Raw genomic sequence first — 143,858 nt, 5'->3', positions numbered from 1 at the left:
GGAGGCCAGAAGAGGGTATCAGACCCTTGGAACTGAAATTGCAGAAAGTTGTGAATTGCTATGTGAGTGCTGGGAACCCAACCCAGGTCCTCTGTGACAGCATCAAGTGCTCTTAACCACAGAGCCATCTCTCCACTGACCGCTCTTGTTAGAGCAGACCCTCCACGTTGTCTCAGGGGTACCGGCACAGCACCAGCAGATCTCACACACACGCTCTTTACATTGCTCTGGCTTCTGGGTCTTGCCACTTGCATCTCATACAAGAAACCTGGCGGTTGAGAGAAGACAAGCACGAAAGAGAAGTTTGGAAGAGAAAGACCTTCCTTAGTTTCAAGTCAGTGTTTCCTCGTGTGCATAATGAGCGTATAAATACTGACGTGGCAGAGTTAAATGGATTAGATATAAAATATTTGATGCGCCTAGTTCATAAAGTTGCTAAAAATGATGTGCATTATTATATGTAGATGTTATTATCTTAACTGCCCACTACAGACATCAGCTCCTAAAATCATATCAAATAGCCTCTCTGAACACAGGGCAAGCTATTGCCTGTAAGATTTACCTACACACCAGACCCATTTTTGTATGGAGACAGGTAGAGTGTCTTCCCAAGACCACTCTCTCCACTCAGTGTAGCATGGTTTCTTCCCTCACAATACGTAGCAGACATTAACTCTGAAAGCATTCACCCTTGTTCTTCTCTAGGGAAAACAAATACAGTGATTTCCCTGGCTACTTTTCTTACCCTCAGAGTGAATTCTCTAATTCAGCCATAGGCCCTGCGATAGAAAGGTATGAGCTTCCTTTTGGGTCTTTTTGTCTCTGCCCATCAGTTATCAAAGCCGGCCTGCCTGCTGGTGCCTCTCTTCCCGACTCTTTCTGCTGAAGCTGTTGTATCTTGTGATTGGCTATAGTCAGAGTGTTCCTACCTTAGAACACAATTGCTTGCTCTTTGGTTTTGTCTTTCCGGAGGCCTTGCTGGTGAGCGGTTAGCAGCTCCTGTCTCCAACACTGACCTGAGAAAGCACCTGGGGAACTGGGTCATGTCCTATTTCCACTCCATCCCTAGATCTAGCATAGATGCCTGGTGAACGACTGAGTGCTTCTGGCTTCTCTGCCGCAGCAGCCAGCCTCCCATGCCTCTTCCTATTGCGGGGTGTGGAGGGTGGTACTTTAGCTATGAACAGAGGATTACTTCCTGCAGACTAGGGTTAATATTCACATCTCTCCCTGTCCTGGGCATTGAGTCCACTTCACTTAGCCATCACTGTGTTCATCCAAAGAGGTTGGGCAGATCCATCTGGGAAGATTTTGTCAGTGGTCTTCATGGAACAGCTTGTTTTCCATTTTAGGAAAACAAGGATTTCTCCACAAGTTCTCTGCTTTCGATTCACAGGTAGCTATGTTGAACACCCGATATGGGTTAGATAGGCCTGGGTCTGTGGAGGACACAGAGCCGTGTGGAACACTGTCCTTACCTTCTGCTGAGCTTTGCGTCTCTTGGGGAAATCAAAGCAATAGAATGCAGAGAACTGCTCACCTGCTAGACACTTGGAAGAGCTGTGAGGAGCCACTGCATCTCAGGCAGGCTGGGATGTATCAGACGTACATGGAGCAGTCAACAGACCCCTACTCTTTGGCCGCCCAGAACAATGTAGTCTCTATAACAGGCAGTTACCGGGACCCAGCTAACTATCAACCTCAGCTATTATCTTCTCGCCAAACCAAAGAGGGCAGACCAGTTAGGGGCCGGTCTTCCCCAGAACCTGATGTGCCCTCTAGGCTGCCAAGCCAAATCAGCAAGGACCCCCTCCCCTCCTGCCCACTGCTGGCCGTCTTCTCTGGGGCTCTACAAGACCTTGGGACTACACAGGGAGATTTACGCTGGTTGGTATCCTGTTCCCTCAAAAGAGAGGCAAAGTAGGGGAGGGTTGCCCAGGCTTATGTCAGTTCCCCACCCCCTGCCCTTCAGGCTTGGTCTGAAGCGGTGAAGCCCAGCTGTCAGAACCCAGTTAAAGGTCAGGATGTGGTCCACCTCGACCTCAGCCCTCTTCTTCTACACTGCACTTGAAAGACCTTTCCTATAGATACAGCCCAGTATTTCTCCCTCAGCAGGAGCTCCTCCCTGGATTTTGTCACTGGGAAAAGGCTCAGTATCATCCTCAGACCCTGCCTCCAAAAAGGAAAAAGTACCGGAAATTTATAGATAACCACCCCACCCCCCAAAAAAAAACAAACATGAGACCTCTCAACTAAAAGCAGTAACACCTTCAGACAAACTGGTAATTAGAAAAAAGGGGACTGTTGAGAAAGTTAAGGAATTATGATTGCCATTGAAGAGTGTTGATGGCGGAAGTAATTTTAAAGATACATAGTATTTACGGACGGAAAGAGAAAATCCGGGTCTGCTGTAGAACAAACCATTCGGCATGCATGCCAGATATAACCTCTGTGCTGGGTGGTTCTCTCTCTCTCTCTCTCTCTCTCTCTCTCTCTCTCTCTCTCTCTCTCTCTCTCTCTCTCTCTGCTGGGTGGTTCTCTCTCTCTCTCTCTGCTGGGTGGTTCTCTCTCTCTCTCTCTGCTGGGTGGTTCTCTCTCTCTCTCTCTCTCTCTCTCTCTCTCTCTCTCTCTCTCTCTCTCTCTCTCTCTCTCTCTTCCTGCACCTTTAGAAATACCCATAATAAAAAGATTAAAACAAAGCGAAAGAGGGGGGCATAACAGAATAATGCAGCGGCAGAGTGCCCTGGAAACCCGGGGAGCCGGAAGATGAGAGCGGAGAGGAGCCCCCGGAGCCCTTCAGGGCTGAGCCCCACCTCCTAACTCCCCAAGCCGACCCAGCCCAGTGGTGGGTGGAGCTTCGCTACAAAAACAGTCTGCTACCAAACCAGAGAAAAACCTGCCTGCGGGTGGTGTGGAGAATCCAGGTTAGGGATAACGAGCAGCCTAAAAACTGAAAGAGGTCGTCAAATAAATAGAATCTCTGTCCCCGGAGACCTGCAGAAAAGGGTTGACAGGGCTGGAAGGCAGGAGGCCCCCCTCTACCTTTTCGGGTTACGGGGGGGGGGGGGGGCTACTGCAGGGTGCATGATGCTCTGCCTCCCTTCCCTCTGATGCTGTCGACCCCCTCAGCGAAGACGAGAGCTGGGGGAGTCTAGGCTCAGCCCAGAATTGCAGAGGCCCAAAGCCGGGGGGGGGGGGGCGGGGGGAACACCACTAATCCTGAGCTCTTTAGTAATTTGCTCATCAAGGCCTGTGGTCTCCTAACCTAGTCCTTCTGTCCAGAACCGTCCCGCTCTGAAGAAGTCAGAACTGTGGGTGCTGGGGCCTCGATTCGCCCCAAGGGCAGGAGCTGAGCAGGCGCCGACCCTGAGGAGCATGACTAGCTGTAAATGCTGGGGGCCGGTGCAGCCCCAACCAGGGCTCAGGAGCCGAGCCTGAGAACCCCAGCCTAGCTCAGGGTATCAGGAGAGGGCCTCTAGGCTCTCCCTGGAGCCACCCGGGAGGGGGTCGGGGGAGGGGGATGACGTCATGGAACACGGAAGATTTAGCTGGGGAACAGGCCATGTCCTGTGTTCCAGTTAGGGCCACAGTGCTCCACTCCAGGCTACACTTTCTCAGACTCAGTACAGCAAGCCTTGCACTTCACGGAGTTCCGAAGGAAATAGATGGATACAGGGGCTAGGAGGCAGGTGTGCAGAGGAGCAGCAGCATTAAACTGCTCCAGCCAACCCCACGGAGCAGGGGGAGGTCAAATCATGCAGGAGTTAGGGATTGCCTCTGCTCCCACTAAAACTCCGTCGTCCCCCCCCACTTCATTTTCTAATTGACTGCTTAAAGCTCAGAGAGATTTAGAACCAAGCCAGAATCACACCGCAGTCTTACAAGAGAGCCAGGATTTAAATCCCTCTGCCTCAGAGCCCAAGGGTGGGCAGAGACTTCAGTGTGAAGCACCTCAGAAACCTCCCGCGTCTCCTGGTTGCCCCACTTTACACCGGATAGAGAATGGAAGAGGACAGTCTACCAAGAGCAGACAGAGGACTGCTCTTCTAGGGAGGCAGAAAGGGTGAACACTCCTGGCAGGTTATGGCTGCAGACAGACAGACAGACAGACGAGGACACTTAAGGCTGCTGGCAAGGAAGAAAGGTGCCTATTTGTCAAGGAGAGTGCTGGTGGTCTAGTTCTTTGGTTTTGTGGGTTGTTGTTTTTTAAACAAATCTGGCCTAGAGACGGGATTTCATAACACTAATGTCTAAGCCCTTATAAGATAGAACGGCAGTGGGAGATCCAATTATTCAAACAACAGCTGCAAGCTGAATTTTGCTGTAAATCAGCATCAGCTTCACCACCTCATCTCTAGGGTGGAACCTGGCATCCAGTGCCGGCATTGGCAGCCTCCGGCTACATCTGTGCAATGACCTTGAGCCAGCGCCTCCACCACCCGCTGGGGCAGCAGTGGTATCTCCCTAGGATCCTAAGAGACGATGTAGGTGAAGGCCAGCCGGGTGCCCGAGGAAGTCTGGCCAAGGGTAGCTGTGGCTATTACTACTTCTCAGAAGGGAAGAGGTGTTTCCATCCACAACGAATAAATGGAAGTGCTGTGGAAGTTACTCCAACCAGGAAGGGAAGTAGCCGTCGGATCTAGGAAGGAACGCAGGAAAGGGGACAGTTCCAGGCACAGAGTTGAGGAAAGCCGGTTCTGAAGTGCAGACAAGTTTTGGCACAGTGAGCCAGAGCCTAAATTCCTAATTAGCAATAGCCTAGGAAGGGTGGACCAATAAGAACACTTTCCAAGATAAACTCGCAACAGATCATTAAACACATTGAGAAGGGAAAGGGGCTCTTGTTGTTTCCAAGTCACCGTGACAGCAGCCGAGAGGCCAGGATGCGCATACGCGAAGGGGGGGGGTTGTACACTGAGACAAAGGCACCAATGTAGCCACGCCCAGGAGGAACTGTGCAAAGAACACCTCCGACCTACAAGCCTGGCTCCTCCGGGAAGCTGCAGCTGAGAACATGATGTGATGTGAAAAGCAAAACAACAAACAGGAACAGAATGAAATGTGGGCAGTATAGTTCAGTAGGGCTCTGCCATTCTGGACATTTTCTTCTTTTCCGTATTGCTAGTGGCTCTCTGCTGGTTAGTGTTTATAAACTTGACTTAGACTCGAGGTACCTGGGTAGGAGAACCCACAATAGAGAAATTGCTTCCATCAGATTGGCCTGTGGGCTGGTCTGTGGGGTATTGTCTAGACTGATGGTTAATATAGGAGGACCTAGCACTTTGTGGGTGGCACCACTCATAAGCAGATGGTCTGAATTATATAAGAAGGCAGGCTGAGCAAGCCCCGGGCGAGCAAGCCAGTAAGCAGCACCCCTCCCTGGCCTCTGATTCAGTTCCTACTTCCAGGTTCCTAACTTGAGTTCCTGCTCTGAATTCTCACAGTGATGGACTGTGATCTGGGATATGTAAGCCAAGTAAACTCTTGACTCCTGGGCTTAGTTTTGGTCAGCGTTTATCACAGCAACAGAGTATCGAACTCGATCAGGTCCTAAATTAAATATGGGGAAACATGCTAACGCCCCACCATGTCTAAGGTACGGCAATGGAGAACTTAATGGCCTTCGAAAATTCACACACATTTGAGTCCAAGTTGTTGGAAAGTCTCTAGATACCATTCAGAAGTCACTCTGATCCATGTAGAAAACAGGAGATTCTGTCCCATGAAAGGCAAAAACAAATGCCACACCACTTTCCCAAAGACAGCAGGGTACACAGTGAAAACTACATATTGAGGCTCTTCTCTCTAGTCCCTGGAAACTAGAGTCAGTGATTGACAACCAGGCACACATAATAGAGCTGACTAAAGATAGATTCCTTTATTACTTTTCTGATAGAGGTTGTCAGGAAATCATTTAGAAAATTCAATGTGAACTTAGCGTAGTGTCTTCTCTTTTGACACAAACAAACAACCCCCCGCCCCCAAAAAAACCCTCAAAATCCACAGAATTAAGGTCTGCAGACCTGGATTTCCATCCTTCTCCAAGGTGAGGGCATGTTCTCTTAGGTCCATCTTATCTAAAGCTCTGTGATGCTACCTTAAACTGCAAGTGGGCCGGTAAGAGCAGGGTCCTGAAGATCCTGCATCAGTACAGCACCTCCATGCTAAGGTGGAGACTATACCATGTCTGACCGAGGGGAGACTTGATCCCTGGGTTTGCCGTTATATAACTTAACCCCCAAATGATGGGAGAGCTGTAACGAAGGTCACGGAGTGATGGTCTGGTTAGACTGGAGGTTGGACCGAGAACCAGATGAAGTAACTGAACATAAACACAAAGTCCTGTGTCTGCGCTGTAGTTTTCAATCCTGCCTAAGTTCGAGAGAGAGAAACACATAGTCAGATGAGAACAGGGGTGACTGAGATCCCACGCCAGTGGAAGTGGTAGTGTCGTCATTTAGCTTCCAACAAAGGAGCTGATGAGGCTCTGACCGCGTTAAGGAGGAGAACAGTGGTAGGTAACATGTTACACCCTTCCGGGTGCTTTGTTCACGTCTTGTTTTATGGGCATGATAATGTGATAGAATTCCAGCCCCAAGAAATAGTGGTGTGATTGCCACCTGTCCACGGAATCCTGAGAGTGCTATTGTTTTTGATGCCAGGGATAGTACCAATTAGCCAGGTAATAAACTGTGGTGTGTGCAGAACAGAACAGTCAAAATAAGAAAAGTCTGGAAAGGAGGTTCTAAGTACTGGCCATACTCAGCCCAGAGGTTGCACAGCTAGATGAATGGGGGTGGGGGGGAAATAGTTGAGTATTCCCTTGAAGTCTGAACATTGTGTGATGCCCTCAGCGTACTCGGCTTCCTCTGTCTCTCCGTGCTCCCAGATCCACAAGGAAGGCAGCCATCATAGCTGAGGGGAAGGTGTGGCAATAGTCAGTGAGTTTCTTGGGATTTGGGGGTTTTTAGTTTTTGTTTGAATGGGTTTTCTGTTGTTGTTGGTGGTGGTTTTCTTGTTGTTGTTATTGTTGTTTGTTTGTTTGTTTGTTTGTTTTGAGACAGGGTCTAGTACATCCCACACTAGCCTTGAACTCACTATGTCACGGAGGATGTCCTTGAACTTCTGATCCCCCTGCCTCTGCCTCCTGAATACCACGCCTCCTGTGCCATGTGCCCAGCATATGCACTGGTAGGGATGGTTCTGTGCACACTAGGTTGGCATCCTGCTCCCCAGCCCCAGCCCCAGCCCCCACATACACCACGATAATGACGATCGTCTCCCTGTGACGTGCTTAGTGGACTGGCTGAACGCAAGAAGGAGGAAGGCCATGCCACTTAGCTCCAAGAGGGAGGAGAGGACCAGTGGAGGGAGCCATAAGAAAGAATCCATGCCCACTTAAGAGAACGTTGAGAGGATCCAAACTCCCCCGTGGAGAAGTGTGTCCCCAGTTACCAGGAAAGCTCACTGTATTCTTGTTCTATGGTTGGGACAAGTCAGAAGGTGACAGCATTGATGAGGAACTTCAAAGAACTGGGGCAGTGGGTGAGTCACCGTGAAGGTAACGAGCGCCAACACTCTTCCTCCTCTGGCGAAGACGCTGAACGTCATTAGATTTCTGGGTATCTTAGGTCAGTTTCTGTTGTTCCTGAACACCGAAAACTGGGCGAATAGTAAGTAACGAAAGTTTAGTTCTTACCATTCAGATTCAGGTGCTGCTTGTGGCAGGGCCCTTGGCTCCCAGGGACTCTGCGGTCTGGACGCAGCACGAGCACACACTGTGGTTTCCTTCCCCTTCCGACAAGGCTAATAAGATCACAGGGCTCCATTCTCATCTAATCCTAATTAGGCCCCACCTCGGAATACCGTGACAATGGAATTAACCCACCATGAATTTGATGGAGGCGGCCAGAGCATAGGAGCAGACACCCCAGGTGGGAGGAGATGCTACTGTATGTGTGCTTTCAGCTGTCTGCCCTTCTTCAAAGAAGCAAGCTAAAAAAGAAACAGAAACAAAACCAAAACATGAAGTTTATAGTTTGTCAAATTCCACAAATGGGGCGCTTACCTGTGCATTCTTGGGTATAGGACAACTCTTTGGGTCCTGTTCATTCTTCTGTAAATGAAATAAATCACCAGTAATCCCAAGGAACAAGAATCAAAGCTAGGACTTTTTTTTTTTTTTTTTTTTTTTTTTTGCTGCGTGAGTAAGCATCATGCCAAAATCGGATTTACAGCTAGGTGAAGCACAGACTCAAGCCCTCCAACCTTGCAAACCCCATGGGGGATGGGGGTGGTAGAAACTAGATAAAGAAACCCAGCTACGTCAGCAAGCAGCGCATGTGCCAGAGCAACACTTTACACAGCTCTGAGAGACAGGCAAATTGGAAGTTCTCCCAAGCCTGAAAGTCTCGCACTTCTCAGCAGGCAGAGGCAGAGGATAAAATCAAGGGATAAAATGAAAATAGTCATTTGTTGAGAATCTCCCTAATATTGGTTTCTGGACCCAGTGACACAGCAGATCTTCACTGTGATTAGGAGTCATCCAAACTGAGGATATGAGTTTGGCCGCTGCCTTGGTCTAAATTGCATCCATAAATGTTACTGGTCCTTTGGAAGTTTTGTGCTGTCTTTCCTAGAGCCAACCAGGACTAGCCTGCTCCATCTCATGACAGTGTCAAAGCCTTAAGTGCCAGATATCTAACTGACAGTGGTGGGGTGGCTGAGGACCCGCCACACCCTTAAGAAGCCCCACCATACACAGCTCCACCATGATCTGCTTTCTCTCTGCTTCGCAGTGTGACGGAGTTGAGGTGGACCTGAGCAATATCTTCCTGGAAGGCATTGCCATTCTTAACATTCCCAGCATGTACGGAGGCACCAATCTCTGGGGAGAAACCAAGAAGAACAGGGCTGTGATCCGGGAAAGCAGGAAGAGCGTCACAGACCCAAAAGAGCTGAAATGCTGTGTCCAAGGTAAGCAAGCATGGGGAGAATTGCTCTAGCCATTGCTCCAGTGTGTTGGCAAGCCACACAGAACCTACAGCAGGCTTGATGAGCCCTCCCCCCACCCCCCAGCTGCCAAGGACCTGGTGCTCTGGGAACAGGCTGACTCATCATCCCTGGGGTTGGAAAGTTTACAATCTAATTGAGAAGGCAAGATTCACAATAAAGGAACCCGAAGTGATAGTCAGTAGGCAAACCAGGGCTCCATGAGGTTAGGAGTCAAGTTCTGCTCCTGCCATGGGTACCAGTGTCTTCCATGTCTACATCCAACAGTTCTCAACCTGCTCTCAACTCCCAGAGCAACATCAGACCCCATCCGTCACTCCTTCCCCCTGGAAACCCTTTGTCCTTATGGCTTCTAGAACTCTACTTCCTTCCAGTTTTCTTGGTCACCCCCCTGCTCACTACTCAGTCTCTTTTCTCTCTGGCCAGTTAACTATTATTTTTTAAAAAACCATCCACAATCCAAGCACTTCTTATCACCTGCTTTCCGATCACCTGGATCTAAGCCACTATATTCTTTCTTTGGAATTACTAAAAATCCTTCTCCCTGGATTCCTTCTTCTGCCCGTGCTATATATAATGTGTGCTCACCAAGTGCGGTGGTGTGTGCCTGTAACGCCAGCGCTGGAGAGGCAGAAACACGCATGTGAGGCCAGCCTAGGCTATTTACCTAGAACAACCTTCCCAAACAGTCTATTCTCACCATCATGTAAAGACAGACCCCTGAGGAAATATCCAATCATGACACGGGCCAAATCCTATACCAACCCCAAGTAAAATGCCAACGGTCTTAGTGTGATCTGTAGCCTCAAGGGGTCTAGCCTTCAGCTAGCTCCCAGACCTCCTCTTCTGCATGGAGTCTTCCCTGTCACTCACACTGCTTCTGCCACTTGTACAGGCGGTTTGCATGAACCAACTCGTCCTTTCCAGAAGAGCCGGAGAGTAGGTCAAAGAGGCCCTCGGCTTGTATGCTTTCTGAGATGTCCTTAAATGACCTTCATCCCAACCCTTGTCAGTCAAAGTCAAAGCACCTGGCTCCTGATTCCCCTAAGGATTTTTTGGCTTTCATGGTATCTTAGTTGCCTGGAGAGTGGAGGGTGAGAAACTGGGGTGGGGACATTGTATGGGTACTAAGAGAGGATTGGTTTCTAGTCCAGGTATTGCTACCAACCCATTTTTAGGTGTGCGTGTGTCGGTGGGGGGGGCGGGGACACCTCAGTTTTCTTTGCTGTAAAACCAGCTTTTCAGGTAAAAATCTCCTTAGCTGGGTAGATGGGGCTGAATAAGAAGCTTGACTCCTAAACCAGACTTGCTTTGTGAAAAGGATTCCTGGACTCTGAACTACCTACCATTGAAGGGAGGGGGCTACCTACCACTGAATGGAGAAGGGTACCTACAAGTGAGAGGGGGGCTACCTATCATTGTAGGGAGGAGGCTACCTACCATTGATGAGAGTGGGCTACCTACCGTTGAAGGAAGGGGATTCCTACCATTGAAGTAAAGGGACTTCCTACCATTGAAGGGAGAGGGGATACCTATCATTGAAGGGAAGGGGCTACCTACCATTGAAGGGAGGGGATTCCTACCATTGAAGAGAGGGTGCTACCTACCATTGAAGGGAGGAGCTACTTGCTTATTTCACATGGATCATCTGTATTCTCAAGCAAGTTAATCAAGAAACATCCTCTTCATACCTCTGTCCTCTCAAAGAGGACTCAGGAATATTTCTCTCTTGCCCTCTCATGCCCCCTTTATTTCACACAGTAAACTTTTCAATTTGTATGAATTATTAAACTGAGTAATTCATTCCTCTTTCCTCCCTTAGCAGGGGAAGTTGTGGGTGCTAGCAGAGTAAGGGAAATACTGGAGGTTGCATAAAGTTCCTGGCTCCCCCCCCCCCCCCCCCCCCCCCCCGTGCTCCCACTTCAACCCCACTCTCACCTCCCTAACATCCAGCTCTACCAGCACAGAGAAGGAACTGGCAAAGAATTAACCCTCTCCCATATCCACCCTGGGGCTTGAGGAAGCTCTTCCTGAGATCACATTCTGCCTTAGGGCTCAATGTCAGCTTGCATTTTCTCCTTAAGCATCTGATCTTACATCTTTCTGTTCTTTACGAAAGAGTAAACTGTTGGTCGCTCCTAGTCCCAACTCCCCTTTCCCATCCCCAAAATGTGCTTTCAGAGCTGAGAGATGAAGCACTTCCTGTTCTTCAACGGGAGTGTGAGTGGATCAAAGGAGAGGCGCTGGCCTCTGGACTTCGCATAGGCTCAACTCTGAGCCTTCCTCCAGAAAGAGCCATCATCCAGTAAAGTTGAGATCCCAGTGGGGAAAGCTAGAGATTTCCCTTCGCCCCTGGGCTCCCCCACACTCTGCCTCTCACTAGTCCGTGCTCTTGTGGGTGTCTTTGCACCTTCTTGGCTCTCCATTTTTCTTACCTGTAAAACAAGCAATCTGGAAATCCTATTTTGAGACTTCCCACGTCTCCAAAAACTGACAATCAAGCTTTGGTCTATGTGGCCTCCTTGAGCAGAATTGTATGTGTATTTTTTCTTCTGTGTGTTTGTCCCAGGACTTCTAAGGGGGCAGGGAGCTCTCTGCAGGCTCTTCATCCATCGAGATCCTTGACTCCTTGGCCTCTCTTTGGGACTAGAAGAGAGGGAGAAGTCAGGGCAGAGTGTAGAGAGAAAGGTCTCATCATTGGAAGTACAAGAGGAAAGGGTAACAGAATGCTTATGCCAAATTTCATAACCTCTCTCGTGGGAAAAGACCCAAGTAAGAAGGTCGCTCGGGATCAACACGGAGTGAGTTCTATGAGGACGCAGTCTGCTGAGAAGGTAACAAGCGTGCAGGGAACCTGCAGGTGGATAACCTGGGTTTAAATTTTGGCTTTATATTTTAAAATTTGAAATTTATCCCACCTCCTCAGCTTCCTCATCCATAAATTGGGCATAATAATACCTAGTTCCCTAGCTTGTTAAGAAGATGGTGGGCATTGAAGTACCTGGATGCAATATGAGCTCAAACTTAGAGATAACCATCCTCCATCTTCTTCTGAGCATGCAAGTCAGGATCTGGTTTTGACGTGTCTGTCTTCAGCATGCGCCACCAATGGGAAAGGGCAAAGGTCCTGCAGAGTTCCACTAAGCCTTGTCTCAGCACAGAAAACCCACATAAGCGATTGCACCCACTGCCCCCGCACCCCCCCCCAGACTTCTTAGATCACAAGGACAGAGGCTAGGGATTATGAATCTCTGAACCCCTACTAACTGTCCCCAAGTATCAAAAACTAAAAAACAAGGGGCTGGACACATGGCTCAGCGAGTATGAGTGCATAATGATGCTCTTTCAAAGGACCCAAGTTCAATTCCCAGCACCCATATCAGGTGGCTTATCACCGCCTGTACCTCCAGTTCCAGGGGACCTGACACCTCTGACCTCTACAGGCTCTAGCACTCAGCCACACACAGATACACAGACACACACTTTAAAATAATAAGAAAATAGAAGTTTAAAAAACAAAAAGCATTAGATAAATGAGAAACTCGTGGCATCAGTAATCATTAATATTTGTAACAAGAATGGTCAGAAATAATCTTTAATTTTTATGTTCCATTGTAGCCTGCAAGTAATTTTATGTAAATGAATATAATCCTAACCAAAAACCCATGGGAAAGGTTATGTACCTAGCCAAATATCCCTACTTTACAGTTGGGGAAAAAAAAAAAAAACTAGTCAGTTTATATCCAGAAGTATCATTGGAACCAAGACTTGTGTCCATGATTCCAAACCAGCACTTAGAGGGTGTGTCCATCTAGAAAATGTACTGAAGAGACTTCTGTGTGTTTTGTACAAGCCAGGTTTTCACAGCATGGGTGACAGATAGATGCAGTCCAATGAGAGGATTCAATCTACTTGGTGACACTCTGATCCTCTCCCTTAATGACTCACCCCTCCAGAACTCCCAACAGAGAAACCAGCTCTGAATTTCCTGGACACTGAGATTTGCCTCAGCCTCCCTAGAAAACTGGTTGTAGATTGCCCTGAATTATAGGCTGCATGTCCTCATCATCTCTTTCCCCTGTCTGTCTTGGAAAACAAGGGGCATATGTTCCACAGTCACCTGGGATAGTGGGCCCTTAAAAGGAGGCAGACTAAAGTCACATTAGATAGCCAGCTTTATTCAGAGCATCAGACAATTTATACCCTGAGGGTTACAAAAGGTCACCTGAGTAAAGTTCTTCTGGGCTCAAGCTGTATACGATCACAAAGACAAGCGGCGCATGGCAAAAGCGTGTTTTTCCATAGAGGCACATGAATAGCAACAGCTGAAGTCAACTCACTCCTGTCTGCTGCACCTGGGGGGAGCACGAAAACACATTCCAAGAACGGTTCTGTGTTTTGAAGAAACTGAGGTCGCAAGGCTCTTGTCTTGTTTTCTTGGTGCTTTCTCACAAGCACTCAGAATTCTCACATGATTCCATTCTTGGACTGTGTTTCAACAACCTTTGTGTCCTTTTCACAGCCTGCTACCCCAAAGGGTGTAGAGCGTTCTACAGAAGCTGTTGCTGCAAGAAGAGAGAGGAAGGCATCTTGCCTTCAGTCAGCACAACGGGCAATAGACCCTGCAGGAAGACAGGATCAGGCAGGAAGCGGAAATGATGGAGAAAGTCTTAGGAAGCATTGTATGTGAATATGGGGACCATTAATCGTTCACTTGACAAGTGAGATGTGCTAGCCATCTTTAAATAACGAACTCAAATGCAGCTTAAAGGACTTGCAACTGAGAATCTGTGTGGAGTGGAGGGATGCACCCCCGATGAATTACAAAAAACAAAACCCAAAAACTCAGGCCTCCTCACCTCCCCCCATGTGACCTTACAATCTCTCCAGGCCTCCATTACAGCGCTTGACCGAACAGAACAGTGATGGGCTCCTCTGGATCGTTGCGAGGGTTGAACTGGATCATCCTTGTAGGGCACATAACAGCACCTAGAACTCAATGAGGCCTTGACCAACAGTCATCGCTGTCACCGCTTGGTGTTAAGTGACATGAAGGGGACAATTTAGAAGGTCTCTCTTGACTTCTTCAGAAATTTGACCTAGATTTCCTTAAACCACCTGTGGCTCTAGCAATCGGTACCTCTGGGGTTATTATTGGGACAATGCTTAAGTGCATTTGGCTGTTGCTGGAGGACTTAGGAAGACACCTGAGCAGACTGCTGTCCAGACAAGCAGCGAGAAGGACAGGGGTCAGGTAGCCAAGTGAAGCACAAATCTGGGTAAGTGAGTGAAACTGGAAAGCAGAGTCCTTGGAGCTCTGCCATTCCCTCTGGCACCAGCCCAAGATACAATGAGAGACTTCCTACACACTTTCTCATTACCCTCAATCCAGTCTTCAGGCTGGAGCCAATGGTGGACTGGCGATAAGTCACCCCCGCTGCACCCCCTGCCTATCTCACATGTGGTTTCTCTATCAGTCCCACTTGAACCACAAATAGAGTGTTCTAGACAAAGTTCTAAGCCAAAATCTCTCTAGTCTATCAGCAGGTAATAATTTCTGCCAGTAAACAAAGCAAGGGTCAGACACTTGTGGTAGAGAGTTTACTCTGAGTAGTTCTTACAGTACTACAGACAGGCTTTCTGTCAGCTCATTCAACATCCATGCAAACGCACCTACCAAGCATCAGGTACTAGAGCATGATGGGGAATAATGACTTCCCAGCCCCTAGGGGACTAGCACGGCATGGCCTCCATAACATCACCCTGCAACGAGACACAAAGAACTGTGATAAGAGCTAAGAGCTGCATGGCTCCCACGTCTGAATGAGTCCAACCAGCCAATGTAACATTCACAGGCACACCCGTGGTCTCCCTAACCTGGTACTCGAGCCTGCTGATCTAAGCAGTCTCCCAGCCCATTGCGGATCACCCCTGCTCTCCCAGATTCAGAGGCTCTCTCTAGGAAAGAGAAGCAAACTCCCAGGCATGCAAGATCACAGGGTTCTTCTGCTCATTTGACCCTGCTACTTTGCAAGCATGGATGGCTTGCTCATGTGTGCATGGTGCCTTGTGGGTTTTCACCAACCATATGACGAGTGCCCTGAGTTCCAAAGCCAGGGCACAGATACCGGCCAGCCATCTCAAACGTTGATACTCCCAAGCGGGAAACCACAGCTCAGTTGAGACTCAGAAATAACGGCAAGCCTACGTTCATGACTTCTTGTGGCTTTCTTCCCACTTGTATATAATAAAGTCATAACAGAGGAGGGCCCAATAGGTTCAGAGATGGCCAAGGCTTTCCCTAACTAGCCTAAAAATGGTACATTTCACGGGGGTATACTGCTTACTTTTTGTTTCTGTGATAAAAACACTGACCAGACACCAACTTAGGGGAAGGAAAGGGCTTATCTGGCTTACAGGTTATTGCTCCTCATCAAGGGAAGCCCAGGCAGGAACCTAGAGGCAGAACCGAAACAGAACCATGGAGGAAAGCTGCTTGCTGGCTTGTTCCTCGTGTCTTATCCAGGACCACCTGCCCAGGGATGACACCATCCACAGTGGGCTGGGCCCTTCCATATCCATCATTAATCAAGAAAATGCCCAGACAACATGCCAATGGGCCAGTCTGATGGGGGCAGTTCCTCAGTTGAGGTCCCCTCTTCCCAGGGGACTCTAGTTTGTGTCCAGTTGACAATAACTAGCTGGCTTAGATGATCTCTCCTGTGGGTTGGCAGAGAAGGAGGCATGTGAACTCCAAAGGGCCTCGGGAGTACTAGGTGTGTGCACTGGGACTCTTCTCGGTGCTGGAAAATTACCATGGCAACATGTGTCATCTTGTTAAATGTTTGCAGGCCTACAGAAAGATTTGACTCCGCTCTGCACAGGAAATCACAGCTCTGCCATTCAGTCTTAGCAGCCCACGCTGGCATCAACAAACCCCAAACTAGTCATTATCTTCCCCTTCTACCCATGCTTTTTCTCCCCTCCTCAAGCCCACTGCCTCCCCACAACCACATGGCCCCTGCCTGGCTAGTATCTCACCTGGTGCCCAAGCCAGATACCCAAGATTCCCCCTCAAAGCTACCTGGTCCAACTCTCCTATGATTCCTCCTTTATAGGCCATCTCCCTCACTAGACTGGGAGCTCCCGAGGGAGCTCCAGATGTCATGGTCCCTGTGCTTGGCAGGGTCTCTGAGGCCTCAGATGGGTTTCTGAGGACTAGCTGGCCAAATGCACCCAGAGCCAGGACACGATGGAGTGATAAGCTATGGGGCTGTGGTTTTTAAGTTGATCTATCAGCAAAATGGAATCTCTGTGAATGATGCTGGCACGCACGAGGTCCCAGGACTTCTCTGCCAGCGACAGCTTGTGTTACAGCTTGGGAAGCCTGCCTCTGACCTTACCCCTAAGACCCTGTCTATTTCCAGCTGACTCTGTCAGGTAGAAACCATGGTCAGTGGGAACTCACAGGGACCACCAGGGGTTGCCCCTCTGGATTCTGCAGGTAAGGCCTGGTGCCTTGTTTGTTGTTTGTTTTAGGCCACACAACATGGTTCAGTAGAAACTGACTTTTCTATGTAGTATTGAAACTCTACAATCACAGATCTCTTTAAATTTTAGTGATCATCTTGTTCTCTAGATAAGGAGAAAGAAATAGCAAGGGGAAGTAGTTTGCCCTCGGTCAAACCTGGATTGAAATATAGGTCTTTTAGCCCACAGAGAACCTCAGTCTCCTAGGGGCAGCAAAAAGTTTTCTATAATAAGACATGTAACTAGGCTTTGTGTGCCGGAGTCTCCAATGTAACTTCCCAATTCAGTTCACTTAGCATAAAAGCAGCCCTGGAGAGTAATTAAATAAGTGTGTGGGTCTGTGTTCCAATAAAACTTTATCAACAAAAACAAATAGACTGTATTTGGCCCTCGTACCATGATTAGCTAGTCTGTGCTTTAGAACCCCAAATGGTCCATGAACCAAGAGGATAGGCATCACTTGAATGCAATGCAGACACTCAAGGCCCATACAGATATGCTGGAACAGAATCTGCGTGCCCACAGCCTCTCCAGTGATGTATGAGAAAGACTCTGTTGCTTGGCCTGGCTGATCCCCACCCCCACCCCCACCCCGGCGAAGAATGTCATAATGAAGTTTTGTATACTAGAAAAATGAGGTGTGAGGAGGTTAACCAACCTGTCCCAGGTCAATTGGTGGGTCTATAACTAGAGTCTGAGTTCTAGCATCCCAAACATGGGATGCTACACACCAAATAACCCACCCTAGCTAGCTCCAGCCTCATCACTTTGGGCTGGCCCTGCTGGAAATCCAAAGGGAGGCAATTGGTCTTTGGCTGACTTTGGAGCAGAGAGCACCAGCTGGGGCTCCTCCCACCCACCCCTATCTCCTGAGAGCTGGGAGGGGCTGGTGAGGTGGAAATGTTCCAGGGAGGCTGCTCACCATCTGCAGAGGGAAACCTGCTCTCACTGGGTTCAAGCTGGAGCTGAACTCTAGCTTGATTCCTGCCTCCAGCCATCTGCCTGTCACAATAAAAGAGGGACTGGGGAAACTTCACCCTTGACGAGCAGGTGGAGCAGCTAGTCCAGGTTCTTTGACAGGACTAAACACCTTGTTCTTTCGTTTTAATCATTGCTGTTCCATTGCTTGCACCATTTTGGTTTCCAAACCTGTCCCTGTTCTTTGCAGTAGCTCTTAAGCCACTCAATACTGGGCACTTCCTGAGATCCACCCCCACAGCAAAGCACCATGCTGGCCGCATGCCCAGATGCTGTTGTTCAGATTTCTTGGCTAGTTTCTATTTTGTGCGGGGACTGTGTATGTCTTAGTCAGTTGGGGCTGCTGTAATAGAATACCACAGGCTGAGTGGATTAAACAGCAGAAATTTCTTTCTCGTACTTATGGAGGCTGAGATGTCCAACATCAAGATGCCAGGCAATTTGGTTCCTGGTGGGGGCCCACATCCCGGCTTGCAGATGAACACTTCTTGCCCTATCATCAGTCACATGGAAAGCTCCTCTCTATATACCTCTTTTTCTAAGAATTTACCCTCAGGATGTCCCCAAAGCGTGCTCTGAAATTGAGAGCTGGTGCTTTAACATATGAATTGGAGGGAGAGGGGTGGGGCAGACACAAACATTTAATCCATAGTAGTATTTGATCTCAATTTTTTTTGGACAGTCTCACCGTGTAGCCCAGGCTGGTAAAGGACTCTTTAAATGCTAGGATTACTGTTGTGAGCTCTTATCCCTCAGTGTTATGGCTTAGTCAACTAACAAATAACATGTTGGTCTGCCGTTTAGTGAATACCTGCTTTGGAAACAAAAGACTTGTATATTTATTTCACTATTTGATTTTATGTCTGAGGAAGCTGAAACCCCTTGGGATTAAAAGACTAGGGTGAAATCACATTGACAATGTATAATCAAGCTGGACTCACACCTGGCCTCAGGTACTTAAGCTGATCCAGGTACTGCAGCTGCAATCGAAAGACAGTGTGGTCCAGTCCTCAATCCACAACGCCACCAGCATGGTGTTTTGCTATAGGATGGATCAAGAGGTGCCTAGCAACCGTGTCAATACTAGCATAACAGGCAAGTGCCATGGAATAGCAGAGCCAGTGGGTACCACAAAAGTGCGAGACACAAGAAAGAGGAGGAGGAGGTCTCTCCTTCAGAACCTGATTCTCAGCTACTCAGCGCTATGCCATTCACAAAGCAGGTGATCAATAAATATTCAATGGCCAAATGAATGAATGAACGAACAAGATAGAACAGGTATGTGCTAGTCCTAAATGCTGGCAAGGATTTGAAGAGACAGAGAATGAAAGAAAGGAGACGTGAGCTAATGCAGAATACGCAGAATATGGGTTTGCAACTGTAAAGCCTTCATTTGGGAGACAAATGGCTGAAGAGGAATAATGGGCAGAACCAAGGGTAGTGGTGGGTAGACACAGGCTGCTACGACCATCCTTTGATTATAGGTGAGTCCCCCGTCCCCGTCCCTGCACCACCAACTACACCCCTCCCCCCCACCCCACCCCCCCACCCCCCACCCCCGCGCCATAAACCACACCATTCCCTGCCTCTTCTATGCACAAGCTCGGCCTTGCCAGCCTACCTCTTCCTGAGCGGAGGCTTCTGTTGGCAGAGTGGACACTGTAAGCAGAGACCCGTGTCTCTCCCAGCACACTGCCAACTCATATTTCTTCCCATGTTCAGGTCAGCTCACCCAACATTTGTTATGCATCTAGTTATATTTAGCACCATATGCTAAAAATATTTTCCATTCGTCATCTCATTTTAACTCCCTATACGTTCCCTGCCTTGGTCCATTTTCTTCAGCTGTGACCCAGACCACAGCTCAGGGAGCTGGGATATCCAAGATGGAAGGATCATTCTTATACAGTCTCACCTCAGCAGCCTGGTGATGTCAGACCTCTTCATTTTTTTTTTTCTAGGACCTCCTTTCTTCCTGAGAAATCCCCCCTCCCCTGTTCTCCCCACCACTGCAGGTACATGGTTCCTCCCTTTCTAAAGCACCCACCCCTCTTCACAGAGGTTTAGAAGGCCTCCTTCCCCCATGCGGCACCTTCGCCAAAGCTCTGGCGAAGCCCAGAAGATACAGCCCCAGAATGAAGGGAGCCATTTTCTCACCCTATTGCTCACACAGGCAGGCCTACAGAACCCAGAAGCAGCCATATGCATTCCTATTTCTGTGCTCTCTCTCGCCTCACCAAGACTCGCACTGGACAGTCTATGCTCTGCATGGTGCTGACAGGCGAAGGCCTATCTACTGTTGACCAGTCAGGAAACTGGTCTTCATATTGGCAGGGGAGCTCAAACACGCCTAAGGATTGGTGCATCACCCTAATGAGGGAGACGGAGGCCCTGGGAGGGGACACGATTTCCCTAAGGCCGTGCTACTAGACAGAGCCCAATCAAAGCAGCATTCTACCTCCCACCTGTCAGACCAGCACCTCCCCCCCAACCTTGCTCTTTCTTTCTTCTCAGAACCTGGTCTCTCCGACCTACCCCTTTCCTGCCTCAGTGCGGGACAAAACTGACTTATGCCCTCTGGCTACCTTTGTGCCTTGATGAGGCTTGAGGTGTGTGAGAAGCCTAAGGACCAATGTGACAAGCTCATGGCACAAAAGAAGAGGTGCCCTTCAGGGAGGAAGGTCAAGTCCATGCCTTTATGCTCCTAGAGCACCAGGAACAAGAGAAGGCAAAGTAGATCCCACACCCCACACCTCCGCTCTGTCTCTCTCTCTCTCTCTGTCTCTCTCTGCCTCTCTCTCTCTCCTCTCCTCTCTCCCCTCACTCTTTCTCCTCTCTCTCTCTCTCTCTCATGCATGCACAAGAAAGTGGGGGGCGTGGCATCGCAGTTATGATTAGGATACCCAAGGGCCCATTTTAGGCCCTTTTTAGCATAAAGAAAACAGACATGGGAATGCATCTCCTGTCAAGATCTGAACACATCCTCTCTAAGGAAACACAAAATCGAAGTGACAGTGACTACTTCCTGGGGCTTCCTTCTGCTGCTCGGATGAGATGGGATTTGTCCAGAGCACTCACTGCCCTGCCAGGAGGATGTTGTGCCTACCTTCCAGAGGGTGCACACCAAGTCCCCAAGGAGAAGTGAGTGACAGAGTCACAGGGTTCAGACCCAAGTCTGTGGAGCTTGTGTTCTGCGTCATCCCCTAAGGCTGAGAACAAGAGAGAAGGGCTGTGAGGACTTTCTGTACACAGCAGTGTCCCTTGGAGAAGACCAGGACAGGTCTCTGGGCCTTTCTCCAGGCGGAGCCCTACCTTTCAGGCTGTAGTGCTCGTACACATGCTTTGAAATGCCTTGGTCAGGACCTATGCTGCATCTGTACTGACTCCAGCTGGGGTTCAGGTGAGCCGACCAGTGCCCGGCTTTGTTGGGCATTAGCGTTGAGCTACCAAGGACGCACAGACCACCTCCCTGGAAACACAGAGGCAAGAGAGGAGCTCCAGGCAACACCTGTCTCAGCCTTGGTGGTTGAGTGTGTAGGAAGGCCTGCCAGTTTCCACTCACCTGTCTAGACAGTGGGACTGCCCTTGTCCCTCTGCCAGGCAGAGGCCATGTCTAGGCCATGTCTTTCCTTTTGCAGAGGGAAGGAGGGCCTGTGTACCTACAGCACACATTGGCTTCTTTGGAGCACAGTGACGGGGGGAATTGCTGTTTACAGAATGCCTTCACATTCTCCAACACATCAAGGCAGGTTCTATTATGACCCCTCTTTCAGGCCGAATTGATCACCTCCTAAGTTCCTAAGTTGAAAGCCCTAAACTGTGGTACCTAAGAATGTATTACATTGGATACAGGCTCTTTTTGGTAATGTTAGTATATAAATTAATAGATTTTATTTTCTTCCTCCTCTATCACCTTGCCCCGCCCTCCCATCACCTTCCCCCCCCCCCACTTGCTGGTCCCTAAATGGACCCCTTTCTGCATCCATGTCATATATAATCATTACTGCCTTCTCCTCCCCTCTTCTCGTCCTTAAGATCTCTCCCTCCCTTTCTCCTTTCATGACCAGTGTGTGATATATGCAAAAATTTAAATCTGGAGTCCGTGTGTACAAGAAGCACGTGCTATTTGTCTCCCTAAATCTGGCCTATTTGCCTAAACAAAATGATCTCCAGTTTCATCCATTTTCCTGCAAATGGCGTAATTTGAGCCACTAAGACCATGGGTGTGCCTGTATCCCTATGGCATGCTGGCTTAGCATCCTTTAGGTGTAGCTACCTACAAGTACTATAGTTGGGTCATGTGGTAGTTCTAGTTTCTGTTTTTTGAGGAACCTCAATAATGCACAGGTTTGCATTCTAGAAATGGAGCCTTTAAGGATGTGATTAAGTAAATACAAAGCTGCTAAGATGAGACATGATCTAATCTTATTTCTGTCCTCATACAATATAAATTTTGGAATCACAGTGGCAATAGGGATGTGTGTGCACAGAAAGGTGTCTGTGTGGTCAAGGCAGCAGTGGTCTGTAAGCCAAAGAAAGGCTTCAGGGGAAGCTATCTGTCTTCGTTTGGGTTCTTATTGCTGTGAAGAGACACCATGACCATGGCAACTTGTATAAAGAACTCATTTAATTGAGGTGGCTCACTTACAGTCTCAGAGTTTCAGTCCATTATCATCATGACAGGGAGCATGGTGGTGTGCAGGCAGATGTGGTGCTGGAGCTGAGAGTCCTACATCTTGCAGGCAACAGGAAGTTAACTGACTGTCACACTAAGGAAAGCTTGAGCAAGAGATCTCAAAGCCCACCCCCACAGGGACACACTTCCTCCAACAAGGCCACGCCTCCTAATAGTGCCACCCCCTTGGGGGACATTTTCTTTCAAACCACCACACCAACCTTTCTGGCACTTTGATTTTAGACTTGGGCATGATTCCTCTGGCTTCCAGAGCTACGGGGGGGGGGGGGGGGGGGGGGGCGGCGAGGTCCTGAAGTCATGTCCCCTTGGATACCAGGGCTCTGCTAGCTTTTACCTGCCATTGTTGAGCTCTGGCCCCTCCTTCTGACAGTTGTTAGGACTAAATAAATAAAAGCAAAATGGGGTTGAGATAAGAAGTCGGAAGGAAAATAGTTGGGTCGAGCGTAAAGACAGGGTGGGATGCCCTTTATCCAAAGCACACCTTGGTTTCTGGCCTCTGCGTGGAGGTAAGGGACGGTAGGGACCACAATTTGATGTTATTCTGAGGTCTAATGTGGTTTGAGGACAGCTCTAAGAAGCCGTGCAGGTGAGTGCTTAGGAGTGGTAGGCAGAAAGAAGAAAGAGAAACAGTCTATTTTAAGCACCCCCTCTCAGCCAGGTGCTTTTACACACTTCTGGGTGAGCATTCTCCTCCCTAATTTTCACCTGAGAAAGTTCTAGATCAAAGCAGTCAGGAAGTAACTTGCTTCTATTCTTCACCTGAACTCCTGTGGGCACTTTTATTACCTCAGGCTCAACTTCTCAAACTTGGCTGTGTCTTGGAATCTTCCAGAGGGCTTGTTAGAACACAGTCTGCTAGACACTACCTCCAGAATATCTGATTCCACAGAGCTGAGGTGGGGCCCAAGGATGTGCATTTCTAACAAGTTCCCAAGTAATGAGAACACTGGTGGTTTAAGACCATGCTCAGGGAACCACTGGCCAGTGGCGACAGGAACTGAGCACACCGGATACACACAGTGATGTACTTCGGAATCACTGAGGACTGTTTCAGAATAAATGTGATGCCTGCATGCCCATGCATTTTAATTTAACTGATAGAGGGTACAGGCTGGGCAGCACTGCTTTTAAAAGCTCCTCAGGTAAGGCTAACATACAGCCAAGTCTGGGAACCACTGACATAGCCACATTCCCCTTTAATTTGCATCATCATTATCCGCTCCTGCTGCCCATGACTGAGGCCACAGGTAATCTGCCACTGACCAGTACCATTCATTCACAGCACCTCGGCCACATTTCACCCCCTTGTCTCAGAATACCTTTGCTAGAACTTTCCAGGTCTCTTATTTTTCTGCTGTTCCTTCATCTCTTTCCCCATTCAACCCAGACTTCATGGTACAGTAACTGAAGTTGTAGTCTGCCAACTGTGGACACGACCCCACCCCTCCTCTTGATGACTGTGTCTGTATGGAAGACCTTGAGGACTGTCTAAGCCAAACTAAAGGAAGAGCAGCCCAGAGAACGTTCTGGAAATAATGCTTGGTCTTTGTTACCATGAATAGAAGCTAACTTTTTTTTTAAAGATTACTTGTTGGTTATAATACAAATATCTATTTTAAGAAACACCTAGAAAAGCATAAAGAAGAAATAGAAATTAGCATTAATTTAATTATCCAGGTATTACCATTGTTAAGATTTTGCTGAGATTTGTCCTTTTTTTATGTGTATCTTCTTACCTAGTTGAGTATATGCTACATAAGTAAGCTTATATCTTGACATTATAATTAAACATCATATAAATACATATGCAGTTATTAAATATGTGTGTTGCGATTTTAAAACAAGGTCTCACATAGTAGACCAAGCTGGTCGGAGACTCACTTTATAGTCCAGGCTGTCCTTGAACTTACCACAGACTTCCTCCCCCATGCTCCTGGGTGCTGAGCTTAAGAACATGAGCTCCCACCCCTGGCTTGTAAATATTTTAATGGCAGCAAAACTTTCCATCATGTGGATACCATATTGTTTGTTTAACTGTTCCCATGTAGGAAGAAATATGGCAGTGGGGTTACTTTTATAAATGATGCTACAATGCATGTGCTTTCGTGAACTTGGGTTCTGTCCATAATTTCTCACACAGTCCCAAGAAAGTAACAGAAGAAGCAACGTAAAACCCTCAGACTTATTACAAGTGGCAAATTATTTTCAAAACTTTTTCTTTTTGTAACATCTTGGGTGTGTTATCTGTGTCTTCTTTTGCCAAGCCCTTGGTGTTTTGCTTGGTGTCACTAAGGATCGTGGGTCTGGGGGTGGCATGGTCAGATGTGCGTTTATAAAGCCGAATGCTGGCGGTTGAACAGGTTGGAACTGAGGTTGTTGTCCATGCTGTCCTACCCCTGCTTCCACATCCTCCCCTCTCCATTTTCCCACACCACGTCTTCCTTCTGTCCTAGAATGAAAATGTCAGGTGTGAATTCAGTATGCACACCTGCATGCCCAAAGCCTTGGCACCAAGGAACAGTAAGAGCAGGGCTGGAAGGCCTGGCCCACAGGCTACACAAACTTGTGCCCGGCCCCAATATCAACTCCTCTGGTTTTGGGCAGCTTTCTGAATAATAAAAATAAACAATAAATAATAATAAACATAGGGAAAAATACTACATACTTTAGTTCCATGACATTTCCAAGTGGGTTTATTGCTGAATTAACTTTCCCCTCTGTCCTGTGCCTGTCAACCCCCTATAGTATATGCCCATCTCTGTCCCTGGAATGTTCTCCTTTGTTCCTCCCTCCCAACCCAAAACCACCGCTTGATATTCAGCAATCCTTGCATGTTCTACACACCCACCTTCTGCACCTTCCCACTCAGCACCAGCTACTTAGACATCCCTGGCCTCACAGTTCAATTTGAGCATCTTCTTCACCGAATTCTGTTTCACCTTCTTAGACAAGACTCCTTCAGCAACAGAGTGCTTTATATTGCCATTTCCGAACACAGTGCCTAGGACGTTGTTGCTAACTCCGTAGCAATTCTGTGACTGAGTGAGTGAGTTCTGCTTAACTAAGGTGCATAGACATTCTACCTTAAACATTAATGAGTGGACGAGTATAAAAGCAATACGATCATGACACGATTGCCAAACTCACTCTGAGTCATTGGTACCCAAGGTAGAACAGACACCTGGTGTACCAGATGTCCCAATCCTGAATTCTGTGTTCTGAACACAGAATCTAAACATTCACTGTTGTTTGTTCCTAGACATTGATTTGCACTCTGCTCTCCTTCACTTGAGTACCAAACTTACTGTATACATAAGTCTCTCTGTGGTAGAGGAAGGAGAGAGGGGTGAGGTGACGACAGGACTCTTTTTAAGTAAGACACAAAGAAAACTGAAACCATGGGCTATTTATAGCTATCACACAAAAGAAGGGTCTTGATGCTTAGTTACTTTAGGAAGGAATGTAAAATAGATTTCTTTAAGACTTCCTCAGCAGGCATTCTAGAAAGTTGAAAGATAATTAGGCATTAGTAGAGAGGGCAAAGAGCCGCTAAGTCTTGCCCTCAGGGTCAGGGTTAGAGTTAGGGCTAGGGTGACAGACAGGAGTCACCTTTGTTATGCCTGAGAAGAGAGTACATAGTCAAAAGTGACATGAAAAAGGGATGCTAAGCCCCTGGTCCCTTCCCCTGCATCTGTGCCAGCCCCTCCCCCACCTGCCCACTCCTGCTGATGAGATCAGCCTTCATTATAGCTCTTCTGGAGCCAGGAAGCAAGGTAATGTGTGGGAAGTGATAGCTGCAAGGTAATGTGTGGGAAGTGATAACAACTTTAGAGCCATTCAACGGGAAAATTTGTTAAAAGACGGAGACATTGTAAAGCTGAAACACTTGAGTCTATTAAGTCCCCTGCTTCTTAGAACATTTTGTTACCAGGGCATGTTTCAAGGAGGGAAAACACTGAACCATTGAGCTCTGTCAGATATCAAAGCCTGGTACAAGAGCAGCGTTTTCTAAGGTGTCCGCCGTTTCTGCCGCTCTGCAGAGGAACTTCTAAAAACTTACGCCTTCGTGTTCTTCTCTTCTCTCCTGTCACAACACAGCTCCCCTGCCCTCCTCACCCCTAGAAGTAGTCTATTACATTTCTCTCTCCTCCCTCCTCATCTCCTGCATCCTCTTCTCTTGCTTCCTCGCTCCCTGCCTCCCCTACCTCCAGAGCCGATGCTGTTTGCATGGGCTCTATTAAGCCAGCACAATAAGCTAAGACTCTGCAATGATTATTCAACCCTCCATGGTAAGGGAGCTAATTAAGTGACTGGAGATTTAGACATTCATTGTTGATTAGCTCTAAACTCCTTCAGAGAGCCTGGAGTGTTCTCCTAAATAAGCCTTACCCTTTTATGGCTTCTTGTCCCAAGTCCAAATGAGATGGAGAGCTTAAGGAGACAGTATCTTTTCAGGGATGTTAAGAAAGGGGAACTTGCCGGGTGGTGGTGGGGCACGCCTTTAATCCCAGCACTCAGGAGGCAGAGCCAGGCGGATCTCTGTGAGTTCGAGGCCAGCCTGGTCTACAAAGCGAGTTCCAGGAAAGGCGCAAAGCTACCCAGAGAAACCCTGTCTCGACAAAACCAAAAAAAAAAAAAAAAGAAAGAAAAAGAAAAAGAAAGAAAGAAAGAAAGAAAGAAAGAAAGAAAGAAAGAAAGAAAGAAAGAAAGAAAGAAAGAAAGAAAGAAAGAAAGAAAGAGGAACTTATGGAGAGTGGAGTGTGAATGGGTGCAGAAGGGGAGCTCTGTACTTCTCACAGGTGGATTAGGCTCATGTATCTCTTGGTAGCTAACGTCTCTGGAGGATCATCCATTCGGACTTCAGTGTTGACATGTTACAATCAGTCCAGTGCTTTGGTTAACTGCCTCCATTAGATACATATCCACCAATGGAGTGTTTTTAAAACAACCATCTTCTAAACAAAAGAATAACTATTTCTTCGCTAATCTTAAACAGCATGTCTTTAGAGGACAGAAGCCATGTTGATGAACAAACAAAAAGCCTTGACACAGTTTTCTCACTTGTGGCTGTTAATAGACTAGTAGTAACTTGCCTCAGTCTTTGAAAACAGACTCTTGTGCTGCTAGCAAAGGAATAGACTGTTCTTTAAACTCTGCGTCTTAATTTCTGCTTCGGCTCTAACTGCACAGACAGTTGCATTTTAGAGTGAGTATGGGACCCAGCACCCAACATTACCCCTGCTATCCCTCACAGTAGAAAATGGAGGCAAATACCCAAGCAAAATGGATCACTCCTCCCAGGCTGGAATCAGAAGCCATCACCACCATTGTGGGCCATTGGTGCTGTGATATGGAGCCTGGGATTCATGTTTGTCTACCTCCTTTTCCACTGTGAGCCACAATGGTCTGACGTGGGTGAAATATTCTTCTCCTTTGCTTGACTTAGGCATGGGGTGTGTTGAAAAAGGCCCTTGATCTTCCAGAGGATGTCCACGGAGGATGGTTCAGCAGCAGCTAAGCACAGGCCAAATTTGAGTCTAATTAACCATCAGTCATGATTAGCAGAGCCAACATGTTGCTCTGACATTGAGAATAGATTGTAGACTCTTTAACATTTCTTCTCATCCTAGTCCCAATCCTTTATGTCTCTAGCAGCTAGGTTGGTGAATTTCAGAAACAGCTGGTTTGTCATTTTTGTTTTTCTGTATTTGAAGAGGTTTCTTCATGTCAGCCCGTTCGCTGGATACATACTAATCTTCTAAATCAAAACTTAAAAAAAAAAAAACCTGTAACTTGACTTCTGCGCACAAAAAGGTACATCTATTTCTTTTTTTGAGAAAGATGACTGACTCAGTATATGAAAACACACTTGAGTGGGAGGTAACAGACCTGGGTTGACCATCAAGGGACCAGACACTTCTGGACAGACTATCCTGAGTGAGAGAGAAGAATGTACATGGTCTTTGCTGTTCCCTCCACAGACCTCAGCGACCAGCTCCTTGAAGTGGTGGGTCTTGAGGGAGCCATGGAAATGGGACAGATCTACACTGGCCTGAAGAGTGCAGGGAGGAGGCTAGCTCAATGCTCCTCTGTCACTATTAGGTAAGTTCCCTTGTTACGCAGCATCTCCTGGGTCCCCCTACCCCCTTGAACATTCAAGCAGATAATAAAATAACTAGGGGGCTGCCTTCGGACTTCAGGCTACAGCAAATTGGCGAAAGAAGCTTGGCAGTATTGATAAAGAACACTTTGACTATATTCTTTAACTGTTACATATGTATTTTTCCCAAATATCTGCTCAGGCCATGTGGTCATTTGTACGTCTAGGATTTCAGGGATGACCATTTGGTATTGGATAGCCAATCGGTGTGCCCTTCCCTAGGGGAAGCTATTTCTCCTGCTCTCAGCATTCCTTGGCTGCCTGTAGTTCTTGGTGCAGGGTTGATGCCCCATGACTTTCCCCTACCTCTCCCCACCCCCATCCACGATAGCAGGGCTATTGGCGTCATCCTTGTTCTGGTCTTCTTTAGGCAGCCATGTTGGTGAGGTTTCACAGGTCATTGTCATTTCCAGCTTCTCTGTCATTTCCAAGAGACACAATCTCCACAGCAAATTCCCTGTCCCTCACTCTGGCTCTTACAATCATTCTGCTCCCTCTCCTGCTATGACTCCTGAACCTCAGGTGGAAAAATTGTACCGGGCCAGGAATAATGCTGTCATCAACTAGAGAGTCCATTATAACCTACCCTCTTAAAATTACCTGGTGACGTAAACAGTACATGTATAAAGTTCAGGGACCAGAGGTGCAATTCTTTGTCTTTTTCTTTTTATAAAAGTAAAACATTAGAATAATGCCAGGGGTCACAGCTGCTCTTCTGTGTGTGGACAGGATGCCTTCATATGCTAAACCATTAACATTAACAAACTTCTTGTGCTCACCAAGAGAGTAGTAGTTTTTTGGGGACATGGATGACACAGCCAGTCACTGCAAGTCTGGATGCTGTGGGGTCCGATAGGAGTTTCTCCAGTTTCAGCTCCCTCTGGGTACATTTTTCCCCTCAGCTTCTTACCCGCCCTGCCTGTTTGAGTTGCCTTCATTCCTTACCTCTTTCTCTCTCGTTTCAGATCCTATCTCTTGGTTTGCCTTGGGGCTCTCTTAGAAGGGCTAGGGGTAAAGGGTTTCCCAGAGGCGGTTAACTAAAGAACGCTTTCTCCCAGAAACCCTTGGGCAAATGTCAGAGAGAGCACAGTTGAGGAGTCTGTTCTTGGCCCTCCCACCACCCCTCAGTCAGAGCCCGTCTGTGGTTCCCCCAGGGTCTGCTCCACTATCCCCTTGTCAGTGCCTGTCTCTGTATCATCTGGATCTCCATTCCCCACACCTTACCCCCTCTCTTTTGGAACCATCGCTGCGACAGGACGGAGCCTTGTTTCCAGACCCACCTCTGCAGCCCTTGTCCAGAGCTCTCACGCTTGTGGGGCCAGTTTGCCCTTAGAATATTGCAGCCATCGCTTTTGTAGATTACAAAGAACACAGTGTCCTGACTGCCAAGGAATCGAAGAAGTTAAGTATGAGGGGGACTTTTTCCAGAAGTCAACAGATCTATTTCCAGATGGAAACACAGAGCTGAGCTAAAAGCTCCATCCCGCTAGGCACTCCTCAGATACTTCTCTATCCCTGAGTATGCAAAGGCCTCCTTTCTGCTGATAGGTTGTTTTTAGTATTAGATTTATCACTTTTATTGCGAAACATAATGAGTCCACCAGAGAGTTATTGCATCAAAATATAGTGCTTTCCCCTCGCATTTTGTAATGTCAAAAATAGGGACGCTACCAAGCTCAGGTAAGGAGTTCCTGTCCAGTGGGTGGTGACTGTTCACATGCCCCTGGCCAGAGGACTACCCTCCTCCCAAGGCATTGGAGGACAAGTAGAGTCTACGGAGCCCATATGCAAAATAATAATAATAATAATAATAATAATAATAATAATAATAAGTCTTTCCCAAGCAAGAGGGCAACACTTTCTCTTCACTTGTCCTCCTACATTTGGGGTCCCTATTCCTAGATGTCCCCCTTTCCCAGCACAGCCATGGTGCATTTGAAACCAGGGTATTCTGCCTCTTGGAGCTGAGTGCACATGGTAACCTCTGTAGCTCAGAGACATGACCTCCTGGATATGTTGCAACCACTCATCAGCCAGGAGCGCAGGCCTCTTCCTATTCCAGAGCAGAGCTGGGCAGGAACCACTTTCCCCTCTGGCTGCTCGCTGGACCGAGGTGGCGCTGCTCAGCAGTGGGGCTGTCATGTTTGCTGGCCAGGTGTCCGGGTGGCTGTGGCTTTCGGTGTGCCCATGACAGTTTCTCACAGTGGGGTCTGAAGACGGAACCCGGAGAAACTCCTATAGAAACTATTAAAGCACAGATCTGTAGGCCTGCCTCCAGACCTGCCACGTCCAGTCCCTGAGATGGGCTGAAGATTATGTTTTCAGAACGTTCCCCTGGTCTCAATGAGCTTCTCCTAAATGAGCAAGTGAGGTCTTCACTTGTCTCTCTTCGGTGGGAGTGGTGATGATTCTCCGACTCTGAGGGCCTCACTGTTGCTTCTTTGGTTTGGGGGTTCCAGGACTAACAAGCTTCTGCCGATGCAAGTAGATGGAGAGCCCTGGATGCAGCCATGTTGCACGGTAAGTTTGCTGGTCCTGGAGGTGAGCATAAGAAGCATGGTTTTGTTTTGTTTTGAAGACACTGACTTGATATAAAATCGGTGCATCTCAACCTGACAGGGACCCTGGAAGATTGTCTAGAATAGCCCCTTTTCTACTTTGTTCTGAGACTTCATCCATGGTACTTGACCGCCTCAGCTTGAACCTACCCACATGGCAGGGTCAAAAGAAAGACTGTTCCGCTGAGGAGCAAGTCCAGATGTTAGAGAATGCTTCCTTATCTGGAGCCAAGCCTACACACACCAAATCCTACCCGGTACCCAGACACACTTCCCTTAGTGCACCCACGGCCTTGAGGACCTCCCTGGAAACTCCACAGGAAGGACAGGTTGGTTATCTGCCTTGGTATGGTACCAGAACACGGAACATGGTGCCAGACTTGTAACGACAACCCTAGAATGCCATCAGCAAATGAATAAGGGGCATGGAACAGGAAAGCTATAGTTTCACAGGTTGAGGCAGGAGGATTATGAGTTCAAGACTAACCTGAGCTACAGAGTAAGTTCAAGATGGACCAGGGTTACAGAGCGAGACCCTGCCTCAAACAGACTGGGACTAGAGAGACAGCTCAGCAGTTAAGAGCTGTTCTTACACACAACCCGGTTTCCATTCTCCTACCCACATCAGGCAGCTCTCAACTGCCTCTAACTCCAGGTCCAGGGGCATCTGACCCCCTTCGGCCTCCACAGGTGCCTGCAGGTACGTGGTGCACGCAAGCTCATGCGGACACACACATACACATGAACAGAAATAGAAAACAAATAGACCTCCCCTGCTGTCTAGCTAGACTTACGTTAGTTCCAGTCAGCGCTGCTATGAGAGTTAGGCCCCCTCATTTCGGGGCCGTTCCCCCTTAAGGACCCAGCTCCTGGTTTCAGGGCATCCACTGGGGAACTTCATGAGTAATGCCCTCAATCTGACAGCAAATATGCAATCTCAGAAGAGACAGAAGCTGTCTTCCTGAGCATCTCCACTCTTCCATGATAATAGTCTCTTTGGAGCCCTTCAAGTATCAAGCTCTCTTTTGTGTTTTGTTTCTAATGCCTTGAGTGGCATCTTCTATAAAGGTCAAAGGTAGAGATTTCTTTGCAAATTCTTACCATAACCGTATGAAGGGGTTAAAAAAAATAAAATAAAATAAACCACACTGTAATAAGAACTAGTAATGGTTGCTGGTGAGATGGCTAAGTAGGTAAAGGCACTTCCTGCCAGCCAATCCTCATCACACACAAAGCGCTCTCTCTCTCTCTCTCTCTCTCTCTCTCTCTCTCTCTCTCTCTCTCTCAGAAAGCAACATACCATGGGCACCCACATACAAAACTCTGTCTCTGTCTCTCTGTTGTAGGCAGATTTTCTGTCCCGCCAGCCATCTCCCAAATAACCATATAGAAACTTATTATTAATTATGAAAGCTTGGCTGATATAAAAGCTTGTTCCTAACTAGCTCTTTCCATTTAAACTAACCCATTTCTACTCATTTATGTGCTGTTGCATGGCTTATGGTTTGTTACCTCTCCTCCTTCATGTCCTGCTTCCTCTGTATCTCATGGCATCTCCTCGTGACTCCACCTTTCTGCTACTTCCCAGCATCCTCTTTGCCCCAGAAATCCTGCCTAGCTATTGGACGTTCAGCTTTTTATTAAACCAATCCGAATGACAAATCTTCACAGTGTACAAAAAGATTATTCCGAAAAATAATGCTTTTTTGACATTGTTTCTAGAATTTTAAAGTGTAAAATGATGATACAACCCAAAATTCTCTTATTTCAGAACATGACGACAAATAGATTGCTTTAACATAGACTCAAGATCAAAATATCTTACCTTCTAAGTTTAGATTGACTGTTGACTCCAGGGGTTCTGATCAATACCAGCAAACCCTTTTCCACCTGACATGTTCAGAAGTTTGGTGTGTGCATTTGTGCATGAGCACATGTGTTCCCGCGAGGCTATGTGCATGCAGGTATCCATCGGTCTCAATGCCTGTCTGAGATAGAGTTACATTCCTGGTTCTTTGTGAGGAGAAGGGTGGATAAAGCAACCTAAAACAGCCCTCATATTGTTTTAAATAAGACTAATGTTAACTGTTCTCAGAACTGGACTTTGTTTTTTTCTCCTCAAAATTAAAACTTTTTTTTCTTTTGGATTTAATGAAGTATTGCTAGTGGAAGTCAGTTTGGCAAGGTGAGAGATGTCAAACTTTTGAAAGGTGTGCAGCCTGATTTAAAACCAAATCCTGAACCCTTTTAAAGAACAATAAAACATATTTTACATGCTAAAAAAAAAAAGATTATTCCACAACAACGTGTGTGTTATATATAATATTGTATACAGAAGCTGAATACTGTTCTTGCATGAGAAATCAAATGAAAAATAATAATATTAAAAGACAAAGTAAATAACTTTAAACACAGTAAAATCTAGGATCGGTTTTTTTCGACAAGGCAAGTGTTTAAAATCTCACTTTAAAAGAGAAAAGCTGATATCAGGACTATTAAAATGTAAAAAATATCTAGCGAATGTAATATAAAGTCTTAATGTATATGGCAACGGCATTATTTAATTATAAAACAATATGTAATTTTGATTCTAATCAAGTTGTACCAAAAAAAAAAATTGAAGGAAATCCAACCATTAATGAAATAGAAAATGCTTTCAAAGACTCATCTACAAAGTGACCTCAAAACCCATGAACTGAGCAGGGAGGGGCTCATGAGGCCCTGAGGATCTAGATACAGTCAATGGCTTCCAGTGTGAGGCAGGACATTTTCTTCCGTGGTATAATCAATGGTAAGCTGTCTGTGCTCCTGTACCTCCTCACTTACGCTCCGGTAAAGAGGCCTAGTGAGACCTGATGCCCAATAAAACAAAAGGCACAAAAGTAGATAGGAAACTAGTTAAACGAACACCAGTGGACTGGGAGCAGGCGGGAGGGGGTTGTGGGTGAATGTAACCGAAGTACATTACACACATATATGGAAATGTCATGATGAGGGTCTGGGGGCAGAAGTCGGTCAGGAAAGTGCCTGCTACATGGCATCAGGACCTGAGTTTGGACCCCTGATGCCTGTATGAGAGCCTGGCATTGGCACGAATGTCTGTAGCTCTGATGCTGGAACGTCAGAGAAAAGGGGATCCCTGGAACTCTCTGCCCACCCCAGGTAGCCGACCCGTAAGCTGTGGACTCAGTGACAGACTCTCTCTCAATAAGATAAGACAGAGAGTGATACAAAATACGAAACCGTCAACCTTGGGACTCCACAGGCATGAGTACATACATGCATGCACACTACAAACATATGTGTACTATACCTCACGCACACGCATATATCCCACGTACACAAAAAACTGAACTGAAAAAAAATTATACCTAAAAATAGAAAACTGTAGAACAATGTGACTCAAATTTGAATATGATATAAATATTCAAGCCAACATATAGGAAGGTCAGTAAAATATGCCGACAGGATCATTCAACCCTTAGGACATATCATAGGAATGAGAACAGAAACCTGCTGTCATTGGTTTAGAGAAAAGTGACATGATAATATAAATAGATGACCAAAGTACTCAATTACATTCAACATTTTTTAAAGATTAATTTTAATTGTACATATATATACAGGTGCCCATACAGGCCAGAAGAGGGCATTGGATCCCCTAGGGCTGGAGTTCCCGTGATTGTGGGCTTCCCGATGTGGGTGATGGGAACTGAACTGAGGTCCTTTGCAAGAACAACAAGCCTTCTCTTCAACCCAGCATTTCTTTTGTTTGTTCATTTATTTTGTCTTGTCTTATTTTGAGACAAAGTCTTCCTGTGTAACCATGGCTGACCCAGAACTTCTCCATAGACCAGGCTGTCCTCAAACTCAGAGAGATGAGCCTGCCTCAACCTCCTAAGTGCTGGGATTAAAGGTGTGAGTCACCATGCCTAGCAATATTTCTTATTTTTAGAGAGATTCAGAGAATACTATGACTTCTGGGCAGTGGTTGCAAACCTTTAATCCCAGAACTCAGGAGGCAGAGTCAGGAGGATCTCTGAATTTGAAGACAGCCTGGTCTGTAGCTAGAGTTTTCCTGCCTTGCCCACAGTCAGGACAAATCTTTGTCACCCGCCAGTCCCACAGCCACTCAGACCCAACCAAGTAAACACAGAGACTTATATTGCTTACAAACTGTATGGCCATGGCAGGCTTCTTGCTAACTTTTCTTATAGCTTAAATTAATCCATTTCTATAAATCTATACCTTGCCACGCAGCTCGTGGCTTACCGGCATCTTTTCATGCTGCTTGTCAGGGTGGCAGCTGGCAGTGACTCCTTCTGCCTTCCTGTTCTTTCTTTTCTCCTCTCTGTTAGTCCTGCCTGTACTTCCTGCCTAGCCACTGGTCAATCAGTGTTTTGTTTATTGACCAATCAGAGTAATTTGACATACAGACCATCCCACAGCACTGGTCTATAGAACAAAATCCAGGACAGCTAAAGATATATAGAGAAGCTTTGTCTCAAACAAACAAACAAACAATACTAGAACCAGAAAGAAATTCATTCAAAATAATGAAAATTTTGTTAAATCCTAAATAATAACAAATATTTTACTTAATACTAAAATTTTAGTAAAAATTCCTATTAAAACCACAAACAAGAAAGAAATGTTAACACTGCTTAACAATGCAATATATACAAAAGAGAAAATAAACATAAATATTTGGGAAATAATCAACTGTCACTATTGTAAGGGATGGTGGCCATAGAAAACTCAAGCACTCAGTGGAAAACCTCACAGCATAAATTGTTTCAGGAAAGTCCTATAGAAAAGTAGACAAAAATAACAGCATTCCTATATACCAGCAGTTACCAACCCAAAAAGTCTACTAGCAAAATAAACAATTATTGTAACAGTAGCCACAAGATATAAAATATACAGCTGAATTGTGGGACATGAATGAGCCTTCCCACAAGGTGTAAAGTTTTAAAAGGTGAATATGGAAGCCATCTTGGTTTTTTTTCCCTTTGCTATGATAAAATACCCCAACAAAAGCAACTTAGGGAAGCAAAGGTTTGTTTTGCTCACAGTTCCAGGGTACAGTCCATCCTCGTGGGGAAGTCACTGAGGCAGGAGCTTGAATGAACTGGTCACATTGCATCTGCAGTCAAGAGCAGAGGGTATGCTCTGCATACCAGGATCCCTTGGCCTGGGGACTGGTGTCATCCATAATGGACGGGGCTTCCCATCTCTTTTTATATAAACAAGACACTCCTCCACATGCTGACCTGACCTAGACAAGCCCTCAGTGAAACCTCATCCCAGACAATGATTCTGGACTATATCAAATCAATAAAATGTAGCCATCACAGAGATATCCCACGTCTTAAATAGAGATCCCCAAATCCCCATTCAAACTTTTTAACCTGACAAAACAATGCAGTTCCCAGAGGAATAAAAAAGGAACTTTAAGAGAAGAGTTTTCAACCTTGACGTTATTGCAGGGGGAGGGCAGAAATTGTTGAGATATTTATAATCCTAAAGGCAAGGTGCTTGTAACAGCAATACAAAAGAACAGGCTAGTTCCTATACTGTAAAAAGAAACTAATACTTGGAATCCAGTAGGGAAAAAGTTCTACCAATGTAAGAATGTGCAGATAATTTGCAGGTAAGATGACTCAGGCTACTAACCTATGGAGTAATACATGATAACACAATTTTTGAAAGGGGGAAAGATTTTTCAAATTAAGACAGTGAGAACACCATGTAACTCTACACATGCCAAATAAGTGTAAGAAAATATTTCCTTCTGCCAAGGATATGGGAAGGCCTTACACTCGGTAAGACAGGAGAATGAACCGGTCCAGCTTTTCTGGAATGCATCTTGAACCATGTATCAGGAGGAAACGTGTGGCTCGGCAGTTAAGAGCGTTTGCTGTTCTTGCAGAGGACCCAGGTTTGGTTCCCATCACCCACCTGGTGGCTCCCAGCTGTCTATAACTCCAGTTTCTGGGGATCCAGTGCCCTCTACTTTCCTTTGTGGGTGCTGCATGCACATGGGTCACAGACATGCAGGCAAAACACTCATAGACATAAAATAAAAATAAATAACAAAAAAATGGAATTTTCACAAAAGTCCAACATTCATGAGGAGGTAGGTTTTTAAAAACTTTTGTAAAATTTATTTTATGCGTATGAATATGTGTGTATGTATGTGCACTGTGCATGCCTGATACCCTTGGGGGTAGAAGAGGGTACCAGATCCCCTCTTCTAGATAGAGAGTTGTGAGCCACCATGTGGGTGGGGGAAACTGAACCTGGGTCCTCTACAAGAGCAGCCAGTGTTCATAACCCCTGAGCCATCTCACCAGCCCTACATGATATTCATCAAATGGAATCATTTTTTAAACATCGAAAGTACAATTTAATAAAATGTTAAGGGCTAGAAGTATAGTGCAGTGGGCAAAGCCTTTCCTAACATACACAAAGTCCACGATTCACTCTCCAGAACTGAGTAAGAGAAACTAATTAAGTAAAGGTAAACTTACATTTTAAAATGAAATTTTGAGGATATTAAAGCACTGTCAAAATAATATCAAATAAAACAGCAGATTTAGACATTGGTTTGATTTTGGTCAAGACATGCAAGCATAAAAATAATTTAAATAGTATACCAAGAAAACAGTTGTTATCTGGAGGATTTTCAAACTTTAAAATTGTTTTATAAAGCCGGGTGGTGGTGGCGCACACCTTTATCACAGCACTCGGGAGGCAGAGGCAAGTGGATCTCTGTGAGTTCCAGGAAAGGCGCCAAAGCTACACAGAGAAACCCTGTCTCAAAAAACAAAACAAAAGTTGTTTTATAAATTCTTAAAAATGACCAGATATCTGTTTATGTATAGAAACACATAGATATATGTAAAATCTATATTTATTAGGAACGTTTGCTTACTCAGTGCTGTAAAATAGTATCTCATGCATCACACTATAATCCCAGCACCGGGGAGGTGGAGACAGAAGGATCATAAGTTTGAGATAATAGTCAGCTACATGATGAGGTGGAGGTCAGCCTGGGATACACGAGACTTTCTCAAAAAGTGAAATTTAAAAAGAATCTCCTTCTAAAGCTGAATAATAGTTAAATCATTACATTGAAAATGACCACAGTTATTCAAGCTGGCGGCTTCCAAACTTGAGTAAATGTGAGGCTGGGGTGAGGGTTAAAATTTATGTGATTGGAACACTTCTCAGAGTTCTAACCTGGTTGGTCTTGACGTCCAAGAACTGGACTTTCTGACAAATCCAGGGAGATGTTGATGTGTAGTTTCAGGGACCCACGTTTGTGAACCTCTGCTGTAGTTAAACCTCCCACGGGTCGGTCAGTCAGTCTCCCTCTTGCATAGCTGTCCCACTACATGTGAAGCCTGTCTTGGTTTGTTTTTCTGTTGCTATGAACTATTTTAACAAAATCAACTTAACGAGATCTTAACAGAATCAACTTCTGGTCCACAGTTCAAGGGTACAGTCAAGGCAACAGGAACAGGAAACAACTGGTCACATGGCCTCCACAGTGAGGAAAAAGGAACAGATGAATGCACCCTTGTCCTCCTCTCCGGTTCTCCATTTACACAGTCCAGGACCCCAGCCAGGCTGTGGTGCCCAGGACGTGAAGGTCTTACCTCCTTAATGAACATCATCAGGCTAGGGTGATTCTAAATTCTGCCAAGTTGGTCTGTCTGCGACTGTCACTGTTACGAAGGCCTTTTGTGCTAGGAAACGCTCCTGAAAGAGGATTCCAAGACCATGGAGAACCCAGAAATATCTAAGATTGTTTGTTTGTTTTTTGAGACAATGTTTCTCTGTGTAACAGCCCTGGCTGTCCTGGAACTTGCTTTGCAGACCAGGCTGGCCTTAGAGATCACAGAGATCTGCCTGCCTCTGCCTCCCACTAGGATTAAAGGTGTCTGTCACCACTTCCGGCAGAAATATCTAAGATTTAAAAGATGATAATATCTCTTTCATTAGAAGGCCCCCCTCTTCTATGATAACTTTAAGAAAGAAAATTTCCTTAACTTCTCAAATGTCACAGAGAGCATTACAGATCTTTCGGGCCTGTGCCCTGCCACACTCCAGTGACCAGGGAAGGCCTGGGGCACTTCCCACGTGATTTAGGAAGGCTTCGCACTCACAGCTTGGGTCGTGTTTACTAGTTGCAAGCCATTTGCTCTCAGGTGGCAACATTCAAGAGCTCCCTCCCTTTTAGTGCTTCTTTTAAATGATAAAACGCATTGGTTTTCGGAAACTGGTACTGCAAAGGCAATCTCTAACAGGAGTGAAATTTAGCATTTTACTCTGTTTAAAGGAGACATCAGTCAGGTGGTGGTGCACACCGTTAGTCCCAGCACAGGGGAGGCAGAGGCAGGTGGCTCTCTGTGAGTTCAAGGCCAGCCTGGTCTACAGAGTGAGTTCCAGGACAGCCAGACAGCCAGGGCTACACACACACACACACACACACACACACACACAAATACAAACATGTCTAGGAAAAAAAAGAACTCACAAGCTATGGTGGTCTCATGAAGTTTGAACTGTGACAGGGAGTACTGGATCAGTTCATTCTGTTCATCAGAACACTAACAATAGCCCCCCCCCCCATCATTAATTTCCAGCTCAGTAAGCAAGCAAGTTTGAGCTTTGACTAAGACACATAGGATGCTCTTTCAGTAAGGGTTGACAAAGTGGTTTTATCTCCTCACTGGACTTGACTGCTTTATCCACATGCCCTTCTAACTTGGGGATAAAGGCCTGATATCCTTTCCACTCAAGACGAGGCTATGTTTTTATACATCTCTCAGTTAGCTGCAGCAATCAAATCCTCAAACATGAGTAAATTATCGTGTTAAAGAGGCATTCCAAACGCCCACCCTACGGGCCTGGATGTGGCAGAGCCCGCTTAGAATCCCAGCTCTCAGGCTGGAGATAAAGGAGGATCACCATGAATTGGAGGCCAACCTGGGCTACATAAGGAATTCTAGGCCAGCCAGGGCTATACAGTGAGCCCATCTTTAAAAAAAAAAAAAATGCAAAACAGATTTGAGTTTCGCTTCCTCTGTTAGCCTTGGAGGTGCTAACAGGCAAGTCTTAGTTCAGTCAGAGGCAGAGAAAGAAGCAAGGACCTTCTCTCGTAATGAAACCATGTACAGCTGCCACCAGTGTCCCCAAACTTAGCCATCTCAAATGCCAGGAAAATGCCCTTTTCTCTGGCCTGGTTCCTCCTACCCAGCACATTTTCCCAGCAAGCATCCAGTTGGTTCAGGGATATCTAAGTGAGGAGGCAGAAGTCTTTCTCAAATGAGTGGCTGAGCTCAGCAGTGAGAGAAGGCTTATCCCAAAGCCGGTGTCACGGATCTCTACCGTCTGAGCGTGCTAGGGTGCAGGCCATGGAGAGGTGCTGCCAGAGTCCCCCTGTGCCTCACCTCTATCAGAGCTGGAGCAAATGTAACAGCTACAGTATGGCGCACACTACAAAATGGTGTGTGGTGGATTCTTGATCCGATCCTCTGGTGGAGAATCTTACTCTGCGGGGAAAAGCCAACAGGACTGTCATTTCAGTTCTATCACCAGGCTTTGCTGGTTGTCCAGCGTCTTTCGCTTCCATGCTTTTCTTTCTAGTTCCTGGAGGCCTGTGAATGTGAGCCTGACTTACAGTGGTGCCTTCACAGCCTGACGTTCCCACTCGAGCTCACTCTGATGGCTGCTGTTGAGTGATGGCCCATAGTCTTTTTCAGTTGTGTTTTGTGGTTTCTGATTACCTCACAGGAACCCAGGCTTGCCATTCCCTTTTAAAGTCCTGTATCAACCAACTGCCCAGCCTCCCATGTTCCTCATCCTTTGCCCTCATCCCAGCCTGTTCGTACGTCATCCCTGTTGCTAGAGTTTTCCGGCCTTGCCCACAGTCAGGACAAATCTCTGTCACCCGCCAGTCCCACAGCCGCTCAGACCCAACCAAGTAAACACAGAGACTTATTTTGCTTACAAACTGCATGGCCGTGGCAGGCTTCCTGCTAACTGTCCTTATCTTGCTAACTGTGCTTTTATCTTAAATTGATCCATTTCCATACATCTATACTTTGCCACGTGGCTGGTGGCTTACTGGTGTCTTCACATGCTGCTGGTCATGGCGGCGGCTGCAGTGTCTCTGGTCATGGCGGCGGCTGCAGCGTCTCCTTCTGCCTTTCTGTCCTTTTATTTCTCCTCTCTGTTAGTCCCACCTATCTTTCCTGCCTAGCCACGGCCGATCAGGTTTTATTTATTAACCAATCAGAGCAACTTGACATACAGACCATCCCCCAGCACAGCCAAGTGCAGACCATCTCAAACACCTGCACTCAGGCCCATGGTCCTAATCATCCTCTATACGGACCTGCTGGGTAACGCCACAAAGAACCCAAGAAGGGCTCCCACAGGACATACAGAACATCCCACAGCACGTCCCCCTACCCCGTACCCTCTTTTTCTCCTTTTCCTTGCCTTCAAACTGCAACCCCCCACCCCGCCCCCGTTCTCATCATTCTTGTTTTTTACATAACTTCTTTTTTAGACCCCCTGGCTAATCGTACATTAATTTAAAATTGATGATGGGTGTCTCTTCAATAATTCTATTTTTTTTTCTCTATGGTCACACTGTCACTTTCAATGGTATGGTAAAAACCCAAGAGTAGGTTCACAGGGTTATAAGGCTCTGTTTCCTTTGGCATCCATCCCCTCCCTCTCCACTGTAACACCCAGCCATTCACTTCCGTTTTATAGTTCACAATGGGCTTTCATTGATAGTCTGTCATATGATCTTTGTGTAAAGAAACAGTATCAATGTTATCCTCGCTTTGAAGTTTGGCAAGCACTGTTCTCCGAATGATAAATTATTTGTCCAAAGTTCTGCACCAAAGAAATAGACGTACCCGGCCCCACACCCAAGTCTTTGAATCCTAAGTACCTCCTGTTCCCGTATGAGCCACCCACTCCGAACATCTATCATGCCTGATAAATGTCGATGGAGTGATAATGCAGATTATTAGTGTGGGAGTGTCACCAGGCCACATTCAAATAGGAATTAAGCATTTTGAAGCCATGTCTATAATTAATGGAATGCTTATAGAATAAAATCATAAACCTTAAAATTAAAAAAAATAACAATAATAAGCTTATCTAAGAAAGTAGGGTTGTCTTTGAGTCTAAGATAAGGGGATATTCCTAAGGGACTCATCTGGGAACTGTCCATATGAGGTTGCTTGGCCAGAGGCTACACTGAAGCCTTCAGGTTATCTGGTTGACATATGTCTGCTGCCTGGGCTGAATTGGGACTGGGAACATGAAGAACCGTGCTGTAGCTCTCCTGCCTCTTAGATACTACCCCATCATGTGACCTTAGGCTAAGCTAAGTCCCTGACAGAGCTCCGGGCTCCTCTTCCTTATGCATCCTACAGAGGGGTGAATGGGAAGGTTCCAAAGGTCTCCTCTGGCTGTGACATTCTGACAATCTATGAATAGCAAGGACACAAGACAGGTGCGAGCTGATCGCCACGTGGGAAGCTCACACCTGTCTCTCCCCAGTGTTTCCGCCCCTCGCCTCCAGCAGTGCCAAACTCCAGGCCCAGTCAGGGTCAAGTTGCCAATTTTGAAACTGTTCAAGGACAGTTGTCCTTCTGCATGGGGCTCCTTTGAGCCCAAAGCTGGCCGGCTTTCTTTTCCACAACTCACTCTCCCCTAAATTAATGGATTTTGCATTACCACTAATTTATCTCTGTTTCTTTATTTCAGATTAAAATCACTCACAAAAACCAGGCACCTATGATGATGGGGCCTCCCCAAAAGAGCAGTTTCTTTTCACTGAGGAGGAAAAGCCGTTCAAAAGACTAAACAGTGTGCCAAACAAACACCAGCTCCCCCAAGAAAAGAAAGAAGAATCTACACACACACACACACACACACACACACACACACACACACACACACACACACACCCCTGTAACCAGATGAAGCAAAGCCACCCTTCCAGAGGAAAATGTCATCCTGCCGTACAGTCTACCTATTTTGAAAACGGATCCACTCTTCACAGAGCCAATACCCATGAAATATTCTGAACGGACTCAGGGCCCACCAGGATGGGTTGGCTCATACAGCAACTTCCACATTCCCACAGGCCTTGGGTAGACTTTGAGCCTGAAGGAGAAATCCCCTTTTCTTCACCGCTCCTGTAAGGTTCCAGGCTGTAGGTTTCCTGCCTACAGTGAGATCGGATGTGGCCAGGGGAAAGAGCTCCAACCCAGAAATTCTGCACAAAAGTCCTTCTGTATGGAAACAAAACAGCCTCTAGCTCTCCAAGCAAAACCCTTGGCAGGGCTCAGCAAGCACACGATGGTTTCTTCCTCGTCCTCACAGCAACAGCTCCTCCCCTCACTTGCTGAGGAAAGCCAAGAAGCTGCGGAAAGCTGTTTCCATTCTTGGTTCTCTCTGCTGTCCATGGGCACTTGTTCGCTGCCTGAAGCATCTCTTGGTGGCTCTTTGCTCAGAGAACAAACAAGACTGCCTGGGCAGTCTACTTTAGATGTGGTATTTATTTTTCATAGTTCTTATGAACCCCTGGGCGGGAAAACTGAGAAAAGTGGACTTTATTTTTCAAATTGATGTCATAATATTGTGTAAAAAGGAAAGGGAAAAAAAAAAACAACACTCCTAGTCCTTCCCACCCCTCACTACCACACAGGCCAAAGTGTGTCTCTTGTTTGAATCCCAAGCCCTGGTGGCAGAGATGATGAGAGGGAGAGGCTTTGCTGGGAAAGCTAGGAGACAGCCCGTCAGGAGATCGCCTGTTTCTTGGCACTTCCCGCTCTCACAGTGTGACAGACGACCGTCTGAGGGTCTTATATATGTACATATGTAGCATATATGTTTATATATATTATATAAATATTTATTTACCGCTGGATTTTTCCTCCTTAGAAATAAACATAGATAGTGTGGGAACAGAAAAATGGGGAAGAAAAAAGAAGTGCCCTACTTTCCGAACATCGTTTGATTGTAGAGACACATTTCCTGGCTGGTTACAAGGTTTACGTGGATGATCTAGATCCTGGGAACAACCATGAAACACGCTGTTCAGGGCTGGTTCTCCCATTGGTTGATAAGGAAACTGAGTTGTGGAAAACTTAAAAGGTTTCTCCATGGTATCCTGGCTAATGAAGTTTGGCTGTAAATGTTACTAAGAAGATCATGAATAGACAAAAGAACCCTCATCTGGGAACAGGGTCATTTCTAGTCACCAAGAAGTGGCTGTACTTGGATCCAGGTTGCCAGGGAGGAATCATCATCCCTATAGCCTATGCATGGATGGAACAAGCCCACGTAAGGAAATTAAGAAAATGGGACGTGGGGACTTGGGCCACTTCCCAAGTTCTCTATGGCTTGTCCTGCCTGGAGAGAAGTTGGCCTGAAGTTGAAGGCCCCACACAGGTCATCTGATTGAATTCCCATGTCACTCATCACGGTCACCAGATCTTCTTGCCTTGGAAACATTCCTGGCTACAGATGTGACTTCAGTAAAGAGTTACCTTCTGTAGGATGTTGACAACCAGGACAGAACAGTCTTAGTCATGCTCAGGGGGCTTCATTTAGCTGGTACCAGCATCCCCCTCCTCTATGGAGGGTGACTCTACACATCATTGGTGGAAAGTCAACTTTGCCTCAGCCCCCTGGCTCACCCGGCCTTCATCTCTGTCTCGGATTTCTCAAGAGAAAACTTGGGCCCAATGACATCAACCCACTGAGCTGCCTCAAATTTTGCAATGGACAAGGAAGGGAATATGAAGAATGTGTACAAATTGAGCCCACCTCTGAAGGAAGCCATCATCTAGAATCGAGGACTGAGACCTGGGACCACCCGACTCAACCTAACATGCTTCTGCTGAGCAAGGGGAGATCCAGGTCACCTAAAGAACATACCGATGGGATGCTTGGCGATGTGGCCAACAAGCTCCCAAACGGCAGCAGGCACTGTTTCGGAAGACACAGGTTCAGCTTGAGGGTCTGTGACTCTAAGACATTTACAGAAGTGTTTATATGTGTTTCAGCTCTGATCCCCCAAGACTGCAGGTTGAGACAGCACCATCAAGAAGTGAAATGGATTCCCAGGGACTCCCAAGTCTCGTGAAGGGGCCCTGCAGAGATTGAATGTGACCTGAGTGGCACAGCCCAGTCCTTCCAGAGGCACAGAGGACAAAACGTCATGGCATTGCTCTTCTGATTTGCTAGTCTTAGTAAGTCTTGTGTTGCTGTTTAACCTTACCTTACAAGTCATCTTTTGAACACCCTGACTGGGGTTTCTCATTGTGTAGTGCATCATCTTAGTGGCCCTCACTCCAAGCTCTAAGGTTAGCCAACTAAGTATTATCATCTCCACCCTTCCGAGAATGGGGCTTTCTGGTGTTGGGTGGCTTCCTAACGCTGCACAGTCAGAGGAGAGCCTGGCCCCTAATGTGCGAGACCGCTCGGATTTCTTTCCATGCTGCAGACATGTTCTCACCTGCCTTCATGCTTCCACCCCACCAGCAATAAAAACAATGAAACCAGAAACCTTCAGTGCACCTTGTCGTCACTGGGCTGAAGGGCAGGAATCGTGGCTCAGTGTGGCGTGCTTTTCACGGGGTTTCCCCAGCGAGTTGGGAGTGGAGACAGACTTTGTAGGACGATTATATTCAGGTCACAGACCAACTCCTCTCAAGAGAGTTCATTCTACAGATGGGAAAAAAAATACATTAAAATTGCCAAATAAATTAGGAAATACTTGGCAGAACCTGTAAGAGCCTCCAGACTGGCATTATATAACATGCATATATATATTATACATATGCACATTATATAAGGTGACATAGTACTTAATGTGCTGTATATATTATGTAAATTACGTATTTGTGAGTAATCACGATAAATATAGAGACCTACTAATCACTTTTTTACACATACTCAGTGACAGATTAGGAAGTTTCTTTGCCAGAGAGTCTTAAAACTTACTCTCTCCTGCTGCTTTGGTTCCAACTCCTGCCAAAAATAATTGCATCAACTTTTCCCATCTCTAGCCCCCTCTTCTCTTAGCCCAAACTCTCAAGTTACCTTCTGTCCAAGCTAGGCTGAACCTTCCATTCAATACTACCACAATCAGGATCTACAAAAATATGGAGTCCTGGGGATAAGCAGGGTTTAGACTCCCAGATTCCCTACGTCCGAGGCCTACACCTCAACTTTCTCAAGCAGGTGGGTGGGTGTCTGATGTCAACATGAAAGGAAGGGAGAGGGGATAGGGAGGGAGGGAAGAAAGGGTCTACCAGCTCTCAGGATAATGCTCAGTTACCAGCTCTAGGGTCCAATAGGAATCAGTGAGAACATAACTTCAAATGTTTAGTTAAAATTAAAATCATCTCACATGTCTAGTCTAAGACTTGACACCCTTTCTGAAACCATAACTTTCTAGAATATGACTCACAAAACACTAGTATTCCTAAAATGTTGCATGAAAGGGCTGAGGAGATTGCTCATGGGGAAAAAAAACAACCACCTTGCTGTGCAAGCTTGTTACCTGAGTTCAATCCCTGGAACCCACACAAAGGTAAAGGAAGAAAACTGACTCCACGGAGTTGTCCCCTGACCCCAGCATGAACATTATGGTATGCATGCATGTGTGCGTGCATACGTGTATGTGTACACACACACACACACACACACACACACACACACCATATCACATCACATAAATACACACAGTAATAATTATTATTTTAATATCCCATGGGGGGAATAGAGTTTTCTGTTCAAGTACTAGATGCCCTCTAAGAAATACATAAAGAGGCTTGGAGAAAAACATGGAGGAGGCGGAGAGAACATAGAGGGCTAGAAAAATGAATCAGCAGTTAAGAACACTGGCTACTCTTGCAGAGGATCTAGGTTCTATTCCCAGCAGCTCACAACTATCTATAACTCCAGTGGGATCCATCTCCCTCTGCTGACCCTGAGGGCATTAAGCATGAATGTGGTACACGCACAGGCAACACACTTGGCTTACTTCTCTGGCCCTATGAAGAGACACTACGACAGAGGCAACTTACCGAAGAGACCATTTCATTGAGGTTTTACTTAAAGTCTCAGAGAGTGAGTCCATAACCTAATGGCAGAACATAGCAGGAGGCAGACATGGTGCTGGAGCTGAGAGCTTACATCTGATCTGCAAGTTGGAGGCAGAGAGAGACAGACAGATGGACAGACAGACTGACTGAACTTGATATGGGCTTTTGAAACCTCAAAGCCCACCTCCATTGACACACTTGCTCCAACAAGGCCACACCTCCTCCAATAAAGCCATACCTCCTTCAACAAGGTTATAACCTCCTAATCCTTTTCAAACAGTTCTGCCAACTGGGGACTGAGCATTCAAACCTATGAGCCTGTGGGGGCCGTTCTCATTCAAACCACCACACCACTCATATTTATTAAATAGATAATAAATAAGTAAATGATAAACCATGGAGTTTTTTTTTGTCCCCTAAGAGAACCAGTTTTTATTGTTCTCAAATGAACATGGAAGTAACCATTCTCTGAAATAATAGCCCCCAAAATTATTTTCTAGGAAAAGACTCCATCTCTAAAATGTTTTGGTTTTGGTCTTGTTTATAAACAGTTTTTGCTTTTTTGACAATGGGGCGTAGGGTGATTCTTACCATGTTGCCAAGACTTGCCTTAAACCTGGCTCAAATGATCCTCCAGACTCAGCCTCATGAGTAACTGGGAGTGCAGGGTACCAAATAAGAATCTCTTGTTTCTTCTCTGATAGTACCCATTTTTACCGTGGTTCTATGTACATTTCTAAGCAAGAGCCAAGGATCTGGATTCTTTGCCTCTGGAGCATGGAAGGGACTAGGCAGAGTTTTAAAGAGGGGAACAAGTCAAAAGGAAGCATGACAGCTGTTATCAGCTGTGTAGCTCCAGAGAACAAAACCACCTCTAAAGACTATGGAGAGGGCAAACTTCTGGTTTAATGACTACTGCCTTGGGAGGGAACGAACATATACCTGTCCTTAGAGAAAGAACCCTGACCTTGGTTGGGTGAGAAGCAAGCTATAATCCCTTCATCTTCCCCCACCCCACCCCCCCAAAAATAAATAAAGGTGCTGAAACTATTTGGTAGGCATCAGTGTTAACTCAGATCCAGGTAGGGTAGAGAAGGGAGTATGAGGGGAAGGAAAGAAAAAAGCCAGATTTATTAAGGCCTTTTGATAAATATTTCTTGGAATCCCTTATTTTCTTAAAGAATGAAAAATAATTCCAAGAGATATTTCTAGATCAATGGGCACTAACCAGTCAGAGCAAACTTACACGTGGCAGGGCTGGTCTAACACACTGGGCCCAATCAAGCTGGTAGCTGGTGGTGACTGTGACCACTCCCTGGCAGCTCTGATAGTCCATTAGGAGTGGACTATACCATTAAGACCAAAGGAGACTGCCAGGTGTGATGGGCACAGAGACAGCAAATCTCTGTGAGTTCAAGGCCAGCCAAAGCTACACAGTGAGCCCCTGTCTCAAAAAAACAAACAACAAACCAAAGAAAGAAAGGAAAGACTACTGAAGACATCACATCACATTCTCACTGGGACCCAAATTCGTAGTTTGAAAGTCTCCTAGTTAAAACCTATGACCAAACCATAATAAGAAGCAAAAGCTGTTATCCTACTCTGTGTGTATGGGGTGGGAGGTGAGCATGTGGAACTCGGAGGACAGCTTTCAGGAGTCAGTTCTCTCTCTCCACCTTGAAATCTAGGCATCAAACTCCTATTAGGAGGGGAATCACACGACCCACTGTTTTTTAGTTTTACTTTGTATCCTGTAGCGCAAATCTTAAAAGTTCTTACTAATAAAAACAAACCCAGGGCCAGGTATTGGGGCGAATGCTGGAAGATCAGAGAACAAGCCACAGCTACCCCACCTTGCCCATTCCTCAGCTGATCCTGTTTCCTTAGACTGGAAGCCTCTGAGTCTTCATCCAGAATGAATCTCAGCTAAACTGCTGCTCAAAAGCCTAAAAACTTAATCAGCTCTCTCTAGTTCCTGGTTTTCATGCCTTATATACATTTCTGCTTTCTGCCATCACCTCTTGGGATTAAAGGCTCTTGTTACCACACCTGGTTGTTTCCAGTGTGGCCTTGAATTCACAGAGATCCAGACAGATCTCTGCCTCTGGAATGCTAGGATTAAAGGCATGTGTGCCACCATTTTCTGGCCTCTGTATCTAGTGACTGTTCTGTTCTCTGACCCCAGATAAGTTTATTAGGGTGTACAATATGTTGGGGGACACAATATCACCACAGTATCCCACCATATTGGAGTACATATTTCCACACTCTGTTCAAAGGGAGGAAATATACATGGCCATTTTCTAGAAAAGGAAATTCCTATCCATTGCCTCACTCGCTGCCTGTTACTACATCAAGGTCTTTTCACTATTATCCCTCATATTCCTCAAAGCCATCTAGAATGTGGACATCAGACTCACTTCACAGAAAAGAGAATGAATGCATAGGAAGGAAAAATTCCTTTCCCACAGAGAGCAGTAGAGCCAGGGCTTGTCTATGTTCATCAAAATCTATGCTTTCCCACAGGTTTTGTGCCCCTATCATTCATACCAGAGTGTTTTCAACTCAACTAGTACCCTGAATGAAGTGACCCAGCATTGAAAGACTGATATCCTATCTAGTCAACCTTTGGATAGCCATCTTATCATCTTCTACTAAATAATCTCACCTTTAAACCTATCAGCCTCCATGGATAAGCTAAATCCCCAGCCCTTATCCTGGCTATCCAACTGGTGTTCATCCCTTAATTCTCAGTGTCTTCAGGTTCTACCAGAGGGGGACCCAGAACCCACCTAATAGGCTTTTGTTCTGCTCTGTGAGTAGAGAACAGCAAACAGTCTTTCCAGGCTTAAATGCCACAGTCAACAATGACCAGCCAGGATGAGGAATGAGTGCTGGGTTGTTAAGAGAGCCTCCCCAAAAGAGGCTCAGCGTGTGATCCTCATTAGTGATAGGTGTGGGCTGAGCCATCTGTGTCCCACGGGAACAGAATGGCAGGCTGCCTTTCAGATGCCAAGATATCTAATGGGAAGATCCAAAGTGCTCGGGAAGCAGAGAAATATCTTTCCTTGTGGGCATCTCTATAAGAGGCAGAGATGCAGAAGGCCAGGGGGTTTGGGAAATTACCTACTTCACCTGCTGGGCATTCTACTATTGCTACCACTCCATTCTTCCTGTGTGGTACAAGACACCAGAGCCCTGCAAGCTTGTCTGCTGGCCTAAGTCCCTGGGACAGAGCTGTGACGAGCCTGTTTTACCCTGAAATATGAAGGTGCAAAAGCAGGTGCATGGTATCAAGGCATCTGCTTGTCAGGAAGACGCCAGGTCTCACGGGAGTCAAGAAAGACTGTAGCTGGGAGGTATTAATTAAATGAGAGTTGTAATTCTAGAAGAATGATCACAAGTCAATTGAAGAAATCTGGAAGCAAGGAGAAAATTACCCAGCCCAGCATCAAGCTTGTAGTAGGTAACGAGTGGAAATCTTTCAATGAATAAGTGAACAGCTAACGTGGGTATTTGTCCTTCTGTTCTAGAGTGGGTAGGGGGCAGGGGGATGAAAGCTTTCTAACCAACAGCTCAGGAACTTGAAACCACAGGATGTAGAGGGAGCTCATGGGGCCTTTACCCAGACATCTGTTGAGTGATGGGTACAGCTAAATATGGATCATCAAAGGGCTTTCTGGGTCACATGGAGGGCAGCTTCATGATTCAGAAAATATGAAATTCAGCTTGTGCAGAGGGCATAAATACTTGCAATCTACTTCTTAGAGATCGAGTCAGAAGTGACAAGGGACAAAAGGCAGCCCTGAGGTAGACTTACAACACAGGGAGAGACCAGTGCAATGAAACACAGATTTGTGAGATGGAGAGACAGAACTAGACTGTTCGGAAAATCAGCCTGGGCAAGGGATGTGAACACGAACAATGTCTCCAAAACTGAAGGAAAGGACTTAGAAGTCCTGAAGCGAGGGAGGGAGGGAGGGAAGGAGGGAGGGAGGGAGGGAGGGGGAGGAGGGAGGGAGGGAGGGAGAGAGGGCCAGCTCACAGAAGTATCCAGGAATTAGTGGAATTGTTACTAAATACAATCACCTTTTATCATTTAGTCCAAAGTCTATTCCTTTTGAGCTTAACAAGGATCTTACAAAGTCAGGCCATCTCTTGACAATGAGGAAACTAAGAAACAGCAAATCTCAGTAGTAAATCCAGGCTTCAGATGTCTCAGAAACTGCCTTCAAAGCCATTTCCCCACTGACAGTGGCACTGGGAGATCCTCAGAGCTTCAGACATAGTGACAGTGACTTTCTACCCCCAAACCAGCTGTGTGTGTGTGTGTGTGTGTGTGTGTGTGTGTGTGTGTCCGTGTCCTTGCTTTCCAAAATGAACACACGATCCCCTCCTCTCTCTTCTGAAGACCGTGTGTAGGCACAGGGCAGACTCTGGGCAGCAGAAAGCTGCCATGCACCTTATCCTCTCCTCTACCCTCTTGGGTCCTTACTCCAAGGCACCAGCTGGTCTCTGTCCTAAGACTCTAATGCAGGAAAAAAAAAAAAAAAACAGCCAAGAATGGTGCAGAATTCAACCGGATCAGAGTCCTCACACCATACTAAAGGTCGTTTTAAAAGATACATAGAAAGCACAGTCACTAAGGTGGGAGAAATGAGGCTAGGAACTGGAGGTCAATAATTGAAAGAATGGAGAATCAAAATGTCATTTTAAATATCCATTGGGCAAATCACAATTTAGATGAATATTGCCTCAAGAATGGTAGATAAAACTGAATACTTTCCTTTTCATAACATAAAATTATTATTATTATTATTATTTTGGTTTTTCGAGACAGGGTTTCTCTGTGTAGCTTTGCGCCTTTCCTGGAACTCGCTTTGGAGACCAGGCTGGCCTCGAACTCACAGAGATCCGCCAGCCTCTGCCTCCTGAGTGCTGGGATTAAAGGCGTGTGCCACCACCGCCCGGCCCATAAAATTATTTTTAAAATGGAATCTTAGGAAGAATTACAAAGCGAGGAATAATTAAAGTGGAAGTTCTTTTTTCCTTTGACAGCAGAAGAGAAAGGGATTTTACACCACCATGGAAGTAGCAATCATCAAAAGCTCAGAAAGTCTGTGTTTTCTGTTGTACAGTTACACAGTAGCACTTTCAAATCAGTATTGAACTTGTTTTTTTCTTTCTCTTTTGAAAGAAAAAAATATAGATGATTGATAGATAAATGATGATAGATACATAGATAGACAGATAGATAGATAGATAGACACATAGATACATAGACAGATAGACAGATAATAGATACATAGATAGGTAGATTAATTGATAGATGATAGATAGATGATAGATAGATAGATAGATAGATAGATAGATAGATAGATAGATAGATAATACATAGATAGGTAGATAGATTGATAGATACATAGACAGACAGAGGTAGCAATTGAAAGTCATGAAACTGCACAATCTTTTTTTTGTTTGTTTGTTTTTTGTTTTTTCAAGACAGTGTTTCTCTGTGTAGCTTTGTGCCTTTCCTGGAACTCACTTGGTAGCCCAGGCTGGCCTTGAACTCTCAGAGATCTGCCTGACTCTGCCTCCCAAGTGCTTGAATTAAAGGTGTGTGCCACCACCGCCCAAAACTGCACAATCTTGAGGAAAGGAAAAGTAGCAGTTGGACTTCATGGCACACACACACACACACCTGCCTCAGCAGGCTGAGCAGGAAGAATGTAAGTTCAAGACCACCCTGGGCTGCATGGTGAGGTTTTGTCTCAAGAAAACAAAATAAAACGGTTTTCCTGGTGAATACATCCTCTCTCCTCAACATCCCTGAGGCAAAGGGATGGAACACTAGATCTCAATTCAGGAGGTACCCAAAGAGATGACAGAGTGTCATGGACCTGCCATATGGGGTTTGCTATCAGCACACCCTTTGGGCACCTGGTACAAGGTAATGAGGATGGTAAATGTAAGAGGCTTAGGCAAAAACCAGGCAGTGGTGGTGCATCCCTTTAATCCCAGTACTTGGGAGGCAGAGGCAGGTGAACCTCTGAGTTCGAAGTCAGCCTGGTCTACAGAATGAGTTCTAGGACAGCCAGAGAAACCCTTTCTCAAACACACACACTCACACACACACACACACACACACACACACACACACACACACACACACAAGAAAGAGAAGAGGGGAGGGGCTTAGGCAAGTCACCCCCACCTGCCTCACTCTGCCTCCTAAAGACCTCAAAAATTAACCACATTTCTTGGAATTAAAACATCAGGGAATCATTTCATGTTCCATGAAAATGTTCACATATACTGTGGCCATGAGTGTAGTGTGCAAGCAAGCATGGACCTATGACCTAGGCTTAATAATGTTAATGCTCTGCCAGAGCCATGTGCAGGGCCTGAAATCCCTTGAAGTCACAGACTCAACATCTTAAAGCCGAACACTTAAGCACATATCATCAGGGAGTCTTTCTTAAGAACTACAGATTGCAGACATCATTCACACTGCCAGAGGAAGATTTGAGACATTGTACATACAAATGAGCTCCATTGTTTCTCAGATGAATAAATTCAGTTACTCTCCAGATAAAAATGAATGAGGACATCACTGTTATCTCCCACAAGGAGGAAGTTTTGACTGAAGCCAAAGGTCCTGGCTGTATTCAAAACATTTTTGGTCAAGCTGGAAAGAGGAAAGCAAACAGCATTCTCAGGGGGCATTAAATTGGGGGTGTTAAATGCACCAATGATACCAAGAGAATGAAGCAAAACCCTGAGAAGAACTGGATATCTGTCTCAAAGAAAATCGTGTTCTTACTTTTGAAACAAACAAACAAACAAAATGTTTAAAGAATTAGTTATAGGGAGGCTGGGAATATTATTATTTTGAAGGGGTAAAAAGAATAGGACATCCATGCTTGAAGATTTACATATTCATGTAAAAACACAGCCATTGCCCACCTCGTGAAGATTACGAAACCAGATTTGGGGAGAGGAGAGGACAGGCTGTTGAGATATACAGACAGCTCCTCCCCCTCCACTGAGGCACAACTAACCTGGAAGTGTGTCAGCCCCTGAGAGAACGTCTGGGAAGTCTGACTGAAAAGCGTTGCCTCAAGTCTACGGGGTAAGAGATTGTCTTTCAGTGATTAAAAGGGAAGAAAAGCACCCATCTTCCCACCTGCTTTTGACTGGGTTGGGGGTGGGGCAGGGACGGACCACAGGTGCCATATAGGGTGGGTAGGACTTTTAAATAGTTGCAAAGGCCTACATGTCTACTGATCTGAGTGACAGACACCAAAAGCAAACAGGTGAACTGAGTGAGAGCGGGATCCAAAAGATCCAGTCTGCCACAGCCATTAAGTGCAATGAGTTTCCCATTTGAGTTAACCTAGTTAGTAATAACAACTGGAGATAAGGGACAGCTCCCCGGCCTGTGCACGCCGGACCTAACTGGACACCCGTGTAGCTGCTCACACATCACAAGGAAACATTTCCAGCCCATACTCCAAATGCACAAAAGCATACCTTTGGTTCATTTAAACATCACTACGGCCCCTCCTCCGCCGCAGGGTTCCCAAGACCAGACATCCCCTTTCCCTTCACTGATACCGACGCCTGCCCGCTGTGAGGAATGTAGGTCTTTGATGACTAGCCTACAAATGGAAATTGCTTCCATCATTCTTAATTTAGGCACATATCTTCCCCTGAGATCACCCTCTTTGGAAGAAAACATCTCTTCTAAGCTCCCTCCTCCAGCCTCACCCAGGCCCTGAAGCCTGGGAGCTGCTGACGGTCTTGAAAACACGTGCGCTCACTGGATCTTGTACAAGTGCTCTTGGCAGTTCTCGCAGGTTCTGATGGGAGGCTGGGTCTCCGCACACTTGCATCTGCCTTGTCTTGGCAATGCCAGTCTTTCCTCCTTCCCTGCAGGAGAGATGGTAAAATGCTGGGGACTTGTTCTATAATGCACTGCTTCTGTGTACATCCGGACTTTGCAGTTCATTGCAAATAGAAATGGCAGCGGGTGGCTGAACCCCAACTTTCCGGGACTTTCTTTATATGTCATTACCGGAGAAGTTGGGCGGTCTGACTAGCCATGTAGCACTGGGGGTGTCTATTCTCCATTAGAATCTTCTGGGACCTTTTCGAAGTTGCCTACTGCCAAGGAGGTACTTCTGGTATATGCTGGGCTGGAAATTCTCTTTTCCCAGTTGCCTGGTATTGAAAGAGAGGAAGGGAAATCCAAAAGCCCTGTTCTCTACGCCCAGCCAAGCATGTTATATATATTATTGACTTGACTCAAAAAACTTCTGTGAAGTGGTAAGCATTTTATAGAGTATTAAGCAGAGGGGCTCATAAAATGGTAACTAGTCAACAGGTAACACGGTGAGTTACCCAGTTCTCTCTCTCTCTCTCTCTCTCTCTCTCTCTCTCTCTCTCTCTCTCTCTCTCTCTTTCATTCATTCATTAGTGTTCTTTTCTTGAAACTAGTATTTTTCCAAGCATGGCCCATGAAACATTTATGTCCAGAACGCCTGGACTCCAGATCCCTGGGCCCCACATGGACTTCCTTAATCATGCTCTCCAAGAGCTCAACTCTGAAATCTGATATTTTACAAGCTGCAGCTGCAGATAGACTCCCATGCTCCTGGAAGTCGGGAGACCTGCTCCATTGTCCCATCCTGGAAGGCAGGGCCACTTGGCAGACGGGAGACCATCAGGGCGTCAGAACGGTTCCACCCAGATAGGCATGCTGGGATAGAGAAAAGCTGGTAAGGAAGCAGGTCTGAGACAGAAGACAAGAGGTAGAGCTGTTGGCTTCACTTCAGAGCTGCCCGGGTCCCTGTCCCCAGAATTCAGGCCTGGGAACAAATCTACACCCATCTCCAGGCTGAGGCTGCCCTGAGCCAAAGGTTCAAGTTCATACCTGCATAGGGCTACACAGGAGGTGTAGACTTAGGGACTGTCCTGCAGTGGAGCAACAACTTGATGTGTGTGTGTGTGAGGGTGGGGGGTGGCCACGGATGGCCCATAACTGCCACCCACCTCCCTGTCAGGCCTGGAGATCTGCAGAACCACTGCAGACGTCTCTCCAAACTCTTGGTGCCACAATTGACCAGCAAAGTTCAGTATGCCAAGAAGTCACGTCCTGAATCCTCAGTCTATCCCGTGTCCCTCTGTCATGGTCTAAGACAGGGCCAGGATATTGCGCTCAGGAAACTGACTAAGACGGTATTCTGTGACACCCATTCCTGTCTTCTTCCTCCTGGATCTGCCCATTTCTATTTTGTGCCTCACGGCCTAGGTGGGGGTTTCTAAAATGATGGTTGGGATGTCTGAGGTGGCTCACTGTAAGACAGATACGTAATTACTACTCAGGGGCAGAAACAGTACGCTAGAAATAACTAGGCAGCCCACTCCCACAGAGGCTCAGCTACCGTCTTCTCCAGCGGCAACACCAAGTGTGCACGAAGAGTATTTTCCTGCAGAAAATGGCCTTCTGAAGTCAAGAGCTTAGAAAAACCACTCCTGAACAGAATTTCACCTAACCACCTCAGTAAATCATTTCAATTAGGAATCTGAAAAGTTGCTCTTAAAAAAAAAAAAAAAAGAGCTGGGCAGTGGTGGCACACACCTTTAATCCCAGCACTCGGGAGGCAGAGGCAGGAGGATCTCTGTGAGTTTGAGGCCAGCCTGGTCTACAGAGCAAGTTTCAGGACAGGCTCCAAAGCCACACAGAGAAACCCTGTCTCGAAAATTATAAAAAAAAAAAAAAAAGTGGGAATTGGCTTGAATCTGTGCAGCTACCCCAACCCTGTGCGAACAAGGAAAACAAAAACCCGCTGAAGAAGGACGGCTGTGCTTGCATTTCCAACTAGAGCCCAGCACAAATGGTGCCTGTCCACTTGCTGGAGCATTTATGGGTCTAACACAGACAACCGCGTTCACAGGTTACTGAGCGCCCTTCCAAGCAACAAAACAGCCTTTGTTTTCAGATGCCCCTCCCTCCCGCTTGCCATTAAGTCAAACTATCAATTATTACGGAAATAGTTCTGCATCTAAAACCCTGCAGCCATTTGTAGAAGGAACAAAAAGTCAACAAAGCAACCGTGAGAGAAGCAGATCCGAAAGATCAGAGGGGAACCCTTCCTGGCCTCAGAAGTGAAGACCTCACAGAGAACATTCCATCCACCCTCTCGCCCAGAGGGAGCCTTCCTTAAACACCCATAGGTGACTGCCTCCCCTGGGAGGTACCCACTGATGGACAGCTCACTCCCTTCTCAGAGAATCCCCATAAAGGCAGCTCTCCAGCCTTAGATAGGATCCATTTGCATCCAAAACATCCCACGAGCTCTCATCATTGGAACATAGACCAAGTCTTCTTCCCCTTGTGATGTTTGGGAAGCACTACTCACCACAGCTAACTACGTATGCATGTGTGTACATATGTATGTATGTGTGTACATATGTATGTATGTATGTATTTTGCTTCTGTATGGAACATCCTCCAGATTCTTAAATCAAGCCTTATATATTATAAGTCTCAATCTGTTATTCTTTAAACTTTTTCTGAGACAGCAATAGTCTGTCAAAGTACTTGAAATGATTCAGAATTGAAGACCATCCCTGTACCCTAGAAACATGTGAACAATCACAGAGTTGCATCCTTTGCTTGGATGATGGCTTTAGCTTTTTGTAGTAATCACATGACCTTACTAATTCACCTTGGTCTTACTGTAATAAAAATCTCTTAGCAATAATTGCTCTAACAAAATTTTTGAGAATGACTGCTTTTAAAGAAAATACATTGTCCCTGGATGGCAGTGGCACACACCTTGAATCCCAGCACTCAGGAGGCAGAGGCAGGGGGATCTCTGTGAGTTCGAGGCCAGCCTGGTCTACAGAGGAAGTTCCAGAATAGTCAGGGACTAATAGTCTCTGTTACACAGAGAAACCCCATCTCAAAAAGAAAAGAAAAGAATACATTGTCTTTGATGTCAAACAGTTCTGGACACTCTGTCACCAGCTTCTCGTGGGGACTCACAGACAACAGCATCACAAGGTAGGAGTACCTCTGGAGGACATCACACTGTGACACAGATTTCATAGAAAGACTCCAGGGTCAAGGACGCTCTATGACGGCAACTCTCTTATTCAGAAACAAACCAGTCCCAGCTGTTCCTTAATGTCTTCTTGGACAACACAGTGTAGTGATTTCCTCTACATTGAAGCGTTTAAGAGGGAAGCCAGAAGCAACCAAAATACAAAAAGCTCATGTAATTCAGGAGGCCAGGGAAACTCACAAAACTGACAAGGCTCTGAGAGCCCCTTCCCAAGATTATATAAACAGTAAACAGGAAAGAGAAGACTCTTCCGTAGAGATGCCTGCCAATGTGATATACAGCAACCACAATGATCTAACCACCTCCCACTGGACCACAGCCTCATCACCACTACACTGAGGACAAAATCCCCCAATACAAGATGGAGCCCAGGGAATACGGACCCTTCAGGAGCCTGCACATGGAGCTCTACAGCCATGTCACATGATACCTTCTCCACAGTATCCAAGCCGGAAGTCCCTCAGTCTTCTCAACAGGAGCCATTTAAAGGATGTGTGGGGCAAACAAAACTCCTGCACATCAAGCATTTCTTGTGTGTCTTCCTGTAGACGCCATAGGATCAATGTTCTCTGATCAGTGCCCCACAGAGACATCATACCATGCTGTCATTGCTCTGGAACAGCACTATCCTATGGAAGCATAATGTGAGGCAATGCAAAAGTTTAACATGTCTGATAACCACATACAAGGAGTAAACAGGAACAGAAGAAATTAAGTCTTATGAAGTATTTTGAAGCAACGTACCTTAAATCCTATCATTTTGATAGGTAATCGATATAGAATATCATGGAGACGTGGCACTGGTGTTTTTGCAGCAGGTCTTTACACCGTGGCATGAGTTGACGCTTGCAATGCTGGCCCACTGAGATCCCATAGAGGGGATGCCCTGGCATTGGGGGCTTACTCGTCACAGCACTTTGCGCTGCACTATACTGCTTCCTGATCTGTGGGATCCATCACACTGGCCGTGCAAGGGTGGCCTATGTGGTGACTTGCTACACTTCAGGCTCTCAGCATAGAGCTTGCCATGGAGGCCATAAGCCCAGCCAGTGACATCCTTAGCCAGCACAGGACAGAGCTTGGGTCTGAACCTCATCCTGGCTGATGATAAAATCCATTCTCCCTTTCCTGTCCCAGGTGGCCTCCTGAACTTCCCACAGCCATAAGGAAAGGGCATGATCTTTAGGGCAAACAGACTCAGGTTCTTATTTCAGGGAGTGAGCAGGGATTGAATTCACTGCTACGGTTATTAAAGTGGTTTGGCTACATTCTCTTAGACTTAATCTCTGCATTTGTAAAGATGATATGTTTCCTAAAGGGGACTACAAAGATGGACATAAAATGATATGATCAGTTCAGCATCTTGCAAACATACCTTCTATAAATGTTGGTTTCCTCTGTGTCTAATGAAACAAATAATTCTTATCTGAACAAGGTTTGCTTATGAGACAGCTTTGAACCTATCTAGTCACACAAAGCCAACCAAAGTGGGGGACAGGGAGCCACTCTTGCCAGCTGCCTCCTATTCCACAGCATGCAGGTGGAGCCAGGCAGCCATGCACTGTGCATAATCCAAAGATCCCCTTGCTTGCCTAGAGAGGTGCACACTGCAGCTGCTTCCAGCCTCTGCCGCTGAGATCCTGCCTTGTTAGTGTCTCTGTCCCCACAGCTAATAGAGTCTGCCTTTGCTTTCCTGAGACCTAAGGAGGCTGGAAGCTCTCAACCAAGCCAGGTATAGAAGCCTAGGTCTTGAAAGGCCTAGTAAATGTTCAAACGTTCACATACATGAGACGGAGCCCAGTCTATTCCACACTGGCCTTTGATCCCGAGACAAAGGAACAGACCTATCTAACCAAGATCCACACACGAGCTTAAGAAACAGGAAAGTAAGCCAGGCGGTGGGTACACTTGCCTTCGATCCCAGCACTCAGGAGGCAAAGACAGGCAGATCTCCGTGAGTTCAAGACCAGTCTGGCCTATAGTGTGACAGCTAGGGCTAACACATAGAAACCCTATCTTGAAAAGAAAGAAAGAAAGAAAGAAAGAAAGAAAGAAAGAAAGAAAGAAAGGAAGGAAGGAAGGAAGGAAGGAAGGAAGGAAGGAAGGAAGGAAGGAAGGAAGGAAGGAAGGAAGGAAGGAAGGAAGGGAAAGAAAGAAAGAAAGAAAGAAAGAAAGAAAGAAAGAAAGAAAGAAAGAAAGAAAGAAAGAAAGAAAGAAAGAAAGAAAGAAAGAAAGAAAGAAAGAAAGGGAGGGGGAGGGAGGGAGGAAGGGGGAAGGAAGGAAAAAGGGAGGGAGGGGGGGAGGGAGGGAGGGAAACAGGAGAGTAGACAGCCGCCATTGTCCTCATCAGGAAGTCCCTGCCAGGATGGGAAATCCTTCCCTCCTCACCCCTCCCCTTGCACCTTCCCACCAGAGTTTTCCTTTGCCGCCCTAGCTGCTGCGGCTTCTCTGTCTGCTGCGTCCTCCGTCCACCCTGCCAGCCCTATACCACCCTGTCACCAACAGGAAGGTTTTCAAACCTCATTCCCACACCACCGTATCACTGTTCGTGTGCACACACACACACACACACAAGTACACGGACACACACACACACACACACACACACACACACACACACACCAGTGTATCCTTCCCCAGTTTCTCTTTCGGTAAGAGTTTCCTACCTCGTTTCTAACTGTATGACTACAGATATGAGTGCCTAGGCACACACCATCTACCACCACACTCACACTCACAGTCAAGACATAACATTTTTCAGACACACAACCACAAACCTCCCACTTGCACGTATTCCTCACACAGAGGCAAATTCACCCCGCAGTACATCCCATACTTTCCCTCATACATGTGCACAAAACACAAACAGAATTATTACCAGCCTCAGAACACCCTTTTCTCCTTAGTTTTGAGGACTCTGCTGCCTTGATTAGACTCATTGATACCAAACAAGCTTATCTCCCTACTTGACCATAAGCCGCGTCAGGCCTGCCTACTTACTTTCTCATTTCTGGCCTGCACAGTGTTCTGTATGGAGTCAGAGCTCATATGTATTTCAAAGTGAATAAGTGGTTCATTTTATCGACCCGTATGCGTGTTCAGGACTGAATGAAGGGATGGGGGAGAGCAGCTCCATGTGGCCTTGGGGGCCGTGGGGCCATCCTGGATGGCTGGCCTTGTCTGGTCCTGTTCTGTTGCCTCGGCCTCATTCCAAGGGAAATATTTGTTCTGTGAGCAAATAAAATGTGAATATGTTCTAATCTGTTGCAAAGATACACAGCGCTGCTTTCAGCCCGACGCTTGGATCTCAAGAGCACTTCAAAGGACTGTGAAAATAGAAAGTCCACAGTGGGGCAGGGAAAATGTGCCTCTTTCCTTCTCAGAGAGCAGGGCAAACGAAGACTGGATGATAAGCATCCCGTTGGCCAATTGTAAATAATGCTTGCTGTAGACCTGTTGGGATCCCGGGCACCACAGGCTCTCCTTTCCTGCCATTCTACATACAGAACTGCCATTCTACATTTGAGAACAGACAGACAGACAGACAGACAGACAGACAGACACACACACACACACACACACACACACACACACACACACACACACCAGACCTCAATTTCATTTTAAAGAAGAAGAAGTCCAGCTATCAGACAAGTGTGCTGAACCCTGTCTTGTAGCTGTGTTCCTACTGGGGTGTCTGTCATGTGACCCGAAACCTATGTGCCTGCTCATGAATAAGCATGCACAAAGCCTGGAGAAGTCAGGAAGAAGAAACAATTCCTAGACACAGACAATGAGGGAGGTCTTTGATAAACGGTGTTTGTTTCCTACTAGGGAATTCTGAGAAGTTCGGAATCTTCGGTAATCAACTCATTGGATGCACTTGTTTCTGAATCAGGCCTTGGGTTTGATGGCAGGGTTTCCAAACTTCTAGGGGAGGAATAGAAGGTCTCAGTGCTCCCTTATCCCATCTCTGGCCCTTCTCCCCACTTGGGACAGAGACTATGCTAGCTGTCTGTTAAGGGAAGCCAGTGTGCAAATTAAATCATTTATTCCCTGGCTGAGGGGGGAAGCCTTAGGATCCCCGGAACGGCTTCTGAAAATGCAGCCCGGAGCTCCCTTCGATCTCTATTCCAGAAGCTCCAGTCGGCTGGGTCCTGAGACAGGGACAGCGTTTAGAACCTGACTTAAGAAGGAGCCTCACCCATCCCTAGGTTATCGTGCTGTTTAGGTGGTTGCATCCACTCAGTAAGTGAGAAATATTAGCATTGTCACTTTTATTTCATAAGTGAGCATTGGAGGCTCAGAGAGGCTAAGCGTCTTGCCTCCAATGGCCCAGTCAGGTTCAGAATTCTACTTGCTGACTCCTCCTTCTGCTACCCTGGGGAACTCTTCTACCAAGGATGCCAACCTGTACAGAACTTTGCAGAGAGCATTCCTACTGGTTTGTTATTCAACTTAATCATAACTGCTCTTCCCTGCTTTCGCTCAACACACTGTCTTCATTTACCTTGTGTAATTTAATTTGGAAACTACACAATACTAATTTGGCCAATTTGAAAAGCTTTTAGGGGGGCCAGTGAGATGGCTCCTCAGGAAGGGACACTGGAGGCCAAGCCCACACATCCCACAAAAAGCTGGAAGGAGAGAATCAATCGACTCCTGAAAGTTGTCCTTTGGCTCTACATTTGTACTGGTGGGTATTCTCTCTCTCTCTCTCTCTCTCTGTCTCTCTGTCTCTCTGTCTCTCCCTCTCTCTCTCTCTCTCTCTCTCTCTCTCACACACACACACACACACACACACACACACACACACACACACACACACACTATAAATAAATAGATAAGCAATAAATAAATCGTTTGGGAAGCATGTTTCTTTGAAAACGAGGGTCTCCTAGATTACAGCCGGTGCTATATCTGCTCCCAAAGGCCACACTGAACGTGTCGGGGGCAGTCCTCCCTTCGACTGACAGCATTCATTCACAATCTTACCTTCATTTAAAATGGGCAGCAGGGTCTGGCCAGATCTACCACAGCCACAGTTATACTAACAGGCAGGACATGTGTGAGAGAGAAGAGGGAGAGAGCAGTTCTGGGGAGTAAGACTAATCCTCCGCCCTTGGAGAACAATTAAGAAAAATAAAACCAGTACAAGACACACTAGGTAAGTCTTTAAAGTGAAGTTTATAAAGAATATTTAATATCCTGGAGATATGCCTGATAAAATGTGAAGCAAAATGTGAAGTTATATATTAAAAAACATCTCCATTATGTAAAGCAGCAGTGAAAAGAGGAGGAAATATGTTCAAATGTTAACTGTATTCATTTCTAAGATGATGGATGCTTGCTGGTTTGTTTTAAACCTTTTTAAAAAGTCTTCCTAATTCCTATGTAATACAATACATACACATTTTGCAATTAGCATTGTATTATAATTTGTATATTATATTGCAAACTGTGTTTTGTAATATGACCTGTTTTAATGCTTTTCAAAGATGAATGCCCTGTCTGGGTTAAAAAGATAGAAAATAACATGGTCTGGTGTAGCAGGAATCCTAATTGGTCTTAATAATAAAATCCCAGAGTCAGATATCAGGGTGAAAGCTGAAAGATCAGAGAAGCAGAGCAGCCAGCCACTAGAAAGACTTCTTACCTCTAGGAATCCTCAGCCTGAAAGAGCCTGGGCTCCTCTCTCTTCCTGCCTTATATTCCTTTTCTCCACCCAGCCATATCACTTCCTGTCTCAACCTCCTTAGTGCTGGGATTAAAGGCATGTGTGCCCCCCAAGTACTGGGGGCAAATGCATGAGATCCCACGTGCTGGGATCAAAAGTGTGTGCCACCACTGCCCGGCCTCTATGGCTAACTAGTGTCTGGCTTTGCCCTCTGATATTCAGACAAGCTTTATTTGTTAGGGCATACACAAAATATCATTACATTTCCCATTTTTGTCTAAAATAAAAAGATTATAACTAATATAAAAAACCATATACAATAAGTACAATAACTATATATAACATATACAGGCAATAATTACATCAATAATGTCTAGTCCATTAACATTTGACAAATTCAGAGAAAATACTCCATTATTCATTCTATTTTGGTGAGTCCAAAGTGCTGTACCTAATTCACTTTCTATCCTAACTTGTATTACCAACCGAAAACCAAACTGTCTATTCATGTCTCTCAAACTTATAAACCTTATACTTCTTTAGTGAGTTTCTTTTCTGAATTTGTTAACAACAACAACAACAACAAAAACCTATGACTGGCTACTCTTCAACTCCCTCAGAGACCTGAGAAGGAAATAATATTAACTGAGTAAATAGGAAGTGCAAGCAAGCAAATTCCAAAAATTGTCAGAAATGACAGAACAGCTGGCTGCCTGGACAGTCACCCAAGATTCCTCTGCAATGTTGAGGCATCCATCTTCAGCCTATAGGCCTAGCATATCTGACAGACTCATCAGTGAAGCAGGATTTTCTAAAGAGCCTTCCTTCCTTGTCTTGGTAAGGTTCAGCCGTCCTTTTCTTTTGTGTCCTGCTTGTCCATTTTGGACAGCATACTGTCAGCAATGGCATTTTCTTGCCCAGTGGCTAACTTTTGCCACAAAGCAAACAAACACCATATGGAGTTTGTTCAATGCCTATCATTTTCTCTGAAGTAGATTGATGCTGCCAGGTGCAGACATGTCTCATTGTCATTAAAAACCAAACCAAAACAAAAACTATGTTATTAAAACATCTTAAATGCCATATTCTGAAGATCTCTGAAGTGTTTGAAGATGACCTGTCTATCTAAAATAAATATCTGTTTGACCTTGAAAACATACCTAACATGACTATAAATTTGATTATATGATTATAATTGCTAACATGCATTTCTTTCTTTTTTTCTTTTTTCTTTTGTTTTTGCTTTTTTTGGCATTTCTTTATTATCCTAAATAGTTCCTAATAATAACTCTCAAGGACTAGAAATTTGCATTCCATTGTTAAATGAGTTGTATAGATACAATACCTTGAACAAGATTAAAAATGTATGTACAGCCAGGTGGCTGTTGCGCACATCTTTAATCCCAGCACTCGAGAAGCAGGCAGATCTCTGTGAGTTCGAGGCCAGCCTGGTCTACAGAGCAAGATCCAGGACAGGAACCAAAAACTACACAGAGAAACCTTGTCTCAAAAAACCAAAAAAAAAAAAATTATGTACAGTATGTTCTAAAAAATTAATCTCAAATTTGTATCAATATACAAAAATCCAATCCAATGTAAAATATTTAAAACTAGTAGTTGCTTTTTAAAAGTAGATTCAATAATCTACCTTTTAACTATATCATATATGTGTCCTCCCTTTTTTCTTTTCAGAGTATAATGTACCCTTTATCCTACATTTCTATATTTTTTTCCAGAGTAGATTCAATAATCTACCCTTTTATCCTATCATATCTGTATCCCCCTTTTTTCCTTTTCATTTTTTTTCAAACAAGAACCCTGAATCTAATCTCCTTTGTTCAGCCTTTTTTCTGACCATTACCAATACAACTTGTAACCAATCACCCAAAACAATGACAAATAACCATAACCCATTGAATGACCAAAACCCACCCACCCCACCTCTTGGGATTGTGGGCTTTGTTTTCTTAATTTTACTTCTTGCTGTCTGGGGGGCGATGGTATCTCGGTTGGGGTCCTGTAAGAAAACTTTAGTACGGTCTCAATAGAGTAATGGTTAAGACTGTCTGAGACTCTGGCTAGAAGTGCAGTATGATGGACCATCTCTGAATAGTTACAGTTACAATCTGCTCATATCATAACTAGAACATATTAGTACTTGAGTTAGAATCTTCAAGATAGGACAGCTATTGGAGTAATCTCAGTAATTTGCCAATTTCCTACGTTCTGGGCATTTCTGGACATTTAGCATGTCTTTCTTGTTTGATTTTGTTTTGTTTTGTTTTGTTTTGTTCTGTTTTCGAGACAGGGTTTCTCTGTGTAGCTTTGCCCCTTTTCCTGGAACTCACTTGGTAGCTCAGGCTGGCCTCGAACTCACAGAGATCCACCAAGCTTTGCCTCCCAAGTGCTGGGATTAAAGGCGTGCACCACCACCGCCCGGCTGTTTGATGTTATTCTTGTTGGTTGTTTTTGGTTTGTTTGTTTATTACCCTTTGTTTTTCCTGGACAATACTTGATAATCACTCTTATTGTATATAGCTTGCATTAAGTTTAGAACCTTCTTATTTAGACAAAAAGGGAAATGTATTTGCTCCACCCATGACCTTGGGCTATAGCTCAGGAAGGAGGCAATGTTTCCTGCTGTTGTATGTGACCTCCTAAAAGGTGAGGGAGAAGGGTCACATGCCCCTTTTCCCTGCTCCTGCCTGTGAGGTGGATTCGCTCCTGGTCAGATCAGAGGATGACTTCAGCTCTCTACTCCGTTCTGTATTCATGAGTGTATTTCCTCAATTTACCTTGATAAATTTCCCTAATACTTTTTAAACACACTCCTGTGGATCTATTGCTTTAGTCTGGGGTGTAGTTTGTACAGCGGGCTTGCCTATCCATACCAAGGCCCTCTGTCCAAGATCTAGTACTGCAACATAAATAAATATAACAAAGGGCTGGAGAGATGGCTCTGTGGTTAAGACCACTGGCTTTTCTTCCAGAGAACCCAGGGTTCAATTCCCAGCATCCAAATGTAGCTTACAACTGTCTGTAATTCCAGTTCCAGGGTACCCGACACTCTCATACAGACATACATGGAGGCAAAACACCAATGTACATAAATAAAACTTTTAAAAAAAGAATAAAATAATAAAAATAAATAAATATAACAAAAACAAATAATTTTGGAGCTATCTCCCACCTTAAAAAGTGAAATTGTTGCTGGATCTGGTGGTGCATGCCTTTAATCCCAGCCCTCAGGAAGCAAAGGTAGGAGGTTCTCTGAGTTCGAGGCCAGCCTGGCCAGCCTGGTCTACAGAGCGAGTTCCAGGATAGCCAGGATTATATAGAGAAACCCTGTCTCGAAAAACAAAACAGAGGTTCTTCTTTTTTCTGTTTTGTTTAAGGCCAGCCTGGTCTACAAAGTGAGTTCCAGGCCAGCCTGGTCTACAGAGTGAGTTCCAGGCCAGCCTGGTCTACAGAGTGAGTTCCAGGCCAGCCTGGTCTACAGAGTGAGTTCCAGGCCAGAAGAGTGGTTTCTCTGTCTATCCAGGTCAAATTCGGCTCTCTCATACGCTGCTCTGATGTACTTAACACACTTTATGGTCAGTACACTTGTCTTTGCCAACGCACCAGCGCCCTTTTCCTCGGTCACTCACCTCCTCCAGAACTTACTGAGGCTCTCTCACTCCAAGAGGGACCCAAATCTCCTGGCTCTTCAATACATGGTGCCCATCCAGCACCCGTTCCGCTGCCTGCCCTGTGACTCCAGCCCAGCCTTCCTGGTCCAGCAGATGGTTCTTCAGCGGCCCTCACAAGTTTCATGGGCTGGAAATAAATGTTCCTTCGCCAAAACAGAATAATGGCATCTTGTCCAAATTGTGCTCAAAGATCCAGTTTTCTCAATGTTAAGTTTGCCCCATCAATTTTTATTAAACCTTTGGCATCCGCAGCCTTGCCTATCTCCTGTGAGAACTCACAGATGGCAAATGGAATGATTAAGTCCTCGGTGAATAATCACAGAAAGCCCCAGGGACAGCCCAGCACATGTCCTCCCACAGCTTGTGCATTTCACAGACATGTGCTCGTGGCTGTGGCTTTTCAGGCACATCCACACTCCCATTTTCTGTTAGTTCAGTCGTTCTTGGTTCATGTAATGGATGCCCTGAACTTTCACAATGGTCTTTCCTTCTTTTTAAAAGATGTAATCTTATTTGCAGGCCCGTGTCTGTGGGAGTGGATGGCATGTGTGCTCGGGTGCCTCCTGCAGAGGCCAGAAAAGGGTGTCAGGGTCACAGAGGGTTGTGGGCTTCCTGCTGTGGGTGCTGGGAACCGAACTCTGGAAGAACAGCCAGTGTTCTTAACCTCTGAGTCATCTTTCCAGCCCTCAGTGATAATTTAAAAAAAAAAAATCACAATGATCTGCTTAGAAAGACATGGTTGTTGTAAGCCAAAGCAATGCCAACAACTATGGCAGACACTCCAACCCTTTCCCAGCATGCCACACGCGAATGCACATCTGTGCCCTTGACTATACATTCTGCCCATATCCCCATGCCCCTATCTTACCAAAGAACATTCTAGCATTCTCCAGAATCCCATCCCCCTTGAAGTTGTCTACCCCTGCATGGATCCTACGAAACCCTTTGCATGTCTCTGGCAGTCAGTGAAGATGAAGGAGGTACAAAAGCATTAGAGGAAAGGTAGCTATGAGTTTAACGCTGAGATAATACTTCTACAGGAAGTGTCACATTGAGAAGGAAGGTATGGGGGTGCCTTCTTCCCGACACGAGTCTGTGGCGCTATTACCATATTGCCATATGGATTACCTAGTTATCATTCACATTTACAAGGTGTACACATAAGTGTAAATGAATGCTCCCCACACTCTAGTCAGGAATGCGTGGGCCAGAACAGGTAAAACATGGATCCTGTAATGAAAAACTACATCTTGTCGTTAAAAGCAGCTTAGCGTGTAGGGAGGAAGAGGAAGACCATATTTAGCTTTTATATCCTATCATGACCCTGCCAGGCTCTGTCAGAGCAGGCCCTGAGGTCAGCCTCCACACATAAAGTAAACATTCCTGAGAGGAACAGTCCAGATGAAACTCAGATAAATATATAGAGCAATTAGGCTATGGAAGGAGCACAGAAAGTGGGGGGGAGCCCGAAGGGATTCCAGTCAGAGGGTGCATCCAATTCTCCCAGCGGGAATGATATTTGATGGGCAGGTGGAACAGAACACTTTGGGATGCTCATCTTCCCTGGATGCCCAAAGAAGACCTCCAGGTGCACTGGGGTCTTTCTCGGGGAAACCAGGGACATGGGTGAGGACCAGACAAGCCAGGGACCCCAAAGTCCCCTGTTCTCTCCAGGCGAGAGTGGCTAGAGAGTGGGTCTCCTAGGCCTTCACTTTGGCCCAGCCCTGCAGTGGGAGGAGCCCTGCAGGGCAAGGTGGGAGTCCTAGTTGACTGAGCCCACCAGGACGCTGATTCAGTCCTTTGAAACAGCATTTAGGATGGGAACCGGGCAGGCGACAGTGCATTGAGGTACAGTATGGATTCTCTCACATGACTAAAGGCTGAGGGGAGGCTTTAAAGTCTTAACCAAGCTCCATTTCACATTTTGTGACCAAAATGAATTTCACTTTCTCGGGGCCCAGATCTTGCTGCTGAAAAGTGAAGCGCTTCCCTGAGTACCTATGTCGAGCTTTTGAAAGCCACCTTATCTTGTTCCTCTCCCACTATTTGGGTGGAACAGAAAAGCACATGTTAATAAGTCCGAAAAGGAGGGACAGCTGTCCCCTTTCTCGGGCACAGTGTTTTGTTGCAGCATTAATCATTCATTTATTCATAAAGTCATTCAATATTTGGGGACCACATGCAAAGTACTGTGTGGTGGAGTTGCAAGGTTCAGACAAAACTTTAAGGGGGTCCGTATTGAAGGAATTTGCACCCTGAGCATGATAGATAGCTTTACCTACAAGGTGATCTGTGCTTCAATCAGAAACAAGACAAAGGATGTATTCGGAGCCATTTCTAATTTTTGATGATTGTTTTTACCTGTGAGATGTAGCCCATGATTTTAAAATGTGAATGATCCTCCCTCCAATACAAGACATCTGATGTCCTGTCATCCAAACTCCGGTTCTAGCCCTGTCTCAGCCAAGGCTCCTCCTAGCTCTAAAATAAATATCTCTAATAGCTAATATCCTACTAGTTAGCCATGTAGGAGCAATCAGTTGGCAGCCTTGGGGCATACCGACTATTACCAAGCCTGTGTGTGCTCCTCTGTGTTATTTCCTCTACATGGAAAGCCCTCTCTGTCTTGGTAGGTACAGCAAAGCTCTAGTAATCAATTCCAGGTCTGGCCCATATGCCAGCTGCCTCTGGAGTCTTCCTTGACCCTCACAGGAAGTATTTCGTGTATACTGCCGGAACTCACCTCCACGCCTCTCTTATGGTACCCGTAGCCACCACACAGTAGCTATTTGTTCTTTGCCTTTCTCCCACCTACTAGCAGACTGTTAGCTCTTCTCAGACAAGCCCCAGGCTGAGGACGCCAGCGAAACAAATTAATGTGAATGGAAATGAAACTTACTGCTCTATAAACTCCCATGCCTTACTTTGGAAGGGCCTCTAACAGTGATGGCCCCTCCTCTCACAGAGGAGGGACAATCAACCTGCCATGGCCACTTACTGTCCGAGCTCTATTAGTCAGTATGGGAGGGAGACCAGGGATCATGAACACAGCACAGTGTTGGGGAATGTTATTTTAAGATGTGTTACATTTGTTTATGCTGCGGAATATTTGTTTAATGATGCAAAGATGTGTTGCATTTGTTTAACTCTGTGAAGCTGTGTTGCTTTGTCTGTCTAAAACACCTGACTGGTCTAATGAAGAGCTGAATTGCCGAGAGAGAGGGAGGGAGAGATAGGTGGGGCTGGTAGGTAGAGAGAATAAATGGAAGGAGAAAAAGAGCAGAGGAGGAGAAAAAAGAGGAAAAGAAGAAAGAGCAAGAGAACAAGGAGAGGAGGACACTAGGGGCCAGCCACACACCACATGGCCACATGGCCACACGGCCACACAGCCAGCCGTGGAGTAAGAGTGAAAGTAAGATATGCAGAAGTAAGAAAAAGAAAAAAACCAAGAGGTAAAAGATAGACAGTTAAGAAAAGCTGGCAAAAAGAAGTCAAGCTAAGGCCTGGCATTTATAAGAAAGAATCAGCCTCCGTGTGTGATTTATTTGGGAGCTGGGTGGCAGACCCCCCAAAAGAGCAAAAACAACCAACAACACACAGTAAAACCTAACATGTAGGTTTGTAACAGCTACATTGTATAAATTTAAGTGTGGTTGTCTGTACAACAGAAAATATACACAGTGGTATAGAATAAACTGTTACTAGTGGGTAATTTGAGAAAATTGGATACAGGCAAGGAGGTAACATGGGAGCTTATATTTCCTTCCATTCTATATCTTTTTATGATAAAATTTTGTCAGAAGTCTCTTGTCATTTCAAAGAGATCAGAAATGAGAATGAATCCTGTAAATAGAATTTAAATGAACTAATTAAAATTAGGTTGATGTTAACCAAAACACACACACTAGAGTCTCACTAGAATGTGCATAGCAACTTCCTATTTGTCCATTAACAGTAAAATGGTCAGACCAGCCGGGCGGTGGTGGCGCACGCCTTTAATCCCAGCACTCGGGAGGCAGAGCCAGGCGGATCTCTGTGAGTTCGAGGCCAGCCTGGGCTACCAAGTGAGTTCCAGGAAAGGCGCAAAGCTACACAGAGAAACCCTGTCTCGAAAAAACCAAAAAAAAAAAAAAAAAAAAAAAAATGGTCAGACCAACTACAAACTATTTATACAATGGAATATTACAATACAAAGAAAATGAACAGAAGACAACCACAACTGGTGACTCTCCTAGACACCATGTGAAAAGCTGGAACAAAAATATGCGCTGGGTGATTCTGTTTATATGAAGTATAAAGACAGATAAAACGTTAGGAGCTAAGAAGGTGGCGACTGAGACAGAGGGAAGCGAGGAGGAGGAGGAGGAGGAGGAGGAAGAGGAGGAAGAGGAGGATTTGCAGCTTGGTGGTGGGGAGGCTTTCTGTTAGGACTTGGAGGTAAGCTAGTGAAGTCTTATTTCTTAGTCTGCTGTCCTGGTTAGTTTTTTGTTAACTTGGCACAATCTAGAGTCATCTGGGAAGAGGAACCTCAGCTGAGAAAATGCCTTCATCTGGTTGCCTGTGGGCAAGTTGGTAGACATTTTCTTGATTTGATCATCGATGTGGGAGGGCTCAGCTCACTGAGGGTGGTGCTGTTGTTGTGAAATAATCTTTTTGTATACTGTAAAGATGTGTTGCTCTCATTGGTTTAATAAAGAGCTAAATGAGCAGGAAGAGGTTAGGTAGGACTTGCAGACAGGGAGAGAACACCGGGATGAAGAAGGGCAGAGTCACAAGGAGACATGGGGAGAAGCAAGATGAACATGCCATGTTGAGGTAGAATGTAGATAAGAAATATGGGTTGATTTAAGTTGTAAGAGCTGGTTAGTAACAAGCCTAAGCTATTGGCCAAGCATTTATAATTAATAATAAGTCTCTGGGTGGATATTTGGGAGATGGCTAGCCAGGACAGAAAATCCGCCTACACGCCATCCCTGGGCAGTTGGTCCTGATGTTGGTATAAGAAAGTAGGCTAAGCAAGCCAGAGGAGCAAGCCAATAAGCCAGGATCCTCTTTGGTCTCGGCTCCAGTTCGTGCCTTGAGTTCCTCCCTTGGCTTCCCTCAGTAGACTATGACTCAGGATTTTTAAGTCAAATAAATGCTTTCCTCGCTGTATTGATTTTGATCATGGTGTTGTATCACAGCAATAGGAACCTAAGACATCTGGATAGTGTAAACATAGAGGTCCCTACTTTGTGAAAACTTATTTAGTCCACAGTTAACAATCCATGCACTTTCCTATACAAGCTACACATAATAAAAAGCATATAGGTCAAACAGGCCAGCTGAGATACCTAAGCCTTCTCTTCCAAGAGGCTGACATGGGAGTCAGATGTCAACCTTTCAGCCTCCTAGATATCCAGTAATGGCATGCCAATGGTGACTGAGATAACTGATTCTTTGGGGTGCAGTGAGTGCCTGGTTCCTGCCAAGAGCTAAAGCCAGAGAACAGGAAAGAAGAAACAGGGGTCTGAGCATGTCTACAATTCTAGACACCAGGGCTGGCCCAGGGTGGACCTCTCTAGGGTTTTTCATCTTTAGGCCTCGGCTGGCCTCAAACTCACAGAGATCTGTATGTCCTTGCTTGCCGAGTGCTGGGGTTAAAGGTGTATGCCATCACACCAGGCCTGGTTTGGCTTCTTGATGGGAATGGATGCATAGGAGGGGCAGGAGCAAGAGGTACGGAGAGGTTTTCAGATGGTTTAAGTCAATGCTGTCTATCCCTAGAGCCAAATCGCACCCAGACCGAAAGAGAGGGAATAAGATAGGCATTTGTTTCTAAACACTTACTATGGTGGTTTGCTCTCAAGTGGCAATAGACGGGGAGCCTTCCCCAGGCTAAAAGGGAAGGCTGGATGTCCCATGTCAAGTTAAGTAATCAAATTCATTGATGGAGCATTTCATTTGGAGCTAGCTCCACTACCGCTACCACTATGATTCATTTCCCCTTTGTCCAACTCAAACTGCATACAAGCCACTCAATAAATCCAGCAGGACCTCAGTGTAGGTGGGTGCTTACAGACCGAACCAAAAGCCAAAGAACAGCCTGCCCTGCCACCTGCCCTCCAGGTACCACACTGAAGTGGGCCAGCTCCTCCCTTAGCCTAGGTCTTCCAGTAGGTGCTGCTGGGAGATGCCAAAGCAAGACCTTTCATAGCTCCTGGCAGACAAATTGTGAGATATGCTGCTCTTGCTCTGGGAATAAAGTCTGCAAAGGTCAGAGCAAGGCCTGGCCTCTGCCCATCTGAAGCTCACCACCAAGAGCATTAAGGGAAGCAAAAAGAGGACTCTAGGTCGGTCAAAATAGATTTTGCCAAGTCCACACATCAAGTTCCTCTACAGAATCCCTGGAGTAGGCACATCAGACCTCAGTCAGAAGCCCGGGGACTCTTTTTCCACACCCACCTCCAATGCCTTTGGTTTGAAGGTTTCGAAAGGGGTGGGGACTGCAGACATGAGCTACCACGCCTGACTTGGTTTGGGGTTTCTAAGCTAGCAAATCAGAGGCAGAAAACTAAGGTGGAGAATCCATGTTTTTAACCCACGACAAGTTCTGGTTGCCAAGCTAAGGTGGGGATGAGCAGGAAAAGGCTAAGGAGCAGAGACAGGTTCCCCACAAAAACCAGTAGCCTGAGGGTCCCTCATGTGGGCCAGGCGATTCTTGTGACCTTAGAGACAGAGCAGGAAACTTGGCTCCACAAGTAGGCAGGTCTGTAGCTAGAGGTGGGGGAGGGGCTCAGGAGAGACTGCTGGGTCCTAGGGGAATGCTGCCGGTGTAGATCCTGTTTCAAAGTGGGCCCTGGTTCTAAAGGCAATGGGAAGCCATTCGTTTGTTTGTTTGTTTGTTTGTTTGTTTGTTTGTTTGTTTTCAAGGTTTGGGGCTGAAGGAGGGCATCCTTCCTCTATCAGAAATCTTAATTGCTCATGTTCCTCCAGAGTCCCCTGATGGTTGATGTTTCATAAGCTCTAAGAATGGAGTGTTAGGAGACAGGGCGGGGAATGTTTCCGGAAATAAGCCAGGAGAGGGATGCGAGCGCCTCTCAGAACTCCAGTCTGAGGGTCAGGAACATGCATTCAACCTGACTTGCTGCTTCATGAGAAATCTCAGATATGCATGGCTCTGTGTATGTGTGTGTATTGCACAAGTGTGTGTGCAATTGCATATGCATGCCTGGAAACTAGAGGACATTCTTCAGTGTCGTTCCTTAGGCACAATGTACACTTTTTTTTTTTTTTTTAAAGACATGGTCTCTGGCCTGGAACTCAGCAAGCAGGCTAAGCTGACCTGCTGGGGAGCCCCAGGGTCTCCTGTTTCACCTCCCCAGAACCAGGAGTACAAGTTTGCACCACAGTGCCCTGATTTCAGACATGTTTTTGAACCTCTCACATTGAATTTCAGCAGCAAACTCTGCATTAGCACTGCCTGTGAGAAGGTTTGGGGACATTAAATGAGACACTGTATGGGAAGCGTTTGGTACATGGAGGATGCTCTGTAAATACAATTTAATTTTCTGATGTGGGTTTCATGAAGGTATATCCTGCTGGTTGAGGATAATTCAGAAGTCTAGGTGGAGTTTCTGGAGTTCCCAGAAAACTACTCTTTTTTTTTTTTTTTAAGGAATTGCTTTTAATTCACTATATATATCAACCACAGATCCCCCTTTTATCCAGATCCCCCTTTTATCCCTCCCCCTGGTTCCCCCCAGCCTCCCCTCCCCACTCACCCCCATCTCCTCCTCTAAAAGGGTAAGGCCTCCCATGGGAAGTCAGCAAAGCCTGGTACATTCAGTTGAGGCAGGACTAAGCCCCTCCCCCCCTGCATCAAGGCTGAGCAGGGCATCCCACCATAGGTAATGGGCTCCAAAGAGCCAGCTCATGCACCAGGGATAGACCTGATCCTACTGCAAGGGGACCCTCAAACAGATCAAGCTACACAAATGTCTCCCACACGCAAAGGGCCTAGTCCAGTCCCATGTAGGCTCCACGGCTATCGGTCTAAAGTTAATGGGTTCCCATTAGCTTGGTTCGGTTGCCTCTGTAGATTTCCCCATCATGATCTTGACCCCCCTCCCCTTTGCTCATAGAATCCCTCTTCCCTCTCTTCAACAGGACTCCCAGAGCTCGGCCTGGTGCTTGGCTGTGGATCTCTGCATCTGCTTCCATCAGTTACTGGATGAAGGCTCTCTGATGACACTTAGGGTATTCACTGATCTGATTACCAGGGTAAGCCAGTTCAGGCGCCCTCTCCACTATTGGTAGTAATCTTAGCTGGGGTCATCCTTGTGGATTCCTAGGAACTTCCCTAGCACCAGGTTTCTCCCTAGCACCCCATGATATCTCCCTCTATCATGGTATCTCTTTCATTGCTCTCCCATTCTGTCCCTCCCCCAGTTCAACCATCCATTCCCTTATGCTCTCATCCCCAGTCCCCTCCCCTCTATTGCCCCCCCCCCCCATCCCCAGTTTACTCACGGAGATCTCATTTGTTTCCCCTTCCCAGGGCAATCCATGCATCCCTCTTAGGGTTCTCCTTGTTTCCTAGCTTCTCTGGATCTGTGGGTTGTAGTCTGGTTATCCTTTGCTTTACATCTAGTATCCACTTGTGAGTGAGCACATACTATGTCAGAAAACTACTCTTGTTAGAGTGGCAGATGAAGAGCCAGAACCCCACAGGCAAGGTGGGACAGGACGATCGATACACAGAGAGACTGAGCAGGTAGAGGACCTGAGAACACGGACCCTGTTCAGGATCTGCGTTCAGCTCGAGTCCAACTCTTCCTAGCTATGTGCCCTTGGAAACGTTTCCCAGCCTTTGTGCCTTACTTTGCCCACGTAGAAAATGGGAGGATGCTGGCATCCATCCATGTCACAGGGTCGATAGGAAGATCGAGTGGGTTGATTTAGGCAAAGCCTTTGCACGGAGCCTGTCTCTTCTGGGGCTGGCTGTTGTCTTTAAGCACCCAGCTTCTACAGGACTGGGCTGCATAGGCTGGTGATTATCCTCAGACCCCGGGGAAACCTGTGAGATACACTGTCTGTATGAGTGACTTGTCAGTCGCTGTAACCAAAATACCTCACTGAAACAATTGAAGGGAGGAAAGACTTCTTTTGGCCTTCGGTTTCAGTGACTTCTAGTCCAGCAGAGGAAGAAGAGCAGCCCCGCCATGGCTCGGGTGGGACATTACAAAGAAACAGTGAGAGTGGTTGAAGCCAGGGCAGATCTGCAACCTCTAAAAGCCTGTCCCCCGGATCTGGTCTAGCACCTCCTAACGATTTTGCTGCCCTCCAAATAGTACCACTAGCTGGGGACCACTTGTTCAAGACATGAGCCACTGAAATTGTAACACTGTCCTGCTCGTTCGGTGCTGGCCCCATGATCGTATCTGTGCCGAGGCTTTCTCACCTACAGAACGTGGGGGTGATCATAACAGTGCACCCCCCCTTTAGAAATGACATAGGTGGAAATACTGGTGCTTATGTGGTGCTGAGCAGAGCCTGCCTGAGAGGAAGTTCTTAGTAACTGATTTCACTATGCCCTGGTCCTAAGGAGCCCTGCAGGCAACAGGATCTCTATTTATTTAAAGAAACATCAACCGTGTAATATTTTCTTTTCTTCCCTCAGGTCTCAGGGCAGTTATTTCTAAATCTTAGAAAGGGAGACTGAATTCTTGATCTTTCCTTTGAGGAAAACATCTCTGTACCATTTATCCCTTGTCTTCGAATCCTTTCTTCCACACTATAAAGGAAGAAAGAAACCTGGAGTTCTGTGCCTGCACCCCAGGGCCACACTCACCACAGCACTTCTGACTGGGACAAGAGGCCAGTTGCTGACACTTGACCGCTTGTATCAGTTTAGATACCAGCTTAAAGCTAGGTGGCTTGCCTTACTCCACTGCCTTTGGCAGTCTTGGGGGACCTGGTAAAAGTAGCCCCCTCCCCTCCCCTCCCCCTCTTTGTCTCCTTCAACTGACACCGCACACTGAATTGTGAAGAATAAGAGTCCAGTGTCTCATTGTGACCGAGTTTTGCTGCCGCCCAAGGACAAAGGCCAGATTGACACAAGATGAATGTCCCGGGGGGCAGGTCTCTTTTTGTTTTCTTTTCCAATTCTGTTTCTCTCCTGGAGGAGAAGGAATGGTAATTGGAGCACTTGTTCTACACCCCCCTGTGTAAATATGTTCTGAGGAGCAAAGATTCAATGTACCTTCTCCACTCTAACGTTAACTATCCTATCGGCCGAGATAACAAGAGAAGGGACTGGGGTGGGAATGGATTGGAAGAGCCAGAGAGGAGTGGAACCCATTTTGGCCTCTGGACTCTGTTCTGATGTTGTTACTGGGCGGCTTGCTTAGCCCAGACACCAGTGGGACTCCAGTGTGGGGACTCGGGAGTGTGACCTATGTTCTTATTTGCTTTCGACAATGAATGGACTAGTGCTGTGCCTTAGTTTCTCATTTGTAGAATGGAGATATTAATAGTTCTCACTGCCTCACTTACTGTGAGGAATTAGATAAGCTATGGAGAACTCTGTAACAATGGGCCCTCCAAGGCAACCACTGGATCTCATTCATCTCTGTAACTTTTTTTTTTTCCCCAGCACAAGGTCTGGCTGAATATTTGGTACAAAATTAAACGTTTGCTGGGTGACTAAATTATTAAATACCAATAACTTTAATGAAGCCTAATTCCCCACGTATGATACCATGTGATACTCCATCTACTTTCCTCTTTTCTGTAGTTCCACGGCTATAAGTCAGGACTTTGTGCTTCTAGGCAAGTTCTCAATGACAAGCTATCTTCCCAAATTATGATAACTATCCAGGAATGTTGACACATGATTGCAACCCCAATATTTAGGAGGAGGACAATAGAGAAATCAAGGTGATTGGGGCTACACAGTGAGTTCCGGGTCAATCTAGGTATGTATCAAGGCCATGCCTCAAAAAGGCAACAAATAAACAAACCGAGTATGACACACAACACACCCCCTCGTCCCGATCAGCCTCTATTTGTTGCTATTCAACCTATAAGTTTCCCATCCTCTTCCCAAAGAGGAATGGAGAGCTTTGGTCCGAGGCAAAGGTCACCAGAACCACACTCCAGGCATGAAGTGAGGAACGTGAAGGGCTCACTGGGAAGTTGCCTGCCCTGTTTTCCTGTAGTTCAGACAGCAAGCTATGAACTTTTGGAGGGCCGGGGCCTGAGACAATTAAGCCAAGTGGGGTAGGAAACTCTTGGAGAAAGTCAACCAAAAAGGAGGCTGGCCTGGGGTGAGAACAGGGTGGGATGGCAGTGGGGGTGGGGGGGTGGACCAAGAAGAGGCAAGGCAGGATCTGGGAACTAGTGTGGGCCCTGAAAGTAGCCTTCTTCAGGGATGCCAAGAACAAGCTGGGGGTGTTCTAATAGACTAGGGCAGAATCTCCAGTCACCGAGGTGAATTGGCGCTAAGGGAAGCACAGTGCTCAAACAGGAAATTAAATATCAAGGAACTGCTCGTTAAAAGTTCAAAGCACCTTCCCACACATCAATCGGTGCCCTTCCCAGTCTTCGGCAAAACCGATAACTCAGCCCGCTGGGCCTGGGACCAGGTTTCACCCCAGCATTCAAACTGGTCAAGGTCTCCGATCAACACACGAAGTGCCAGCTCTGGTACACAAGTGGAGTGTGGGCGAAGACCGCGGACCCTCGAAATCCACACCACGTTTCCCACTGTGGGGGACCCACACCTGTAGTTTAACAACTTAGGAGCCCTTTGCTGAGGCTCTTCTAACTTTGACATCCCGCTCTCCAGCTGGCAGAGAGAACAGAACTCCCTCACAGGCGCCCTAGCATCCTTGGGAAGAGAAGAGAACCGCCGGTGTCGGTCTCGGGAGCGGGGCGAGGAGGTGGAGGGTAGAGGATTGTTTGTTTCCTGGAACACCCTGTTAAGAATCTCAGCTATTGCAGTCAGTGCCCGATCCTTTGGCAAGCGAACGCTGCTTCTCCCAGTTCCCAGCTGCACGGGATCTAATTCGCAAATACACCATCTTGCATTCAACACTTAAATGGAAAACAAGCAGCCTGGGAGGGAAGCAAACGGTCTCGCTGCCCGCACGTTTCAGAGGGATTTGTGCTTCCAAGGCCCTCTACTGGTCCCGTGCGGTCCGAGAACCGGATTTCTGGTTGGAGCCTCAAACTTGCAGAGCTCAGAGTCCATTATCCCGAGGAGATGCGATCACCTCGGGGCCTTAGGCTTTGTCAACATGAAACAGCAGCTAAAACCTGGAGGACCTCAGGTTTTAAAAGGAAGATAACTGCTTATTCTTTCCACTGGAAACCTGGTTTAAAAAAAAATTAAGGCCTCTCCTCTCCAAGGTAGCTAAGATTAGAGGGCTCGGTTTCCGTTTTCTGTGTTTCTACGGGCCCAACGCCCAGGCGGGTCAGCGAGTTTCTGTGTGTGGAATGACGAATTCCTCTCGCCTGAGTTCTAAAATGATAACTTAGCTCGCTGCTGCAGCTGCGAACGCCTGGCGCCAAGCGGCCCCGCGCGGGGGTGGCGGGAGGAACGGCGCAGGCCGAGGCCAGCGGGAACTTCGCGAGTGGCCCCTTTAAGAGCTTCACTGACTCAGCTCAGCTCCCCCTCAGGTCGCGTTTTTTATGAATGAAAAACGTCCTTACATTCATTATATAAACAAGCCGGTGCTGATTGGTCCATGGCGCCCAGCGCATAAATTATGTAAAACAGACCTCTGGGGGCGTTGAAAGAGGCCGGCCGTTAGCCAATGGGCGCCGCAGTTGGTGGGGCGGCCCAGCTGGATTTGCCTGAAGACAGGGTAAACAAGAGGTGATGGGCAGCCGGGGGGACGGCCGCGGACCAATGAGGACGTGTCTGCTCTGGGCCACGGGCCAATGGCGGCGGGCGGAGCCGGCGGGGGCCGGGCCAGTGCTGCAGCGGGTTGCAGGGCGGTGCAGAGTCCGGAGGCCGGCGCGCGGAGCGGTCCTCAAACCCCGATCGCTGCGGCCCAGCCCGCCACCGAGGCGCGCAGGCGGGCGCGCGGAGTGGCCACTCAGGTGCGGGCCGGTTCCGAGTCCTCAGCCGGGCGTGCCCGGGGTGACTCCAGGAGCATAGCCGTCCCCTCCCCCCGAGGCCCGGTTCGGTTCGGTTCCTGGGAGGCATCGGGCGGGGGCGGCTAGCGGTTCCGGAGCGAGCGGAGAAACGGGTTTCCGTACATCGCGGAGGAGGCACCCGGGGTGCTGGAGCGGGTGCAGGGAGCGGGGTGCGGGGCGCAGGCTGCGGGAGCGGGGTGCAAGAACGGGGTGCGGGGCGCGGAGTTGTGGGCCCCCGAGGGCCCTGGGAGGCTCGCGAGAAGAAACGCTCCGCGACTCCAAGGTGGGAGGGGGGCGGGCAGCAGTTTCGGGGGTGCTTCTCCAGAACCCCGAGAGTTCAATGACACCGACATGTGCAGCCTGCGGGTGCGGGTTCTGCCCGAACTTCTGCGGGCCTGGCAAGTTGGAGACTGGGCAAGCCGACCCCCAGCCCCCCACTCCCTCCTCTGCGGGCTGAGGGTGCCGGGAGCCTCCTGAGCTGCGGCCTGGAGGGGAGAGAACCGGTGCCGAGACGGCCGAGAGTGATGCTGGAGCCTCGTGCAGGATTCGGGGTCTGGCTTGCATGGGGGGGTGGGGGGGGGAGAGTGTGGTTGAGTAGGGGGTGATGAAGGAAGGCGTGTGGGGTCGGGAGTAAATTACATGCAGTTGGTATCACCCAGCGCCGCACCTCGTTTCTGAATGTGGGTGACTTTTATGAATGAAGCAGGTTTCTTTCGTGGACTCCGAGCTCCCTGAGGCTTTTTTTTTTCCTCTCCCTTTTTTGTGAATGAAGCATTGAGCTTTTTTTTCCCCTAAAACGCTGGGGTGAGGGGCCTGCGTTGGAGGCTAGGCGTGCGTTGGGAGTGGGGGCGGGGGCGCAGCTGAAGGAGTTTTCATGAATGGGAAGGCTGGGAATTGGGTGGAAGTGTGTCTTGTTTTGTGAATGGGGCCCGGCGCGAGGGATCCAGTTACAGCCTCTACCTGCGGTGGCGGCCGCGGCTCGTTCTCCCATTCATAAAACCAGGCCCGCTGCGCGCCTCGGGGAGGGGCCTCGATCCGGTCGCTGCGCCGAGTTAAAGTTTTCCTGGGGGCACTCGGATTTTTTTTTGGGGGGGGGGCGACGACGACAACACAAAGGAAGTGGTTTAAAACTCCAGGATGAGCTGGAGCCTTCCCTGCAGGCTTTTAAAAGATACTTTGAACACAATGTTTCCAGCCCTTGAACTCCAAGGACTGCTTAGAAGATCCTCGATGCTGCTTTTGGATTCTCTCAGGGCAGTTTCTTTTAACAATTTTTTCAAAAGATATTTTTGTGCATCATGAGATTCTAAAAATATTTTACCCTCCGGTTTCCTACACGTTGTCCTCTTACCCACAACAGACATTTAATAATTTCTTAGGCCACAATTTAATCAGACAGATTTTTTTTAAATACAGCACAGAATTCTTTCATGCTTCTTGACTCTTTACTAAGGTTTTTCAGATTTGGATACTGGTTGGTGACCTGGCCAAGGGGGGCGGGGGGGGGCGGAGAGGCCTCATTCTGAACGGTGTTTGCGCTGTGTGGAAGGCAGGCAGGGGTGTTTTTCTAGGAAGTTGTGAACTCTCTTTCCTTTGACTTTGAAAATATCTGATTACTTGGGCCAAGAGCTGGCTGCGAAGGGTTTTCTTGTATCCTGCTCGCTTATGAAAATTTGATATGGTGTTCTCAGCATGAAAAACAAGTCAGATGGAAGGGCTGCTGCGGAAAAAAAAGTTACCCTAGTTTGTGTGCAAGTTAAAAGAAATTGCCACTTAGGCCTTTCTATTATTTAGGCCTGGGGTGAATGAATTATCATGCCAACCATTCTATTGTTTTGACCTGAGTTTTTAGTTGGAAAATTAAGTGTTTAGGAAGGTGACACCTTCTAAACTTGTTTATTAGCTCCTCCCACACTAGAAAAGTGTCTTAATTCTTTTGTTGCTCTCTCCCAAGCCCAGCTCTTACCAGTGTTTGACTGTTTTTGTTGGAAAATTAGACTTCACTGTTGAGTAAAGGGTGTTTTCTTTCCAAGGATATTTTTGCTTTGAAAGGTTTTTTTTTTGGGGGGGGGGCATGGTGCTTTAGTAGAGATGCATAAATAGTGAAATGGAATGGAGCTTCCTTTATCTCTTGCTCTTCTAGGTGTTTTATTCTTTTAGAAGCTGAGTTAATGGCAGATAATCTTCGTAAGTTGCCATGGAGATGCTTATGTCATTTCAGGTCTATACACCTGTTTGGACAGAAGGTTTAGGTTTTAAATAAAGAATTGTGTGTGAAGAAAGTATACTTTTGATCAATTTGTTCCTGGAACTGTACTGAGTGTTTTTTTTACCATAGACCCACAAATAGATCTACGAAATACTTTGAGAAACACATGTATCTTAGTTTCTTAATTGCCAATAATTAGGAATACTTAACACGAAGTTTCTCTAGTTCTTGTTACTGTACTATCAAAAACTTAATTATCTTAAAAAACAAAACCTGCAACAAATATATCCTGGAAGGTCATTTTACAATGAAAACAAGTTGAGAGGCTTTGTTGAATGGTTGGTTGGTTGGTTTTGGTTTATGTGGTAGACAGGCAGGCAATACTATATATAATAATTTTTTATATATAACTTTTTTGGTCACTGCTGGGGATTAAACCTAGGGCCTTATGCATACTTCTGGCTAAGTGTTCTACCACTGGACAACATCCCCCTAATGATCAAGTAAATAGATTTGGCCTAAGTGCCTAGTAAGCTTTAAAAACTTATCATAAAAGTTTACACCTTGGGTAGGCTTTGGGAACCTCAGAGATGGGAGGTGACTTACTGCTCAGGCAAGAAGGAAAGAAAGACCCCACTCCCACCACACTTTAAATCACCCAAATTCATGTTACAGGAGATCTCTATACACCCCCAGAAACTACTCAATGCTGAAGCCTTTCACCGTGGTACCAGAGACTTTGGAAGCACCATGGATGGGTTTTGTGATCAGCAAGTCCCTTTTATGGTCCCAGGGGTGAGTTGGCATCTTTGCCATTGTGTTCTTGATCTCCTTGTGTGGGTCCTCTTCCTCCTGGAGAAGTGGGCGGACCTCCACCTACCTCCTTTCCTGCATTTGAATCTTCACTTGTTGGCCTCTTTCAGAAATCTCGGTCAGAGGAATGTCGAGGACGACCTGTGATTGACAGAAAGAGGAAGTTTTTGGACACGGATCTGGCTCACGATTCTGAAGGTAGTGGAGCCTTCCCTGGCTGCTGTGGCTTCTTCCTCAGATTGCCGGTGTGCTGTGTCCTGTGCTGTGCTTCTCCTTAGCCCAAGCAGGATCCTCATTCAGAATCTTTTTTTTTTTTTTTTAATTACAGAGTTGTTTCAGGATCTGAGTCAACTTCAAGAGGCTTGGTTAGCGGAAGGCAAGTTTCTTGACTGTGCTGTTCCTCATGTAAAACATTCTGCTGTGCCTTTCAGTAAAATACAAAGATCTAAAACAGAAATCTCTCTTCCAGCTCAAGTTCCTGATGATGAACAGTTTGTCCCAGATTTCCAGTCTGATAACTGTAAGTACCTTTCTGTTGCCGACACATTCCTTCTGAAATTGTTTGCTCTTGGATTGTTCCCATCTAGAATACGTTCTAAAGCGATAGCCAGAGGATTTTGGACAGTGGTATGCATGTATTTTAATAATTTCTGGCTCTGTTGAAGGCAAGATTTACTCAACATAATTTCAATAAAACTTCTTTTTACCTTAAAAGCTTGAACTCCAGAATTTTAAGTTAGTTTACTATCCATGATCTTATGTCAAACATTTCCTTTCTTTTAAATCTACCTGGGGGTAGGAGGTGTGTCTGTAATGTGTGTTGGTATTTGCAGGAACCAGAAGAGGGTGTCAAATCCCCAGGAACTAGAGTTACAGGTGGTCATGGGTGGCCTTTTGTGGGTGCTGGGAACCACACTCAGGACCTCTGGAAGAGCAGCAAATGCTCTCAACTGCTAAGCCATCTCTCCAGTCCCAGGTGTCTATAGATCATATATTTTTTTCAAATCCTCTTTTGTTTGTTTGTTTGTTTTATAAACTTAGTCTTTGAGATGAGGATGTAGCTCAGTGGTATAGTACTTGCCTAGCATGTACGGGGTTCTAAACTCAATCACCAGCAATGCAAAAACGAGTTATGCTGAAGGCAAAGCCAGTGATGAGCCTGCCATTTTTCTTCCTTTGAAAGCTACAGCACATACTTAGTGGAAAATTCCTGTTGGTTGTGGTTCCACCTATCATGTCAATTGTTTCTTCTAAGCTGGTGAAGGGTGATCACAGAATGACTTGATTGGCTCTTATTTGTCATGTGGTTGCTATGACCTCACTGTTGAGAAGAGTAAAGCCTTTTTTAAAAATCGTCTTTGGGTGCTCATTCTTAATAAATGCAGTGAGGAGTTCTACAATGGCTCCTGATGCTGGCAGAGCATAGTTAGCTTTGCCTCCATCTTCCTGGGCTGTCCTCAACACAGTTGGGGGCTTTATGGTCCAAGCAGAGCTACCAAGGACAAAGCTGGCTGATGAAATTGGAGCAGCCCAGGGCTGCTCTAGAGAGCATTAGTCACTGGCGAATGAGCAGGTTTAAGAGCGGGCTGGAGAACGCTGCCTCTCTTGAGAGTTGCATCATAGAGAAATTCATGTCTCTTAGTCATAGTTTATAATAGCAAGCACCTGAGCCAGACGGGGTTGATTTCTCATTTTGCACCAACAGATTCTTCTCAAAGCTTTGTTTTATCTCTAGGGTGTATGTGTGCATGTGTGTGTAAAAATGCCACTGGGAGAGAGAGTATTTGGGTCCGTATAAAAGCGGGGTATTCTAAATCTATTAGATAAAAGAACAGAGGTACCAGCTAAGCATTCTGTAATGATAGGCCTCGTGTTCAAGGCAAAATGCCATGAAACTTGAAAAGGGAATAGGCTGCAACCCATAGATGAATGGCTACCTTAGCTTTGTCACAGCTTGCTGCGGAGATTGTCTATACAAAAGGAAATGCTTATTATTGCTCTTTGATTGCTTTCAAGTGATTGGGAGCCTGCCATTGAAAGTCTAAATAGAGATAACTCGCGGGGGCGGTGTGGGGGCAGTGTTTTCAAGGTAAGAGGCAGAAGAAGCTACTCAAACTTGTTTAGGTCTAGCAATTCGGCCCTGCCTTTTCAGTTCTTCTCCAGAGCAGGGTAAGCTGCAGACTGCTTGGGAGGTGGCTTGCTTGGCAGAGGTTCTTTGAAATGCTTTTATTATGGTTGGTTCTCTGTAACCCGAAAGAGTTAAAAGGGAGGTGAGACAGCTGAGCTCAGATTGATTGCGTGCTTTGCCTGTTAGTGGGGAGGGGTTGGGGAGGGGGGAAGATGCCAGTGGGGGTTTCTATCTGCAGAGATTCTTATCTGTGGGAGTAGGCTCCAGCGAAGAAATCAATAAATGTGTCTTGGTGCTCTAGAAATAATTCCTGCTCGGCAAATAGAAGGTGCTAGGTTCTTTAATTAAAATACCATACCTTAAGCACAGGTGCTTTGGGAGCTGTCCCTGCCTACCAAATATGATGGGAGTTTTTGTTATTGTTGATGATGATTTGTCTGCTTGCTTTTTGTCGTAACTGCTTAAGGTCGAGCTTGTCTGTATTTTAAGGGTAAAATACATGGTTGAGTAGCCTAAGAAAACCTCGTAATAATTATTTCCTGACTCTTCCTGAGGTAGAGCTTGGGGAAGGGTGGAGTCACATAGACTGACCCGCCCTGAGTGTTGAGGCAAGAGCCCCAGTATGGCTGGGGGGGAGGGGGGGAGCCTGGAAGGAACTCTTCATTCAGGTTGCTGTGTTTGATTGCGGTTCAGGTTCAGCCAAGGGAACCTGGGGGGGCAGGGGCGGGGCAGCCGATGGAGTCCGGATACCTTGCTTCCCTGTGAGCACTTTCCATGGCCTTGTGTGAAAGACCAGCTCTGCCGACTGTCTTTTGGAAGAGTCACATGAAAACTGTGTTTGTTGTGTCTTGTTTGTTTGTTTGTTTGTTTGTTTAAGGACAGTATAGGCTCAATTTCTAAAGGAGACTATGTAATTCTTCCAGATTTGGGTACCTTGCCTGTAGACATCTCCCTGTAAATGTGATTTAAAGAAGCGAACCCATTGTAAGTTTAACGGAAATGCCCAGCTCACCTCACAAGGTGCAGATTTTGTTTCTGTCTTAGGAATACACACTCGATCTCCATGTGGCACGGTGGTTAGAGGAGAATATGTCGGGGTGGTTCTCTTTCCACCCTGGGTGTGGGTCATCGGGCTTGGTGACAAGCACTTTTATCCTCTGAGACATCTTCCTAGCTCCTGGTTGGAAATTTAAAAAATTCGAATCAAGAGAACAGAAAGTGCATCCTCTAGACCAGCGGTTCTCAACCTTCCTATGCTGCGACCCTTTAAAACAGTTCCTCATGTTGTGGGGACCCCAACCATACATTTTTTTTTTTTTTTTTGTTGCTGCCTCATAACTATCATTTTGCTTCTGTTACAAATCATAATGTAAATATCTGGAATGCAGGATATCTGACTGCGACCCCCGCCCCCAAAGGGGTTGAGACCCACAGGTAAGAACTGCTGCTCTAGATCCTAGGAGCTCTGCCCGTGTGTGCACACCCCCTCCCAATAATCCGTGGTGTTGAGAAATGACGTGAAGAGCCAAGATTATTGGAGCTGGAAATCCCTTATAGAGATAGTCTGAAAAAAACAGCATGTAGTTTGGGTGTGAATGGAAAGAATTCAGTGAAATAAATAGTTTTTAATCCTTCAGGAAAGCCGCAGCCCTGTTACCAGCCTGCTCCGTGGATCAGGACTCACCATTTAAGGTCCAGAAGGTGACTTTCAGGAGAGTGCTAGGGAGAGGTAGCTGGGCTTTTGATTTAGGACTTGGAAGAGATGTAAAACAGGAACATTGTTACAACTGACGGAATTTCTTAGTATAAAAAAAGGTGTAAAACTGCATGTCCTACATATAGTAACTGTGTGTGTGTGTTTTATAATAAGTGAGTATGTCACAGACCACATGTTACAACAAAACATGGCCTCTGGGGTCTCTGTAGGTCTCTCCGCCCTTTCCCTACACATTTTCACAGAGTTAAGTCAAAGCCACAGATAAGATTGGAACTCAGGAGTGCTTTGGAACTTTGATGTGGGGATGAGGAAGCTGTTATGTTCGTTCCTCTGAGCTGACTTCCTGGGTACTAATGAGTGTTTTTTAAATGCAGGCTTCAATTCTGATTTTTTTTAAAACATCTCATTTGTTTCAGTGGTGGCATTGTGAATAATTACCAGCATCTTGAGTAACTGAAATAGTTTATGCTAAGAGGGAATGATAAATCTTATTGTAGAGTCATAGTTCTGTACCAAACACAGTTTACAAAATAGTCTTAAAATCTGAATGACCCCATTTTCCCCTTGAGTTCTTTTTTAGATCTGTGTTTCAAAAAATGAAAAATTAAAAAAAAAAAAAAAGATTGACTGCAGGAAGTACAAGTAATTTCCCATGGACCAGCTAATTAGCTGTTAAAATCAGCTTTTCATAAATTCAGTGCAGTAGATGGCTGAGACTAGGGTTAATGGTTGTATTAGCCCTGGAGCCTCAAACAGCAGCTAAGGCCCCTTCTGAGGAGAACATAAGAGTTCTAGCCATGGGTCTTGGGGAGGGCGCGCTGGTAGCAGCCCTTGCTCTGGAATGAGGCCACTTGGTAGGTAAAAGGACCCTAGATTTGTTGTTGTTGGAAGATAAGAAAGAAAACCATAATCGACTTAGGGAGAGGAGGCTTGACCAAGTCAAGGCCATTGGTGTGTGCTTCTCAGGGAGCGTTAGTACTGAGAGAAGGGAGAGAATAGAAAAGAAAGCTGACGGAAAAGTGTGAGGAAAACCCTGGAGGAGAGATGATTGGGCCCCAGACTTTATCAGTGGCTTCCAGAGACTTGGCTAGCCCGTCCTCTGCTTTGTTGCAGACAGGGCCCTCAATGATTAGCGTCATTCCTGGTTCCGTAGCCTCTAGCATCCTGAGAACTGTTAGTGACCTAAGACCATTGATCTAAACGAGAGCCATATGGTCAAGTTAGGCATATTCAAAACAGTGGTGGTTCTCTTACTCCTCGCCGGTTGAGCCTGGAAGCCTGTCCAGTCCTTTGTATTGGGTGAGAAAACCTTGAGAAGGGGAATTAATCTGTCTGCCAGGCCGAGCAGTCTTGTAGGTGCCAGAAGTAACAAAATCCTGGCATCCATCAGGAACTCACCACTTAGCCCCGGCATCCTTCGGCTTTATGAGATGAAGATACGGGAGCCAAAGAGCTGACAGTCCACGCTGTCTGCCGTTTCTTCGGTCCCATGGTGTCATTATTGTGTTACAAGCCCCAGAAAAGAATAGTCCTGGGGGTGAGGCAGGTTTGGGTGTGTGAGAGACAGTCAGCTGCTACGTCTCTTGAGTTTCAATGGCGGCGAAGCAGCAGCCTTGCTGACTTCCCCCTCTTGGGCATACAGTGCCCTTGAGCAGCTTGGGCCCCATCTGTGCCCTGGCACTCACTGCTTCTCCATTTGGAATCCAGGGAGCTCAGAGTCTCGTCATGTTGCGGCTCCCAGCTTTTGGATGGGTGCCAGGTGTGCTGATGCCATTACCGGATTAGGTTGGTTTTTTAAAAAATTCATTTTGTGAACTCATCAGGCTCGTTGAACGGAGGCTTTGGTCGTCAGTTCCCACCATTGTCCCTTTTCTGGGCTTCTTTCAAAAGAGTGGCAGGACACTAGATCCCTGGTGTGGGCCTGGCGTGTGAGTGGGGGGGGGGCATAAGTCCTAACTCTTCGGTCCATTTGGGGGTCTGGTGTATAAGGTGACAGTGGACCCTTGCTCAGCTTTGCTGGGAGAAGAGCCCCTTCCCCCAAAAGGCCCGCCCAGCAAACAACTGAGGCTCCCTCTGCTTAGAAAGAGGAAGTTAGAGAATGGATGGCAGAGGGTAGAGGATATCCAGAGCAGGCTAAGATCTAGGTCACGAGTCCCAGACTCACCTCCCAAACAGGCAAGGCCTTGTTTGTTGAGGGGACGGGCATTGAGAAGCAAAAGCAAAAGACATTGAAAAATAAGTCTGGTATGAAGAAAACGGCTTACAAGCCCCACATGATCTCATTCGACTTTCCTGAAGAAGTATACTTTTCCTTGAAATCAAGTTTGGTTGACAGGCAGCTCCCTCCATTCACCGTCAGAGTAATTACTGAGTGTTTAGAGAGGAAAAAAAAAAGACCTAAGACACCAAACCAGTTTTTAGCCTTGTATCCTCTGAAGTCTTAGATTTTCTCCTCCCACTTCAGATCTACACAGTCTCTTCCCTTTTGCTGCCTGGGCATCCAGGAGGGTGTGCTAAACCCTCCGGGAGACACTTAGAAGCCAAGAAATGGTTGAAATTCCTAATGTATCCCAAGTCCCTCTGCCCTGTGGAGGAAGCGATGGAGCTCCCCGGGTTGGCTACCAGGGATAAATGGAGGAAAAGAAGTCTGTCAGGGCAAACTAAGCTCCCGGAGAGAGAGAGATGCCCCTTACTATAAACCAGGGCAAGGGAAATCGGTCTTCTCCCCTGGAAGCTACAGTGATTCTAAGTGGAGGCCGAGTAGTCCTGCTTACTCTTTTTCCCCTTTCCCTGAGGGCACTTCTGAACCGCATCAGCCTTGCGGATTTCAGCAATAATCCTAGCCATTGGGTCCTGGGGAGGGTGCAGACCCAGCCAGCGCCCCCTACTGCGTCTGATTTTTCTTACATAAACACAGCACACTGGGCGAGCAAGCTTCTCTGTGGCGACAGCTGAGCCCTGGGCACGAGTAGTAGGTCTGTCCCAGCTAACTGAGCTGCAGACTCCCCCTCTTGTCTGAATGGAGCATTCCAAATTGGTTGTGAATGGAGGGCGGGGCCCACTGGCAGACTTTTTCAATGAATAACCAGACCCCATTGTGCAGCCTGTGGAAAAACAACCAACTCCAACAACGCTGCGACTGTTAGAAATATGCGTGTGATTGGCAGCTTGGAGCGCCTCCAGAATTCGTTTCCTTTGGCCTGCTAACTGCTCCCTGCTCTCCAAGCCTGAGCTTAATGGGGTATGAGTTTTCTTTTAAGGGCTGTCTTTTAACTCTCTCGCTACCAGGCCGATGACCTGAGCTATGAGGACGAGTCACAGTGGATCCGGGAAGCCCTGGGTCCTCCCGCTTTGCTTTGCCTGCCATTTTCTAGAGCGGTTGTCTAACGTAGTGGTAGAGGCCCTGGGCGGACTAGCTTCTCCAGAGAGGCTTGATCTGCGGAAGGCAGCCTTTTATTTCCTCCGCGGCTGTCGCGTTACTTCTCCCCCGAAGATGGCTGCCAGGTCTTCCAGACTCTGCTCTTTATCCCAGTCTGGAGGATTGGTGTTTGGAAGGCCGAGGCAGATATTTCTTGCTTTTAAGACTTTCATAATGGCCAATAAAACTGAACTCTCTCGACCCCTTGGCCTCTCTTTGGTTTCATTTTCATCTCTGCTCAAAAAGTGTTAACTTTAAAATGATGTTTCCCAAACTTCAGTACTTAGCTGCAGGCTACCCTCACTGTGGCCTCGCTACTTCTCAAACACCGATGAGAGGGTTGGCCTCTCCAATTAAATACCCAGAGAGTACCAGAAAGAACTCCACCTTGGAACAACTCCAAAGCCAGAGGAACCTCCTCGAGCGTGCAGGAAGTATTCGGCTTTAGGGGTACCCAGCTCAATAGCATATACCCTTAAATACCCTCCAGCCTCTTGGCTAACAGCCAGCTCCTAAGACACTCCCAAAGAGCAAGCTAGGCTAGGTCAGCATTGTGGGACACTCACTCAGTTAAAGGGCAAAACTTAACTAGTAATGATGGATGGGGTTTCGGCAGGATTTTAAAATGCTCTTCTGAGTGTTGGTCTTTTGTCCTCACAACCAAAATAAAGTTGTTTATGTTTTGTCATAAGGGCTTTTTATCCCAAATATTTCCCTGGCAGCTGACCTTGTACCCGCTCCCGCCTTTTTTCTTAGGAGAATAGACCTGGGTAGATTGTCCTTTGCCAAAGTTGAAACCTGTTAGGTTGCTACACACACACACACACACACACACACACACACACACACCAGCTGAGGAGGCTGTCACGGACATCAGCATTTCAATGGCAGGCCTGGAAATAATGGTCTAAAGAGTTATTCCCAAGGGCCATGTATGTACGCCAAAGAGGGGGTGACTGTAACAAGTTGGTCCCACCAGCCAGCTCTCAAATAATGACATGGAGACTTCTTACTAATTATTAATTAGCTTAGGCTTGTTCCTAACTAGCTCTTTCACTTAAATCAACCCACTTATGTTAATCTATGTTGTATCACGGGGTGTTACCTCTCTTCTGTATTGTACCTCCTGTCTCCTCTCCATGTGGCTGGCGACCCAGAGTCCTCCTCCTGCCCCCTCCGGAAGTCCCACCTAACCTCTTCCTGACTAACTCTTCTCCACTAAGCTCTTTATTAAATGAATCAGAAGGCGTGTTGGCAAAGACCCATCTTCACGTTGTAAACAAATACTCTGCAACATGGGTGTCTCCTGTACACAGTCACCCACAGTGAAGGGCAGATTCTGGAGCCTGCCCAAATTTCCCAATCTGAATCTGAATGGAAAACCGTTGAATGGAGATCATCGCCCCTGTTACCTGAATACCTTGACTTTTTCCAGTTGTCCTCTGGTCCTTTGTCTTCTCATTCCTTCCTCAGCAGCCATAAAGTTTTATTTCTTGAGTGATGCTGAGAAAACAGCGTGTGGGATTTTTAACCTGCCCTTTATTTTTATGAATATTAATCTTAATCCCTGCTTCTCATTTCCCATTCCTGTTCAGACTGAGAATTTCCTTTAGTCTCCGGCAGTGCAAAAGTCCAGTCATGTTCCTTCATATGTTCCTCAGCCACAGACCCATGCTCTGCAGGATCAGTAGTACCTGGTCCTGTACTTAGCACACAAGCAGGGTATCTGTTTCATCCTCTCCCCACCCCACCTTCCAGGGCTGGCCTCCCAACAGTAGGAAGTAACTCTGCAAAGAATCCCAAAGCCTAGGTTCCAGTGATGACCTCAGAAAGAAATGAATTAGGGCTAGTTCTTATTTCCTGTCTCCTCTTCTAGATGCATGTAGTAAAGTGTCCGTTGGTGGTCTAGGTTGAGCAGCTGGTTCTGTACCTCCCAGGAAATCTGCGTATGCTGGAAAAGCAGTCCCAGCACATGTACCCAGATGGGCTGCCTCCAGAAGGTGGCAAGTGACAGAGGAATGGATCTAGGGAGAGGCCGCTTGCCTAAAGTCAGACCCCAAAGGTGAACCTTAAATATAAAGTTGAAGGCTAAGAGTTTGCACGGGTCTTTATGCATTTCCAGTACTTCTAACATTCCTCCCGTCGGTCTGTTTTTTGTTTTATTGAGACGGTCTCTCTGCATAGCCTGTTTTTAATATTTCTGAAATTTACTCTATGTCAGTTTAGATGAGAACTATGCAAAGTGAGATAAAATTATTGAGACAGTAATGCTAAAAGTTCAGTTTGGGCCTCCCACCCTCTCAAAATAATGCTCTGTGCCTTGACCCTGCTGGGGCTTTCTGCGGGGCGTAACTTCACAGACCATCCTGCTGTGGTCAGTACGGCCACACTACAGCCTGGAGAGTAAAACTCTGGAGGCCTCTTTTTCTCTCCTCTCATACTGGTAGAGGTTGAATATTAATATTCTGGGCAAGTAGTAAAATAGTCTGCCGGACGCTCAGCTCCTCCTTGGGTGTTCAAACTAATCAGTCACATTGTTACTCTACAGACACACTAAATGGTTGGTTGGGCTGTTTTAGGTCCAGAAGCTTGTCTTGTCTTTCCCTGGAATCGGCTCTGTTCAGGTGGACAAGCCCTTTCCTTGACTATTAAAGCGGTTTTTTTTTTGGAGTGGGGAGGGGTGGCCTATATGTTCTAGTAGATAATTCTCACTCAGGAGTGCTTACTCTGCACAAAAATGTTTCTTAAAGATGTGTGTGTGTGTGTGTGTGTGTGTGTACACATAGAGGTTGAAAGAAGGCATGGGATCCCTTGGAGCTGAAGGGACAGGAAGGAGGCTGTGGGCTGCCTGACTCAGGTGCTGAGAACCACATTTAGATTATCTGGGAGAGTGTAAGCGCTAAGCCGTCTCTCTAGCCCCCAGAGTAAGAGACCCGTAGCGTGATCCCTACCTCAGCCTGGGCCTCTGTTCTGATCCTTTTCCTCCTTTCAGTTCTAACTATCGGGTTTGAGGTCTCTGGAGTCCCTCTCTCAGAATGAGAAGGCACCGGGTTTGCATTGTTGGCGTAGACACGTCCTTTGATCAACCAAACGGAACCTCGCGCCACTTTGAGAAAGATGCCCAAGTATGGCGATGAAGGAAAGAATCTGAAACCAATCACCTAGGTTTAAAAAAAAAAAAAAGTGCTGTCATTGGCTTTGGCGACTGTGGTCCTTGGCGTCCAGTTTCCTTCCTTATTTGATAACAGGTTTTCTGTTTGTAATTATAAATGATGCAATTTGATATCAAGAGTCAGAGGCAGCTGGACGGTGTTAGACTGCTAGGCACTCCATAGCTTGTGAGGTCTGTGAATAAGAGGTGCCTGACGTGGAACCTCTGCCCAAGGTGGCCTCCTCTCACCCCAAGACCAACTTTAGGGAGAAGAAAGGGGGCTTTAGTTAATACAGTGAATCTTTCCAGTTAGCTATGCTTTCTTTGAAAACACCGTCATTGTTGTTAGTACTCACAGAGTCAAAGAAAGGGCAAAGCCAGTGTTCTCAGACCCATGACAACCTCCGATAGACGGCCGCAGACAAGCCTGGCCAGTGTTTCTACCTTCACTGCTGTACTGAACCCAGAGTCTCACACGTGCCAGGCAAGTCCCTCTGTCACTGAGCTGTGGCTTAGCCCCTGATCCAAGATTCTGTTTTTTTTCCTCAAATGAAGTCTCCAGGCTGGTCTGGAAGTAATAAGCTCAAGGTACCCTCCTGTCTCCAACTCCTTTGTAGTGGGACTGCAGGTACATACCACCACACCCTTCTCTTTGAAGAAGAGCTTTGAACCATGGTCTGTGTGCACAACCCAGTAACTCCAGTTCTTTCCGGAATCCTCTCATGCCTTGGAGCAACTTCTGGTCTCATGCAGCCAATGAGGAAGACAGCTTTGAGGACCACTGTGGCTCTTCCTGGCCAGGCTTTTCCTCTCTGTGTGTTCTTCAGAACATGGGAATCATTGTGTCCTTGACCACATTTCTTGCTTTCTAGAGGGGGAAGCCTTGAACTCCCCGGAGCCACCACAATTTCCCTGCTCCGCTGTACTGTCCCTTCTGATGGGTTGCACATCACACAGTGCTCTCCTAACTTGACTTTCATGGGCAGCGTTTAGTTTTTTACCTTCTGGGTTTGATGATTTAATTATGGGATGTTGAGTGCTCCAGCCAGCTGCTAGATACTGCATCGTAGAACTGAGCCTACTAGGAACAAACTTGTAAGCAGCCTCTCCTTCCCCATTTGTATGTAGTTAAGAGCTAAAATAAACATCACAGTTCCTGAAATGTACCAGTACCTGTCTAAAGCCCCTTGCTATGCCAGTGTCCCTGCCCACAAGAAACCGAAATGGCTCTGTGAATGGAAAGCCATTTCTATCTTACCCTGCTTCGATCATAGCCAGGAAGTTGTTCTGGCAGTTAAAATGCCGGTTCTAATCCAGAGCCCCCAAGGCCGGCATCACCCCGTGTGCTAGGGCACCTTCAACACTAGACTGACTTCTCTGTTCAATTCCTCTCCTGCCTCTTGTAATTGTCCACACTTCCGGGAGCAGTAAGACCATAAAATAGTGTAACAGGACCTCCACACAAACCAGAGATAGAAATGCTGTCCCAGCCCGTGTACACTCTTGGCTTAACTCCATACCCATCCAGCATGTCCCCAGAGGAAGCATGCCCTGCCAGCCCCATCATACACGTTACAGCTTAGAACCACTGTGCTGGCTTCGGGAGTCCACAGCCTAAATCTAAGCTTATTAGAGATAAACAGACATTGAGAGGAAGGTTTACGCAGCAGGGTGTCTTTGTGTTACCCTGTCTGTGACTGTCCAGCAGAGTGGAGGAAGGTCTGTGAGCTGTTAATTCCTGTGTCTTGGGAGAGAGACCCTTCTCCAAGGCGGCTTCATGGACCTGTCTGAGAATTTTAGAGCTCAGTTCTCTTACCAGCTCGATTTCCTTTAAAATTCTAACTCTTGCATTTGGAGACCCTGGGTGTCCATGTTCAGAACGCTAAGGCAGTCTTCCACTGTCCTGATAACTTGTGTGTTTCTACCATCCCACTTAGGAGCATAATGACCTCCCTGATACCTTCCCCCCACTCCCACATTTCCAGAATCTTTTGAGGTGCCTCGCATTTTTAGGTAGTTTACCAACAAGATTCCTGGGCTTATATCCAAAAACCATTGCTCCCAAAGGCCCTGGTTCTTGAAGTTCCTTGATTGGACAGAGTCGGTATTCTTCCATCACTTAGTTCCACTGTGATCCACTCTCGTGCCTTTGGTTATTTCCCTCTGGTTGAACCCCAGCTAGTTTGTCTTTCAAAACGTTGACCCTCAGTCTTAGGTGGATCCTGTGCCTGCACAGCCCGGGCCCACTTGTTCCCGTTTCCCATTGTCCATGTCATGGGTTTACATTCAAAGCCTTCCTTACTTTCTAAACTTCTCTGCTCTCATACATTACATCCCGACAGCAGTCTCCTCTCCTCCCAGTCTCTCTTCCTCTTTCTCCCTCCCTCCCCAGATTCACCTCTCCTCTGTCAAAGCCTTTCTTGAGCTGACTGTATTACCTGGTTTCTAGATCTGAATCCTGACATTTTTGTTTTCTCTCCATACACTTAATTGCTGAATCTGTTTCTGCTGACTGTAGCAGAGGGATCTGACTCTCGAAGTCAAATGATCCGGGAACCAGCTTTATTGGATCTTGCTTGGGCCGTTATTTATTGTACAGAGGGTGGTACTGGCCATACTGGTCAGTACCTATCATATAAGGTCTTCTGTAGTTGTTCATTGATGAGTTCTGCTTCCTCATGGTTGATCCTACATCATGAGATCCTGAACCATAGCACCAGGGTGACAGTCCTATGGTCCTCTCTGAAATGACATACAAGACAAATAACCCATCTGGCCATGGTAGCAGACACCCATAATCTCAGCAGTGAGGAGGCAGATGCAGGAGGATTACAGAAAATTTGAGGCCCACCTTGTGTATATATAAAGAATTTCAGGCCAACTAAGACCACATAGTGAGACTGAGAAGGAGAGGGAGATGGAGAGGGAGAGAATCTGAACATCCAGAATATTTATCAGCGCTAAAATCCCCTCACACCACCAGGGTTGATCCCCAGTCTAAATAACTGAATAATGTAACCAATTCTGAACCAGCCTTTCCCGAGCACACAGATGGAAAATTCTACCCAGAGCAGAAACTGTGCTTTCTTGATGTAAGACTTTGCCTGGCACCGATATATATATCTGCCCTTGTAGTTTAAGACTGCAGAATGAGCCTCCCTGAAACCTCAGCCCCTGTGTGACACACTGTGCCAAGGGACTGTCCTGTCTGCTCTTGTGTGGAGAACCTCGGCGCCATGCCAGCAGTCTGCTGCCATCTTGGTTTCCTCCGTTGTAAATATTTCCTGAGTGGCATATATATTATTTTGGCTTGAGGATGTGTGAGACAGAATCTCATTTTGTAGAACTACCTGGCCTGGAACTCACTATGTAGCCCAGGCTGTCTCCAATTTGCACTTTTTTGCCTCAGCCTCCCATGTGCTGGAGTTACAGGCATAAATCGCCATGCTCAGCTTAGCATACTTTTGTCTTTGTTTTTGTTTTATTTATTTTGGGTTTTTGAGACAGGGTTTCTCTGTGTAACAGCCCTAGCTGTCCTGGAACTTGCTTTGTAGACCAGAATGGTCTTGAACTCACAGAGATCCGCTTGCCTCTGCCTCTTGAATGCTGGGATTAAAGGTGAGCGCCACCACCACCGCCTGACTCGAGTTTCATTTTTAAATACAATTTCGATCTTTGGCTTCACGTCTTTTTCTGATCCCCCAGCCTGGTGCATTAGGATGAGCTAACCAGAGTCCTCAGAAATGCTTAAGCCCCAGGCTCCCCCTTTTTGCTCTTCTGGTCCTGGCCCTGCTCAGACTTCATGAGCAGAAGTGGGGGCCAAGGCAGCTAGTTGGGAAGAGATTGACTAGGAGAACTGGAAGGGAAAGATTTTAAATTTTCAAAGTCTTTTTAATTGTCACAGGCTGCTGATGGCTGCTTTGTGCTCCCTTGGGGACTGTGGGCATGAATCTAATGAGCTGTCCAGCTGGTCTGGTGCTGCCGAAAGTCTGTTGTGTGTGTGTATGTATATATATATATTCACAAGGAGAGGAAATTCTCTCTGTTCCCCGCCCCCCAAGAATGCTTGTGGTTCTGAGTGGGACATATGCTTTAGTTCCTGCCCTATGTGGTTCCATATGTGTATGAAATTACTGATAGGTTTTATTTCAGTCATTCTGTACTCTGCAGCAGGGCAGCAAGAACAGTGGTGACAGGGACAGTTTTCATCTTGCCCTCTCTAGGATGCTTTTCTTACTATTTTCTAAGTGGGTCAGAGCCAGCAAAATATTTGGGAAGCCCAGTCTTAAGCATTAGGATGCGATCAACATTGGTTCTTGTGTGATTTTTAGATTCCCAGGGTTAGCCTATGCTTCTGGTTTGGTAATAGGCCGAGGTTGGCTTTCTTCATAGGTCAATGCATGGGCTTCAAGCGAGCCTGTCACCACAGAAGGGGGTGTGTCCCCCCATGGGTGTGGATATGCGTGTGTGTGGGTGTACATGCCCACGCATATATTGGTGGGAAAAAAAAAGAGTTCAGCATGAGCTGTCTTCCTCTGTGGCTCGCTCCCTTATTGATTTATTTTTCTTGAGACAGGGTCTCTCCCTGAAGAAGCTGGACCTCATCAGCTGGCTAGAGCTGGGATGACAGGTGCGTACCGCCACACCTGGCTTTCTGATGGGTGCTGGGGATCTGAACTCAAGTCCTCAGAGTAGCATGGCATACATTTTACCTAATGAGCCATCTCCCTGTCTCCAGGTTCGAAGTTCTTCACTTTTGACCTGTTAGGCAGCCACAGATACGAGATCTGTTCTTTCCCTTTCTTTGAAAAATAAGAAGATTCTTGATTTATTTTTAAAAGCAGATCACTACATTTTTACATTTGTTCATTGCGTGTTCTTTCTCTTCTCATCGAATCGTTTAGAAGCAGGCTGTAAAAACCGTGACATTTCACCTCCAAAATACTTTAGTGTACATTGCCAAAACTTAGGGAAATTCTTCCCTGTAGTCCAAGGAAAGTAATGTGGTCCTATTCCAAACTCTCGGGTTGTCCCCGAGGACTTTTCTTAGAGTTAATATTGACATTGCTTCTGATTTAGAATTCAGAATCACCCATCCACTGCATTTGTGTGTGTGTGCCTCACTGGACTATTTAATCTGTAACAGTCTCTCTGATTTGTTTCAGTTTGTTTTTGAGACGGGGTCTCACGGATCCCAGTCTGATCTCCATACTCCGCCCACCCATATTTTCCCATATAACACCGAATTTTTTAAAGACAGGGTCTTGCTGTGTATTGTAGGCTGGCCTCAAGTTCATGATCCTGCTGCCTCAGTCTCCCTAGTGCTAGGATGGCAGGTGTGTGCCACCTCAGAGTGTTTTAAGTTGCTGACCCATTTTAAGGGTATATTTAAAAAGAGTGTATAGAGATGAAAACAGCATGTGGAAATGCTAATCTTGAGCTTGGACATCTCTACTGCTGATCCTCGCCTGCACTCATGTTACTGTGTTGAACTTAAAAGAATAGCATCAGATGTTGATAATCATATCAGAAAGAGCTTGTGCATGCTTGAGGAGAGGTCTTTGGGGAAGCTCATTACAGATTTTAGCACAAGGCTAAGGACATTGCTCGGCTTGCTGTGCAAGCTTGGGACCCGAGTTCAAATCTCTAGCACCCAAGTGAACCCAGGTGTGACTGTGCGTGCCTGTAACCCTGGTGCTGAGGGGATGGAGACAGGAAGGGGTGTAACTCTGCAAGCCTGCAACCCTGGTGCTAAGGGGATTAAGGAAGGGAAGGGGGGAAGGTGACTGTGCATGCCTATAACCCTGGTGCTGAGGGGTGGAGACAGGAGGGGATATGACTGCAAGCCTGTGACCCCAGTGCTGAGGAGGTGGAGACAGGAGGGTGCCTGGGGCTTGTTGGCGGCCAGCTTCAAAGAGAGAGTCTATCTCAAAGGAATAAGGCGTAGAACAATAGAGCCAGGAGCCCTAGGATCCATCTCTGGCTTCCCTGTGGGTGATGGTGAACATACACATGCATAGATACCACACATCCATGATAAATCAAATCAAATTTTAAAAATTGAGCATAGCTCATCTAATAATTGATTTCACTGTATTCGATTTGAGAGTTTGTTCTTAATAGAAGTTAGCTATATTAGATATGAAAATGGTGAGGACCCCTGTACTTCTTTCATTTCCACTGCTGGAACTTGTGCCCCCTAACTGTAATTGATAATGTTTCTAGTTTTTGTTTTTTTGAGACAGTTGCCAGACAGAGTGGTCGTCAGCCATTCTCCACATCTGAACGTGCTGCCTCTTCCTGGGTTTGGGAATCTTAGATACCTCCTTTTCCCAGCATCCCCTTCAGGTGACCGAGTCTGTCCACTTAGCTCATCTTCCGGTGCGGGGAGGTGCCTGCCGTCCCCGCCACTCCCTGGTGCTACTGCACCCCACAAAGTATGTAGAGGTGATGATGATGTTGTTAGGTGGCTGCTGGTGCACTCCGGACCTCACAGCAGCTTGGGGTACCTGCCCAAGATCTGCACAAGAAAGATCCAGCCAGTCAGTGATTCTGGCTAGGGTAACGGAAGGGCTCCCAAAGGCCTCACTACCAGCTGAGGATCTGTTGGCAATGATGGCTGCAGAGGGTGGGTACCTTCTTTGGAGGAGTAGCTGCAGGTAGGTTACTGATCCTCACACCAGAAGCACTAATTGGACTCAGTGGATTATTATAAAAACAAAGCACTGGGGGATCTGGGACAGTGCGAGGAGTGGCGGGCCAATTAAAGTTGAGTATGATCAAGATGCATTATATGTAATGTATGAAATTGTCAGAGAGAGAGATTGTGAGTGTGTGTGTGTGTGTGTGTGTGTTTGTGTGTGTGTGTGAAATGCCTGAGATGAATTTCTAGTCGGCTCATTCCTAAAATGGAGAACTCCTTCTGACTGTCCGGGCGATACAAGCCACCTCCTAACTCTTCACTGCTAATTTGCCATGTGACCTGTGTCTCCTTTCTGACATTGAGCTCCACAGGTTAGGTTGGTCTCTCAATGTGTTTTTGTATGGAGATTGATACAGTGTGTCTACCTTTATGCCTTGCTTATTTTGTTTGGTTTGTTCTGAGAGTCACCTCAGTGAATAAACATGATTGTAATTTACTCATTCTAATCTCTGAATGGTGCTGAGGTTTTGTTTAGTGTTTCATTGAACCTATAGATAAATTTGAAGACAGTGGATGTCTTTATAGTATCAAGCTTTTCAGTCCATGATACATCCTTCCATTTATTGTCTTTAATTTTTGCTAGTGCTTTATGGGAATCTCTTACTAGATTGTTTTAAGGTAATTGATATTTCTGTTGCTGTTAAAACTTTCATTGCATTTTAATTGTCTGGGGGAGGGGCACATGCCACAACATGCATTGTGGCAGTCAGACAGCAACTTTTGGGAGTTGGGTCTCTCTTACCCTATAGCTCTTGGGGATCAAATTCAGGTTTTTGAGCTTGTTTTAGAGCCTTTTCACTGGCCTTCGATGAATTTTCTTTAATTTTTATTGAATTCATTCATTTTTATGTATGTTTTTGTAGGCATGATTTTTCTGTCCCACCAGCCAGCTCCCAAATAACCACATAGAGACTTATTAATTAAAAATGCTTGGCTGATAGCTTAGGCTTGTTACTAACTAGCTCTTACATCTTAAATTAACCCATATTTTTTTTATCTATGTTCTGCCACATAGCTCAGTACTTTTCCTCATTACTGTATGCTCATCTTGCTTCTCCTCCTGACTCTGCCCTTCTTCATCCCTGTGCTCTCTCCCTGTCCCCAAGTCCCACCTAACCTCTTTCTGCCCAGCTATTGGCCATTTAGCTCCTTATTAAACCAACACATCTTCACTTTTACAAAAAGACTATTCCACAACATGTTTTGCCTGTGTGTATGTATGAGTACCACATGAATTATTGCTCTTGGAGGTCAGAAGAGGGTATTGAATCTCCAGAAACTGGAGTACAGAGGGTTGTGAACCACCATGTGGATTCTGGGAATCAGACCCAGGTCCTCTGCAAGAGGACCAGGTGCTCTTAACAACAGAACCACCTCTCTGTCTCTGTGTGTTTGTGTCTGTCTGTCTCTGTCTGTCTCTCTCTCTCTGTCTCTCTCTCCAGCCCCTTAAATGTATTTTCTCATTTCATATTGCTTTGGTTACCAGCAGTAGATCGAGATCTTTTTGTATATTGACCTTGTAACAAATGACCTTGTCAGATGAGCCTATTAATTTTTATTCTTTGTTGAGTATATTTATGTTTTCCTTATACCCACCCAGCCCATCTGTGAAGAATGACAGTTCTTTTCCGATCTCTTTGTGTGCATGGTTTTTGTTATTTTCCCATCTTCCATTGTTGAGGACCAGCTGATGTGTTGATTAACCCTGTGTTCCTTGTGAGGAGTTTCCTAGAGTGATATGACAAATGAGGCTAAGTTGGTTGGTAGGTAAACACAGTATGTAATTTCAAAATGGTATTATGGTGGGCTCTGAGACAGTGCTGTACTTTTTAATGTGTGCCTAGATGTGGACTTAATTAGATGTTATCGTCTAATTTTTTACCTGTATTTGGGCCTAGATCTTTATTAGAGTTCTCGTGGTCAAATAGGAACCTGGAGAGTGGACTCGGTGTTCTTGCCTCAGCGGTGGTTTAAGAGGGGGTTGGCAAGATCCAGGTCTTCCGGTGTGTTGGCAGTCGTCTGAGTGAGCAGAAGGCTTTGGCCAACTGGACTGTGGAAGGGAAAATGAGACCTTGTAGGTGGAGTGCTGGAACAGAAGGCGTGGATTGCAAAGCATGAAAGCTGTAGGCATGGGCAAGCTTAGCTGCCACTGGGAGTGAAGGAGGATCCTGGACATTCTGTGGGGTAGAGGAGGGGAAGGTGTCTGTTCCTGGGGGGATTGCATCAGGGGTACCCCATCCGGAAAATGCATAGTAAACATGAGGCTACAGCCTTCTGATTTCACAAAAAGAATTTTCTCGTATTTTTCTGATTTGACTTGCTTTTCCATCTCTTTTGCTAGTTTTTTTTTTTTTATCAGCCTCCCCGGAAGTAGGCTCTTACTTTGTAGCCCATGGTGACCTTGAACTTACCTCCTAGCCTCTGAGCACTGGGACTGCAGGCACATCCCACCATGCCTGCCGCTATGACTGGCTTTCTTTACCATCTTTTTGTTTTAAATTTTTAAATTTTTTATTTTTTATTTTTATTTTTTAAATGAGACATGGTTTCGTATGGCCCAGGCTGGTCTCAAACTTGCTCCATGGCTGAGGATGGCCTTGAACTCCTGAACTTCCTGCTTCCACTTCCCACTTCCAGAGTCTGGTATTAGACACAGGACCAGCTCCATCCACTTTTCTATGTAGACCTTTTTTCTCTGATTACCTCTGGGAGATTCTAATAGGCTACCTAAGAACTGCTTGGGTAGAAATCCTGGCCACGTACTGGTTGAGAGACTGTAGCCAGCTCCCTGAGCCTTGCTTTTCTATCTGTAAATGGAAAGAGTGCAAATGATATTTTCCCATTGAGTTGGAAAGACTGAATGAAATAAAGTAAGCCATGGCGTCTGGCCCATAGGGAGTGCTAAGGGGGTCTGCCTGGTTGCCTCTTTCATGGTCTGTCTCCTTTGTTCTTTTCCAGAATTGTTGGTTCTTCTTGTCCGTTTTCCTTTGTTCAGGAGTGGGTTTTTTGGGGGGAGGGGGCGGGGATGGCTAAGCAGGTAATAGCACTTGCCGAACAAGCATGAGGACCCAAGTTCAAACCTCCAGTGCCCAAGTCAAAAGCCAGATGTGTCCTCGATGCTGAGGGGATGGGGACAGGAGCATGAGAGCCAGGTGTGACTGTGTGTGCCTGACACCCCAGTGTTGTGTACGTGTGCAGCGGGGCGGGGTGGGGGTTAGAGACAGGAAAATTGCTGGGGTTTTTACTGACTGCTAGCCTAGCGTCTGGTTCAATGAGAGATTCTGTCTCAGAGAACCTCAAAGAAGTGAGAGAGTGGTTGAGCAGGACACCTCATGTCCTTCCTCTAGTCCCCATGGGCACCCACGTACACATGCACACACAGCACACACATCCCCTCACACATACACACAGAAACACTTTCAGCCAGGTATAATGTGGTACTTTCATTGTTTGGGGGAGGGGACACATTTATGACCTCTATTTCTTGCTAATGGATAAAGTCGGTGATTGGGATCTCCTGTTTCTGACCGTGCTGTAGAAAGCTGCTAGAGTGATAGCATGGAACTGTCTCCTTTTCACAGCAACTCGAGTCTCGGACAATTCCTTCAAGCCCTTTGGGCCTCAGGATTCTTATGTATAGGGGACTGAATGGACCTCAGGGTTCTTATGTGTAGGGGACTGAATGGACCTCAGGGTTCTTATGTGTAGGGGATTGAATGAAGTAGACCAAGGCCCCAGGCAATCTCTCAACTGCTTCTCTGAGAAAACAACTAGAAATCTCTAATGTATGTGTGCCATGAGGAGAAGATCTTGCTGTATTACTCTCACACTGTCAGTACTTGGAGAACATGGTCTCACAAAGGATCTGAGAAGGGAAAGCAGGGATGAGATCTTCCCGAGAGTGAGGGCGGACCATTTTATTGTCGAGGCAGTTGACTTTGTGGGTCCATCTCCCTTTGAGCACAAAGATTTCTATTTATAGATGTTTATCAGCTCAAATAGCCAACACTTGGAACATCTCAGACTTCTTAGGCGTTCATGACCCTTCTCCAGTCTAGTCCAGCTCCATTCTTTCTAACTAGAGTTGTCTGGCATCATTTGGTAGGTCCACCGTGGGAAGGCGAGCACTCTAGTTTTTAAAGCACCAGGTAAAATTATGCAGCATCATGGCTCCATCTGAGTGCCATGTTCTTCACTTTCAAAGAAGCAGCTAGTACTTCATTATTCTGTAGGTGGAAGTTTCTGTCCCTCCAGCCAGCTCCCAAATAACCACACAGAGACTTAACTATTAATTAAGATAGTTCGTCCAATAGCTTAAGCTTGTTTCTAACTAGCTCTGAAATTAACCCATTTCTATTCATTTACTTTCTGCCGCATGGCTGTATTACCTCATCTCCTTAGCGTTCATCCTGCTCGCTCTGCGTCTCATGGCACCTCCTCTTGACTCCTCCCTTCTTCTTCCCAGCATTCTTTCTGCCCCGAAAATCCTGCCTAGCTATTGACCATTTAGCTTTTTATTAAACCCATAATCTGAGTGACATTTTTTTACAGTGTATAAAAAAAGATGGTTTCACATTATTCACATGGATGGGGAAACCCGAATCACAGAGCTCCTCCTGTTGGGAGCTCCTGACTTAAGTGCACTCTTCCCTGACTGGCACTTGCCAAGAGTAGACTCGTACCCGCAGCCCTCGCCCGGCAGAACTGTGGGGAATTGAACGTTCCTCTCATTGCTCTCAGGCCTCACCAGCTCTGCCGTCAACATAGATTTGTGAAGCTCGACATTGTGTCTCTGTCCAGCCTTTTCTCTGAAGACGATTGATACAGGGTCGGGGTGGGGTCTTTACGGCTGAATCGTACCTAGAATTAAAGAGTAAATGTGGACCCCGCCTTCGGCATTAAAAGCTGGTTGGTAATATAATCAGTTTATAATTTATTGTAATGAGGGGATGGTTTAGGGTTATTTTTTTGAGAGGTTTTACCACATACCCAGTCTGGCTACAAACATCTGGTCCTCCCGCCTCCCACGTACTGGGGTTGTAGGAGTAGACCACCATGCCTGGCTAGCCTGGCTCTTCATCCCAATGTCATGATCGCTCCCTGTGTCCATCACATGTGAGCCTGGCGGTAGAAGACACTGACAGGTGGTACAGCAAACGGTCTAGATTCCCTCTTGAAATGGATTACGCCTTTCCTGAAATCATAATGAAATTCTCTCTGGGAGGCTTTGGTTTGCATTCTACAGTTTGCCTTGTCAGGAAAACTGGTAATTTTAATAATAATATTGTAAAAATGAAGATATTTCTAAAACTTGAAATGAGAAAATTTAACATTGCCATAATCACTTATTTTCTAAATTTAGATAAAACTGATGATAAATGACAATTTTTTAGACAAAGAAAAGTTAGACTTTTAAGGCTGCACATAATTTTTCCTCAAATTGGAGTGTTGATACTATTCTGATTTTTTCTTTAACCAAAGCTTTGACAGCAGGAAAGTAATTTAAAAAGAAAAAAAAGAAAAAAAAAAAAAGGCAGTGGCCAAGTGGCCATCCTGATGGCTACCAGAGTTTCTCATTTATTAACAAAACACAAACACAGAGAAGCTTAGCTACTTTTTGTGACTTGAGATCTGAAAACATTTGATGACAATTGACTCTCGGCTGCCATGATGTCACCATCAAAAACCCATGACAGAGACTCTAATATTAGACTTCTAAATATAATCCGTTAGTTCTCAACTTATTTCATGGATTCAGGAAAACACAGTTGGTGTTATGTAAGAAAGGAATTATGAAAATCGGTCTTCTCCAGTCTGTTGTTGGCAAGACAGCCTTTTTCTTTTCTTAATATATTGTGTGTGGGGTGTTGGGGGGGAATGTACACACGTGGATAGGGGTGGATGGGGGTGCATACATGTGTGGGTGTGAATGCATGTGTGTGCCTCTCCATACACAACAGCATTTTTGTGGAGGTCTGAGGGCAGCTTTCAGAGGTCAGTTCTCTCTGCCCATCATAGGTTCTAGAGGTCGGATTCAGGTTGTTGGATTTAACGTTATAAGAGAAACTGGTTGTCTCAGTCTTAGTAGATAGAAAAGGATAATTACGTAGCTAATTCTGTCTAGTATAATCACTGGAACTTAGCCAGACTCCTAGAAGTATTTTAGAAGCAAACATTGAGTCAAGGAAGGTTTTGGTGGGTCACCAGAACACTGACTGTGGTTAGTTCTTCATGAGCCTTGGTTAAGTAGTCCTCGGAGAAATGTGACCTCATCCTGCACCCAGGTAGCTAGCCATGTTAAATCCTCTCTGGAAGGGACAGCCCTTGTGGTACAGTATCTTTGTTAGGGTTTGTCCTTTGGGGAAAAGGGACAATTTAGCATCTAGGTAAGACAGGAAGGGCTGACTTAGTGTTCTGTGCTCAGGAGTGTGGAGCCACTGTACACAAAGCACCTTCATTTTGAAAAGTCTTAACTTCTTTGCCCTCTCAGAATCCTATGTGGAATCTCTAGTAGTCTTACAAACACAGCCCTAGCCACATGTACTTCGTGAATTCAGGAGAAGCTGTTGACATTGTCTTGGGCCATCTTCTGTCGCTGTAACAGAATAACCCAGACTGGGTAATTTATTAAGAATACATAAATATATTGCATACCTATATGTATATGCATATATGTAGTCTATGAAGTTTATTTTGGTTATGGTTTTGGAAATTGAGAAGTATTTGGTGAAGCCTTCATGCAAAACATGGGAAGAGACCAGACTTGGAAGCTAGGCACACTGGAAGGAGAGCTCCTGTGGTTGCTAATTCAGCCCTTGGAGAACATCCTTCCCTCATTCCTCCTTCTACGTGGAACTCTCATGGTCCAGACACAGCCCTTCATGGCCATTACATTGGGAAACAGGCTGCAGTGGGAATTTCAGAGGGGCCAGAACAAGTCCAGACTATCACTGGGGCCCATGTCCTGAAGCACTGCTAATGTAAACCAGCCCTTGATTGGTTGCTGGGAACAGCTGGGAGCAGATATGGTGCGCACAAAGTCCTCCACAGACCTCAGGTTGTTAAGTCTTTCCCCCAGGGCTGCTCAGTTGTTTTATTCCTTAAGTTGTTTTATTCCTTAAAGTGTTTTGTAATTCCCCTAAACCTGAATGTGTCTTATTCAGAACTAATATTTAGAGTTACTTGAAAAAGACTTCAAAAAAAATCATATTTAATTTGAAAAGATGATTCTGAGTAAGAAATGTATTGCTGCCAGGTGGTGGTGGTGGTGGTGGTGGTGGTGGTGGTGGTGGTGCACGCCTTTAATCCCAGCAGTCGAGAGGCAGAGGCAGGCGGATCTCTGGGTTCGAGGCCAGCCTGGTCTACGGAGTGAGTTCTAGAACAGCCAGGGCTACACAGAGAAATCCCATCTCAGAGAAAGAAAGGAAGAAATGTATTGGTGCAGCCTTTGAGAAGCTAACATGTAATGGCTACCACCACAGTTTGTCTGTCTTCTCCTTTTGGGGATAGAATTCTTGGGGTCCACCCTTGGTCCTCTGTTGCCACCTGTATTTTCTTCCTCATCACCTCTAGTATTTTCCAAGACTTCAGAAACTGGGAAACAAGACCCATGACTAAAGAGATAGGACTGGGGGTTGTTACTCATTAAGATGTCAGGCTGACTTTTCTTCTTGGGAGAAGTCTCACTATGTATCCCAGGCTACGTATCCCAGGCTAGCCACCAACTCCCCCCCAAGTGTCAAGACTGCACCTGTGCACCACCCTACCCTACTGAGGAACTTGAATTGTGTTTTTGACAAAAGGTTGCCTGTAGGTGTGGCAGTTTTCCTTGACCTTGAGGTCCAAGAACAATCAGCGCCGACCTCGGTTTGCAGGAAGAAGCCTGAGGTATTGACCGCTGTCTTGTCTTTCTCCCCTGTTCCTCTTCTGATTTCAGTGGTGCTTCACGCCCCGCCTCCCACCAAGATCAAGCGGGAGCTGCATAGCCCCTCCTCTGAGTTGTCATCCTGTAGCCATGAGCAGGCTCTTGGTGCTAACTATGGAGAAAAGTGCCTCTACAATTACTGGTAAGTGTTGGGGGTGGGGGAACTCAGGGCGGGGCTGGCTGGGGGGTGGGGTGGGGTGGAGCTCAGAAAGGCTCTGGGAGTGAGTTCCAGGTATTATCTAGCATGCCCTGGGGCAGAGCCTGCCTGCCTTTGCAGTGTGATCTAGGTGCAGTGGGTTCCACCGGGACCATTATATGCTCTGCATGAAAGGCAGAACTTTCATTAAAATGTTGTGGCTCCATAGGGAACCAAGACCAGCTAGGGAAAGAGCCTGGAATACTGGGCCATTTGATCTGTGAGACAGGTAATATACGCTTCTCCTGTCTATCATATGTTAATGTGAACTTTGAGCACCAAGGAAATAATCTTCAGATCAGAATAAACAAAAAAGCCCCCACACTTGTGCCCTTTACTTAAGAATATCCAGGCCCCAGGAATGAGGCTTTAATTTTAATCATTCTTTGCACTCAGAAGGTAAACACAGATCTGCCTGGGACCAGCAGAGGCTTGCTTAATTCAGGTGCTGTTACCTTCCACAAAGCTTTTTGACCAATTTCTGGGAGCCCTGGAATATTTCGAAGAGGGGACCAGAGAAGGCCCATAATTTCCCAGCCTCACCCATCCACCCTGCACACGCGCACACACAGAGAATTCTTTTAGAAGGAGGGAAAAAAGGAAACCGGAAGCAGAAGCTAAAATTATCTTTGAGAAAAATCACTAGAAGTGTTAAACAAGTCCTTTGACGCAGAGTATCTGTCACATTTCAGAGGTACAAATATTCCCCCGGGGCTGGAGCAATTTAACTATGTTAATGATGTCATTTCCTGGCAACAATGGGCTGCACACTGCTGTTCTGCTGGACCTGGTTACCATGCAAATGCCTCGCTGCAGCTTAATGGATCCTTGTCTCTTTCTTTTCACAGTGCCTATGCTAGGAAGCCTCCCTCTGGGTTCAAGCCATTAACCCCTCCGACCACACCTTTGTCCCCCACCCATCAGAATTCCCTATTTCCCCCACCTCAGGCAACTCTGCCCACCTCAGCTCTTGGCCCTGGAGCCGGCCCAGTTCAAGGGGTGGGTCCGGCCCCCACCCCTCACTCACTTCCAGAACCCGGATCACAGCAACAAACATTTGCGGTCCCCCGGCCACCACATCAGCCCCTGCAAATGCCAAAGATGATTCCTGAAAGCCAGTATCCATCAGAACAGAGGTGGGTACTGCTCTGGACTTTCCTTGATTCCTTCTCTCATGGGTTCTTTTCCTCATCAGGAGAGAAGCAGTTAGTCGTGTTGGTGAGCTGCCTATAAAGTTACCACTCCACTGAGGCATCAGTGAAGCAAGGCTACTGATAGATACACTGTGGGTATGGGCTGGTTATGTACCACCCTGTTCCCTGGGGTACTCAGAATGGTTTATAGGATTGCAGCATCCTTGGGAAGCTTGTCCACCCACTTCTAGCCATGAAGACGGGTGACTTGTCCAGGATGCACGGTCAGTTGACCTCTCTGCCCACAAGTTTCTGGGCTCCTCAGGAGATAACTGCCTGTGAGAACTGAACTTCAGATTATGCTCCTCTTAATTAAATTATTATCATTCTGTTTGCATCCTGGGAAAATTCTTAGTTACAGGAGGCATTATTTTATTCATCAGATTTTAGCATATTTCTGCAATAAAATGAACTAAGGATGTTAGTGATAATGTCTGCTTTTGAGGTACAAATTTCTTGGTTTCCCTCTGGGTAGTTTTATATTTCTAACAGTTAAAGCATCAGGGGAAATTGTCTTAGAGTCCTTCATTCATCAACAATAAAGGTAGAAAGGGAACCTGGCTATCTAAGTTCATTGTCTGGCAGTGGTTCTCAAAGCTTCCCAATGCTGTGACCCTTTAATACAGTTCCTTGTGTTGTGGTGACCCCCAACCATAAGATTGTTTTTATTGTTACCTCATACTGTAATTGTGCGATTGTTATGAATTGTAATGTAAATATCTGATAACCCCTGTGAAAGGGTCGTTTGACCACCCCCAAAGGGGTCATGATCCACAGGTTGAGAACTGCTGCTCTGTGGGAGTCCAGAAATTTGGCTGGTTGTAGACTTACTGTATGTCAGATGTTTTTCATCTATGTTGAATCATGAGATAACATGATAATGATTGATCAATGGTGTTACCAAGGACTGCAAGATGGAGGCCACTATTCTTCATATCTATCGCCCTGTGGGGGCCTGGGCGCAGAGAAGGGAGGATGCAGATGGGGTCTTTTCCGAGCCTGGTTCACCCCAGTGTCTGTTTGGAGGATACTTGACCGAGTTATGGTTCCGTCCCCACTTACTCTGATCTGTATGATACAGCTGGTTGACAGTCAGGCCAAGAGTCCCGAATACGCATTTGTGCTCTATAGGCCTCCAGGGGTGATCACCAATTTGGGGGTGGGGTGAGATGTGTGATGGGGCAGACACACTGGTTCATGAACTTCTGTTGCCACAGAGAGCCCATCTGAGAGAGAGAGAGCAGCCGCCACCAGGCTTCGGCTGTCGTCATTTCATAACCTCGTTCTTTTTCATCTGGCAGTCCTCATATTCACAACCTCGTTCTTTTTCAAGAGAATTAGGGTTTTTATGGAAAACGGGTTTTTGGGTCAAAAGTAGGTGGGCTTTTGCCATTTTTATTTTACTGGTTTGGGCATTGTGTTTTTAAACAGCGTCTCACTGGTTTCCTGCAGGAGTTATTAATGGGTCAAGGGGTGTAGTGAATCTTTCCGGGTTTGAAATGCCTCGCAAATGTAGGCAAAGGGAAATTGCCTTGTAAAATTGTTTGGCTAGCACGTTCAGCCCTCGTTTCTTCCCCTGAGCAATGTGAAAGCTGCGTCTGTGCATTGATCACAGAGCTGAGGGAGAAGTAGCTCGCCTGGTTCCCTGTGGTCTTCTCACAAAGGCTGACTGAGAAGCCCGAGTGTCAGTTGTAGAATAGACGAGTCTCCTGGCTGCCCACCCTCGAGAAAGAGGATTTAGATCCCTGGGATCTCTGACTGTCTGCCCTCAGGTCCAGAGGGAAAGCACATAGGTATTTCTTTTCCACGATGAGTCTTTTGTGAAGTGGCCTATCTGTCTTCAACTTCCTGCTTTTCACCCTTTGCCTGTAGTTGATGGTGGCTCTAAAACAAGTAGCCCTTGTTGAGGTGACAGAGACTGGAGGACACTGGGGTGAAAGGTGAAGTGGTGTGTAGGCTTTTAAAGGGACAGAGCGAGAACAGTGCTGGAGTGCGCCCGCCGCCCCCCCCCTCCCCCCAGCGCGCTGCGGTCCTCGGGCTGAGGGTGTCTGGGAGGCTCCAGGAGGGAAGAGGTGGAGATAAAATGCAGATTCTTGCCATGAAAGCACAGAGTTGGATTCTCAGACTCCCATGTGAAAAAAAGCCCGCAAGGAATGGTGGTCCTCGCTTGTCATCCTCCTGCTGGATGCAAGGACAAGCAGATCCCTCGCTAGCCAGCCAGTGTAGCCTGCTAGGTGAGGTCCAGGTTCAGTCAGATCCACTGCCTAGGGGCGGGGAAAGGTGAACAGAACCCGAGGGACACGCCGAAGTTGACCTTCTGTGTCACCCATATTGTGTGTGTACATGTGCGTGCAGGCAGGCACACACACAGATTCCTTGCTCCACCCAAGACTTAGTTCATGGATCTTCGGCATGACTCTCATATGTTACCCTAACAGTTTGATACAGCATGAAGAATGCTCTCTCCTCTACCTCACCTCAGCCCAGCATGCCTTTAAGTGTAGGGTTTCTTTAGTTTTTTTGTTTGTTTGTTTGGTTTTTGTTTTTGTTTTTGTTTTTTTGTATACTAAAGGGAGCACAGCTCTGTGACCAAAGTAGAATTTTGTTGTTGCTGCTGCTGTTTTAATTTTACAGTGAGAAAGCAAAGTATGACATGCCATTTGCTTTGCTTAGGATCCTCTTTGAGTTGCAAGAATCCACTGCAAACTGAGTGACCTCGATGAGACCATTTTGTCCTTGAACCTTGTTCCTCTCTTAAATGGCAGTCTTTGGAGTTCCTGCTTTATCTAGTCTAAGTCCATAGGACAAGATGTCTTTGTTTTGTTCCTGATATGCCTGATCTGTCCAGGTGATGAGTCTGTCCTTTTCCCTAAACGGCACCTTAATTGTCTCCAGTATGGTTGTTGATAGCGTTGGTCATTTGCCATGGTCATGCTTTAAACAACTAAAATATAATATAGTCAAAGTATATTCTGAATGTTTGGTATAACCTGCCTCTAGAGTTCTTCACAATTCAGTTTATTTTTAGAAGACAAATGCTGTATGTGAAAGCTGTGTCTCACATTGGTGGTTCCTCTCACTTGGCGTGGGAGGGGATCATCGTGTATTTGGCGAGCACCAGCACATCTCCATTTGTGCTCCTTGAAGAAGTGTGTTTTTCTTCCAGCCAGACCAATCTTGATGGTTGTAAGTGCTGAGATGTAGAAGCTGTATTCTACCCACAGTGTGGCTGCATGTGGTTTTTGTCTTTCCTTGTATCATATCTCATTGTATCTCAACTTGAAGAAAGCCTCACAATTTAACTGAAGAGATTTCACTGGGGGAAAAAAAATGCTACACCTAAGAATTTTGAGGTGCCATGCTATCTCCCGTACTTGACATCAAGAAAAAGGAAACTCAAGACAAAACTTTAGAAAATATTCCTATAGTAGGAAAAAAAACCAAAACTGCTTTTGAGTAGTGTGAAAGAGCATCCATATTACGGTGTTCAGTGACCATCTGTAGTACCTAGGCACCAGGAGGTCGGTCAGCCATGTTGGTTCTGCACAGCCATGTGGGTCAGTACCTTTTGAAAGAGGAAGGTGCCAGCCTGCTGAGGGCAGTGTCCTGCTGTGTGAGCTGGGTAATCCAAGCCCAAAGCCTGGGCTGAGCTGTTTTCTCAAATTTTCATTTCATAGAAAACTATGGTGCTTGATAAATTAGAGGATTCACTTCCTCTTGGAGTCCATCCCTGACAGACTGCCATTCAGATCTTGTGTGGTTACAGGAAGGGGGTTGACTGAGTCACATGCGTAACAGCCTGGGGTGTAGACCGTGCGTGCCCTCGCCACATGTCCGCCTAATGGCACGTTATGTGTGGCAACATGGGTTCACTTTGGTGACTCAAACCAAGTTTCTTGGATTCTGTTTTGTTTTGTTTTGGGGACAGGGTTTCTCTGTGGAGCCCTGGCTGTCCTGGAACTCACTGCCTACCTCTACCTCTGGAGTGCTGGGACCAAAGGTGTCCGCCACCCGCCACCGCCATGCATTGTTGTGTTGTGTTTCTTGGATTCTTAATGAGCCCTTCTTTGACAAACTGAGTAACTAACTTTCTCCTGACTTGAAGTCGAGGGTGTGCTGACTCTTACAGCGAGTTTCCAGCATTTCACTGTTGGTTGTATTTTGTTGTTGTTGTTGTTGTTGTTACCTTTTGTCAAGGTAAAGGAAATTTCCTTCGACCCCCTCATGAAAAGTTAATGTCTGTCAGTGTTGAAGTTTGTCAATGCTTCTGTCCCTGGTAAAATGATCCAATTATTTTTCTCCTTTAAAAATGTACATTACACTGATTTTATGAAACCATCCTTGCACTCTGTGACAAACCCAGTTTCTCTTACTTCTTTTTTTTACTTTTTTAATGTTTGTATTTCTGTGCTTGTGTGACGCAGCATGTCTATGGAGGTCAGATGCCAACTTGCAAGGGCCAGTTGCCCCCTTCCGCTGTGGGATCCAGGGATCATCGACTCACCATGTCAGGTTGTTTCCAGCTCCTAACGCCTGAGCCCCCTCCTGGCTCTGTAGACAGCTGCCTGCAGTTGCTGAACTTGGCTTCTCAGGCGAGCTTAGGACCTGGGCATCTTAATTTGTGATTGAGAATAAGATGGTTTTCATTCTTAATGGGGACTTCATTAGGATGAGCATTGAAGTTGTGCTTATCAAATGAATAGAGGATGTCTTTATATTTGGAATATTTCATGTAAAATATGAATTAGTATTTGAAGTTGTTTGAAGAATTTACTGGTAAACTTACTCTTGACATTCTTGTGAGAAATACTTAAAAATTTTTTTTTACTTTTTAGAGTTTTGCTTTACATTTTTTTTAGTCTAATCTAATGAAAAATTTTAAGATAATTTGCCCATTTATGTGTTTTAAAATTAATTGGCACAGAGTGGTCCATAATATCTTTTAAAAATGGGCTTATCAGGGTTGGGGATTTAGCTCAGTGGTAGAGCGCTTGCCTAGCAAGCACAAGGCCCTGGGTTCAATCCTCAGCTCAAAAGGGGGGGGGCTTATCTGTCATTATCTTTTTTGGGGGATTTTTGAAGTCTTGCCGACCTCAGGAAAAGCATCTATCCTCACAAGTGTTATCTATCTTACTTAGTTTCACTCAGTTTCTGGACTGTCTGGTTCTGTTTTCTGTAAATGTGCCCCCAAGTAGACGGCTGGCTACCTTAGTCCTAATTTTTTACACAAGCCCTTCTTTAGATACATTGCCTAAGTTATGTTTGTGGTGTTTTTGTCATTTGAAGTGTTTGCTATCATAGCTTTTAGTCTTAAACGTTTTTATAATTTTTTTTTCTTAGTTTCTAAAAATGGATTTTTTTGGAGTACGTCCAAGTGTGGTTTGTATTTAGATGTCGCTAATACAGTGTTGAAAGCGGTTGTAGGAACACCTTAGGTGAGGCAGGAGAGGCAGCTAAGAGCCCAGGTCCCGGCGTTCAATGTCAGCTTATAATTGCCTGCAACTCCTGCTCTGGGAGATCTGATGCCCTCTTACGGCCTTCAAGGGCACAGACACACACAGAGACAAAAAATACTAAAATATATCTTTAAAGAACAAAAACTGGGCCGGGCGGTGGTGGTGAACGCCTTTAATCCCAGCACTCGGGAGGCAGAGCCAGGCGGATCTCTGTGAGTTCGAGGCCAGCCTGGGCTACCAAGTGAGTCCCAGAAAAGGCGCAAAAGCTACACAGAGAAACCCTGTCTCAAAAAAAACAAAAACAAACAAACAAAAGAACAAAAACTGTACACCTGTAGCCCTGGAGTTATATAGACTGAGGCGCCTGGAGTTGAACCCCAATTCTGCTACTTGGGGGTGAGTCCGGCAGTGCTTCCCACGTCCTGCGATTCTACAGGCTGTATCTCCATGCCTGGCTTTTTTTTTTTTTTTACTTACCCCCCCCCCCACACACACACTTTTCAAATTTATTTTGTGGGGATGGGAAGTAGTTATGGAGCCCCAAAGCCGACAGAGTCAGACCTCCTTCCACCGTGTCGGTCCTGGGGCGCACACTCAGATGGTCAGGCTTGGGAGATGTCTTTACCGCTGAGGCATCTCACTGGCTCTGCATTGTACTTTTAAAACATCACTTTTGCGCCAGTGAGATGTCACAACAGGCAGATCTGTGCCACACGGCCTGACAACCTGAGCTTGGATCCTCGGAACCCATGTGAAAGGGGGAGGAGATCCTGAAATTTATCCTCTGACCTCTGCTCCCATGACCCCACCCCATCGTACACACCCACATAGTAATAAATAAATTTTAAAAATATAACATTTCTGTAAACATACTTTTTACAAAAGGATTCTTTCCTAAAATGTGGCTACCACAGATGTAGAGACTTCAGTTGCTGTGTTTTTACAGTTTTTACAATGTGTCTGGCCATCGGAGTTATGCTTGGGTGTGGAGACTGTCCCGGCTGATGCCCTTGCAGCATGCCGAGTCTGCTTCACTTTTCTTCCCAGGTAGGCATGAGTGAGTCACTCAAGATTAAAACCCAACATTTTGACTCAAAAGGGGACTGGATATCGTGGACAACTCATGGGCCTTTCTTGGATAGGCGTGTATGGCTCTCACCTGACCCCATGAGGTCTTTGTATTTGTGTAGCTTGTGATTCTAGCCGGGAGACGGAAGGTCTTGTGTATCGAGAACTTAGCGTGCTCCGTCCGGTTACATGCATTATCTTATGTAATCTTTAAACAGACCTCTGGGGCGGGTGTCCTGGTCATCCTTATTCTGCCGGTGTGAAAATGAAGGCTCAGAGCTGTTGCATAACTTTGCCTAAAGTCACGCGGGGAGCCGGTGGTAGAGACTGGCTTTCAGCTCAGCTTGTTCTGACCTCACAGCCAGGCTCACAGTTGCCTCTGCTGTTTCTCTGTTTTCCATCATGGTCTCTCAGCTGGTAACAGTGAGATGGAAGTGTGTGGTGTGGTTCCTGTTCAATCTTACCTATCATCGCGGAGATGACCTCTGAACTACCATTGTTTCACTGGCCACGCCGAGACACTGAATGCCCTGCGTTGAATCGGCACTTTTTCCCTTTTATTTCTGTTACCATTATGTTTACTCTGTGTGTCGGCAGCTGAGACCAAAAAGGAAATGCAGAAAAAGAATCTAACAGTTTTCATAACGTAAACCAAATGTTGGTGGTGTGGGCGTGCTCTCGAGAGGAAAGGCGCTATATAAATCTGACAAATAAATAAATAATTTGTCCTTTAAATAAACTGGCACTCAGAAGCCTTGCTCAGTAGTCAGCCTCCCTTTGCTCACTGAATGTGAGTTCGTCACCCGTGAGCCGCATTGGGGTCACGGGTGGGGTGGGAGGAAGAGAGACTGGTCCAATCCGGCTGCCGCTCCTTTGAGGCCGATCCCAACAGCATCTTGGTTGTGGCTGTTTTATGTGAACAACACGTTCTTAGATGCTTCAGAAAGATCGCCTCTGAGAGGGGGATGAGTTTCAGATGGAGGCCAGTGAGTAAAGTTCACAGGATATATTTTGAGGATGAGAACTGAATTACTTTATTAATCTCTGCAAATAGCAATTACAGCGGCTGGCTCTGAACCATTCCTTTTTGGGGGGGGTATGTTGGTCTCGTGACCTCCCCAGGAATCCTTTTCCACCACGCACCCCCACCCCCACCCCCACCCCCATTCTCGAAACATGCAATGCTGAGCAATGCTGGTGAAAACCTCTGACCTGATCTTGGAGATCTACCCAGGCCTTGGCTTCATGGATCCTAGGACTCGGCTTGGGGGTGGGGAGGGAATAGTTGCTGGCTAGGGCTCATGGAAGCATCTTTTCCTGAGGAGGCCATCCCAGGCCGACTCTAGAGTTACATTCTGGAAGGCGAGGAGATGAGAACCAAGCGGAAGCGGGGCCATGGGTCCCGCCAGCTGCCGAGGCTCCGGTTACAGAACTGAGTGGTACGGGCCATCTTGGAGCCATCAAAGGAACTGACTTGTGGGGGGTCACCTTTGAAGGTGCTAACATGGTAGCAGAGCGGCTGTCCCTGCTGCTGTTTCTTCCAAGTAACCCATGGGGTTTGGGTAGCTAATAAGAGAAAAGCCTCTACAACATCCTCGTGCCTTTCCGAAAGGCTCCCACTCAGGTTTTGAGCCCCTGGCTGATGCCTGTGTTTGAAATGTCAAGCCGAAGCCTGAGTTGCAAACGTGTGCTTGTTTGGAGACCCCTGGAAGGTTTCCTTAAAGCTCAGGTGTCTGCTGGTGAAATCGTGCACTTTCCCTTACCGAACTCCACAGTGCTGGGGTGTGTTGAGAATGGGTCTGGCAAATGAGAGTGCCTTTGTGTCTGGGACAAGAGGATGTGCATGTGTTGTAACGTTGCTCAGAGATGATGTTATAATGTGGTGGCTTTTAGGGTGCTTCTTGCGGGGGATGGTAAAAAACTGCCCCAGGAGCAGTTCGTGATGTGCGCTGATCTCACGGTGTTATCTGTACCCAGATCTCTAAGGTGAAGGGTTTAAGTCCTGATGTAGAAATCTGTTAGCCACCTGTTGACACAGATTGATTAAAATCTAAGCCCAGTTGTTTGGTTAAATCTATTAACAAGAACCATGTCTTTTGTTTTCTAACTCTTCGCGATTCTGACTGGAGTTGAGATGGAATCGCAAAGTAGTTTAGTTTACTGTGGTTTGCATTCCCCTGATGGCTGAGGGTGGCCAGCATCTAAAAAAAAAAACCTTCTTAGCCCATGTGTTTCTTCTTCCAGCCCATGTTTTAACGGGATCATTTGTTTTCTTGGTGTTTACTTTTAGTTTAGTTTTTAGTTCTTTGTATATTCTAGATACTAATCCTCTGTCAGATGTAACCTAGCAAAGCCCCCCCCACTCCCCCCCGCCCCCCACCCCCATTTAGGTGGCCTCTTCAGTCATTAACAGCTTCCTGCAGTACAGAAACTTGTTTCATCCAGTCCCGTTTGATGGATGGTTTTAATTTTATTTAGGAAGTTCTTATCTAAGGCTGTATCTTAAAGTGTACTCCCTACTTTTTTTTCTTCTGGAAGTTTCAGAGCCTTTTTCCAACAAGGCCACACCTCCTAATCCTCTAAAGCCTTCAGGGAGTGCCCCTCCCTGGAGACTAAGCATTCAAATCTATGAGCCTGTGGGGGCCGTTCTCATTCAAACCACCCTGCTGAAATGCTGACCTTCAGGTACTTTTTAAAAGCTATGGTGATACTCACCTGGTGCATATCAAAAGACTGGGAAGGCTAGGCAGGAGGATCTGAAGCCACGCATTTACTTCATAGTACGAAATCTTTTGTCTATACGAAATTTACTTTAGAATGTAGTATAAAATGAAACCTAAACTTCCTTACGAATGTGAAATGCTTAATTTAACAGGTAATAAAAGCATATGTTTGCAATTTAACAGGTAATAAAAAGTATTTTTTATTCAGTTTCTTTGATCTACCAATCAGCTTTTCATTTCTTATATTGTAATTATGGTAGTTTTATGGTATGCATCCATACCAAGTAAGTCATTGGTTCTTTTCAAAATTAATTCATGGGCCAGTGAAATGGCTCAGCCATTATTAAAGGTACTTGCTGTATAAGCCTGACATGACCTGACTTCAATCTTCGGAACCTATGTAAAGGTCGCAGGAGAGAAATGACTCCACAGAGTGATCCTCTGACCTTCACGTGTGTCCATGGCACATGTACCCACCCACGCATGCGTACACACATACACACACACATTAATAACAAACAACATTTTTTTGTCATAGTTTTAGAAATTAATTTATCTTTTTAAACCAGATGTTGTGGCTAATCCCCCATGCTGAATCATACATAGTAAGTACTCATTTTGTATTAAATAATACAACTTTCTCCTTCTTCCAGATTTCAGCGGCAGCTGTCCGAACCCTGCCACCCCTTCCCTCCTCAGTCAGGAGTTGCTGGAGATAACCGCCCCGGCTACCACCGACAGATGTCAGAACCTATTGTCCCCGCAGCTCCCCCACCCCTTCAGGGATTCAAGCAGGAGTACCATGACCCACTCTATGAACATGGGGTCCCTGGGATGCCTGGTCCCCCAGCACATGGGTTCCAGTCACCAATGGGAATCAAGCAGGAGCCCCGGGATTACTGCGCGGACTCAGGTTAGCATAAACCCATAGTATGGACGTCTGTATTCTCACGTTCATCTGCCTGATCAGTGTTGAGTGTGCTGCCCGCAATCATTTGGGGAATCATTGTATAAGAATTGCCTTCAGGGGTTGGGGATGTAGCTCAGTATGTAGAACAGAATGTCCTGGATTCCATGCCCAGCACTGCCAAAAACAAACAAACAAAAAAGTGCCCTCAAAGAACTTAATAAATTAGTTAATGGTATCCAAAAATGTATAAAATACACCTCTGAGTCAAGGCTGAAGATGGCTGGACCCACACTTGGGTGGTGCCCCACCCTTAAGTGCACTGGATACAAGGAACACAATTTGGGTATTTTAGTTTTGTGTCTTTGTTTTCAGTACAGCAGGACCCAATATAATAAGGAAAAGAGTTCGCCTCCCAGACACAGTTCTGTGACTGAAATAGTCGTTCTGAGAAGTGCCTGATAGCCACAGATGTGCAGAGTCCTGGTTCAGATCCTCCTCTCTCACTGCCTACAGTGGGCTGGTGCTTATGCCCTGCAGAGGCTCTTAGCTAACACAGGCAGAGGTGGAACCTGTGAGGGACCCTGCTGTTTGCCTGGCAGCTTCAGCCATGAAGCAGTTGAGACTGTTAGACCTCTTCCCTCTGTGTCTTGTGGGTCAGGCCCTTTGAGACGCCAGAGGAAAGCAGGCCTGGAACCTGGCAGGCTGGAGGTGTAAGGACGCGTTTCCTGTCGTCACTGAACGCTCCCTGTCTTTCCTTACAGTTAGGACCACAGTGACCCAGGAGTGGCTGGGTGGTAGGTGTTCTTCCTTTCTCTGTGGACTTTCTTAAGCCCCCTTGGAAGGATGGAGCAGTCTGAAGCTGAATGGCTCTTGTGGGTGGGGTGGGGTGTAGAATCTGCTCTTGGGTTTTGAGACAACACCATAGATTGGGCCATTTGGATAGAAACCAGTTTGGGGAATCTGAAAAGGTAGGCCAAGGGAGAAATTTACCACATTGTGATAGAAGAGGAACTGCTGATGACCCATACCAATTTTCACTGGAATATTTTTGAAGACTTGGAAATATTTTTCTCAGGAGAAGTCATAATGGTAACATTTTTTACTTTTAGGGTTAGCATTGACTTTTATATACATATATGTATAATTTATTTATTATATAGAATTATTTTATAGTTAATAATATGATTTTTAGTTTAGTTATACGTATGTATCAGTGTATGTGAGTGCCTCCAAAGACCAGAAGAGTGAGATCCTCCTGGAGCTGGAGTTACAGGGGGTTGTGAGCCTGATGCGGGTGTTGGGAATTGAAACTCGGGTCCTCTGGAAGAACAGTGTGTGCTCTTAACCACTGGGCCGTCTCTCCAGCCCCCCAGCATTGACATTGTAATCTATCTCAGCCACCTTTGGTCATCCATTCCCTTGCAGAAAGGCACTCCAGAAATGCTCCCACCAGAAGCCGGACCCCGGGGTACACCCAGTTCACTCTCTCCTCCTGGGACCTGAGGAGGAGATGGCTAGAGTGTGGTTCAGTTCCAGCAGAACAGATCCAACATGGAGAAAACATGCCTGCCAGACTGCAGTACCCACCCTGCCAGTTCTCATCCTGGCTTTGGAGCTTTAGTACCCCTAATCCCTTCGGCCTTAAATACCCTCATCTCTGGCAACAGAATTGGATGTGACCATCAGTGGCCAAAGGAGCAGACTGGGAAAGATCTAAAGCGATCGTCTCCCCACCTCCCGGTCCACCCCAAAGCCCTTTTGAAAGCCAGTTTCTCGTGTTACCGCTAGCTGTCCCGCCAGACGCATTGTTAACTGCTTTCTAAAATGAGTGAGATCGAGACGAAGAAGCAGGACTCTTCTTTCTCCTGTGACTGTGGATAAGAAGGGTCTTGCTTGCAGGTGGTGGGGTCTAGTGTTTACCATATTGTTTATTAGCGTGGTACCCATCCACAGAACAAGGCCCCAAAGACGGCCTTTTGCCGTAGGTTGATTCTTAGTGGCTGTAATAAAACACTCATCAAAAGCACCTTGGTGGTGCAGGCGCAGGGTTGGGGTTGAGGGTCGGGTATTTGGCTGAGGGATTGCAGTCATCATCATTGAGGGTGCCAAGGCAAGAACTGCAGCAGAGACTGCAGAGGAGCGCTGCTTACCGGCGTGATTCTCCCCCCCCCCCCCCCATGGCTTGTTTAACTTGCTTTCTTACACACTTCCTCCACAATCTGCCTCAGACACACACTTCCCATAGTGGGCCAGGCCCTCCCGTATTAATCATTCATCAATAAAATGTCCCACAGGCCAATCTGATAGAGGTAGTTGCTCTGTGGCGGGTCCCCCTTCCCAAGTACCTCTGGTGTCAAGTTGTCAAAAACCAAAGCAGCACCATGACCTTGGAGGGCGAGGTTTAGGGGCGTCACTGCCCAGCATCTCCCCTGCTGTTCTGCAGGAATGGTTAGGAATGTGTGCATCTGTAAGAAGGCGTGTATCTGTAAGAATGTGTGCATCTGTAAGAATGCGTGCATCTAAGAATGTGTGCATCTGTAAGAATGCGTGCATCTCTAAGAATGCGTGCATCTCTGCTTCCCTTTCAGAAGTGCCTAACTGCCAGTCCTACATGAGAGGAGGGTATTTCTCCAGCAACCATGAAGGTAAGGGGCCAGGAGCTCACTTTTGCCCTTTGAAAATTAGTTTGTTTGGGGGCAGGGGCTTGTATTCACCACAGCACACGTGGAAGTTGGAGGATTTCCTCTTCCTCTTCTTCCTCTTTTTCTAAAGAGTTTTTTGGTAATGCATATGCTTAACTTAAAATTACCCTGTTTCTAAACTGAGCTTTGAGGTCAGTGGTTCGGCCTTCCGTAGCTCATGAGGACAAGAGCTAAGTAATAGTAATCATCGGTTCCTTTGCACATAGGCTTTGAGCCAGCAGCCGGCTAAGCACTGAGGCGGTCATCGTTTATAAATGGCAATGGCCCTAACTTTGCTGAGTCCCTAGGACACTGAAGAAAAGGGGAACTTGGTGTCTATGTTTCCAGCTGTGTCAGCCTAAACTGGGCCCTCAGGGCTTAGGTCAGGAAGTTTTACATGGGTCCAGGGGCATCTTGGGAAAGAATTTTAGGACGAGTTTCTGGTTTTCACCTAGTTTGGGTGGGTAGCGCATTGTTGTAAGGATTATGTAATGGGCGATTGCTGAGTTTAATACGAGAGGGAAATCGCAGGAGTTTCTTCACTGGCCTTGAGAGAGCTGGAGAGGAAGAGAGCTGGCATCTGATAGAAGGAAGGGGTGGAGATAGGAAGGTTGCTAAGACTATGCAGAGGTTTACTGCATGCAAAACACTACAGGACGCAGCAGAGATGTTTTCCAGTTGGATAAACTAAGGACGGCTATGAGAAAAAAAAATGATTTGCCCACAAGCATGAACTAATAATATCTTGATGTTTATTGAATGAATGTACATAAAGGTTTAGAGATAGAGGGAAGACTCCGTGTATAAAGTACTTGCTGCCCAAGAATGAGCCTCTGACTTGAGATTCCTAGGACCCATGGAAAAAGCTAGGCATGGCAGTACCTGCCTGAACCCAGCACTGGGAGGAAACAGAAAGATCTGGGGACTTGCTAGGTGGCCAGTCTAGCCAGTTGGTGAACTCTGACTTGAGTGTGAGACCTTGTCTCAAAAAATAAGGTGAAGACAGAAGAAAATACCTGATACTGACCTCTGACCTCCATGTGTACTCACACGGTTTCATACAACCATAAACACAAAATAAGAGTGCTGTGTGCTGTCTATTTGGGTTCTTATGCACACACACAGTCCCTTTAGAATCGACTAATTGATCAGATGGCTGAGATACTTAGAATTAGGAGCAAGAGCGATGGGCAGAGTTGGGCCTGTGGCCTTATGTTTCATGACATTACCCTAACTGGACTAATAGTAATTTAAATCAACCAACATGCCTGGCTGGTAGAGTGCCTGCCTGCCCAATCAAGGAACTCTGTGAGGCTCTCAGCACCGCACATAACCAGGCACGGAGGCACACATGCCTATAATCTCAGCACCCGGGAGGATCAGAAGTTCAAGGCCATCCTTGGCTAAAACAGAGTAAGGGTTAGTGATATGGCTCAGAGGTTAGAGATGCTGCCAATCCTTCCGACATGAGTTTGATCATCAGGATCCACGTGGTGGAAGAAGTGACTCCTACAGATTGTCCTCTGACCTTCAATGCAGCTCACTGTATGCCCTCTAACGTAATGAATAGATTTCTTAAAAAGATTCAAAGATGTTCTCTAGCGTGTAGTCTCAAGGAAATGGTCAGAATGGAGCTGGAATCCTAGAGAACCTTTCTTTGCTTTTGTGCTACTTTTTGTTCACAGTGCAAACCTTCCTAGCTTCGTCTTTCTGTAAGCAATAAATACGGATTACACACAGCTTAGAGATTATAGACAGACACCAATATAAAAATCAGATTTCACTGTCCAAAGGGAGTCGCGAACTTGCTTGTCTGTGCATACATCTGTACAGAATTTGTACAGATCATACCAGGATTCCTTTCGTCCAGTCTTTCAGCAGGAGTCATTAATTCACTGCATGTTTACTATGCTCCAAACCCTGTCCTAAGCTCTTGACTCATGTTCAAGGTGTTTAATCATCCTGCCCTCCTGTAAGATAGATGTTATTAGCCATTGAGGCTCCAAGAGGTCAGAGGATTTGCTATTGGAAGGTAGACCCAAAATTCTGAGACAAGCCCCCAAGGGCCCAGAAACCAGCCTTCATCTCTCCACATGTCTGTCCAGTGTGATCACCCAGATCCCCCATTTCTCAATAGCTTCTTCCGTAATGGCTGCATAGTACTTAATGTGTGGGGACACATTTGGCTAGGATCTTCTTGCTAAATTTTAAATATTCACAGATACCTCACAAAATAATTGTAAATGGTCATTCATTTAATTAGATCTTTCCATGTTTCCTTGATTACTTCTTGAAGCTAAATTCCTGAGCCTTCTGGGTTGAAGGGATAGGACATTTTGGGGGTGCCTACTGCCAGGTTTCTTGAAGGACAGCATTTTGTTATCTGTTTTCAGCGTGCAGTTGACAACTTTTAAGTCTTAAGGACTTGTTTGAAGAAGTAATTGGATGGGAATCCAGAGGAGAGGTGGGGCACAGTGTGGGAGGAGGGTGATTGAGCTGTCAGAGCCGCGGGGAGCATTTGCAGAATGCCCAGCTCCTGCGTGAATGGATGACCATGGCAGATCAGTCAGTCCATGTGATGGGAAGGAGCCCTGTGGGGTCTGAGAGGCCTTGAAGGTGTGCAGTGGGCTAGAAGTTACTCGTCTAGGCAGTTTGGTAGGTCAGGACCTCGTTTCCAAACACTGGGATAGGGAAGAACTTTTCTGTAGAGTAGGTCCCTGGAAGTATGTTTCATTTTCTGTTAAACACATCTGTCCACATATATTAGAGCTCTCTGACTCCCCCAAACCGATGGCACCAACTTCTCTTGAAACTTGGTTCGACAAATTCTCAAGAGCTGATGTCTTAATTAAGGTGTCTATTGCTGCAGCAAAACACCACGACCAAAAAGCAAGTTGGGGAGGAAAGGGTTCATTTGGCTTACACTTTTACATCACTCTTCATCACTGGAGGAATTCAAGACAGGAATTCCAACAGGGCAAGATCCTGGAGGCAAGAGCTGATGCAGAGGCCATGGAGGAGGGCTGCTTACTAGCTTGCTTCCTATGGCTTGCTCAGCCTGCTTTCTTACAGAACCCAGGACCACCAGCCCAGTAATGGCACCACCCACCATGGGTTGGTCCCTCTTCCATTAATCACTGCCTTACAGTGGGATCTTACGGAGGCATTTCCTCGACTGAGACTCCTTCCTCTGACGACTAGCTTGCGTCAAGTTGACACACAAAACCACCCAGTACAGCTACTGAACCAAAAGTCCCAACACGGAGCCCAGAAGTCTCTCTTTTCAAGTTTGAAAACCACACTCAGCCTCAGCTGTACCTTAGGCTCACCTGAAGGGGTTTTGAAATTGAAGTTTTGATGTGAATGAAGCTTTACCCTAAGTGGTGAGACCCTCAAGTTCCAGCCTCACGTACCTGAGCCTGTGAACCTCTTTCTGTAGCATTTTAGATACTCAGGAAGCATTGGTTGTTCCTTACAAGTGACTATAGTTGCAGCTGAGTGGTGGTGGCCCACACCTTTAACCCCAGTACTCAGGAGGCAGAGGCAGGCGGAGCTCTGAGTTCAAGGCCAGCCTGGTCTACACAGTATGTTCCAGGACAGCCAGGGCTACACAGAGAAATCCTGCCTGGAAAAACAAACAAAAGCAAGTGACTAGTTGGCTAGAGTGGTTTCTTGGCTAGATGGCTCCCCCCTTGGCTAGGCAAGACCAGTGCTACTCTCCTGCTGTGCACCCTGTGATAATCTCAGTGAATGTCCAGACTTGAGCAGGCCGGCTGTCTGTCTACTGGACCACTGCTGGCTGTGCAGACACAGCTGTGCAGGGCTGCTTCCAGACTCCTCGATGTTTCTACAGAGGCAGTTGATGTCTGCAGCAAGCACATGTTGGAAGGAACAGGGAAGAGAGGGAGGCAAACATTTTGTATAATTACAACATTTAGCAAAGAGCATGCTCTTAAGGGAAATATTTTTAGTAAGATTTTGGGTTGCTTACTACACACAGAGCCATCTTGTGAAGCCACCTCCGCCCTCCGGCCCTATTCCTTTGCCCAATTGACCGCACACACTGGAAAAAGTAAATTTCAAAAAAAGCCAGTGTGTTCAACTGCTCTAAATTATCTGGGCCCGATTTTTTTCTATCCTTCCTTTACAGTCTTGACCACAGATGCCTAGGAAACAGTTATCGAAACAAGCATTTCTGATTGGCATCTCTGATTGCTGAGATAGCTGTCCTGCCTCGGGTACTCACCTGGAATCCTCATGTGATATTTTGAGCCTTTCATTTCCACTGCCTGTCAAGCAGGTTCTTCCTTCCGGTGCCTTTATTTGAGTGGTTCTGGCCACAACTGAAGGAACTGCAGATGCAAACTCAACTGGCTTTATCACTCAAACCAGAAACATCTTCCAGGTGTCTTAGAGTGCCTTGTGTGGCAACAACTGGAAACCACAAAATGTTCCCAAATGATGTTCCTTATTAGCTTTTGAAAACCAAAACAAGAATTTATTCTTGCGGGGTTGTGGATGAGTGATCTTTTCCCTTAGAGGACAGCGCGGCACGTTTGACAGATGTGTAAACTTTCAAGCGGTTTGCTTACAATGATTTTATAACGAGACCATTTAAACAGCACTGGAATATCAAAACACATAGGGAAGGTGGGAAATATATCACCTCCTGGCAGCTAAAGGGGAAAAAGCATGACGCATGAGGAATTACGTCTTGCTGATAATGTGAAGTACAGCAGCTTGTCATAAAAGTCAGTTTGCCAGGTGTTAGGCACTTGGGAGGTGAGGGTTCCAGGAAGATCGGGAGTCTGAGGGCATCCTCGGCTACATGGCAAGTTCAGAGTAGACCTTTGCTACGTGAGACCATGCCTTAAAGGAAAGTATGTCAACATTCTTTGCCTAAATTGTCAGGAGATCTTGTACTTCAAAATTGATGGAACACTTAACTGTAGGCAAGGCGCTGTGAGAACACTAAGATGCATAGGACAGGACCCTTATCCCTGAGAATATCGGGCTCCATGCAGGGGGTGGCGAGCTGACAGTTCTCGTACTGTCATTCAGGGTTGGTTGTTGTTTGTATGCTTGTTTGTTTTTGAGGCAGAGTCTCACTGTTACCCCTCTGTAGTCCAGGCTGCCTGGAACTCAAAGGAATTCACCTGCCTCTGCCTTCAGAGTGCTGGGGTGGAAGGCATGAGCCACCACACCTGACACAGCATCATACAGTTTCTTAACAGTGCTTGTCACAATACTTACTCTGTTGTAAAGACAGAGCGGTGGCTGGTAGAACAGACAGCACATTAACTATTCAATCCTCATAGCAGTACCAGCGAGGAAACTTGAACACAGTGGAACTCATGTATTCAGAGTCACACAGCTAATTGGGGTCAACCTGTCTCATTCTAGAGCCCGCATTTTTTAATTCCAGTGCTATACTAATCATTTATTGCCTGTTCTTTTACCATCTGCTTCCTGCTTCAAGTTGAGATGTAAACACATAAGAACAAAGTCCATGGCTGCGTTCTTACCTCCTACCCACATGAGCAAAATATGTGGCCTAGAATTTTAATTGAATCAATCAGGGAAAAAAAAGCCAATAAAATATACTTATTTCTTAAATTGTGTATATGGGTGTTTTGCCTGCATGTATGGCTACACACCATGTGCATTCAGTGAAAGGAGAGCCAGAAGATGTCAGTGGATTCCTCTGGAACTAGAGTTACAGACAGTTGTGAGCCGCCATGTCGGTGCTAGGAATCAAACCCGGGTCCTCTAGAATGGCAGTCAGTGCTCTTAACCACTGAGCTATTTCTCCATATATGATGTTGTTGATTTAAATAACAGAAAAAAAATCATGCCTGAGGCTAAAAACAGAAAGGTGAATGACCTAAACATCAAACACATGTTGCACCATGTTTTTTTTTTTCCTAGGCCCTGGCATCTTAAGAGGGTGCCAGGCCTGCCAAGACAGTCCTTCACCTGAACTGATTACAAAGAAGCCAGGGATATCAGGGGAGGGATCACATCCGGGCTCCTTGACCTGTGGGGTTTTCATGTCGCAGAGAGTTCCCTGTCTGTCCCCTCTGCAGATCTAGCACACATAGACTAGTAGTCTTCAGCCAGGTGAATCAACCAGGAACAAAGCCAGAGAAGAGCCAGGGGATGAAGGACTGTGTACCAGGTGTAATACCTGTGAGGTACAGAGCACAGGGTCCCCATCAGGGAGTTGTTAGCCGCCTTGGGTTTGAACCACAGATCTTGTTGAGGTCAGGACTGCACGCAGGCCAGCATGTGGAGAACATCTGGCCGTCTTTTCCCGTGTCCTCTCTGCTTTGTGCCTCAGCTATTTCATCCTTGATGTTTGTCTTCAGACCATTCGGTTCCCATTTCTTGACTCCCCTTCTATGACAAGTCTACCAGGAGGAAGGCTTTAAAACCTTGCACTGTGTCTGGGGACAGTGCTCCAACTTGTTTCAGTGTGCCGCTCTTCCCAGTCTCCTGTGGGCCTGCATCTTCTTTCCCTTCTCTGTATACTTGGCTATAGCACGTGAGGTGTGTGGATAGCTTGGACAAGTCCGCTGGGAAGGCTGAGTTACTATTAGCTGAAAGAAAATGACAACTCATTATACACATGAAACAAAGCTAGCTACTTAGGCCGACCAGAATAAACAGGTTAGTTTGGCCCTGCAAACTTCCTAAGATTTGAGGGAACCTTCGTGACTCAGCGGCGCTTCCTGCAGCCCGAGCCCTGATAGCATGGATTGATTCAGCCGAGGTAGTGACATCACAACTTGAGTGCTTGAGTCCTTTGGAAGTCTCTGAAGATTCAGTCTGGCGTGGGTACGACAGTAGGACTTAGGAACCAGAGAAAGGTAATGGGCCAGTGAGAGGGTTCCACCGGCAAAAGCGCTTACCGAGAAACCCTGACAACCTGAGTTTGGTCCCCAGAGCCCTTGTGAAAGGTAGGAGAGGGGAACTGACCCCAGAGAGCCACCTCTGACCTCCACGTGTGTTGTGTGTGCCCCACACGCATCATGCACACACAATAGTAAAGTTGTTGTTAATTTATGGTAAAGAATGCCCCTTTAGTCCTAACTCCATAGTTCTTAGTACAGCGCAGACTGTTAAGCGGTGTGGTCTTTCTCCTTCGACTCTTCCAGGATTTCCGTATGAAAAGGATCCCAGGCTATACTTCGATGACACCTGCGTGGTGCCCGAAAGACTGGAAGGTGAGGTGCCCGTCCGAGACCTGAAGCTGAGTGAGAGGGTTGACATGTCAATCCCAGCCCGTTCAGTGACTATAAATCATCAGCAACCACTGTTTTTTGTGCCAATCCCGGAGAAACTCCAACCTCAGGGATTATAACCTCTGTACCCCTGTCCCACGCAGGCAAGGTCAAGCAGGAGCCCACCCTTTACCGAGAGGGGCCCCCATACCAGAGACGAGGCTCCCTGCAGCTGTGGCAGTTCCTCGTCACCCTTCTTGATGACCCAGCCAATGCCCACTTCATCGCCTGGACTGGCCGAGGCATGGAATTTAAGCTGATAGAACCCGAGGAGGTGAGTCTGGGTGCCTTACTTGAATGCTGCTGTGACGAAACAGCATGACCGAGCAAACTTACACAAGAGTTTGGTTTAGACTTCCAGTTCCAGAGGGTTGGACTCTGGCACGGCGGGGAGCCCAGAGCTCCCAGCCCAAGTGCTAGCATGGAAGCAAAGAGAGCAGGAGCGCCGGAAGTGGCTCAGGGGCTTTGAAACCTCAAAGCCCACCTCCAAGGACGTACTTCCTCCAGCGAGGCCACGCCCCCTAGATTTCCCCAAGCGGCTCCGCCAACCCACTGGTGTTCAAATGCCGGAGCCTGTGGGGCACGTTTGGTCTTTAAACCACCACAGTCGGTGCTGGATGGGATGCGTGAGGCTTTTGTGTTTGAAGTGTGCCCTGCCTTCTCATTTTCCTCCCAGCTGGCGGGCGCGGCAGTGTTCTTCCTGTCCGTAGGACGGTTTTCTGCACGTTGCCAAACGAACAGGCAGAGTTCTCCATCCTAGAACATTTAAAGTGTTGTAACACTCCTAGGGAGAATAAACAAAAGTAATGGGTGAAGCCATGAAGAGTTAACCCTGATACAGGCTGTGCTTCCTATTAATGTTGTCCGTGACACAGACTCGACCCTGGTCTGTTACAGCTCGTGGCCGAGGCTGTATGAACAGACTGCATTTATCCTACTCCATACTTCTTTTCCTTTGTAACCTTCATTTATTTAATGTGTCTGCATACACATGCACTAAATTGGTGGCATGCGTGTGTAAGTCAGAGGACCACTTGTGGGGATCGGTTCACTCCTATATGTGGGTCTCAGGGATCAAACTCAAGTTGCCAGGATTAGTAGTGGCCGCAGGCGCCGTAACCTGCAACCTGCTGCTGAGCCATCTCACTGACCCCACCACGTGATTCACATGGCTCCAACTTGGGAAAATAAAACCACCAAAGCTAAGTCTTGAAGCTTAAGATCTTTTAAAGTATGCATTTGTTTTATAAAAATGTATGTGTGCATGCTTGGGTATATGTAGGTGGACTGTGTACGCGTGCGCAGTGCCTATGGAAGCCAGGAGAGGGTGTTGAATCCGCTGGAACTGGAGTTACTAGTGGTTGTTAGCTACTGTGTGGGCGCTGGGAATCAAACCTGGATCTTAACTGCTGAGCCAACTCTCCATCTAGCCCCAGAACGTAAATGCTTTTCTTTTCCTTTTTTTTTTTTTTTTTTTTTTTTTTTTTTTTTTTTTTTTTTGGTTTTTTCGAGACAGGGTTTCTCTGTGTAGCTTTGCGCCTTTCCTGGGACTAACTTGGTAGCCCAGGCTGGCCTCGAACTCACAGAGATCCGCCTGGCTCTGCCTCCCAAGTGCTGGGATTAAAGGCGTGCGCCACCACCGCCCGGCTTCTTTTCCTTTTTAAGTATGTTATGTAGGATCCTGGTTGTCACAGTTGTTAGGATTACTATTGCTGTGTTGCTGTGATAAAACACCGTGACCAAAGCAACTTGGGAGGAAATTTTTTTGTTGTTTGGCTTTGTTTTGATTTTATGGGATGTTGTTTATTTGTTTGGCTTTTGCTTCCACATCATTATTCATCATCCAGGGAGTCAAGGCAGGAACCTGGAGGCAGGAGCTGACACACAGGCCACGGGGAAGTGCTGCTTACTGGCTTGCTCAGCCTGCTTTCTTATGGGACCCAGGACCATCAACCAGCCCAGGGGTTTCCCCCCACCCACAGTGGAACTGGGCCCTCTCATGCCAATCACTAATTAGGAAAATACTCTACAGCAGTGGTTCTCAACCTCCCTAATGCTGCAACCCCTTAATGCAGTTCCTGGTGTTATGGTGACCCCTAACCATAAAATTATTTTCATCGCTACTTCCTAACTAATTTTGCTAATGTTATGAATCGTAACGTAAATATCTGATAGTTGGTCTACCAATCAGATCAGATATGCAGATCGTTTAAGGCGACCACTGAGAGAGGGTCGTCCAACACCCCTCCCAAAGGGGTCATGACCCACAGGTTGAGAACTGCTGCTCTACAGGCTTGCTTGTCGGCCCAATTTTACGGAGGCAATTTCTCTATTGAGGCCCCCTCAGAAAAGGATACATTGTTACCAGAGCTAACAACAGAAAAACCTAAGGCAGAACCCCACGGCCTTGTCTTCACTGAGGAAGATACACCCATAGGACCTGAACATACAACATAGAGAATTAAACCAGGTTATTAGTATATCCCATGCCAAAGGGAGTCATCTTCATTTCTGTTTGGTTTAGGGTTTAAAAAATTGTAGTTGGAAAAGATACAAACACATACACACACTCACTGGCTGGCATGCGCTTCTTTAATAGTGCGTGGTTAGGCAAACGCTGCCCCTGAGTTGGTACAGTAGAAATGGGAACAGCCCTCTGGGGAAGCATTCCATTAAGGACTGCAGAGTTGGCAGCAGAAGGCAACAACCTGACACTATGTTTGGATGGAAGAAGGACATGGTCTGAAAGTTGAGATATAGGATGGGGGGGGGGATGGAATAAAATCTTGGGGTGTCCTGCATTGGTAAAATAAGGCAGGCTTCATTTAAAGTAGTATAAAACATACATTCCTGGGGCTAGGGAGAAGGTTCAGCCAGCAGAGCGCCTGCCACGTAAGAATGGAGATTCCGTTGTGTATCCCCAACACCCATGTGAAATCCAGGCTCGGCGCCACACATCTGTAATCCCAGCATCCCGCGAGAAAAGACGGGCAGATCCCTGGAGCTCATTGGCTGGCTGTCCAGCCTAATCAAATGGATGAGTTCCAGGTTTAGAGAGAGGCTTGATCTCAGATAGTAGAAAACAGTCAAGGAAGACACGCAGCCTGGCCTCCAATGTGAACATAAGGCCACATACACACTCGTGTACATACACAAATGTCTACAGCATTCCCTGTCTCCTGTTCACCGAAAGGCTGTCAACATGGAGCACTACACACAGCCTCCGATTGGGCTCGGTTGTGTAGAGATGGAAGCTGAGCTCCATTTGTGCTGGGGGTGCGGGGGTCACTGCTTTCCTAATGATGCGGCCTGGCTTATGTGAGGCTTGGTGATGAGATGGTACCTTGACTCACCCAGGCTTGGGGAAGTGAAGGTAAGCTTGTCTTGTGGGCAGCCCTATTGATTCATCTCAGTCCACAAACAGGAGCTTTTATGGCTTGATTGCCACCGCCTCGGGCCTGAGCACAGGCTGTCCAGCTGCAGGTAAACCTGGTTATGAGCCTCTGTAAGGCTGTTATTGAATCTGCCGCTCTCCTACCAGCGGTACGGAAAATGATGAACAGATGGCAGAGGGCCCCTGCTTTCTTACTTAATGAAGGAACTGATATTAACCCAGAGTGCTCATAAATGCCAAGCGGCTCCAAGTCACACATGGGAAGCCATGGCAGCCCTGAGCCTCTCTGTTGATTGAGCAGCATTTTTAAAATAATAATAATTATTATTATATTATTATTGTTTTTATTGTTGGGCGGCACATCCAAGTTTGCATGTGCTGCATCAGAAGACAGCCTACAGGAGTGAATTCTCTCTCCCATGTGGGTCCAGAAGATCCAATCCTGGGAAGCACATGCCTCCGCCCACTGAGCCGCCCCACCACTTCCAACATTGTTTCTTTAGGAACTGCGTTTTACACCCTACCTTGAGGTCTCTGGCATCCCCGTGCTCCTTAATGCCGGGCCCTTTGAAATCTTTGGCGCACTGAGCCTTGGCCTGCACAGTGCTTGACTTTTTCCTCTTCTGTTCCTTGTGTAACTGTGACAGCCCTGTCCTTGTTAATGTCAGGAAGATACCACCAGCTCCCGGGGAAAGCTGTAAGAACTTGTCACGGGGGAGCTTAAAGGGTGAAGCAGAGGAGGAAGCTGTTGGGGATGTAATTGTAGGCAGCTGTGTGGCTGAGTAGTGCACTCTGGGTAATTATCCATAATATCCATTACACTGTGCATGGAAATTGTGGTTTTAGAACTGCGTTTTGGCAGGCCCCTAATCAAATGTCTTTTGATAGTCATCCAGCTTAGCACCCTCTCAATTATGACTGACTCGGCTTTAATCTGGAGCCATTTTAACTGTGAATCTGCATTAATATGAATATTTGTTGGGGGGGGTAGGGTTGTTTGTGAACATGTGGCAGATAAATGATGCCATGGGAGGTTTTAAAGGCTGGGCTGCTGGAGAGAGCCACGCCTTGTTCTGTGACTGCTTGTTCTTTGAAGAGGAATGAGTGCGGTCGTCCGTCTGTCCGTCCGCCCCGCCCCCCAGCCTCAGCTCCCAAAGTATGTATTCTATAACTTATACTTGGGGAACAGAAAGAAGGAGCGAGCTGGCAACGTGCTCTCTCGTGCTCTTCCTGACACCAAATAGGGGCTGCCCAAGTCTGCAGCTGCATCACGCACTGCTGTGGAGGGAGGAGTGTGGAGAGGCCACTGAATCATAGGGCACCAGCCTGGAGGATGAGTCAGTAACTATCCCTACCGGAGCAGCTTTGCAGTCTGCACATACACAGAACCGCTCTCCAGTTAGCTGTTGCATGTGCTGGCGGCAAAGCGGGGGGGGGGGGGGGGGGGGGGGGGCTGAAGACCAGGCAGACTGTTTTCCACCACCCAGGGGAGGAAAGAGACTCAGCCAGCCGCCCTGACGTTCCCCGTCACTTCCAGCAGACAGGTTGGCAGAGTGTGGGTTGCTGTCAAACCTTGCAGGACTGAGATTAACTTAGCAAATTTCTCTTTTTACCAGTATTTCCATTGATTGGAAATATTTCTCTTTGCCAGATAGATGGGTTAGTGCACAACTTGAATCCCAGCACTTCAGAGGCCAAGACAAGTGGATCTCTGTGAATTGAGACCAGCCTGAGTTCTAAGCTAGCCACAGCTACATAAGATGACCCTGTCTCAAATAAAAAGGACTTCTAACCAAGATTCAGTTTTTGCTAAGTTTTGCCTTTGGGCCTTTTATTTATTTATTTATTTATTTATTTATTTATTTATTTATTTATTTATTTATTTATTTATTTATTTTTTGACGGTAGACTTGAGATGATAAAAAATGGAGCAAAGGAGAGCCCCAAGATTCGTGGTTGCCTGAGAGACACTAAACAATAAGCGGAAATTGAACTTGCACGGGATTTCTTGCAGGGCAAAGTAGAAATGGTAGCTGGTGGATTGCTCTGATATAATTAGGACAGATGAGTTCTTCCTTCCCAGATTGTCTCTGGTGTTTGCTCGAGGTCACTTTAGAATCCTGAATTCAGGAGAGTTTCTGCCACACCCCTGCCCCTCACATAGTTGATGTGATCTGCCGTTTTCTCTCCACCTACCTCTACGTTTAACCTTTAGCTTTCTCAGCTGGAGTGTGTGTGTCTGTCTGTCTCAAAAGAGCAAGTTGGGGTTGGTGGTGCTTGCCTGTGATCCAAGTAACTGGGAAGCAGAGGCGGAAAGATGGCGAGTTTGATGCCAGCCTGTGCTATATAGAGAGATCCTGTCTCCAAATAACACATAATTTAGAAAAACTTCAAAAGGATGTAGTTAGGTGGTCTTTTTTGAAGTTTCTAAAGGTGACTAAAATGAAGACGTCAGAGAGCTCACGTTTGCACGGTTGATCTGCCTTGACAGGCAGCCTCCCAAGTGGGATCGTGAAAGTTTAGATGCTGGAGAACAGAACTTGCTGCCCTGTTAGCTGAGTAGAGTCTAGGAGGAAACACACACACACACACACACACACACACACACACACACACACACACACACACACACACACACACACCCGCTGTAACGCCTTTGCCCAGAGCTCCAATTACATCTCCCCATCCCTGCCCCTCAAGTCGACTGGGTTGCTGTAATGCCCTTTAGAACCATGTGAGAAGCCCCGTTAATTTTTCATGAAATGGATAATGGTGCTGGGCGCTTTACTGTCCATTCTGTGGGTCTGCTGGGAGTGAAGGGCTGGTTGGCAGCAGGCTGAAATGATCTGAATCCCCCTTAGTCCGCAAGCTGCAATAAGTAAACATCTCCCAGCCCCTCTCCAATCTTATTAGAATTGAACTTCGGCTCTGCAGGCCATTAGCAACTCACTAGCGTGTTCCTCATGTTTCAGGAATGACCGTTCCAATTATTCCTTATTGACTGCTACAGAAGCCATAGCACTTAATGGCAATATGTTAATGGTCCATGAGTATTGGTCAATAATTCATAAATGGAGAAATAGTAGAGGGCCTGTATCCTCTGGGATGCTAACCAAGTCCTCTGCAGTCTTACAGTGTTAGGAGTCTTCACCCCCTAAGAACTGTGGCCGAATCATCACCTGTACTTAATATTTGATCTTGAGAGAATTAAACGCTTTACTTTCCAAGTTAGAGAAACTAATCATTACAGAACAGTCACTGAGCGCATCTTTGCTGTCTTGTCATTTCAGGTTGCTCGGCGTTGGGGCATCCAGAAGAACCGGCCAGCCATGAACTATGACAAGCTGAGCCGCTCTCTACGCTATTACTATGAAAAGGGCATCATGCAGAAGGTGAGCAACTTCAGATGCTTACATCCCTCTGCTGCTTTCAAGGAATGTCCCTAACCTGTAATAAGGCCATTTACAGTAACTAGAAGAAAGCGTGAGCCTCGTGAGTCTGGTAGAAAAGAACCTGGAAAACACAAAAAGACAGGAATTATAAGACAGAGTGACATATACCTATAATGTCGGCCCTTGGAAGGTAGAGGCAGGAGGATCAAAAATTCAAGGCCAGTTCACCCATATATCAAATTCTAGGCCAGCCTGGGCTACATAAGATCCTGTCTTCAGGGGTTGGGAATTATCTCAGTGGTAGAGTGCTTGCTAGGCCCTGGGTTCGGTCCTCAGCTCTGTTTTAAAAAAAAAAAAAGATTCTGTCTCCAAAAACTTGAAAAGGAGACAAATAGGATATTTAAAGTCCTTTTAGAACTGCAGAGATGGTTCAGCATTTGAGAGTTCTTGCTGCTCTCGAAGGACCTGACTTCAGATTTCAGTACCCATTACCACGGATATGCTGTTCGTCTCCCCAGATGGGTCTAGCATTCACACACTGGGGCAGCCTTTATGACACAGGTTGTATGTCCTTCCCCAAAATGCTTTGAACAAGAAGCATTTAACATTTTGAAGTTTAATTTAAAAAAAAAAAATTTAGAGTATTTGCATAGACTTTACCAGTTAATCTGTGCAGCTGTCCTGCCGTCAATTTTGTGGGATTTTTATCCTTCCCTCCCCACCAACAAAACCCCATACTCATTAGCATTTACTTCCCACCCCTCCCTCCGACCCACTTAGTATCAGACCAAATCTCAAATACAGGAGAAAGCATCATTTTATTAGTTACTTTTCTGTTGCTCTGATTAAGACACCATGACCAAGCTGAGCAGCAGTGACACAAACCCCAGCACTCGGGAGGCAGAGGCAGGTGGACATCGGTGAGTTCAAGGCCAGCCTGGGCTACAGAGCCAGTTCCAGGGCAGCCAGGGCTATACACAGAAACCCTGTCTTGGGAAGAGGAAGAATAGAAAAACAAAAAACAAAAACACCCCACCATGACCAACCATCATGTAGAAGGATTTATTTGGGCTTCTGGTTTAAGAGTCCCTGGTGGCAGGAAGTGGCAGACATTGTGGCAGGAATGAGCTGAGAGCTCACATCCTGAACCACAAGCCGGAACTGGCACAAGGCTATGAAACCTCAGAGCACTTCCCCAGTTGTGTACTTCCCCCACAAGGCCACACCTCCTAAGCCTCCCCAAATAGTGCCACTAACTAGGGACCAAGTTGTTCAGATGCCTGAAATTATGAGTGCCCGTGGCCTGTGTGTCAGCTCCTGCCTCCAGGTTCCTGCCTTATCTTCCTGGATGATGAATAATGATGTGGAAGCAAAAGCCAAACAAATAAACAACATCCCATAAAATCAAAACAAAACCAAACAACAAAAAAATTTCCTCCCAAGTTGCTTTGGTCACGGTGTTTTATCACAGCAACACAGCAATAGTAATCCTAACAACTGTGACAACCAGGATCCTACATAACATACTTAAAAAGGAAAAGAAGCCGGGCGGTGGTGGCGCACGCCTTTAATCCCAGCACTTGGGAGGCAGAGCCAGGCGGATCTCTGTGAGTTCGAGGCCAGCCTGGGCTACCAAGTTAGTCCCAGGAAAGGCGCAAAGCTACACAGAGAAACCCTGTCTCGAAAAAACCAAAAAAAAAAAAAAAAAACCAAAAAAAAAAAAAAAAAAAAAAAAAAAGGAAAAGAAAAGCATTTACGTTCTGGGGCTAGATGGAGAGTTGGCTCAGCAGTTAAGATCCAGGTTTGATTCCCAGCGCCCACATAGTAGCTAACAACCACTAGTAACTCCATTTCCAGCGGATTCAACACCCTCTCCTGGCTTCCATAGGCACTGCGTGCGCACGCACACGCGCGCACACACGCGTGCACACGGTCCACCTACATATACCCAAGCATGCACACATACATTTTTATAAAACAAATACATACTTTAAAAGATTTTAAGCTTCACGACTAAGCTCCAACCTTATTCCCAGAGCTCCAGATCAAATATGAAGGACTGTAATCCGAGGCACAGTGGCTTAGAACTAAGAAGGAAGAGTTGCCCCTCTTACTGACTCTTGATGTCCAAGTGTGGGACAACCCAGAAGTGTGGCTCTGGCGGGTTCTTAGTCGGTAGCCTGTTTGGTCAGGTAACTTCTCATATCCCTTACGGAGAAAATGCAGCACCCTGCCGTAATTTCAGTGTAATACATCTGAAAGTATCTAAGGAATAATAATGTGCTCCCCGTTGCTTTATTATAACTGTGGCTGGATGAGATGGTTTAAAAGGCTAAACAGCCTGTGGGTGTCACAGGTGGTTCATGGAGCAGAGTTAAGACTTAGTGATGGCACCCGTGCTGGGAGCCAGGCTGCTTTTGGCTTGTTGCCATGCCACCCACACAAGAACTGAACGTATACAGAGCCTGCGTTGGTAGCCCGGGCATGTGGTCCCTTAAGAGGCTAAGGCAGGAGGATTTTAAATTCAAGGCTAACCTGAGCTCCGTAGTGAGTTCCAGTTCAGCTTTGGCTGCATAGTGAAGACTCCATCCTAAAATCAACAAATCAATGGATGAATGAACAAATGAGACGTCGGGATGATCAATGATGTACATCTCCTGCCCCCAAAGCTTGCTTGGGTGCCTGTGTTCTCTGTGCTGATAAGCCTGGTTCCCTGATTTCTAGAGACGGCAGCAGAATTAAACACCAGACCTGGGGAGCAGGGGCCAGGCTTCAGTTAACACTGGGATGTGAGATCTCAGCAGAATGACAGTTCTGGGCTAGCCCAGCCATTGGGGTATTTTAGTCTTAACACGCTTGCTTACGTAATCGGGAATTGTAGCTGCTCTCCTTACGATGCCTGACAGTTAGATTTGCCTGTCAGGAATCTGTCCCTTCTCTTGCTGTTGTTAAAGGGCCAGCAGGGCCTGCGTAATCACGGACTTGTCAGCTGTGTGACAAGGTCCTTGAATAATCACTGCCTTAGTGAACGATCAAGTGTGAATATATGTGGACACAAAGGTAGGGGAATTTTAAATTCAAGACCAGCCTGAGCTGCCTCGTGAGTTCCAGTGCAGTAGACCCGTGAACGAGCGGAAGCGGCAGATATGTCAGAAGCAGGGTTTTTGGCTTGGAACATACTTAAGTTCCACAGAGGCTGCCTTAATCACATTCTTAACCCAGGCTTGGGAGCTTGCTCAGTGGTTAGAGTTTTTCCCATGTGAGGGGGCTGGAGTTCAGAACCCCAGATACGTTGTACGCGCATATAGGGCTCATCTGCACTTCCCGCCCCGGAATTCAGCTGAATCGATCGCTAAAGCTACTTCAGCAAGCTCTGGGTCTGACGGAAGAGTCCCTGCCTTGAAGAATAAGGTGAAAGAGTGATGCCGTGGGCCTCTGCACGTACTTCGCACGTGTGCGCGCGCGCGCGCGCACACACACACACACACACACACACACACACACACACACACACACACGAGAAAAGTAGCTGGGGGCTCTGAACCCCTCCAAATAGCACTTCCATCCTGGAAATGTGGTCTGGCATCTGCATTGTGTCTTTAAGTCCCTGAATCAACCCTAGTGCAGCCAGGCTGCCTGAGCTGTCAGGTAAGACAGAGTGAGGCTTGCTGCTAAAAGCCTAACTGGCATGTGTTTGAAATTCAAATGCCCTCTTTTAAAATACTGAGCTGTGGTGTCAACAAAACCCTTGGCAGGTAACAGGTCCCTGAGATGCATGCGATTAGAATAATCAGCTACCAATTGGCCCTTTGGTTCTTGACTCCTTGAGAGATTGGTACCTTAAAAATTCTTTGCTCGGGCCCCATACCTTGTTCCAGCTGAGCCTTGTCTTGTGTGTTCTCATACAGGTGGCTGGGGAACGGTACGTCTACAAATTTGTCTGTGACCCGGATGCGCTCTTCTCCATGGCCTTCCCAGACAATCAGCGTCCGTTCCTGAAGGCAGAGTCCGAATGTCCCCTCAACGAGGAGGACACCCTGCCACTGACTCACTTCGAAGACAACCCTGCTTACCTCCTGGACATGGATCGCTGCAGCGGCCTCCCCTACGCTGAAGGCTTCGCTTACTAAGTTTCTGAATGGCTGAGTGGCCAAACCCTAGAGCTAGCAGCCCCCATTCAGGCAAATGAGGGCAGTGGTTTTGTTTGTGTTCTTGGCTGTTCCTAAAGCTTGCCCTTCGAGTATTATCTGGAGAACCCAAGCCGTCTCTGGATTGACACCCTTAAAGACAAATACCTTGGCTAGGGAGTGGGAACAGGGAGAGACAGGAAAACCACCGAGCGGCTGGTGATTCTGATAGAGTCCTGGGAAGAGATGAAAGTGGAGCCTCCTTGCCATCATGGACAATATGTGCAGAGCAATACCTTGTTCAGGTTAGCGCCCACGAAAGGGGACCGAGTGTATGACAATCTGCGTTGAGCATGTACTACTAAATGCCTTTACCTAGAAGGGCTTTGACTTGCACAATTCTTTGGAAAGAAACCGCACACCCATAGGAAAGCAGAAAGGCTGGCTTGGGGGGGGGTGGCTCAGATTACTAAGGCTTGAATTTTGCAAAGCTCCTGCATCTCCGTTTGGAATGTTTCCCCTTAGTCCAGAACCGGGGCAGCCAGGGCAGCTGTTACCCACTCCATGGTTCTCTGACCACCGCTCCTCTCGAGCCTTTCAGCCAGAGTGGTCACCATGTAGATCAAGCCCCTCTCCTCCCAGTCACGTGGCTGAGTGTAGATGGCTTTGGTTTTAGAAGAAAGGTGATAAACACTTGACAGTATTTTGTTTTGCTTTGATTTGGGGGGGATCATTTTGTTTTGGTGGTTGTTTTGGGGGAAAAACAGTTTATATAAACTGATTTTTGTAGTTTTGGTATTTAAAGCAAAAAAAACAAACAAAAACTTTTTGGTAACTGCACTAAATCCCTTACGTAGCCAGGGCCGTGCCCACTTAGGAAGACGCCGCAGCTTGAGAGGGGCTCGGCTGGGGCTTCCCTTTGCCATGGAGAAGCCTGCTCGGTGCCTTGGGCACCAGACAACCTGTTGAAACACTTACACCTGATTTGTACATTTTTGAAGTGTGCAGGGCAGCCTGGACACAGCTTAGATCCCATGTGTATAGCTCTTCTTGCTCACTAACTTGCCCTCTCTGGGAAGCAGATGTACATACTCCATGTCATGTCCATGGAACACCTGGTCACCTGGTGGGAACCTAATAGACATCAGTTTCTGTTCCCCTTTTCCTTTCAGTTTTGGACCTGCATAATGGTTCCCTGGGGTCTGAGATTTGCCTGTCACTGGCAGGTAAAGCAGTGCCAGCTAGCATTCTGGCTTCCTGCTCCTCTCTTTTCTTTTTTCAGCTTTTATTCTGATTGCTGTATTATATTGGGAATGTTTTAAACCACCAAACTGAAGCTGTATGAAAATTGGGTTTGGAGTGGACGGAAGTCACCAGGGAGTGCCAGCATCTGGCTGCTGCCCAACCTGTTGACGGGAGTCTCTGCCGTCCTTGACACTCCACACACATGCAGAGTGTTCCTCATGTGCAGGACACAGAGCTGACTTGAGTGTAGGACGGGCGTTGCTGTCCTACAGTGAGGCACTCCACAGCACACTTGTGAGGAGGTTCACAGGGATGAGGGGTGCATTTTGTAACTGAGGAACTAAGGTTTTCCTCCTGAAAGCTAGTCAGCCCCAAGGTGTCAAGCCCGAAGCTCGGGCCTTAATGAGCATTGTTCTCTAATGAAAGGACTTTTTCTAAAGCATATTTATAGCTTTCTAATCTACACATAGTCTATACATAGCTGCGAATTTTACCCGGCTGGCTAGAGATTTTATTTGTTGTAAATGCTGTATAGATTGGTTTTCTGTTTGTCTGTTTGTTTGTTTTCTCTTCCTCTCTTTACTTATACTGGTTTGGGGTTTTTTGTTGTTTTGTTTTTTAATGAATTTATGCTGTTTGAGTGGGTATGAAGAGAACCTTCTGTGACCTGAGCTGCCCTGCCCTGCTGCGACTGCACGGCGCGCTGGAAGGGACATAGGACAGCAGCAGCAGCGTCACTTTGCATTCCCATCCGACTCATGTACCCGTACCCCCGATAGCTGTTTCCCTTCAGGGTGTGGGGGTTCTTTCCTTCATTTGCTTCTTTTCCAGAGTGTGGAAAGTCTACAGTGCAGAAAGGCTTTAGCCTGCCAGTTGACTTGAGATATTTCCCTCCCTGCGCAGGGCTGTGTACATCCTGCCGAGCTGCGTTATATTCTGTACTGTGTACAATAAAGAAGTTTGCTTTCCTTTATACGCTCCTGAAACCTGCCTCTTTCTTGCCCTCCGTGTTTTAATTTTCCAGCAAGCAAGAGCCTGGGCTCCCTCTGCACTCCCTCCCCCTCCCCCAGCCCCTGATGTCTTCGACATTTAGCCTTATTAATGGATGATGGAGTTTGGAAGAAGTGAAGGGTTAAAAGTCTCATCCATGAGGCCGGCCTGGTCCACAGAGCGGATCCCAAGACGGCCAGAGCCCTACAGAGAAACCCTGTTTTGAAAAGCAGAGACACCTTCCTTGGATGGGGTTTATGGCACAACTAACAGGGTGTCTGGCCATCCCATCACCAGAGTAGGTCAGTTCCTGCCGTCTCTCGACCATTGCCAGCAGTCTTTTGTGGGGGTATCTTTGTGGATCTCCGTGGGCCTCCCTAGCTCTCTGCTTCCTCCCCTTCTCATGTGGTCTTCATTTACCAT

At 46.4% G+C, this 143,858-nt stretch overlaps 2 protein-coding genes across 5 annotated transcripts in view; both read left to right on the top strand.

Annotated features, from left to right (window-relative positions):
* Window positions 1–45,547, top strand: part of Dgkg (diacylglycerol kinase gamma) — a 209,540-nt gene extending 163,993 nt beyond the window's left edge. For all 3 annotated transcript variants that reach the window (XM_006985051.4, XM_016003621.3, XM_076548617.1), the window contains 4 exons: window positions 8,799–8,976; window positions 28,198–28,318; window positions 30,836–30,896; window positions 42,737–45,547. In XM_006985051.4, coding sequence (XP_006985113.1) covers window positions 8,799–8,976; window positions 28,198–28,318; window positions 30,836–30,896; window positions 42,737–42,835 — 459 coding nt within the window. In that variant the 3' untranslated portion in view covers window positions 42,836–45,547. The remainder of the gene's footprint in view (window positions 1–8,798; window positions 8,977–28,197; window positions 28,319–30,835; window positions 30,897–42,736) is intronic.
* Window positions 45,548–80,515: 34,968 nt separating this feature from the next.
* On the top strand, window positions 80,516–143,418 carry Etv5 (ETS variant transcription factor 5). 2 transcript variants are annotated; one of them, XM_016003617.3, is made up of 14 exons: window positions 80,549–80,678; window positions 83,599–83,718; window positions 83,847–83,934; window positions 84,065–84,112; window positions 84,206–84,256; window positions 98,727–98,780; window positions 108,790–108,919; window positions 109,822–110,109; window positions 120,067–120,326; window positions 122,912–122,968; window positions 130,162–130,230; window positions 130,392–130,561; window positions 136,972–137,073; window positions 140,982–143,418. In XM_016003617.3, the coding sequence occupies exons 2-14, from the start codon at window positions 83,674–83,676 to the stop codon at window positions 141,201–141,203; spliced, it is 1,584 nt and encodes a 527-aa protein (XP_015859103.1). In that variant the 5' UTR covers window positions 80,549–80,678; window positions 83,599–83,673; the 3' UTR covers window positions 141,204–143,418. The 2 variants fall into 2 exon arrangements, with proteins under 2 accessions (XP_006985112.2, XP_015859103.1); XM_006985050.4 differs by lacking the exon at window positions 98,727–98,780 and having other exon boundaries at window positions 80,516–80,678.
* Window positions 143,419–143,858: the final 440 nt, after the last annotated feature.

This window comes from Peromyscus maniculatus, chromosome 12 (assembly GCF_049852395.1).
Source record: "Peromyscus maniculatus bairdii isolate BWxNUB_F1_BW_parent chromosome 12, HU_Pman_BW_mat_3.1, whole genome shotgun sequence".
Lineage (NCBI taxonomy): Eukaryota > Metazoa > Chordata > Mammalia > Rodentia > Cricetidae > Peromyscus > Peromyscus maniculatus.
Note: the sequence above shows the minus strand (reverse complement) of the source record. Positions and strands in the feature narration are given on the sequence as shown.

What these genes read in the sequence shown, in the direction of transcription:
- Etv5 (XM_006985050.4), top strand. Translation starts at nt 80,517, where the DNA reads ATGGCGGCGGGCGGAGCCGGCGGGGGCCGGGCCAGTGCTGCAGCGGGT. An exon ending in CAGTATCCATCAGAACAGAG is followed by an intron (nt 110,110 to 120,066) that starts GTGGGTACTGCT and finishes TCCTTCTTCCAG; the next exon opens with ATTTCAGCGGCAGCTGTCCG. An exon ending in GGTGCCCGAAAGACTGGAAG is followed by an intron (nt 130,231 to 130,391) that starts GTGAGGTGCCCG and finishes TGTCCCACGCAG; the next exon opens with GCAAGGTCAAGCAGGAGCCC.